The sequence below is a fragment of the Schistocerca nitens genome, chromosome 1, assembly GCF_023898315.1.
Source record: "Schistocerca nitens isolate TAMUIC-IGC-003100 chromosome 1, iqSchNite1.1, whole genome shotgun sequence".
NCBI classification, from domain to species: domain Eukaryota; kingdom Metazoa; phylum Arthropoda; class Insecta; order Orthoptera; family Acrididae; genus Schistocerca; species Schistocerca nitens.
In genome coordinates this window covers 749,827,174-749,971,352 of record NC_064614.1, presented here as the reverse complement: position 1 = coordinate 749,971,352, position 144,179 = coordinate 749,827,174, and the positions used below count along the sequence as shown (strand labels likewise).

At 43.2% G+C, this 144,179-nt stretch overlaps 1 protein-coding gene across 1 annotated transcript; it reads left to right on the top strand.

Annotated features, from left to right (window-relative positions):
* The first annotated feature begins 91,166 nt into the window (after window positions 1–91,166).
* Window positions 91,167–118,964, top strand: LOC126260643 (neurofilament heavy polypeptide-like). The gene is made up of 2 exons (XM_049957984.1): window positions 91,167–91,308; window positions 116,664–118,964. The coding sequence occupies exon 2, from the start codon at window positions 116,665–116,667 to the stop codon at window positions 118,030–118,032; it is 1,368 nt and encodes a 455-aa protein (XP_049813941.1). The 5' UTR covers window positions 91,167–91,308; window position 116,664; the 3' UTR covers window positions 118,033–118,964.
* The last annotated feature ends 25,215 nt before the right edge of the window (window positions 118,965–144,179 follow it).

The window sequence follows — 144,179 nt, the reverse complement described above, 5'->3', positions numbered from 1 at the left end:
ACAGCAGACAGCAAAAGGTCATTATCCACACTGTTGAGAATGGCTGTGATGTGGGGTCTAAGTGAGGCACGGTATCAAATAGTGCAGTTCACGACATAAGTTCATGGCTTGCAGAAAATAAAGTAATGCTAAATCACAGTAAGACTATGTTTTTACATTTTCTAACACGCAATTCAACAAAACCCGACGTTTTAATTTCACAGAATGGGCATATGATTAGTGAAGCTGAACAGTTCAAATTTCTTGGTGTTCAGATAGATAGTAAATTGCCGTGGAAAGCCCACATTCAGGATCCATGTTCAAAGACTTAATGCTGCCATTTTTATTATTCGAACGGTATCTGAAATAAACGATAATCCGAACCAAAAGTAGTCTACTTTACTTATTTTCATTCACTTATGACGTATGGTATTATATTTTGGGGTCTATCTTCCTATTCTCAAAGGATATTTTTGGCTTAGAAGCGGACGGTACGGGAAATAAGTGATGTAAGTTCGCGAACCTCTTGTCGACCCCTCTTTACTAGTCTGCGTATTCTGTCATTGGCCTCTCAACAGATATATTCTTTACTGTCATTTACTGTTAACAGTATCAGCTTATTCCCAAGAATTAACAGCTTTCACTCAGTTAATACTAGGCAGAAATCCATTCTGCATTTGGATCGCACTTTCTTGACTCTTGTGCAGAAAGGTGTGCAGTGTACTGCTGCATTCTTTATCAACAAGCTACCACGAGAATTCAAAAATCTTAGTGGCAACCCACGCCGTTTCAAATCGTGGCTGTCGAGTAGTTATTTGAAGAGTTAAGCTGATTTCTGAGTTACACACTTCATTGCCTTTACATAGACGTATTGTTTGTCTTTTTTGGGTTCATAAAAATTTAATTTTACCTGTTATTGCTTTTATGTTGTAATTTCATGTACTGACACGCTTCATGACCTTGGAGATTTGCTCCTCAATTTGTTCCTACGGAAATAGAAGTGTAATATAGAAATAAGAAATAAAATAAGTAAATAAAAATGTAGAACATCCCTACCAACTTTCGTTTATGTCGCACGACCCTTTGGCGTTGCGATTTGTTTCCGTCAGTATCTTTCCAGATAGTACGGCGGTAATTTCGAAGAAGCCTTGGGTATCGAAGTCGTGTCTACACTAAAAGCGATATATCCCGAATGCCTCACTGTCGAAACTTACTGTCGAGGCGGCAAAGTAGGATGTTGTTTCTTGCACTGCCAACGGCATATTATATAACGGTGTAAACAGCAATGACTCAACGTGCCTTGATATCTAGCGAAAGTACACTTTCGTGGCGGGAATTAATTCCGCGAATTTGTACAACAGAAAAGTGATTAGAGTTTTGTTGGGAGTACAGCGGAACAAAAGAGTTGCGTCGAATATCACGGACAGACATGCGTTAAACTTTACAAGAAAACCTGTGATGTTGAGTTCCCCTTCGAGCTACATCGCACAAAATGTAGAAAAAGTATGTCAATACTGAAGAACACTTGGTTTGACGCGTTAAACTGTAAAGAATGTTATTATGGTTTCCTGCTGGGTGAGAAGTTATACTGCTTCTGAAAGTGAGGTGACAGTCAAGACTGTGTGACTATTACCGGATTCTGTAGCGAAGTATGTTATGTCGTTATCACAAGCAAGAGTCCCCATCGGTGGTCACAACAAAATTGTGGAAACTGACAGGTCGTATATCGCGACTCGTAAGTACAGGAAACGATGTCTCCTGAAAAACGAAGTCCAACACGTTTGGGTCCTTGGTGGCACAAAGAGAGAATCGAAGAAGTGCTTTCTCTTCGTGTGTACTCTCAGAGTAAGGCAGCTTTAGTGCCCCTGATAAATAAATTTTACCTGGTACGAGAGTCATAACAAATGGGTGGAAATCATATCAAAATTCGCGGAAAGAAAGTATCGAGCGGCTACGTCGCAGTCGAGAACTGACAACTCGACCATGGTAGTGGTTGATATTTGGTAGAAAAGGCGTCCAGCAGAATCCTAGACGAGGAGAGAACATACTGTATACTACTCGTGCGAGAGAAATTTCAATAACCCGTGGAGTGTTACGTCACCAAAAAGTTGTGTGTTGGCAGGCCACCTGTAGTTTTCTCCTCGCTAAAACACGATACCACCTGTCAGTCGGCTCTGTTGTCTGCAGGCGGGTTGGGCTGACGTCCCTAAACAGATTTTTCTGAGATAAGACGGCCTCTGCTGGCGACAGGGAAGGCGCGAGTGCAGACTGGTGTTCGGCAGCAAGGATCCAACGACAGGTAGTGTAAGCGGCACCTCGTGTTCGCGACGACCAGCAGTGGCGTTATCTCCGCAGAGGATGGAACAACGAAGCGGAGGAGTCGACCGACCACTCATTCTCGAGCTGAGGACGCGGCTCAGGGAGGCAAGCGGATCCGAGCACAGCTCGTCCTTCCGGAAGACGGCTGTCGGCACGCAACTCACACACTTCCGCTGCGGCGGGCGGCGTGTGTGTGTGTGTGTGTGTGTGTGTGTGTAAGTGAGCGCCCACAATGGTGCGTCTTGCCAACTCTGCTGTCTCACTTCACTGCTACGCGAAACGATCACTAGGGACCATTTCTCACATACGCTGCTTGACGACTGCTAACGAAATTTCGCGCAAGTGGTCGAGTACTTTTATGAGTACCGTAAAATGGCGTGAATGAAAACAATGGGGTCAAAAGAATCGGAACTTCCAAAAAACCTTCCACGCTATCATGTCGGAAGACAATGGAGAATATCATTCAAAGATGGATAAAAAGAATTCAAAGAATTGTTTGTCTAGGTTGGTAGTGAACCAGTCAACAGTGAATTATGAACTTCGAAGTTGGTTACGGTTTCAATTGATATTTTGTTAATTCTATGACAAATATATAAAGAACGGAAAAGAAAATTGAAGATGTGTTACAGGACGATCAGTTTGGCTTTAGGAAAAGTAAAGGCACCAAAGAGGCAGTTCTGTCGTTGCAGTTGGTAATGGAAGCAAGACTGATGACAAATCAAGACATGTTCACAAGATTTGTCGACTTGGAAAAAGCGTTCGAGAATGTAGAACGGTGCTAGACGTTCGGAATTCAGAGCAGAATAGGAGTAAGCTATAAGGACAGACGAGTAATACAGTATGACTGGAAAACCAAGAACGAAGTGTTCGGATGAAAAAGAGTGTGAGACAAAAATATTGTCTTTCGTCCCTACTGTTAAATTTATACACCGAAGAAACAATGGCAGAAATAAAAGAAAGGTTCAAAGTGTGAATAAAATTCACGGTAAAAGTATATCAGCGATAAGTTTCGCTGATGACTTTGATATCCTCAGTGAAAGTAAACAGGAATTACATGATCTGTTGAATGGAATGAACAGTCCAACAAATACAGAATATTGATTGAGGGTAAATCGAAGAAAAACGAAAGTAATGAGACGTAGCAGAAATGAGAACAACGAGAAACTTAATATCAGAATTGGTGATCAATAAGTAGACGAAGTTAAGGAATTCTGCTATCTAGGCAGCAAAAGAATCCATGATGGACACAGCAAGGAGGAGATAAAAAGCAGACTAGGAATGGAAAAAAAGAGTATTCTTTGCCAGAAGAAGTCTGCTGGTATCAAACATAGATTGTACTTTGAGGAAGAGAATGTACGTTTGGAGGACAACACTGTATGGTAGCGAAACAACGACTACGGGAAAACCGGAACAAAAGAGAACCGTAGCATTTTAGATGTGGTACTACAGACGAATGTTGAAAATAAGGTGGATAAAGTAAGGAATGAAGAGGTTCTACTCAGAGTCTGCAAGGAAAGGAATGAATGGAAAACACTGACGAGAAGAATGGACAGGATGACAGACCATCTCTTCAGAGATCAGGGAACAACTTCCGTAGTGCTTAAGAGAGCTGCAGAGGGTAAAAACTGCAAAGGAAGGCAGAGATTGCAAAACATCCAGCAAATAATGGAGGGTGTGGGTTGTAACTGATACTCCGAGATGAAAATGTTGGCACAGGAGAGGAATCCGTGGGGCGCGCATCGGACTAGTCAAAAGATTGATGACTCAAAAAAAGGTGCTGAATTTGCTTACTCCGAACTTTATTTGTAAGCAGAAATCTAAACTTTTGTTGTTTTGAGTACATGGAAGACAAATTTGCTGTCCCGTTTCATTCATTTTTAAAGTATACTTTAATCTGACTCGTATATCAGCTAACTGAAAGTGTAGGGTTGTCTTTACGGAATTATGGGATCAATAGATACAGTAATCGCCAGTGTTTCTTCATAAGACGATTAAGAATTTGACGGAAATGAAGAACCACCTGGTGCTGCTCTAAACCAGAAGACCGTTCTGTGATTAAGAAGACAGTGGTTATTTTAGTGTGTCTGGAAAAAAAAACGAGGCCGGTTAAAAACGTCTATTTTAACAGAATATTTTTCAAGAGCTATTGGTTTTTTTTCTGTGGATACGACTTGTACATTCAAAGACATCATTTTAAACATGATGTCAGTGACGTAATGTATTAACAAAGAAACCATGTTCATCAGTTTAATGTTACAACAAAATCATTAGAGATATAAAAATCTTTATTTGAAAACAGAATAAACGGCCACAATGTATGCAATATTTTTAGTTTTTGTATTGAACAAAGCTTTTTCGACTGAGATAAATTATGTCCCTCATTCTCCTAGAACCAAAACAGATTTTGACAAGTCCCTATTCACGCCAAAGACGACTAAATAGAAAAAATAATAATACTAACTTACCGTGCACCCGTCTCTCAGGGGAAAACCAAGTTTATACCCTTTATGTTGTAAAATCTTGGGCTAGGTCTCAAAACCAATGATAAGTTTAAATTTAAGCACAAGACCTATAATCCCCTATAATTTTGATTTTCATATCTCTTTTTAAAATTAAAATTTTTTTCTTTTACAACTAGAAGCAACTTCTATACATCCCATTTTACGTTATCTACATCTAACAAGGTCTGAAGAAATATGTAGCGAACATGTTCATTTTCGCCGACATGCGTATTTATGTTCACTTCAACGTTCACGATACTCGAGGTGCCCACAATCGCAGGTGTTCCTTTGGCAAAATAAGCATTCTTCCGTCGTGAGATGACATATGCATCACACTCTCAACCGAAGTGACACTTCATCCACCTGACGCCGACAAATGAACCCTCCACGTTGATAATTACTCAGACGACCTTCTGCAAGACCGCTGCAAGAAGCTTAGTCATTGCACGCATCAATATCTCATCCTTTCCGCCTAAGACAGTGTCTTGGGTCTAGCACCTACAGAAGGTTCAACAGATTCTCCCCGATACCGCTGTTACGTGTTCCCATTACCAGTAACTCCATATAGAAATATCGGTGAAGCACAGAGACAAATGTGAAAATTTCTTTTCCCAATAACTGACATGCAAAACCATCCATACATATTATAAAAAATGGATGTGTGTATGTACCACATCTCCTCCTTAACCACTTGGCGGATTTCCACCAGAGTTCGTTCACGTATATATCACCATCAAGCAACAATCGCCGTGGGGGTAAGAACCACATATCCATCATAGTTCAGCTCTGGCGCCATAAATAATGAGATGCGTGATAAACTGCCGCATCACATGAAGTTTACATTTATTGCCTCTGTGTTGCTAACTCTACTCGCAATAAATTTCGCAGACAGTATCCAAACATGAACTGACTGTACTTGCAAAACTATATTTTTGTACGAGACACTGTTTAGAAGATATTACGTCATATAGATTCAGCAACGTGGAAATAAAAGTGCAGGGCGAAATTCGCTAAGGATATAGATGAAATATGTGTATAAATAAGTGTGAAATACGTGAATATATGTCACATGTGGGTTCTCTGGCAAAGCTGACGGTAGAAAGCTCCTCCGAAACCAACGCATCGATTTTTTCAAATGGTTCAAATGGCTCTAAGCACTATGGGACTTAACATCTGAGGACATCAGTCCTCTAAACTTAGAACTACTTAAACCTAACTACCCTAAGGACATCACACACATCCATGCCCGCGGCAGGACTCGAACCTGCGACCGTAGCAGGCGCGCGGTTCCGGACTGAAGCGCCTAGAACCGCTCGGCCACAACGGCCTGCATAGATTTGTACCAGACATGGTAAATATATTACTTACTATCTGGAAAGAAGTATTGTGGAGGCTAATTGGGTGGGTGTGATACCTTGAAAAAGAAGGCTGGGAGGAGGAGATGTGCAAAGAGGGGAAAGGAGGAGATGGAACCAGATAGGTGGAGGAGGACGTGTACAGAGAGACGGAAGAGGATGAGATGGACGGAGGGAGGAGGAAGAGACAGATAGAGTGGGGAGGGGAAGATAGACAGAGAGAGGTCGGACGATAAACTGGATTGAGGGGGAAGAAGGAAATGGACTAACAGGATTGGAAAACACAGCCGGGCAACGACGGGTAAATAGTTAGTTATTCATATAATTTTATACATTATTTCGAGCTTATGTGGTTGTATTGATCGCAAATCGACAGAAAATTGAAAGACAGTAGTCATTATTTTACACAGCTCTTTACTTCTATATTCTCTTCATTTCATTTTAAAACAGTCGAATTAAATCAGGCGATACTGAGGGAATTAGAGATGAAATGCGGTACTAAAAGTAGTAGATCAACACTGATGTTCAGGCTTTAAAATAACTAAGAAGCGGAGGCCACAGCGTTGGGATCACAGATTTTCTTCAAACTTCGTACGCCTTTAGTAGGCCACTAAAACAACATAACGTGCAAGAAGTAGGGTGCACTACTCTGTCAATTCCCAGAAAGTAGCAAGGCATGTTTTACACTTCTATTCTGAGACTTACGTATGTGTGCGTGGATACGGAACGTGAAAGATGATGTTGGTCCAGTGATTAGCGATCGAGCTTCGTACGACACACGTGTATGAAGCGACGGTTCGACTCCCGCTCAAACTTAATTTTCAGTCTATTTTTTTTTTCATCACGACTCATATTATTTAATTTTTATAGCATTTGAGAGATAATACAAAGAAAAAAAACACGTGTATTTTCATGAAGTTTCAGTTTAAGTTTTACATGTCTGCATGAAAAATATCGTGCTGCAACGTGTGATGTCGGGAGCACATCCGACGGGTAATTCTACATTACTGTTGTGGTTTGGCACATTGTGACTTATTATATTAGTAACTGTGAATAACACCATTCGCATCATTACTTATCGAGGTTTTTACCTTCGCTTTCCAAGCCTGTCCCTCGTCCTTGAAACTTTAATTACAAATATTAATAGTCAAATAAAATATGAAATTCAGTATTGGTTAAAAACAGTCTTGGTTGCAATTTTAGATTTTTATTCTTTCAACTACGCATTTCGCCTTATTTAGGCATCTTCAGGTTGATCTACACAGAAAACAGTGAACAAAGTAATGAACAAAATATAGATTAAAAGAAAATGGTAGAGAGATTCAACCGTCACCTCGTCCAAGACTCACTTGCAACGCGCAAACGCTAACCTCTTGACCACAATGACTTCCGACAACTGGTACCACCGCACACATACACCAGTTACATAACAGATGCGTAAAACTTCTCTAGTGATTTTTTCGGAATTGCCACACTAGTGCATCTTACTACCTGAACATTGTTTTTTTAATGGCCTACTAAAGGTGTACAAGGTTTGAAGTAAATCTGTGATCCTAACGTCGTAGCCTTCCCTTGTACGATGGCAGAAGCAGAGAAGATATAAAACGCACACTGAAGTACAGCATTCGTAAAAATGAGATATTTGTTAGCATCGATAAAAATCTAAATTTTAGGGAGCCTTTTCTGAAAATATTTGTCTGAAGTGTAGTCTTGTGCGGAGGTAAAATCTGGTGCTAAGCAGTTCAGGCGGGAAGAGAACAGAGGCTTTTGAACTGCGGCGCAGCAGAATAATGCTGAAGATTAGGTGGGTAGACCGGATAAGTAATGAGGTACCGAATGGAACTGGGGAGAAAAGAAATTGATGTCCCAACTTGACTAAAGGCACAGTTTATGCGACGCATTCAGACCTCTCAAGGAATGGTCGATTTTTTAATTGGGAGAGGGAAGACGGGGTAAAAATTGCAGAGGATAACCGGTCTTGAATACAGTAAACAGGTTCAAATGGTTGTACGTTTGCGGTGTTTATGCAGAGAGGAAGAGACAAGTACAGAACACACTAGCACGTATGACTGCATCAAACGAGTTTTCGGACTTGAGACCGCAACTACTTTACATTGTTAATTTCTACTCAGCTATTTCCTATTTCCAATAATATTCACCGCGTACAATTGTATATATAATATTGGAGCATTTTTGCGGCTCGGTTTCACAGAAAATCTTTGTCCAAGATATAAACATTACTGTCATATCGTTTGTGAAGCACATGTCCAAAGTTTCTGAATCTTGAAATTAAGGGCAAATAATTGTAAAGATCTCTCAAGAGAAAGACTCAAATACTGTGTGTGTATTTGAGAGTCAAGCAATTCTTCACATTAAATACCGCACAACCCAACAAGGATTTTCGAGTCAAAATCCGGTATACATAAAAGTTGGTATTCTTCAGTAACTTCTCCTGCCTGCTACCAACAATTCCTGCAAATGCTCTATAGCATTCATTTCGCTTTTCAATTCAAATTAAACAAGTCTGGTCTAAATGCCGAAATAATTTCCCATAGACTGCCGCAGCCGACGACATGATGCTAACACCGGCAGAGCATAACATGTAAATGCAACCATCCGAAGACGGATATATATATATATATATATATATGAAACCTATTACAGTCTGACTAAAAAGGTAAAACCCTTCAAAACAGTACGTGCTGGCCATTACTCGTATATTCTAACCCCCCCCCCCCAAAAAAAAAAACTACGCACCATGAAGGAATTATTCGGATGGGATGGAAATCTCTAGATGTGATGTACACGTACACGCAAGAAAATTATCACAATTTCAGAAAAAATTGGCTAATTTTCTGAAGAGAAAGAGCTTCACAAATTAAGCAAGTAAGTCACGTCTTGGTCAACCTCTGGCCCTTACATAGCTAGGTATTCGGCTTGGCACTGATTGATAGAGTTGTTTGATGTTCTCCCGAGGCATATCGTGCTAAATTCTGACAACCTGGTGCGTTAGATCGTCAAACTCCCGAGATAGCTGGAGAGTCCTGCCCATAAAGCTCCAAAAGTTCTCAACTGGGGAGAGACCCGGCGTCCTTGCTGGTCAATGTAGGGTTTGGTAAGAGCGAAGACAAGCAGTACAAATTCCCGCCATGTGCGGGCGGGCATTATCTTTGCTGTTAAGTAAGCCCAGCACAGCTTGCCATGAACAGCAACAAACGGGGCGTAAAAAATCGTCGACGTACCGCTGTGCTGTAATGGTACCGTGAATGACAACCAGAGGGCTGCTGCTACGAAAGGAAATGTCACTCCGGACAATCACTTTTGGTTTTCGGGCAGTATGACAGGTAACAATCAGGTTGGTGCCCCACCGCTCTCCGGGGCGTCTCCAGGCACGTCTTCGGCCTGAAGTCTCATTGACTGGAGTAGAATTATCTTCAGTGATGAGTCCCGCTTCGAACTGAGCCCCGATGAGCAGCGAAGGTGTGTCTGGAGACGCGCCCCTCAGCGGTGTGATACCAATCTGACTGCCGGCCGCTGTGGAAGAGCGGTTCTAGGAGCTTCAGTCCGGAACCGCGCTGTTGTTACGGTCGCAGGTTCGAATCCTGCCTCGGGCATGGATGTGTGTGATGTCCTTAGGTTAGTTAGGTTTAAGTAGTTCTAAGTCTTCGGGACTGATGATCTCAGATGTTAAGTCCCATAGTGCTTAGAGCCATTTGAACCATGCCAATCTGACTGTCGCCTACCCTACAGACAAAAAGCCAAAAAACCACGTCGCCAGATGTCTCCCCAATTGAGAAAGTTTGGAGTATTATCGCTTTCTATTTTCCAATGAATGTATGAAATCATGCTAAGTGATCGAATACATGTGCACATGTAGCCACAATTGCTGTCGATAGTCGTTCGCTAGATCTTTCATGTTGTTGCCTCTAACACGAGACTGCCAGATATTTTACTACTATCTTAGCTGTTACCAGATAGTTGAAATCACTCTGGAAAACAAATTGATCAGCCAAAACATTGTGACCACTGCCCACCGCCAAAATGAATGACATGATGCTTCGGGCACGTCACGCGGTGAGGAAAGCACATAAGCGCAGCAGAGACGAATGGGAAATAATTCTAGAGACTGTCTCGACCGCAAATAAGGGGGCTGGGGTTGGGTTGCTTGGGGGAAGAGACCAAACAGCGAGGTCATCGGTCTCATCGGATTATGGAAGGATGGGGAAGGAAGTCGGCCGTGCCCTTTCAAAGGAACCATCCCGGCATTTGCCTGGGGCGATTTAGGGAAATCACGGAAAACCTAAATCAGGATGGCCGGACGCGGGACGCAAATAGGGAAATATACTGATATAACCGCACTTTCACGGAGGGCAGATTGTTCTGTCTCGGCGCCTGGTAACGACATCCGAAAATGGCGAAACTGGTCGGCTGTTCGCGTGCTGTAGACGTATCAATGGGAAGTGGTTGAAGGACGGTGAAAATAGTGGGCGACATGGTGCCGGGCGTCCTCGCCGCATCACAGAACTTGGAGGCGGCAGGTTAGGTTAGGTTAGGTTGGTAGATCGGAGGACAGGCACAAGAGTTTCGGAGCAGACGATCCACAACGCACTGTTGGACGCTTGGTTCCGCACCAGACGACGCCTGTTTGTTGATCCAAGATATAGTCAATAACAATTACACTGGGCTCGGGATCATCAAGACTGACCGAGAGAGGTGGCCCAGTGGTTATTATCACATTCGACGCGCATTCGAGACGACGGTTCAAATCCGTCTCCAGCCATCCGGATTTAGTTTTTCTGTGATTTGCCTAAATCGCTTCAGGGAAATGGTGGGATGGTTTCTTTGCAGGAGCACGGCCGATTTCTTCCCCCATCCTCGAAACAATCCGAGCTTGGATTGGATTGGATTGTTTGGGGGAAGCGACCAAACAGCTAGGTCATCGGTCTCATCGGATTAGGGAAGGAAGTGGGCCGTGCCCTTTCAACGGAACCATTTGCCTGGAACGATTTAGGGAAAACACGGAAACGGCTCTGAGCACTATGGAACTTAACATCTGAGGTCATCAGTCCCCTAGAACTTAGAACTACTTAAACCTAACTAACCTAAGTACATCACACTCCCATGCCCGAGGCAGGATTCGAACCTGCGATCGTAGCGGTCGCGCAGTTCCAGACTGAAGCGCCTAGAACCGCTCGGCCACCAGCGGCCGGCGAAATCACGGAAAACCTAAATCAGGATGGCCGGACGCGGGATTGAACAGTCGTCCTCCCGAATGCGAGTCCACTGAGCTAACCACTCCGCCACCTCGCTCGGTATCAATCCGAGCTTGTTCTGCGGTCTAATGACCTCGATATCGACGGGACGTTAAACCCAAATCATCCTTCCTTCTTCCTTCATCGAGACTGGAACGAGGGTCAGTGGATACGTGCCGCTTAGTGGGATACGTCACGTGTGTTGTTAAATCACATCTATGGTCGTATCCGCTGACACTATCATCCAGGCGCCCGGCTGTTCGAAACATGTACTGCCCCACGGTAATATGCTATGAGTGTCATTCACTTGTGCTTCCAAGGGACCTGTGGTAGTAATCGAAGGCACCATGACAGCTGTGGACTATGTGAACATTATTGCGGACCACATGCAACCCTTCGTACCTGATAATTTCCCTGACGGAGACGGCTTCTTCCAGGACGATAACCGTCCGTGTCTAGAGGCCATAATCGCTTTACAGTGGTTTCAGGAACATCATGGTGAACTCCAGTTTATGTCTTGACCATGAAATTCACGTGATTTGAATCCGATGGAACCCATCTAAGACGCTATCGGGCCATGCCCCGCGCCCACGAAACACCGGCCTGTAATTCACGGATGTTCTGTGATCTGTGGGTGAACATGTGGTGCCACATACCTCGGAAAGAACTTGTCGGATCCATGCCATTCATATTCACTGTTGTATTGCAATTTAAAGGTGGACCAACACGCTGTTAAGGAGATGGTCAAAATGTTTTGGCTCATCAGTACAGAGCTCCAGTCTTCCTTTTGAACTGCTATGAACACAAGTGCCGACGTGGATCCTCCACCTCCTTTGCAACGTCACCGTTTGCAGAAGTTTGCTCATATTCAGTCGGGCTCAAATCAGGACTGCTTACTGCGTTAGGTTGTTCCGAAACAACAGATCTTTCAGCAAGAAGGGGCACTCTGTTAAATTACTACACACAACAGTCGTCCATGAACAGGTATTTGGCAGTGGTCAGCAGGTAACTGGTAGTTATTTCCTTGCAACTTTCTGTCGTGACGTTGGAAAGTACAACAACAAGGGGTTTAACTCTTTCCATGGAATAATAGCACACTCTAATGTTCCTACTTACAAGCATTACAGCAACAACTACATAAATAGTGTCCATATTCACACTCTATTAATAAAAATGGCACGTGACATATGGGACTCAGTGTTCGCTTTCCCTTTCTTCCGTGATTGATCCGATGACGATCGTTCATACATTAATTGCAGCGTTGCAGTTATGTGATATTACTTTATAAGAACGTGAACAAAGTGATGCAGGTGTAAATAGGCATAGGCATAATTATTCGTGTTTGACATTAAGAGTTTTATTACACTTCACCATCTGCTAATTTTAGTTGTCGATAGTGAAATTAATAATCAACGTCCCAAAAAGCACTCAAGAGTCTCAATTACTGCAGCAGACAAGTACTGGATTGGTGTGTAAGTTCGTTGCGTTTTCCCATAAGTTTAATAAACACAACAGAGGCATTAAACGTTAATAATGTATTCTCGTTCGCTATTTACAGTAGTCTGCCAACGATGGAATAGCTTTTCGATTCCGTAACGGTAGAAATCACATGATGCTGAGGCGAAGAACTCGTCGAGCCATTTCGGAGGGCATTTTCATCCAGAATGGAAGTTCCTTGAAGGTTATTCGACAGAGAGCGGAAAGATGAAAATCTGAGGGCGCAAGATCAGGTGTATAAGGTGGGTCTGGAATGACTTCCCAACCCAACTCCCGTATATTGTTTTTTGTCAGTCTAGCAGTATGCAGGCGCATCGCTCCACGCAGTCTTGTTGGTTGTTCTTGGAATCCGTCTGCAAGACGTCGCAGCTGTTGTCAATAAATGTTAGCAGAGATGGTTACACCTGAGGGAAGCAATTGTTAGTGCACCACACCGTCGTTGTTGCACCAGATGCATAACATTATCTTTTGTGGATGCGCGCAGATCTTTGTACGGGAAGCTGCTGCTTTGTTTGGGCTCAACCATTCCTTTCTTTTCCTTATATTATCATAAAGACACCATTTCTCGTTACCATAACGACGCAGGATAAGAACGGTCGTTGTTATTCATAAGCCAGTTGATGACGACGAAACAGAGATACACATAATGGTAACCCGCAGATTTTCGTGATTTTGTCTTAGAGCATGCTGTACCCATCACCCGATTTTTGAACGTTTCTCACTGCATGTAAATGTCGCATGAAGGTGAAATGATCACAGTTCATCACATTTGTCAATTCTCGAGTACACCAATCTGGATCATTATGGATTAATGCGTTTAAACGATTCATCAAGCCCTGAAGGTCTTCCTTCTTTGCACTATCCAATGGCATTATTCCCATACACGACGCAAATGTTTCTGGCTGCCTCCGCTGCTGTCATCCCGCTACTGAGCGCAAACAGAAGAGTATGTCGGAAATGTTCCGATTTCTTCACATGGCACCCCATTTTCTAGCGTTCATAGTTCCACTACTGTCTCCAAATGACAAAATGACAATATGTAATCCAAACAGCAACAGTGAAGCACAAAAGAAAAAATTACAATCGAAAAATAAATCCATAGCAACCGGAATACCAAGAAACAAAACGAAAACCCCACGACCTTATGTACCAACATAATAATATGTGTAATTACTCGGTACGAAATAAAAAGGAGAGATGTTCAAATAGACAGTTTCAACGAAGCCAGAGAAGACTTAATGAAAGATTGTTGAAAAAACGGAGCGGCAGATAGGGATTATTAAGGTTAGGACTACCATCATTTGAAATTAAGGTTGGATATCGTTACCAACGACATACCGTAATAAAAGTAATTTGATGCAAAGCTATATTTTCACAGCTTGCAATTAAATAAAATGGCAGATACACATATTCGAAAACTCCGAAGTAAAATAATACCAACGTATTCAAAGGTACGCCAAAAACAAATGTGTATCGGGAGACAATGAGCATTTTTTGTTTTGGTATATGACCATGGGAAGCTTGTCAGTAATGGAAAACAAGATTGTACACCACTTGCCCAACATTCGTTATATTAGCAGCGTCTACGATGAATCACTCTCCGTCGTGGACAAAAGTAGAGGTTCCATCAAAAGCCTGTCTTCAAAGCCTCTATCAAGGTGAAATGATAGACTGGCTGATTTTAGGTTTTGAGTGTCCATTCATGATTTTCAGTTTTCTAAACATTCGGTCTGGGTATCTTCGGAAGAGCACAAGTCTCCCGCACTTAACTGCGTCTGGGACATCCAGTCAAGTGGCAGGTATAGCTGGCGACCTTGCGAAATCTTCGGACGAGCTTGCTCCGTGTGACCTGCGGAGTACAAACGATCTGTTTACTTGTACCCGCATGAACCCTGGTATTTCAATTTGCGTCACCCACAGAGATGGCACATTTGATAATTACAGACTTATTATTTACAAATTTAAAAAATAATAACTGAAAATGACTAAACGCACACATTCTCGTTTTGAATTGAGAAGAACTCTTTTGCTGAAGTTCTTCGCATATTACTTCCACAGTGAAGCTGGTGACGGACTGGTACGCGACGGTCTCCAAGGAGCGATCAGATAACATCGCAGGGGCTGCACTGCTTGTGATGATGATGTTTGGTTTGGTTCGTGGAGCGCCCAACTGCGTGGTTATTAGCGCCCGTACAAAGTCACAAATTTTTTCACAGTCCAATTTTTTACACTCTCCAATCTAGTCACTGTCAAAAATGATAATGATGAAATGATGAGGACAACACAAACACCCAGTCCCCGGGCGGAGAAAATCCCCAACCCGGCTGGGAATCGAAACCGGGACCCTGTGATCCAGAGGCAGCAACGCTAGCCACTTTTTTTTTTTAATTTTCATTTTGTTCGCTTTACTTCGTTGCAACTGCTCGGGGCGGACGTCGTAAGACATCCATTTAAGTTCGTTGTTGATCTGTTAACTCAGTTTTTTTTTTTTTTTTTTTTTTTTTACAAAGAGCACGTTACCCTCAGACCGAACTAGACCACGAGCTGCGGACTGCACTGCTTGTGAAAAGCAGTCTTCAGCTTCTCTACAACGACACTACGAGGGTTTTATTCTACAGTAGCTCTTTGTACTCTCCAGTGTCATTTCTCCTTTCTCTGTAATTACCGTCAATCCCGACACCACGTCTCGTGTCCCATTCCACTACCTGTCTCTTTATCCAAACGTGTGTGCCTCGTCGTATGTGAAATATAATTCCTGTTGTAAAACGTAAACTATCACGGCCGGAAATGTCACAATTAATAAAATGTTCCGGGCTATTATGCCGAGGTCGAATGGATTTCACTTTAAAACCCGACGTCTCGTCCCCATCTGTGGAGGACATTTTCAAGGGGGACAGTAACTTTGTCGAATGTTCGATTCACTTCCTGACAGCAGCGGACGACGGCAGTCGACAACGGCCAACTGCGCTCGCGTATTCAAAACATGTTACGTCACGCCACTGCGCCGAAGTTCAAGGAAGCGGAATTTTGCTGTAGTCAGTAACGAGCCAGGTTGTGAATCGGACATTCAATAAAGCCACGATCCCACTTGAAAATGTCCTCCACAGATGGGGACGAAACGTGAAATCGACTCGACCACAGCATAATAGTCTGGAACATACAATTCCTGTCTGTTACAGTGCCAAAAGTTTCAGTACATTTTCAGTTGCTCATAAAACTCATTCAATCTGTACGAAGCGAATTTAACAATTCGATTTTCCTGAACAGGCGCATTACACATTTATGGTTTCAGCGTGCTCACAATCATCGTGGTACATTTGTGATGTTTTCTGTCCTTTTCAGGATGAAGTTATGACTCCAACAATTACTCTACGAATCATGGATCTAATTCGAGTATACTTATTTTTGGTGAAAAATTATTTGAAGTGTAGAAGTAAAAACTTCAACAGCCAATATAGCTAATTTAAGCTGTCATCATCGGATCTTAACGCAAACACATCTCCGTCATACGTACAAGACGTTTCAAGACGTGACACGTCATTTAAGAGCCATCCATCATGTCCATGCATCACTTTAATGCACGGACCTGGAATGACTTGTCACTACTTGACAAGATATATTATACGTATGATGGAGATGTATTGAGATGTATTTGCATACGATGCGATGATGGCAACTTAAATTTGCCGAAACCGGTAATTAAAAATAAAATTAGCTATCTTGGCTCTTGAAGTTTTTACTTCTGCATTTCACATCACTCTAGATTCCCTCCACTCTTGAACGATGTCAAGTATATATGAACAATTATTTGTATAGGCGTGTGCTATAGCAGTACATTGACAGAAATGGAGAAACACCTTCACCAATGCTACTAAATTCATGCACCACTATTTGCATGCCTGTGGGATGTGTTGATTAAAATTTCAGCTTATTTTCAGTATTTTAAAAACAAAGAAAGCCATTTCTACAGATGAATAATGTGTTCTTGCGTGTCCAGATGAACAGACTTTGATGACGATAAACAGCCATCCGAAATTATTTCGAAATAAATTTGCTGGACGCTAATAGGCTGTCTGTGCACTCCTCCTGGATCTACCGATAAGTTCCTAGGTCTTGATTCCTCACAGTTTCGTTCTCACTGGTGCGGGAATACAGAGTAAAAGCTACAAGCATACAGTCATGAAAGTACGAGATTGTCGTATGGGGATGTAGACAGTGTGACAAATGGACTTGCGTCTCTTTCCCGTAGGCGTTAACGGACAGCCAACTGGTTAAGGAGACCCCTTGTGACAAGCGGGAAATGCGGATTCGAGTGTCGGCCCGGCACAAATTTTCATATGGTACCAATGGGTAGTACATCTGTAGCTTAATCAGATGAGGCCGAGTTATTGGCATACAGCTAATTTATTTCGAAAAAGGATGAATAATGGCTGAGTCCGCGATGGCTGCTAGGTATGCACAATGTTACTTCAATTTTTCAGATGGATGTCTCAAATTCGCACGCCCAGTGGGCTGTAGTGCAACAAGTGTAGAACGGACGGTGGAGTCGGAACAACAGCGTGACAGGAAGATTTGGCAAGGAGCACTACACCACGAAAAGATCTCAGGATTATCTGATTAGATCTAATGAAAAGATGACCAAAGCTGAAATCCGGGAAGAGAATACTGGTAGAATATCGCTACAAATCGACGGGTACAGATAAGTGAAAGATCGGTTGAGATCTCGAATTTCCATCACGACACAACAAACAAAAAGAGACTTCCATCGTGTAGACTATAGAGCCATATCATCTGGAACATGTGGGGAACTCTATGGTGTTTAGCGATGAATCTCGCTTCTGTTTATGGCGGCCACACGAACGCCAACTTTTCCATAGACGATCTATAGTCGAAACGGCATAAGATGATCTCTGACAGTTCGCACCGCTGTTGACAACTTTCAACTGCAAAGCATAAACGGTTGCAGGCGAAACAGTAGCTACTACAGTGTGTGAAAACGCTGACGCGTTGCTATAGAAACGTTTACAAAATCGCATTACTCTATTGGTTGCGGTAGATGCGAAAAGCTGGCATACCAGCCCACTGCAATTGTTAGGCATCCACTTACGCCGTCACTACTACTGTGGAAGGTCACAGGAAGCAGCGATTCTCGAGATCCATAACTGTCCCTCTCCTGGAGTAATACTGTGGGGACATTAGCTAGAACAACAGGACTCATTTGGCCGCTGTTGAAAGAAGGTTGGGTGCCCGTCAGTATGTGGCAAGAATAGTGAATACTGTTGTCATACCCTTCACGACCATGGTATCAAATGACATTCCAACGGGATAACCAAGATCCCATGCTGCAGTTCACAAAACAAACGCCTTGAGGAACGGACCCATCCTTGACTGGACTGCGCGGTTCCCTGACTTGTCAGCCACAGAACATTTCCGGTGTATAGGAAGACATATACTTTCACATCAGCATCCAGATGGCAATGTTCATCAGCTGACACAGGTAGGGGTTTCAGTCATGACAAGAAATTCCTCAAGAAGAATTTCAGCTGCTGTTTGCTTCTATGTCACAACGAATGGAAGAATGTATTCATATCCGTGCAGTCAGACCTTAGACTATAAATGATCATACCCATTTGGACCTCATTCGCCGCGTTTCCGCATTACGATAACAACTGCATTGTTTCCGCGTCCCCCGGCATGCTTCATACATCCTCCTCTGCTAGTGCTGCCACATTCCGTCCGTGAGTGCTTACTGCGCACTGACGTCGAACATACGCGGTGGTCACATTAATATGTCTAGACCGTGTACATCTGGTTGCTGCTTCATGGTGTAACACTTTTCATTTCCATCGATGTATTTTAAAGTATATTCGTGAGACAAAAATGGTTCAAATGGCTCTGATCACTATGGGACTTAACTTCTGAGGTCATCAGTCCCCTAGAACTTAGAACTACTTAAACCTAACTAACCTAATGACATCACACACATCCTTGCCCGAGGTAGGATTCGAACCTACGACCGTAGCGGTCGCGCGGTTCCAGACTGTAGCGCCTAGAACCGCTCGGCCACCCCGGCCGGCTATTTGTGAGACAAAAATTTGTTACCTCCATACGTTTAGCAGTTTGCACCTCCAGGAATGATTATAAAATTTCATTTAGTAACTTATCACAGTATACTTTCTTGATGACAATAATGAGCCTGTACGTATAGAATAAGATGTGTGTAAGTCTTCACAATAATTTATTTATTTTTCTTTCTTTTTTTCTTTTATGAAAAATGAGCTAAGTTAAGTGTCTATCAGAGTATTTCTCCTTGTTTTTATTTATTTCTACTACTTCGCTCAACATCTAGATAACTACACATGCGCGACAGCTGTAACATCTACGACTCTTTGTGGCATATATTAGGTAGCATGCTGGATGCAGCAGACATCAATATCCAACAATTCCTTTCGCAACTCCTGTCCCTGTCCGTCAGAATGCTTTTCGTGCATTCGTCACATTCGTCGACTTTCCTGTCCAGTCAAAATAACTGTGTGTTCCTTAACATCCATATCTCTCATAATCTCTGATGATCGATCAGACAATGTTACGGTCTTGGCTAAACCGACGGGCAAAATACGAGGGTTGACTGTAAAGTAATGCCTCCACCTTCGTAACTCTTCAGCAGTTGACAGCTTTGGTATGCGGAAGGTACTGGCGTGTTCCATAGCCTCTTCTCTACAGCTCCAGTTGGCGGGAAGCCTTAGCATTGAAAGGTTGTGTTGGTACAGTGTTGTTACAGCGCAGACGGTAGGTCAGTGCGATTTAAGAAACGCGCAGCAATTGAATTCTTGACAACACAAGGTGTCACCCCCGTTACGAGAATGAAGGTGACGCCTTTCTCCATTCAACTGTGACAAGAGACGAAACGTGGGTACACCATTACGACCCGGAGACTAAACGTCAGTCTATGGAATATCGACACAAAGACTCGCCCCAGAAGAAGAAATTCAAGACGCAGCCCTCAGCTGGAAAAATCATGGCCACAGTGTTATGGGACGCAGATGGTGTTATCCTTGTTGATTTCCTTGATCGTGGAACAACAATAAATTCAGAGCGTTAGACCACAACGTTGCGAACTCTGAAACGACGGCTAACAAGGATCCGAAAGGAAAAGGCAAATGTTTTCCTGCAGCATGACAATGCCAAACCACACACTTAACGTGCCACCACAGCAGAACCTCAGAGACTGAATCGCACCACCGTACGACATCCTCCATACAGTCGAGATTTAGCACCGTCTGACTTCCATCAGTTCCCAGTAAAGAAAGACGATCTGCGGGGACATCATTATGCTTCTGATGAAGATGTTGAGAGAACTGTGAGACTGTAGTTGAAGTTGGAAACAGTATCGACTTCTTCCGTGACAGCTTCAAAAAACTTGTTAATCGTTGGCAGAAATGTATCCAATTGGCTGGTGATTATGTGGAAAAGTGAATATTGGTAATTAAAGATCATTTTCTAAGGATTATTTCTGCGTTTGATTTATTAAAATATTCCCATCCAAACACAATTAACGAAGGTGGAGGCATTACTTTTCATTCAACCCTTGTAGTTAACCTGCTTATCCAGCACTCCGATGTTGCCGCTCAGATTCAAAGTATCTGTTACCTCAACAAAAGAAGCAATTTCAATACAAGAAAAAAACAAAACAGAGAATGTTACACAGCCTCCTTTGGTATGTGACAGTGAATGAAGATTCGTGAACGGACGTACGCGAAGACACATTGCGTTTAAGTAGGAGTTAACGTTTTCCTGGAAAGGCAGTCTTGTGGTTTAGCAGTCATCAAACACATCTTACGAGGGTCTTTGACTATGTTTCTTTTTCGTTCAACCGCATAATGACACAGTTCGAAAGACACTCGGAGACGAAGGAGAACGTTGAGAAACAATGACTTGTAGGAGGCAGCTGAGTAGCCAACAACTTCCAGCGAACAGTGACATCATCAAAACTACGACACCAATAGCATCAAAGTGAAAGAAAAAGAGATATCAGTACTAAATGATTAACTATGAAAAACTCTTTCCGAAATGATTTTAAATTCAGCTTCCGAATATACAATAAAGAAACACTGTAGACACAACAAACCGCTTACCTAATTTATATTTACCATAACAGTGATTCGTCAAAAATACGAGAACGCTAAACAGGATAGAAATTACGCTTCTTCAAGTAAGATAAACAATACATAATTGGTTTCGCGGAATAATACAGTTTCCGATGTTTGAAGTTAGCTGCAAAAGTTCGTCTTACGAGTTTTTGTAAATTAGACAGATACTAGTCATCTGAGCAAGGTCCTCAACACGTTGCAGGTGTCAGTTGTGGTCAGAACAGTGTTCTGTGTAATTGTTAGTGCATTATCTCAGACCTAAGTGAATTCTAACGTGCGAAAATTATTCACGCTCGTATGGTGCGTGCTTCCGTAACCTAGGCGGCCGAAGTGTCTGTGTTTCAGGAGGCACCGTATCGAAGCGTTACACCGCATACAGGGAAAGCGGAAAAACATCATCCGTTAAGTCACAACGTCGATGAAAGTGCGTGTCAAATAATCGTGACTCACGGTCACGAAGAGGATTGTAATGATAAATAAGAGGAAGTCAGCTGCAAAAGTCATTGCAGAACTGAATGTCGCAGTCACGAACCCTGCCAGCAACAATACTACACGAAGGGAGTTACAGAAGCAGAGAATTACAGGTAAAACCACTCATCGTGATGCAAATTCCTGTAACAGCAAAACGTGTGCCGAAGTTATGAAACCTGGATTATGGAGCAATGAAGAATGTAATACGTTGGGATGAGACTTTTTTCACACTGTTTCCAATTTCAGGCGGAGTTTACGTCCCAAATGTGAAACATGGTGGGGATTCGGTGATGCTCCGCCATTGCCGGTCCCAAGCCCGGGGCCCCATCTCGCAAGTCATGGGGAAGGAGGAGGGCGAGGAGTAACAACCTCGTAAAAAACCCTGGGTCCATCTGGTTCCGGATGGTAGCACGCAGTTAGGGCCCCTACCTAGGGTTACAGGCGAAGCCAGGCCAGCGGTCTCGAAGGCGGAAGAGGAACGTCGCTTCCCAACGGCAGAGAGCGGAATAGCCACTGAAACATATCAGGTAGTGGCTGTACTCCATGTTAGGGGCGGCTACCAAAGGTGTCTGTGTCCCCATGTCAGGGGCGGCCTGAACACATCTTCTGGGGCTAACAACTTCAGTCGTATAACTGGACGGACACGAGCCGTCGCATAAAAAACAAAAAACAAATTTAGCTCATGGAATGGATAGCACTATGGAATCGAGATTACCCCAGGGGGACAATCCCCCGTTGACAAGGTCGACGCAAGCAGGCATTCGGATTTTGGGGGACCTGTCAAAAAGTGCATTAGGGAAGAGTCGGAGCTCCCAAGAACCTCAAAGAAGATTAAAACTAAAAAGACTTTCAGAATTGGAACCATAAACGTAAAGACAATGATTAAGACTGGTAAGCTTAAACAGGTAATAGATGAGATGAAAGAGAGAAGCATTGGAATATTAGCGATGCAAGAAACAAGATACACTGATGAAGATACAGTGGAGTCAGAAGGCTTCATAATACTGAAGGGGAAAGGAAAGACATGCACCTAGATGCTTTGGTACAGGGTTCATAGTAGACAAGAGATACGAGGATGGCATAACTGAAATGAAGAGCAGGTCAGAAAGGAAATCAACACTGACATTTCAAGCAGGAAACAAGAAGTATACAATAATAAATGGACATGCACCTGATGATACACTGAAAAACATACCATATAGACATGTAAAGATACTCGTAGGAGATAATAACGCACAGATTGGAAGAGAGAAGCAAAATAAAGTAGTGGGCAAGTACCCTGAACACCATCGGACAAATAAAAATGGAAAAAGACTAATTGAACTGTGTCGAGAACACAAAATGAAATTGATGACAACACACTTCAGGGTCAAACCGTGTAAGAAAAAGACATGGGCAAACCCATGCACCCGCCTTGGGGAATTCCAAATTGCCCACACAGCAATCAGCTGGACAAACGCTAAAGAGATCATGAACATAAAGGTCAGGAAGAACACAAGAATAGAATCGGAACACTATCTTCCAGAATTTAAGTGCCTTTGGATTCCAAACAGGGACAGACTGCCACAGACGAATAGAAGAACAGAAAACATAAAGGTAGACAGAGACAAATTAAGACACAATCGATCCAGATATGAGGAAAGAATTGAATCATTCAATGAATGGGACGACATGAAGTGGAATATGGCGAAACAGGCTGAATTATGGGGAAAGGAAGAAAAGAAAAGCCGGCCGGGGTGGCCGAGCGGTTCTAGGCGCTACAGTCTGGAACCATGCGACCGCTACGGTCGCAGGTTCGAATCCTGCCTCGGGCATGGATGTGTGTGATGTCCTTAGGTTAGTTAGGTTTAAGTAGTTCTAAGTTCTAGGGGACTGATGACCTCAGCAGTTGAGTCCCATAGTGCTCAGAGCCATTTGAACCAAGCCAAGAAAAGAAACGGAAGCACTGGTGGTGGAACAAGGAATGTGAGGAAGCGCTAGGAACTCGCAGGAAAACCTGGAGAGACTGGAGCAGCAAGAAGGACCCGGAAAAATGGGAAGTTTTCTTAGGAGAAAGAAAGGAAGCGGCCCGAACAATAACATGGACCAGAAGACAGAAGATGAAGCAGGAACTGGACGAGATTGAGACCAACTTCAGGAAAAACAACAGCAGACACTTTTTCGGGAAATTCAAAAAGAGTCTGATTGGATACAAGAGTTGGTTGGTTGGTTGGTTTTTTGGGGAAGGAGACCAGACAGCGTGGTCATCGGTCTCATCGGATTAGGGAAGGAAGTCGGCCGTGCCCTTTCAGAGGAACCATCCCGGCATTTGCCTGGAATGATTTAGGGAAATCACGGAAAACCTAAATCAGGATGGCCGGACGCGGGATTGAACCATCGTCCTCCCGAATGCGAGTCCAGTGTCTAACCACTGCGCCACCTCGCTCGGTATATACAAGAGTAGAGAACTGTTTATAAGAGATAAGAAAGGGGAGCTGGCTGTTAGTGCGAAGGAGAACTGTCGGATTTTTGCAGAGCACTTTCACGACCTGCTGAACTGTGAACCGCCTGAAGAGGAGCTGGAACTGGGGGCTGACACAGAACAGAGAGAGACACGCCCTCCTATCAGGGATGAAGTCGCACATGCCATAAGCGATCTAAAGAATAATAAGGCAACTGGAGAAGATGGTATAGATAAAGTGGGGAGATGATAAAGTGGGGAGGCAACAACGCAATAGACAACATAACCAACATAATTCACCAGATCTGGAAAACAAAGAAGTTGCCAGACGGATGGAAATATGCAATTGTAGCACCAATACATAAGAAGGGAGACAAGAGAGATGCAAACAACTACAGAGGAATATCGCTACTAGAGGTCGGATACAAGGTGCTGTCAAAAATATTGCTCAAGAGAGTAGAAGAACAGGTAGAAAGTACAGTTGGCGACTACCAAACGGGATTCAGGAAGGGAAGGGGTTGTATAGAACAGATATTTATCCTGAAGCAACTGATAGAACATAGGGCTTTAAAAAACAAAAATACAGTAATAACCTTCGTGGACCTCACAAAGGCACATGACTCCATCGGCAGACAGACTCTTGTTAGGATCCTGAAGAACAGAGGACTTGATGGAACTACACAAGAACTCATAAGAGAAATTCTGACAGACCCAAAAGCAAGGGTGAGATTCAGAGGAGCACTGTCAGAAGAATTTGAGATCAAGACTGGTGTTAAACAGGGAGATGGATAGTCACCACTGTTGTTCAATATAACACTGGACGAAGTGATCAGTTAGTGGAGAGCAATAAACGAGGAAATGGGAATACCGAAGACCCATGTGTGGGACAAAAAGGACAACAGGGCTCAAGTGGACTGCCCAGCCTTTGCAGACGACATAGCAATAGTAAGTGAGACGGAAGAAGACGCAAAGACACAGCTCGACAACTTAAGTAAGGTAGCCAGAAAGGTGGGACTGAGGATCGCCTATAACAAGACAAAGACATTAAATACCACTGCAGACTGGGGAACACCGGAAGGCACTGTGTAAATGGTGGACAAATTTAAATACCTGGGAGAATTTATAACATGAAGGAACAGGAACAAGGAGGGAATAACAGAGAGGATAAAGAAGATAAGGTCAGCCTTCTGCATGACGAGAGAGACATACAATAAAAAGAATATATCCACAGAGGCAAAGCTAAGCCACTACAAGGCAACCGTGAGGAATGCATTATTATATGCTGCTGAGACGATGGCACTAGGAAGAAATGGGGCAGAACAACTAGAGAAAGAAGAGAGAAAAATATTGAGAAAAATACTAGGTCCCAGAAGACGTGGAGAGAGGTGGATTCGAAGACCTAGGGAAGAATTGTACCGGAACATGAGAACAATATCCGGGGAAATCAGACTCAAAAGGGTAAGGTTTGCTGGACATATAGTTAGGATGAGTATGGACAGAATGGTGGGTTGTTAACTTCGGAAGGAGTAGTTGGAATTGGGGATCAAGGTCGAAGGAAAGGAAAATTGGAGGAACAAATATACACCGACCAATACGCCGGAGATCAACGACAGAAAAGAATACAGGAAAAGATTAGAGTGTCACCAGTGGAACCGACAGGAGAAACGGACATGGAAAATATCGGAAGAAGAGCGGGAGAGAAGAAGAGAAAGAATGAAGAGGTTCTAGGAGAAGAAGAGGAAACTGCTGTCCACGAAGGGGCTACCAGTGGTCCTACAGAGGTCGTGACGCAAGAAGAAGAAGAATAAGAAGAAGATTCGGTGATGCTCGTATGGTGGGTGCTTCCGTAACCAAGGCGGCCGAAGTGTTTGTGTTTCAGGAGGCACCGTATCGAAGAGTTACACCGCATACAGGGAAAGCGGAAAAACATCATGCTGTTCCACGCACCCCATGGTTATTCTGCAAGGTCGTATTCTGCCACGGACTGTGTGACCATTTTGGCTGGTTAGGTCCATCGCATGGTACAACTGTTGTTTCGCTATGGTGATGCTGTGTTCCAGGACGACAGGGCCCCGTGCTAACAGTTCGCATCGCCCAGTACTGGTTTTGTGAGCAGGAGGATGAACTGTCGCATATCATAGTCACCAGATCTCAATATTATTGAGTCTTTGTGGCCTCCTTTGGAGAGAAGGGAGTCTGATTGCTATCCACCTCTATAATCGTTACCTGAACTTGCCACTATTTTGCAGGAAGAATAGTACAGGATTCCATTGAAAACCATACGGGACCTGTATTTATCCATTCCAAGACGAGTGGAAGCCGTTTTGAATGCCAATGCTTTTCATATGCAGTATTAGGCATGGTAATGTCTTGTCTTTGTGGTGATTCCATATTTGTTCAACCCCTTGTATATATTGCTCTTGTTGTCACTGAGACTAGCGGACGAAATCTTGTAGTTTCCTTGCGAAATATTCTAACTCGTTAACAAAATATAAAATGGTAAATCGGTTTAATGAAATCATGTGCATCAATGCAAGTTTAAGATTCGTCAATTTTGTTTGCAAATATGGTGGAAAAACGTGAGCGCGCCTCTCTTTATGTCCGCTATATTAGACAGCTACCACGAGAAGACTTTCCTCATTTATTTTGAGAAAAGTGAAAATGAGACGGCGGCAGATGTGAAATTGTTGGAGTGAGAGCAAAAAAATTTTGGAAATTTGTGGTAAGTACCTATGGGACCAAACTGCTGAGGTCATCGGCCCCTAGGCTTACACACTACTTAATCTAACTTACGCTAAGGACAACACACACACCCACGCACAAGGGAGGACTCGAACCGTGGCAAGGCGCTCCAGACCGCACGGCTAGCCAGCGCGGCAAAGTGAGAGCGTAATGGATAATATGGCTTACTTTATGTTACCAAAATACGACGAAAACATACCTAAACACAAAGAGTAATGTCGCTGCCAGGGGAAGTATGATATATTACAAAGAGACCCTTTCCTATAAGAACCAAATGTTTTGTTCTGATCTTGATAATAATGCTCTAGAAACCTGAAAACAACAGTTGTTAGACAGATGATAACTAATAAATCCTAAAAAAAACGTATCATCGAAAAGGTTTCCACAGTTTCATTATTTCTTAAGTATAACAACGCTTATTATTACGGCAAAGCTTATTACTAAAGAGAAATATTTCATGTCGTTCTGGTTAAATTTGTTATGGTTAGTGAACTGGTTAATACAGATATCAACAGCCCCAGTTAACTGGCAATCGCTTTCCGAGAGAGAGAGAGAGAGAGAGGGAGAAATTGAGGCCCGACAGATGTAGCTCCAGTCTTCAAAATTCCGCGAGCGGCACGTACGCTCTCTCCGCAAGGCTATAGAAAACATTACCCTCGCCCTGATGGCCCGTTTTGCTACACTGTTTCTCGCCAGCGGCAGCAGCTCTTACGAAAACTGTTTTCAGCGCCGTTTATTGTAATAAGAATTTCTCCGAGGTGTTTGACGCACTTTCAGACGCCTTCGTTGCAAGGAAGACATTACTGAAAGCAGAAAATATTTCAAGGACTTGTGAAAACGCGCCGGTGGCGGCGTTAACGAGTTGATGGCTGCGCGCGGCATTTGTACGTCGCCAGTTGGCCAATGGTAATAGCAGCCAGGAGCCCGCACTAAACGAAGCGCGTGAAGCAAGCCAGACCACAGCAGCGGCGGCGGCGCTCTTGCAACTGCAGCGGGCGGCTCTGCGGCGCGGTCTGTGAAGTAACTATGGGTGCTTAAAGTCGGCCGGGTAACGCCCGCTGACACAAATGCTGACTGCCTGCAACCACATACCTCATCTGACTTCGTCCGCTGTCCGTTTTATTAGATATTCCTCGCTTGGTACTGGGTATACGAGTGGCTACTTACAAAGGAACCATCTCAAGCCGACAGGAAGTTGGCTGGAGGGGTACAAGGATTGAAGCTTAAGAAGACATGCTTCAAATGGCTCTAAGCACTATGAGACTTAACATCTGAGGTCATCAGTCCCCTAGAACTCGGAACTACTTAAACCTAACTAACCTAAGGACATCACACACATCCATGCCCGAGGCAGGATTCGAACCTGTGACCGTAGCAGCCGCGTGGTTCCGGACTGAAGCGCCTAGAACCGCTCGGCCACAACGGCCGGCCATCTCAAGCAACTGAAAGAAGTGTAGTACTGTAAACACTCAATTATTCGGATTAATGCGGACTGGAGTCGGCACGGATAACCGAAAAACAGGTATAATTTTTACTATTAAATATACATATTTTACCGCAAACTGCGTCCACCGAACCACGAACTTGCAACGTGGAAAGAGAATAGTTACAAGTTATTACGAGTTTGGTGACGAAAAGAGCATACTGAATCTGCTTGCCGATGAAGAAAATTCAGCCGTTCTATTTAAGGTCGAGCTTTATGAACAGAAGATACATGGCCTACTAGAGTCGAAGACGTACTAAAAGTTAAACTCCGATCCGATGCAGCAAATAACACGGAATAATCCGTTAATAAAGGCGTCGTTTCTCTCCGCAGACGTATAGGGGAACCTGCCCAATACGGAAGCCCCAACCATTTGGGATGTTTGTGTTACCAAAAACCCACGAACATGGCGTACCATTAAGAACGAGCATAACTTCTCTTGATTTACCGAAGTATTAATTGGTGAAACATTTGGGCTCTATGCTTCAGCCGCATGGGGGGAAGAACGACACATACGTTAAGTATTGGGTTCGTGCAGAAGTTCGTAGTGTTATTCCCTAAGTTTAATAAATACAACAGATAGACCTTCCAGGGACTTTAGTCATCAATAATATATTCCCCTTCGATATTTAAACACTCTGCAAACACTGGGGTAACTTTTCGATTCCACGACTGTAGAAATCACGTGGTTTTGAAGTGAAGAATCCGTCGAGCCGTGTTCGGAGTACATTTTCATCCGCAAAGGAAGTTCGTTGAAAGTTGTTGAATAGAGAGCAGAAAAGGTGAAAATTTGAGGGCGCAAGATGAGATGAATAAGGTGTCTGAGGAATGACTTCCCTACCCAACTCCTGTACAGTGTTTTTATCAGTCTAGCAGAATGTGGGCGGGCGTTACCGTGGAATAGCATCACTTCACGCAGTCTCCCAAGTCGTTGTTCATGGACTGCGTCCTGGTCGTTGTTCTTGGACTCCGTTCTTGGATTCCGTTTACAAGACGTCTCAGTTGTTGACAATAAATATCGGCAACGATGGTTACACGCCGGGGAAGGAATTCGTAGTACAACACACCGCCGCTATTCCACCAGATGCATAACATTATCTTTTGTGGTCGAGCGCAGGTCTTTTTACGTGGACTTGCTGCTTTGTTTGGGATCGACTATTCCTTTGCTCAACCATTCCTTTTCTTTTCTTATATTAGCATAAAGACACCATTTCTAGTCACCAGCAACGATACAAGACAGAAATGGTCGGTGTTCACGAGCCAATTGATGACGAGCTGCCAGAGCTGTACATATGGCCACCTGCCGATTTTTGTGATTTTGGCTTGGAGCATGCAGTACCCATACACCTGATTTTGAACCTCCCCATAGCATGCAGCTGTCGCACGATTGTGAAATGATCACAGTTCATCACATTTGCTAGTTCTCGAGTACACTGACGTGGATCATTGTGGGTGAATGCGTTTAAACAATCAATATGGTGTTAAAAGCGAAAGTGGATTCCCAGGGGACGGCCAGGGCTTGCCAAGAGCAGGTGGGCAACTGGTGCGGGTTTTTGTTCCGAAAGAAGAAGTCCACCACACTGTGTGATGAAGAGACCGTCATGCTGCTTTTAATGAGCGACTGCTGTTCACTTGCCGCATGTAGATGGTTGTGTAACTGACAAGGGGAGGCCACGACGTTTGTATAACGGATTTGCTTCTAACTTCGTACGCCTTTAGTAGTTCATTAAAACAACATAGAATGCGATTGGTAAGTTGCACTAATCTGGCAATTCCGAGAAAATCGCAAGAGAAGTTTTACGTGTCTGTTATGTAACTGGTGTAGGTGTGCGTAGGTGCAGGTAGTAAGAAGTCATTATTGTCAGGTAGTCAGCGTTTGCGCTTTGCAACAGGGTCGTGAACGAGGAGGCGACGAGTTCCGCTAACACTTTTTGTTAATCTATATGTTTCTCGTCACTAGACACATTATTTAATTTATATGACGTTTGAGAGGTGATATAGGGAAAGAAAAATCCACGTGCATTTTCATGAAGTTGTAGTGAATTTTATGTTATGTGACTATTTACTATTTGTAATTAGATTTTCAAGGACGAGGGACAGGCTTGGAAAGCCCGTCAGACCTCGATAAATAATTACGCAAATGACGATATTCACACAGTGCGGCAGACCAAAAGAGTAACGTATAATTACTCGTCGGATGTGCTCTCGACATCTCACGTTGCAGGATAGTATTTTATCATACAGACATGAAAAACACAAATTAAAACTTTATGCAAATGCACGACTTTTTTTTTCATTATATTACCTGTCAAATGTCATATAAATTAAATAATGCGACCAGTGATGAAAAAAATATTTATTAAAAAATTTGTATTAGCGGAATTTGAACCGTCACCTCGTCTACGTCCCTGTTGCAAAGTGTGATCGATACCCGCTTTTTTTATCTCATTTCGTTCATTATTGGTCGTTGTATTTGTTCGGGGCGGACGTCTAATGGCGCTTGTTCAATTTCTTCGCTGATCCATTAACTCAGTTTTTTATTTATTTTTTTATTACAGAGGGCAGCTATGACGGTGGCCAAACACGGTGAGCTACCGTGCTGGCATCGCTTGACCACATTCACTTCCTACTGCCGGCATCTTCAAACGGATACATCAGTTACATAATAGGCGCGTAAACTTCTCTTGCGATTTCCTCAGAATTTCTAGAGAAGTGCACCTTACCACTTGTACATTATGTTGTTTTAATGGCCTACTAAAGGTGTACAAAGTTAGAAGTAAATCCATGATCACAATTTCGTGGCCTCCCCTTGTGAGATATGGCTGCAACTGTAATCAGGGCCTTCAGAGAAAACCAATTTCAAAGAGAAAAATCATAGTTACAGCGATGGAAAGCTCTAAAATATGGGAAAGCTTTTGTGTCAACGGATTCTGCTGCTGTGGTAGAGGAACCTTCAATCAGACAGGAAACCAGTTAGAGAACACGCATGGACCTTCATTGAGGAAGTATACTTAATTTGGTCAGCAACAAGATGCAAGAATCGTGTTGCGTGATCGATTCGTACCGCATTCGAATCTGATCTGTACAGAGTGGCTACTAGAACATGAAGAAAGATATCCCCGAGACTTTCAGGTATTTCCAGGTAAGTATTACAAATTTCCGGGTGAATATATTCATTTCTTTCTCATACATCATCACTACAGAAATTAATAAGAAATGGTCATCGCCTAAAAGGGAATAGAACTTCACAGCATAAAAAAATTTTTGAAGTGTTGTGTACAACAAGCGAAAAAAATAACAGGGATCAACTCTGTACACAAGAAACAACGCGACATATAAATATGCGCTAGTGTGGTGTAGCGGTCAGCCGGTGACATGCATTAGCCGCATGAAAAACTGTTTCGCCTCTGGTGGTCTGCACAGGCTTCGAATCTCGAATTTAATGAACTATCTAGAGAGAAAAATATTCAGTCTACAAATCAGCACGGATGTAGAAAGCATCTCTAATTCTCCAAATACCTCGCCTTTTTCACACATGATATCTTGTAGTGAGTGGGGAAAGACCAACGTGAAGATTCTATCATACGAAATTTGTTTCCAAATATGTGACTGGCTCGATGGCCTTCTAATTGACAGAATCCAGAACGTTTTCCTGCAGGGCGAGTATTCATCATAGACAAAGGTGAAACATCAGGAGTGCCACTTGGAAATGTGACAGCACGGCTCCTGTCTACCATGCACGTGAACGACCAGTCGGTTAGGGTGGACCTTAACCTTACACTGTTTGCTGAGGAGCCTGTTCTGTATGGGAAAGCTTAGTCATTGAGTAACTGAAGGGGGATTCCGAATGAGTTAGAATTTCTATTGCTTGCTATGACTGGCTGTTTGCTTTAAATATAGATAAATGTAAGTAAATGTGGTTGGGTACGGAAAACACTCACAAAATGTGGAAAGATGGAGTTGTGGTATGCTGCTTGACTCAAGTCACGGCGGTTAAATAGCTTCTTTCGCTTGTGCCTTGTCCCGCAGTAGGCAGGGTCGGCATGGCTACAATCCGATTTTGCTGTTAATTTGACGTGGTGGCCGGATGCCCTTCCTGCCGCCACCCCGTACCCCCCAGAACGGAATCAGTGTATCCCAGCTGTCTGCGTCTAGAGTAAACCATGAAATAGTGTGAACGTGTTTCAAATGTCTGCGAGTCTTTCAACTGAGACGGGACGTGGGGAATAGCCCGGTATTCACCGAGTGGGATGTGTAAAACCGCCTAAGAACCACATCCAGGCTGGCCGGCACACCGGCCATCGTTGTTCATCCGCCGGGCGGATTCGATACGGGGACGGCGCGCCTACCCGAGTCCAGGAAGCAGCGCATTAGCGCTCTCGACTAACCTGGCGGGTCACGACGATTAAATATCTAGACGGAATACATTTCTCTCATAGCAGGTACCACAGCAATGAATTTATTAAAAGACGGTGGCATTTTCCACTTTTCCTGTGTTAATTTTATTTATTCACAACTAGATTGTCACTTGATTTTATGGTTCTATGCAAAATAAAGTACATTATATTACCTCCACGAATAGTAATGTAATGATGCGAAACGTATTTTAAGCCCGCCCGGCTAGCCGTGCGGTCTAACGCACTGCTTCCCGAGCGGGAAGGCGTGCCGCTCCCCGGCACGAATCCACCCGGCGAATTAGTGTCGAGGTCCGGTCTGCAGGCCAGCCTGTGGATGGTTTTTAAGGCGGTTTTCCATCTGCCTCGGCGAATGCGGGCTGGTTCCTCTCATTCCGCCTCAGTTACACTATGTAGGCGATTGCTGCGCAAACACTGTCTCCACGTACGCGTACACCATCACTACTCTATCACGTAAACATTTGGTGTGACACTCGTCTGGTGTGAGACATTCCTGGGGGGAGGGGAGGGGGGTCCACTGGGGGGGGGGGGGGGCGAACAGCACAATAACCCTGGATTCGGGTGGGGCGGCGCTGAGGTGTGTGGACTGCTGTATCCTGTTACGGGGTTGTGAACCACAGAGGGGGGTTGTGAACCACAGAGGGCTATGGCGGGGACGAAGCCGCTCCGTCGTTTCTAGATCCCCAGTTCAATACAACAGTATAATACAAACGTATTTTAAATACATTTACCTGCAATTGAAAACTATGCCTTACATACTGAAATGTCAGTGTTCTGAAATCCGCGTTTTCTATTCGTTTTTTATTCACAAATGCTGTCTTGTTTGTTTGACAGCTTGGTAGTTTGACATTGAAATAAGGTATTTTATCGATCGAAAAGATAAAGCTAAGGATGGAATAAATGGATTAATAATTGCAAATACTGTGACTATATATTTATGTGTGTAGTTGACGAAAGTTAAAAAAACAAAAAATAAAGTAGTATGAAAAATAAAACAAAATAAAAATAAATACTGAAATATATGGTGAGGTGATATTACATTGTAAATTTCACTTTTTGTATAGATGGTTTCTGATTAGTCGTAAGCAGAATGTAACTGAAGACATCAAGGAATTTTCTGTTCTGAATATCTGTTTATTCACTAAGTAGTGTATCAGGTTGACTTTTTAAACAACAGAAAATTTCAATTTTTTAAATATATTTATTTGCTTCCCTTCCTTAGCATAATTCAGAATTTCGAGGTTTTCGTATGTTTGTTTGTTGTTTTGTACAGAACTACAAAATCGTTTGACAATGGCATAGAAGGCTGTAACTAGTTGTGAATAAGTAACATTAATACAGTAAAAGTGGAAAATGACACCGTTTCTTAACCTAGACCTAACGTTGCAAAAAGACGTGAAACAGAACGAACATATAAAGCAGGTTGTATGGAAGGCAATGGCCCGGCTAAAGTTCATTGAGCCATGTTTGGGAAAGTACAGTGAATCTACACCGATGGACGGAAACCTTTTAACCACGGCACATCGCCAGATTCAGTACCACCTGGTAACGTTGCGGGCGCGTCACGCGGTAAGGAATGTATGTAAGCAGACCAGACGCGAATGGGGAAACATTCTAGCGACAATACTGGCCATAAATAGGGAAATCCACTGATATAAACGACTCTAAAAAGGGCAAATTGTTATCGTCGAATGTCTGGGAACGAGCATCTTGGAAAGGGCAAAGATGGTCGTATGAAAGTAGACCGTATTCCATGCGAACGGCGATACATGCATCGCACCACGGTAGGGGCAGTATTATGCCATGAAAAACATTCACCTGGGCTTCCATGAGACCTGTGGTTGTTATCGAAGGCACTAACAGCTGCGGACTGTGTGAACATTATTGCGGACAACCTGCATCCAGTAATGCTTGATATCTTCCCAGACGGTGATTGCATATTCCAGCAGGAGAACTGTTCGTATCACGACGCCCGAATCATGGCACAGTGGTGTGAGCAGCAGGGTAGTGAACTCTTGTTGATTTCTTGACCAACAAATTCACCTGATGTGAATCTAGCGGAGCACACCGTAAGGCTATCAGGTGCTAGTTCCGCGCCCAGAAAGCACCGGCCATTAATTTGCTGGAATTCTGTGACCTGTGTGCAGACGTGCCACATACGTCCCGAAACCTAGAAAAGACTTGTCGAACCCAAAATACGCATAATCGCGGCTGCATTGCGTTCCAGATACGGACCAAACGATGTTAATCATGCGGTCGTACTGTTTTCGCTCATTAGTGTAGAAAGAAGGCCATGTGTACAACGTTTCTGTGTCTCATTTTTAGACACTGCTAAGTATGTGAGATCAAGTCAGATTACATGAATACAGCAGAATGGAAGACATCGAAGCAACTCAGAGGTATGCTGCTAGATTTGCTACCGGGTGGATGGACAACTTGACGGAAACGCTCTGGGAATCCTTTGAGGGAAGGTCACTATGTTTTGGCGAAACGCTATTCAAGTGGATTGGAGATCCTTACAAACTACTGTATAAAAGCTTCTGCTGCCTTGAATGTCCATCTCGCGTAAGGACCGTAAGGTTAGGGAATGTGAGGGCTCATACCGAGCCATAAAGACAATTATTTTCCTAATACTAAATTCCAGTATGTGTGTTCTTCTAATGTACTTTGAAATGTTCTACAGACATGCATGCATGTATGAAGTAACAGGCACAGCATCGACCGAAAGCCATATGAAATACGAGAACCATATTCGCATTTGCGAAGATGGCTAAACTTTGGCTGTACTATGCATTAGTGACAATGAAATTTTGTGCCGGGTCGGGACTCGAACCCGGGTCTTCCGGTTGACGCGAGCGGTCGACTTGTCCGCCTCGCCAACCGAGCAAGTTCCCCGGACCGATCCAAACTTCCATATGCCACCGCTTTTGTGTACACCCTGCACTCGCACGAATACTGTGAGGCCCATACGGGAGGAAACGTATGAGTAATGTTAAAGATATTAGACATGAGAACCTAAACTCTAGAGCCCGTGTTGTTCTAATGTACTTTGCAATATCTTTCAGATACGAATGCACGTCTGATCTCCACATTCGTATTGCGAATGCAACAGGAAAGAGAATTACTTAACAGTAGCATTGCCATCCTTATAAAGCTAGTCCACTGCCTTTCCGCTACGCCATCTCCCTGGTTTCACACACAATTTACACAACATTCTTTCAGTATAATTGCAATTGCCAGTATCAGTTATTCACTTACGTGATAAATAATAGTACATAGCACTGATGAGTATTTTCCAGAGGCGTGCGTGCGCCAAGAAACTAGAATGTTAGCGATAATATATGACAACAAAACAAGCTGTCTTTCAACACAGAATTGTTGTTGCTGCTTAAGGAGCCCAATGGTGGCACCTGCAGGACCGCAGGTAAAACAATTGCAGCTAAATAGTCCGCAGATTAATTCGGCGTTAGGGAAGTAAGAAGCTCTGGCGTACTAAGGAGCAGATGTTATTGACGTCACACATCTGTCTGGTTCTGCTATCCAGAGACATTTACGTTAACAGCGTTGCAGCTGCCGAACACTGTTAGTATAAAAGGTTATACGCTATATCGTAACAATATTTTTCTGTCGTCGCTTAGGTAAATCAATTCAGACTTCGACGATTCTAATACACCGATATCTTTCATAAAAGACTCAACGAGCAATAAATATAAAAAAAAATGTTTGTTGTCGCTTGTGATGGCTTTATCAAAAAAAGGAGTCATTTTATACCGTCTAATATTACACGAAGATTAAATGAACTAATAAGCACTATGGCTTCCTATTTAAAAAAATATAATCTTCTGGTTAGAGAAGTTTTATTTTCCTAGATCGCAGGAATTGCAGCTATAGATGACTAGTTTCGGCAAAGTTTAATTGCCATCTTCAGATAACATTTATACATTAAACACTGTGCGACTCTATGAACACGTAGGAACTCAACTTTCGGAACATGCACCAGTGCAGCGTCATATTTCAAGTAATAAAAACATAATTGTGGTAAACAAACCCGAAAGTTGCTAATAAAATACATTTCGTACGTAAGTACTGTTTGATCTGTCCGTGTTGACAGGTAACAGCACACCCTGGTGCAATTTTTGTGTGGTATAAGTAACTGAGGAACGTATCGTGTTATCTCCTTGTTTGAAGGCGTCCATAACTTTTGCTGTTGTTATTACCTCCAAGTTGCTTTATAGTGACGAATGAAGTATTTATTTCTAAAAAAAGCTATGTCACACAGGAAAATGAGTTCTTTCAATTTTTTTAGCAATACTGCCGGGCGGCTTAAAATTCGAGAAAACTGTCATATTATTCCACCCGTAAATATATGTTGAAGATCGAGTCTTACTTTCTCAAAAACTGCATTGGAATCAATATCGTTTTGTGTAAGGAAGAAGACCTATATCCTGACCCCGAAAGGAACTGTGAGCAGTCTCCATTACCGTTACTGGCAGTTTTCCAGTGAAGGACTTCCTCTTACGGTTGCACGCTGTGTCAAATGCGTAACAGCATAATGTGGCTGAGACTGCCGCATGTTAAGTGACTGTCGTGTATGCTTTATTGTGGATGCAAATGAAGGAGGAAGAAAGAAGATTACAGTTTAACGTACCATCGACAACGACGTCATTACAGACGGACCATAAGCTCCAATGCAAAAGGATGCGGAAGGAAATCGACCATGCCCTTCCAAATGAACCAGCTTGGCGTTTGCTTTAAGTGCTTTAGGGATAACACACAAACCTTACATCTAGATAGCCGAACGATGATTGGAATCGTCTTCCTCCCGAATGCAACTCCGGTGCATGTAAATGAAAGGGAGCGACAACATGAAACCAGAGACAGAATGTAGTTCACTTCTGTTAGAATGAATTTAAAGCTGCTTAATATGCCTTCGATGGCTATCCCTGAGACATGTCGAACGCTGCAGAATTATTCTTAGAGTTGATCGCAAACTTATCGTTGTCAATTTAGTAGAGGAAGGCCACAAGCAGAAAATTTGGTGGCAGTGTGGCTGCTTAAGTTGTGACTGCTCAAACTTGTACCATAAAACTGAGATCTGTGATTTCCCCTTAAAAGAATAGGGAACGCACTACACCCCAAACGCGATTACCAGTTGCCAACTGAGCGCAGGCTGAGTTCCTTTCTTGGAGGGCGGAAGACGACGGATGAATTTACTGCAGAGGGCGCTGCAATACTAGTCTCAAACGCCAACGAAGCTTCTAATAGCCAAAAATATTAATTTATTGGTGATCAGCTGTAGAAACATTTTAGAATGAGATATAGTTCTGAAAAACAATTTTACATAATACTAGATCCGAAAATGAGCTAAAACATCGAACTAATAACAGTGACATGTGTGAGTAATGTATTTACCGAAATCGTAGCCTATACAGAACGTGGGTAAAATAATTATCTGCATTGAATTATCAAGGATAAGCTACAACGTAAGTACGGTGTTTCGACTAATTGACAACCTCTTTCGCAGTAATAACTTGAAGCTGCAGAAAAATTATCACTTTACTAGAATGTACACTGATGAACCAAAACATTATGACCACCTGCTTAACAGCTTCTTTTTCCGTCTTTGGAACGAAATACGTTACTGATTCTACGTTCATGACCCCGACAGTTTGTTGGTAAGTTTCGTGGAGGTATATGGCATTAGATGTCTACACCCAGGTCATGTAATTCTTGTAAATAAAGAGCCGCTGACTTGCGTATGCGGTGATGGTGTCCGATAGCGACCGACATAGGTTCCATAGGATTGACATCAGGCGAATTTGGTCGTCGAGACATCAACGTGAGTTCACTGCCATGCTCCTCAAACCACTGCAACGTGGTTCTGGCTCCGAGACACGGACAGTTATGCTGCTGAAAGCTGACCTCTCCGTCGGGATAGATGAAGGGACGAAGGTGGTTCGCAGCTGTCAGGGTGTCTTCGATTACTACCACAGGTCCCATGGAAGTGCAAGAGAGTGTCTCCCATAGCATAATATTGATCCCACCAGTCAGCGTTCGTGGCGCACTGCACGTTTCGCGCCGCCTTCACCTGTATCACGGCATTTGTGGACACGGCCATTGACCCAGTGTTGCAAAAATGTGATTCACCTCAACAGCCAGCATGTTTCCATTGATCGACGGTCGAACCCCGATGGGCTCGTGTCCACTGCAATCGTAACTGACCACGTCGTTTGGTCAACATGTGAATACGTAGGGGTGGTCTACTGCTGAGCTCCAGATTCAACAACGAACGATGAACGGTGTGAAACTTCCTGGCAGATTAAAACTGTGTGCCGGACCGAGACTAGAGCTCGGGACCTTTGCCTTTCGCGGGCAAGTGCTCTACCAACTGAGCTACCCAAGAACGACTCACGCCCCGTCCTCACAGCTTTACTTCTGCCAGTATCTCGTCTCCTACCTTCCAAACTTTACAGAAGCTCTCCTGCGAACCCTGCAGAACTAGCACTCCTGAAAGAAAGGATATTGCGGAGACATGGCTTAGCCACAGCCTGGGGAATGTTTCCAGAATGAGATTTTCACTCCGCAGCGGAGTGTGCACTGATATGACATTTTCTGGCAGATTAAAACTGTGTGCCGGACTGAGGCTCGAACTCCGGACCTTTGCCTTTCGCGGTCAAGTGCTCTACCAACTGAGCTACCCAAGCACAACTCGCGACCCCTCCTCACAGTTTCATATCAGCGCACACTCCGCTGCGGAGTGAAAATCTCATTCTGCAAACATCCCCCATGCTGTGGCTAAGCCATGTCCCCGCAATATCCTTTCTTTCAGGAGTGCTAGTTCTGCAGGGTTCGCAGGAGAGCTTCTGTAAAGTTTGGAAGGTAGGAGACGAGATACTGGCAGAAGCAAAACTGTGAGGACGGGGCGTGAGTCGTGCTTGCGTAGCTCAGTTGGTAGAGCACTTGCCCGCGAAAGGCAAAGGTCCCGAGTTCGAGTCTCGGTCCGGCACACAGTTTTAATCTGCCAGGAAGTTTCATATCAGCGCGCACTCCGCTGCAGAGTGAAAATCTCATTCTGGATGAACGGTGTGCTCCCAAACACATGTGCCTGCACCAGCATTGCGCTCATTCGACAGAGATGGCACAGATCACCATCTATCCTACTTCACAGAGCAGACAAGGCTCCGAACGCACGTTCTGTGAAGGGTCTTGGACGTCCAACCATTTAGCGCCTAGTGGTAGTTCCACTGACGTCTACCCCCATATCTTCGCTAGATTGATTTCCAGTCTGTGTCCGCTCCGTTTGCATACTTTTGTTACAGCATCACGTGCCCACAACGCCACCAGGTGGCTCCAACGTCGCGGCTGGCAGTGCTCATGATGTTTTGGATCATCAGTGTGTGCCATTCTTTAATCACAAGTTTATCGCTGTACCTTGTGTCACATGTTAACAGCACATAGATCGACATCGTAAGAGGTGATTACTGGTATACAGGATGCCAAAACCTTTAAATTCAAAATTCTGAAGAGAACAGAAGATCCTCGCCTAAGAACTTTGATGATGATGATGATGATGATGTTTGGTTTGTGAGGCGCCTCAACTGCGCGATTATCAGCGCCCGTACAAATTCCCAACCTTTACTCAGTCCAATCACGCCACTTCCATGAATGATGATGAAATAATGAGGACAACATAAACATCCAGACATCCTGACCCTGTGTTCGGGAAGCGAGAACGCGACCGTAAGACCACGAGCTGCGGACTAAGAAAATGAGCATATAACTCCGTACGAGGTACTGATTGCGTTTGAAACATATGTTTGTGTACTGTTTATATTTCATAACAGACAATTGCATCTCGGAAATCTCACTAAATTTTCCTCTATGAGACTACAGACATCGTTGGTATAGGAAACGCAGCATGAAAGTACAGAACTGCTTGATATGCTTTTAACTGACTATATCAGGCTCGTCCAAACTGTGCCCCTAGTGCGCCAGCGCCCTCGATCGCCCGAGGCCAACGCCCCGGGCGAATTCGTATGTTGCTGCAGTGGCCGAGCCGTGCCGCTGTACGCGCGTTTCGTACGGAAGACAGACGGCCGCGCCAGCAGCGGTCAAAGCATTCATACGACACAAAGCCGTCAGTCAACAGTCGTAAGACTACGGTGGATAGAGATAGACGGTCAACAGCAGTAGACAAACAAAAACAAGGAGGAGCGGCGCGTCCGCACTATTTAAACCCAAGTGAGAAATTAATTTCTTTTGTACTGTTGTCGAAAATCATGCCAAATGTTTAGTATGTCTTCGGAGCCTCATGTATTTAAACAAGTACTCTATTGAACGGCAATGTAATACCTGTCGCAAAGATCAGTTCGAAAATTTTTCGTAAGAGGAACGCCAGTCAAGGCTTGAACAACTGAAAGAAAATTTCAAGCAGCATTACAGTGAAGTAAGTGTTTCCTATCGTATGACTCTTTATTATGTATAAAGTTGATAAATAAAACTATATTTTAAAATCTGATATGTCACTTAGCAGTGTGCCAGTTATCGGATATCAGATTGTCAGCAACAATGAACCTACTTTTCGGTTAATTTTTATATTTGGGTTGCATTAAATCGCGTCGCACGGACACAAGAAAAAGTTTCAGGTGGCTTATTTCTTGCCACTTTCTGAAAAGCCGTCACAAACGCTCTTTCGGACAGCAAGTGTCATTAAAAGTAATTCTTTGCTTTTTTGTATTTGTGTTTTGATGGGTGTGAAAACATGTCTTGTAGTTGGATCTATGTTTTCAATTAATTAAAACTCAAATATACCAACAGATAAAAAATTATTTTGCGACCACATTTTGCTGTCCTTGTTAGTGTCTATGACCGCTTTTCAGAGGAACTGGGGAAAACACACATAAAAACCATTCTTTTTTCTGTTATTTTTTTATTTGGGTTTCAATGAATGAAACAATTAATTGTTAAAATGATAAAAGTGTTTTAGAGGATTGTAAAAAATTAATTGTAAGGTTTTTATTCTTTCTCTTCTTGGTAGGAGCAGGAAACACGTGGGCATAGTTTGCGCTTAAGTTACAAATACTCGCTGAGAATTGCTAAAGCATGGAAACCCTTTGCGGCTGGGAATCTCATCAAGGGTAGCCTGGTCGACTCGGCGGCTTGTATTTGTGCAGCAGACCTCACAGAAAAATTTGAAAAAATAGCTCTTTCGCCTCAAACTGTTGCTCGCCGAGTGGAAGATATGGCCTCAGATACGGAGTAGCAATTAATGGAGAGAGCGGCGAACTTCTATCGCGTTTGACGAGCCCACGGATGTTGCGGACGTACCTCAGATCGTCATATTAATTCTGGATGTCGACCATTAAAAGACACAACCACGGGTTTGGATATTTTTCTAGCCGTGAAAAACGTGTCCAGGGTAATGGGTCTAAAATGGGAACGCCTGACCAGTGTAACATCGGATGGAGCCCGAATTTGGCCTTTTTGAGTGACCTAACTTGTCATTAAAATTCATTTGAACGTTTCACTTCAAAGCGAAAATCACTCTGGTGCTGATTTATTGCAGAAGATTGAAGCATTCGAAAAGAAAGTTACTTTTTGGGAAAAACAGTTGCGCGAGGAGAACTGTGGACACTTCCCTGCATCATACAGCATTAGTGATGTCCATTTTTCAGATTATGTTCAAATCATTTGCGAATTACAGAAAAAGTTTGAAAGATTTTTGGAGATAAGTGAGCTTCAATATATATTTGTTCGTCCGTTTTCCCTTTGGACAGAGGAAGTCTCACAAGTGTTTCAACTAGAGCTGATTGACCTGCAGTGGGATATCCTCCTGAAGAACCGCTTTCTTATATGTAAAAATTTGGATGACTTTTACAGCTGTTTTCCAAGAGAGAAGTATCCTCTTTTGCACAAGCACAGGACCAAAGTTTTGTCAATGTTTAGTTACAATTATATTTGGGAGCGCTTTTCTCCCTTTTAAAGTTTGCTAAAAACTAAGAACCGTTCACTACTTGGTGACAAAAGTTTGACTAATTCTTGGAGGTTAGCAGTCTCCCGGAATATTGTACTAAACCTGGACAAAATCAGTTTCCCGAAAAAGAAAAAGGTGTAAAATGTTGTCTTCTTTAACAATGTTGACTGTAAGGATTAGAGGTCTTTATATCATTAATTCTATTTTTTAATACAAAGGGCGTTCAAAAAGTTTTGCACAGTCGTCTCTAATTTTTTTATTTGTTGCAGGAGGAGAATGAAATTTTTTTGTGAACATACTTATAACATTTAACTATACATTGAGCGCACTCAATGTAGCCTTCATCAGCTGTGACGCATCTGGCCAACGTTCTTTCCATGATGTAAATGCACTCAGACGGAGCCAAGTCCGGAATGTGGTGTGGTTGAGGAACAACTTTCCAACCCATTTTCCTGATTTTCGCCTGCGTCATAAGGGCCGTATGGCGTTTGGCATTGTCATGGTGTAGTCCGATGAGCTGACCCTGAATCTGTGGTCTGTGGGTCTTGATGGCACGTCGCAGCTTGTCCAGTGACAAACAGTAACAGTCTCGGTTAATTGTGGAGCCCGGTTCCAAAAAGTCAAAAATGGTTCAAATGGCTCTGAGCACTATGGGACTCAACTGCTGAGGTCATTAGTCCCCTAGAACTTAGAACTAGTTAAACCTAACTAACCTAAGGACATCACAAACATCCATGCCCGAGGCAGGATTCGAACCTGCGACCGTAGCGGTCTTGCGGTTCCAGACTGCAGCGCCTTTAACCGCACGGCCACTTCGGCCGGCACCAAAAAGTCAATGTAAATGACACCACACTGATCCCAGAAGAAGGAGGCCATCACCTTTCGGCCTGATGTTAGTGAAAGTCTTGATTTCTTCTTCCGAGGGGAATCCGGATAACGTCACTCCATGGATTGGGTTTTGGTTTCAGGTTCGGACAAAAACAACCATGTTTCATGCTGGGTAATGACGCCGTCAAAACACTGTTTCCACTCTTCAGTAAAGGTCTTCGTGAGCCCCTCTTTCTCTTGTCAATAACCTAGGCATCCAACATTCAAAGATTTTTCTGTACCCTAGAGACTGTACCATTGATACCACACTACCCGATGACAAATGAGTCATTTCAGCAAGCTGTCGTGTCGTCACACATCTGTCATTTTGGGTGATTTGATCAATGGTCTCCTTATTCACATCACTGACTGCCATCGATGATCTACCGCATCATGGATTGTCCAGTAGAGAGAAATCACCTTCTTTAAACCCCTGCAATCACCGCTGGATACTGCTTCGATCCACTGTGTCCTCCCCATAAATGGGGGCAACTTCCTGTGAATCGATGTGGCAGAGTCATCGTTGGTCTTGAAGAGGAACTCCATCACCGAACGTTGTCGCAACCTGACATCTATTTCACGGTCCGTTATGGTTAACCTGTAAATAAAATGGCTGTGAGCACTATGGGAATTAACATCTGAGGTCTTCAGTCCCCTAGACTTAGAACTACTTAAACCTAACTAACCTAAGGAGAGAACACACATCCATGCCCGAGGCAGGATTCGAACCTGCGACCGTAGCAGCAGCTCGGTTCCAGACTGAAGCGCCTAGAACCGCTCGGCCAGAACGGCCAGATGTAAATAAAAGAAAATACTTTTATACACCAACTTATAGCTAAATGTTCCAAGTATATTCACAAAAAATTTCATTCTCCTCCTGCAAAAAATAAAAAAATCAGAGACGACTGTGCAAAACTTTTTGAACGCCCTTTGGAAGTTTTCAAACTTGGTCAATTAAAATTATTGCGCACAAAACAGCAAACTAAGGATTCGACATCTAAACTCTGAAAAGGGATACAAAATGCTGTAGCACGAAGTACAACAAAAAATATTTACTTGTAACTAGTAACAGTAAGAATGGGAATCCATATCCCTTACGCAAAATTATTTCTAAAATAGAACATATATGACACTAGTTCATTTAAGAAATTGATATATCTTACAGAAGTCGCCTGCTGCACATATCACGAGTGTGCATGTGCAATACTAATAGAATCAACCTTTGCGCCAGAAAACTACTAAGTTGTTCTTCGATTCTTGTTCCGCATATTGTTTTCTGAAGCTTTGTGTAGTAATTCTGCCACACTAACACTAATTGTTACCTAAACATTAAATTGTTTGCTTGTTTTAACGCTCATCGACCACTTTTTCAGAGCTGCGCTTCCTCTGTTATTTTGTTTACGTTGGATTTGACCGCGGGACACTCCAGCGCGGAGCAATGCTGTGCAATCTCTCTCGCTCCTATGCCGACACTAGCGACACACGGTCGCGTACGAGGCGCTGAATTACACTGCCTTGCGCCCGCCGGGGGCAATTCTTGGACTAGCTTGGACTATATCACTGTACAAAAGACACATGGACGTTTGAGAGACAGAGAGAGAGAGAGAGAGGGGGGGGGGAGAAAGAGAGAGAGAGAGAGAGAGAGAGAGCAGAAAAGTTTTATGCTTCGTTGTAATGCAGTAACTGAGACTAATAGTCGCCAAATTGAATAATTACAGTTCGCTTATGTTCATGTTAATAAAAACCTAAATACACATTTCCGACGTTTAATTCCCTGTCTCAAAGCATACAATTTAGAATCCTCTACCATCTGTATTATTTTGACCCTAGAGGTTTCGGTTTCGGACTCCCCGTTCACTTGTTCACAGTAGTAACATGTCATCCCCAAAAAACACACACACAGCGCCACTTTCTCCCCGCAGTTCGCGCACTCAGTTACTAGACACGATGTACACAATAGGACAATAGTATGTAAACATGAACAGCAAGAAGGAATTAGCCCTCTTGGATAGTTCATGAACATAGCATTTGGGAGCCCGTATTCGCCTAGACATAGATAAATACAATAGTGTATGATGGATAATATAATATTCATATAAGACTTTCTTTATTTGTCGAGTGCATATGTAACATACGACACTAAAAGAGCTAGGATAGACAGCACGACCTGGAGTGCAGACAACTGAGAGGACAACTGACACATTCTACGTGCCAAATACATTAGCCGAGCCTGAACACAGGTATTAACATCTGCCATAACGAAAGAGACTGTCTGTGTTTTCCGTTTTCTGAGTCCGACGCCAAACGCCGAAATGTGGAGTCGCAGAATGCGGTTGAAGGATTACCCTTCATCACTTGTATGTAAAACCATAACAGTGACGTGCAACAACTATGCCTAGCACTATCAGATTAATTTCTTGAGTTTTTAACTATTAATTGTAGACCCTTTTTTGTTATTTAGCACAATCTTATGAGACGTATAAAAGTGCATACAATTCCAGAAATTTCTCTCTCCTTACCCTCGTTGTTAGTGTTCTCTTTAAGGTGGCCTTGTGGATTTGCTGCGGATATGGAACTGTCCGCTCGATGTGGCAGGTACCCAGAAAATAGAATACCCGAAGAGGAGCACCTGACCCAAACTCGACGGCTTCTCCTGAGAGGACGCACCTCGTAAGCCGAAGAGAGGGAAACAACTTTCCCAGGCCAAGAGGCCGAGCCATAACAATTCTGTCACCAGTATAGCTTTGCGCGGCACCAAAATGAAAAGCATATTACATACCATCTGAAAGAAAAAATTCGAACGGATCCTAAAGAACTTCAGTTTTACATGTTCTCTAAACGACTACAAACGGTATGGTTCCTCATCCATCTCATTCGGTGACGTCGCTGCCGGGAAAACGTTACCCTCGAACATTTCTTCCACGCAAAGGAAGATACAAATTTGTAAAACACTGAAGTCGTGTCAAACGTCCGTTAAAAAGTAGTATTAATTGGTGTTTGGACATTCAGGTAGAAACTTTCAGTTTATTCAAACCAAACTCAATTTATTGTCCAATGTGTACTGCACAGATGCCTACAATGAAGATTTTCTATAGGTATCCCTATCTGGACGATTCACTTCCATTTTATACAATATTCTAAACAAATATTTTCAGAAAAGACTTCCTAAATTTCTATTTAATGTTAAGATCGATCTTCGTCACAAAGTTTTTTCTTGTTCTTACCAGTCTGAATTTTATATCTTCTTTACTTTTGCGATCGTAAGTTAATTTGGTGTTAACATAGGAAATCGGTCCCATCACTTTCAGCTTCTTATTTTCTAATCGAGTTTCCTCGGCATCAACCAACTTAATTCGACTTCATTCCACTATCCTCGTTTTAATTATATATACTGTGTTTTCAAGACCCTCTCCATTCCGTTTAAGTGACCTCCAAGACGTTTGCCGCCTCTGACAGAATTACAAAGTCATCGGCAAACCTTAAAGCTTATCTTTTTCCTCCTGAACTTTGATTCTCATTCCATATTTCTGCTCCGTTCTCTCCACAGCGTACTCAATTTTCAGCTTGAATAAGACTGGGGAACAGCTACATCTCTCTCCCTTGTCAATTACTGATTCTCTTCTATATCCTACTATTCTTATAACTGCAGTTTTGTTTCCCTACAAGCTGTAGATAACCCTTCGTTCTTTGTATTTCGTCCCTGCTACCTTCAGAACTTCAATGAGTGTATTACAGTCAACATTACGTAGACCTCCCGTTAAATAATGGAACGATAACTTCAGTCTTTCTGGAAGAAAGTACTTCTGGTTATTCCTGGAGGCTGTAGTCAACTTTTAATGAACGCGGTATTGTTTGAGGCACTCACCTATGTATGTTGTAAGCTATAAACCACATAATGTAACTACAGCATATGGCACTTTCCAAAGTTATGAGGCTTCAGAACTGATATGCCGAGTATTTTTCTGCAAAGCAGTCGTGCTCGACATTGAAAAATGAATTACTTACAGCGCTCTAACAACTTTAGTATTCTGTTCTATAATGTTCTATAGATCCAGTAGGCTGAATTAAAACACCACAGCGTAGTTCCACGAATCACATTTACGACGAGTGATCTAAGCAATGATTGTAATGTTCGTTGCGGTGGCCGAACGGTTCTAGGCGCTTCAGTCTGGAACTGCGCGACTGCTACGGTCGCAGGTTCGAATCCTGCCTCGGGCATAGATGTGTGTGATGTCCTTAGGTTACTTAGGTTAAGTAGTTCAAAGGTCTAGGGGACTGATGACCTCAGATGTTACGTCCCATAGTGCTCAGCGCCATTTGAATTAATGTTCGTTACATGAAGTGCAATAACGAATGATGTTTAGTGTTACCAAACTCTATTCTTATGTTATCGAAGACTTTTTTTTAAATGAACGAATGTAGTTAATTGTGTACTGCATAGACTATGAATGGACTATGTTTAACGTAACAATTAGAATAACACTTTTCCCGAATCGTACCTTTTGAGCACATAACAGGTTCCACACTGAACTCAGTCACGTTTATAACAGGGTAGGATTCATGAACAGAAAAGTAATTTTTACACTTGCTTCTTTCTTGCACAGTAATGAGGAAACTATTAAGTTTACATTAGAGTACATTTTTCATGTCGTTAATATTTCGGTAATTTTGAAGAAATCAATACCATTCACGTCTTGTCATCGTAATAGGAAAACTCAGAGTTCGGTTTCTCAAGCTACTATGCACAACTGGATCCGTGCAGCATCGGTGTTATTCGCGCACCTCCTTGTAACTTCGGAACGTTCCATCGCAGCCGTTCTGCACTGCAGCCGTGACTCAATAATAGGTCCGTCCGGCCGTGTGTTACTCAGGCCCTGGAACGTACCTAGCAGAGTACAGACTCGTTCCTCTGCGCACTAAGTGCACCGTCCCAGCAGTGAAAGCCTACGGAGGTCGACAGCTTCAAGTGTGTTGTGTGTTCCTGATTGCAGTCCTGTATTCGTGTATTATGCATTCCGATTTATGTGTACTTAAGTGTGGTTGTAAACAATGAATAGAAGACAAATATGTAATTTGGGGGATATTTTTGTGCAAGATATCCACATATCTTTCATCAAGCAGACGGTTTATACTCTAATATAAAGTCCTCGTTCAGCAGTCATACGCTTCTCATGTTCACCTTTCGTATTTCGCATGTTTCAGTGCGTTTCACGGCCTTCGTGAAATCTATTAAATAATTAATAAGTTCAAATGTGTGTGGATTCCTAAGGGACCAAAAGGCAAAGGTAATCGGTCCCTGTGGCCGAGCAGTTATAGGCGCTATAGTCTGGAACCGCGCGACCGCTACGGTCGCAGGTTCGAATCCTGCCTCGGGCATCGATGTGTGTGATGTCCTTAGGATAGTTAGGTTTAAGTAGTTCTAAGTTCTAGAGGACTGATGACCACAGCAGTTAAGTCCCATAGTGCTCAGAGCCATTTGAACCATTTTTTGTAATCGGTCCCTAGACTTACACACTACTTAAACTAACTTACGCTAAGAACAACACACACACCCATGCCCGAGGGAGGACTCGAACCTCCGCCGCGAGGGGCCGCGTAATCCGTGGCGCGGCGCCATAGACCGCAACCCACTCCGCGCGGCCAGGTTCCAGGAATCTATTACCTAGTAGGAATTGAAACGCTGTAACCTATTACCCGTAATTAATAATTCGCTCCATGCCTAGAGTATTCAATGCCGTCGAGATACCTTTGAGTTAAAATTAGTGGTCGTGATTTAGCGGAGGCTAAGAAAATGTTCGTTCACTTCCAGTCGCTCTCTTCGTCGAGATATTTGCGAGACAACAGCATATTCCGGTGAACATTGTCCAAAACTTTTAGACAACTCTAATCCTGCAGATAACGCATTACAGACAGCTTCTCAGGAAACTTAAACACAGGTGCCGGAAGGTGGTCAACGATGAAGCCGTTGATGAGTCGATCACAGCGTCGAATCACTGGAATGGACATTAAACGGCTGAAAAATGGGTGTCTCTCCTGAAGCAAAAAAAATCAATCGCAAAAACAATTCGCCGCGAAAAACGTACATAAGACGAAAGCGGATAGAAATAGAGCAGGATTTCCAGAAAAACAATACCCGAAATTCGATGAGTATTTATGCTGATATAAATCACCAACATTGTGTTTTCGTCAAATTAATGAAAACCAGAGACGAATAATAAAGGGAATTGCATGACATTATCTGGTTACTGCTCTGTGATCCTCTAGTGGGAAGACTGCGTTTGAGAAACGTATACTCAACCCAGACTCTCATCCCCCAACTATCTGCCAACAATTCACGAAAAGAGACAGAGAGAACTTAATCACTCAAAAATATCAGAGTGCCTGGAGAGGATGGCATAACTGCATCAATGTTAAATTTATATACACTTAATAGAAATATCCAAAACCGAAACGAATCCAAAGGACTGGAAGAAGGCTATTACACAGGCGTCACATAAAAAAGGTAATAGAGTAAACCCCAACAAGTGTAAAGGCCTATATCTTCTGCCATTTATATACAAGATTTTATATATACAAGGTTTTATCGAAAGCTCTTTAAAAAGAACTGAACAGAAAACAGATTATTTGAATGGTGAATTATCAAGCAGGCTTCAGACAAGGCAGTTCGTGTGTTATGCGGATACGTTGCTGTGCTAATACACTTGCTACCTTTGTGGACAAAAGCCAATTTTTCAAGACCCACCGCGTACAGATTCACATGGAATCACTACAACTAACGAATGGTATCTCGTAATCCGAAATTTCGGCATTAAAAGACAGTTGTTATGCCTGTAACATAATATGCTCGGAAATGACATCCCTTGGAGGCCATTCAACAATTGATGAAACTGGAACGGAAGAGCGCAAATTTTTCAGGAAAATTTATGGTCCCATTAATAAAATATCATATGGATTAAAGGAAGAACTACAGAGCCATACACGTGAGCAGGCAAGTTCACGGACGTAAAGGCAGAAGATGGTTGAAGTCATATGGCCACATCTGCAGACTGGACAACACTGCTGTTGTTGTGGTCTTCAGTCGTTAGACGTTAGACTGGTCTGATGGAGCTCTGCACGCTACCCTATCCTGTGCAAGCCTCTTCTCTAAAAAACTACTGCAACCTACCTCCTTCTGAATCTGCTTACTGTATTCATCTGCTGATCTCCCACTACGACTTTTACTCCCCACACTTCCCTCCAGTACTAAACCGGTGATCCCTTGAAGTATCAGAAAATGACCTATTAACTGATCTCTCCTTTGAGTCAGACTGCGCCACAAATTTGTTTTCTCCCCAATTCTACTCAGTATCTGCTCATTAGTTACGTAATCTACCCATCCAATCTTCAGTCTTCTTCTGTAGCACCACATTCCAAAAGCTTCTCTTCTCGTCTAAACTTTATTATCTATGTTTCAGTTCCATACGTGACTACTCTCCAAACAAATATTTCAGATAATACTTCTTAACACTTAAATCTACATTTTATGTTAACAAATTTCTCTTTTCCAGAAACTTTTTCTTGCCATTGCCGGTCTACATTTTATATCCTCTGTAATTCATCCACTATCAGTTATTTTGCTGCCCAAATAACAAAACTCATCTACTGCTTTAATTGTCTACTTTCCTAATCTACTTCACTCGACAGTGCCTGATTTAATTAGACTAAATTCCGTTATACTTGCTTTGTTTTTGTTGGTGTTCATCTTATATCCCCTTTCAAGACAGTGTCCATTCAGTTCAACTGCTCTTCCAAGCCCCTGTCTCTAACAGAACTACAATGTCATCGGGAAAAATCTATTTAATATAATAAATTCAAAAAAATGTAGAAACCACTTGGTCAGAAGAAATTAAGTAAGACTTACGAGAAATGAGCGCCATAAAAGATACTATCAAAGAATACAAAGCCATTGCCATTCAAGCTGCGAATCACACATTCGCGGATAGGGTTAAAAATACCAGTGGAAAACAATGGACGGAGGAACGCAGGAAAAACCACAGAGTATTCGTGTACAGATTTTGGGAAGAGAAGAAGAAAAATGAAGCTATCAGACAAAGCTAACAAGTTCAGGTGCGCTCTTTAACTAGGCCTATCGAAGAAAGAAGTAGAATTCTACAGACAAATATATGGAAGCTACTAAGGTATACTTCTCGAACAAGATTAAGCGCGACAGAATGGCGTCGTAACTTCGTCACTCGACACAGGTCGTGCTCGCGTCGACGGTCCAGCAGAAGAAGTGCGGCCTTGGGCGGGGACCCGTGTGGCGTCCGGCGGCCGGATCCAACGGTTACATTGTTCCTCCCCGCGGCGCGGCGCAATTGAGAAACTGAAGAGCGTTTAGCGCGGCTAAGGAGCCGTCACGCGCTGCAGAAGGATCCCCCAGAGATGAAGCAAAAAGCGCCGTGTGGCGAATGCGAGCTGGAGCTGGAGCTGGAGGTGACGCAAACTGTGGTCCGGCGACCACGCGGGCCAGGCCGCCGCCACTGGCTTTCCTCGCACGCCTGAATGCCACGCCACGCTACGCAACGCGCAACCGACATTTCGCCGGCAGGTAGTGTGCGGTAGGGCGAGGCGTGGCGGGGCACCGCCGGGCGACAGCCGACAGAGGTGACAAGCAGCTGCTTTCGTCGTGCGACGTCTACCAGTCTGACGTGACGCAACCTTGCAAGGCTGCTCTCAGAGAGTGCGTCTCGTATTTGCCACTCGCCGCTGACAGCCATAGGAACGGGACATCTCAAACAGAATAAACTCCTCTACGTCATTCAGCATCGATTCGGAAAATATCTGTAATGTCACGACCGCCTCGGTTTTTCTTACTGCCGGAAAAAAACGCAGCGCCCACAGGGACAAGGACATTTTATTAGCAAGTGATGTGACGGGAGTATATCATTGTAGCAGCATATGACAACAATGTTGTATACATGGAAGAAGCCTGGAGATACTGACAGGTTCCAGATAGATTATATAATGGTAAGACAGAGATTTAGGAAACAGATTTTGAATTTTAGCCGGCCGGGGTGGCGGAGCGGTTCTAGGCGCTACAGTCTGGAGCCGTGCGACCGCTACGGTCGCAGGTTCGAATCCTGCCACGGGCATGGCTGTGTGTGATGTCCTTAGGTTAGTTAGGTTTAAGTAGTTCTAAGTTCTAGGGGACTGATGACCTCAGCAGTTAAGTCCCATAGTGCTCAGAGCCATTTTAACCATTTAAATTGTAAGACATTTCCAGGGGCAGATGTGGACTCCACGATATATTGGTTATGAATTGTAGATTAAAACTGAAGAAACTGCAAAAAGGTGGTAATTTAAGGAGATGGGACCTGGATAAACTGACTAAACCAGAGGTTGTACAGAGTTTCAGGGAGAACATAAAGGAACAATTGACAAGATTGGGGGAAAGAAATACAGTAGAAGAAGAATGGGTAACTTTGAGGGATGAAGTAGTGAAGGCAGCAGAGGATCAAGTATGTAAAAAGGCGAGGGCTCATGGAAATCCTTGGGTAACAGACAAAATATTGAATTTAATTGATGAAAGGAGAAAATATAAAAATGCAGTAAAGGAAGCAGGCAAAAAGGAATACAAACGTCTCAAAAATGAGATCGACAGGAAGTGCAAAATGGCTAAGCAGGCATGGCTAGAGGACAAATGTAAGGACGTAGAGGCTTATCTCACTAGGGGTAAGATAGATACTGCCTGCAGGAAAATTAAAGAGACCTTTGGAGAAAAGAGAACCGCTTTTATGAATATCAAGAGCTCAGATGGAAACCCAGTTCTAGAAGGGAAAGCAGAAAGGTGAAGGTGTATATAGAGGGTCTATACAAGGGCAATGTACTTGAGGGTAATATTATGGAAATGGAAGAGGATGTAGATGACGATGAAATGGGAGATATGATACTGCGTGAAGAGTTTGACAGAGCACTGAAAGACCTGAGTCGAAACAAGGCCCCGGGAGTAGACAACGTTCTATTAGAAATAATGACAGCCTTGGGAGAGGCAGTCCTGACAAAACTCTACCATCTGGTGAGCAAGATGTATAAGACAGGCAAAATACCCTCAGACTTCAAGAAGAATATAATAATTCCAATCCTAAAGAAAGCAGGCGTCGAAAGATGTGAAAATTACCGAACTATCAGTTTAATAAGTCACGGCTGCAAAATACGAACGCAAATTCTTTACAGACGAATGGAAAAACTGGTAGAAGCCCACCTCGGGGAAGATCAGTTTGTATTCCGGAGAAATATTGGAACACGTGAGCCAATACTGACCCTACGACTTATCTTAGAAGCTAGATTAAGGAAAGGCAAACCTACATTTCTAGCATTTGTAGACTTAGAGAAATCTTTGACAATTTTGACTGGAATACTCTCTTTCAAATTCTAAAGTTGGCAGGGATAAAATACAGGGAGCGAAATGTTATTTACAATTTGTACAGAAACCAGATGGCAGTTATAAGAGTCGAGGGACATGAAAGGGAAACAGTGGTTGGGAAGGGAGTGAGACAGGGTTGTAGCCTCTCCCCGATGTTATTCAATCTGTATATTGAGCAAGCAGTAAAGGAAACAAAAGAAAAATTCGGAGGAGGTATTAAAATCCATGGAGAAGAAATAAAAACTTTGAGGTTCACCGATGACATTGTAATTCTGTCAGAGACAGCAAAGGACTTGGAAGAGCAGTTGAACGGAATGGATAGTCTCTTGAAAAGAGGATATAAGATGAACATCAACAAAAGCAAAACGAGGATAATGGAATGTAGTAGAGTTAACTCGGGTGATGCTGAGGGAATTAGATTAGGGAATCAGACACTTTAAGTAGTAAAGGAGTTTTGCTATTTGGGGAGCAAAATAACTTATGATGGTTGAAGTAGAAAGGATATAAAATGTAGACTGGCAATGGCAAGGAAAGCGTTTCTGAAGAAGAGAAATCTGTTAACATCGAGTATAGATTTAAGTGTCAGGAAGTCGTTTCTGAGACTATTTGTATGGAGTGTAGCCATGTATGGAAGTGAAACATGGAGAAGAAGAAAATAGAAGCTTTCGAAATGTGGTGCTACAGAAGAATGCTGAAGATTAGATGGGTAGATCACATAACTAATGAGGAGGTATTGAATAAAATTGGGGAGAAGAGCATTTTGTGGCAGAACTTGACTAGAAGAAGGGATCGGTTGGTAGGCCATGTTCTGAGGTATCAAGGGATTACAAATTTAGTATCAGAAGGCAGCATGGAGGGTAAAAATCGTAGAGGGAGACCAAGAGATAAATACACTAAACAGAATCAGAAGGCTGTAGGCTGCAGTACGTACTGGGAGATGAAGCAGCTTGCACACGATAGAGTAGCATGGAGAGCTGCATCAAACCAGTCTCAGGACTGAAGACCACTACAACATGACAACATTTTCAGACCAAACGAAACACACTAGTCACAGTAAAGGGTGCCAAAACGATCGCATTAATACACAATGTACCCCTTCCAGTGACTCCGGGTTTGAGTTTTTCCCGCAATTTTGGAGAAAGATATTTCTATGGCAGAACTTTTGGGGAAACTATAGTTCCAGAGAAATTTTTGGGAAGGTAAATCTCGGTACCAAGGAAATTGCGGAAGTATTTTATATGACCAGCCTAATTGCTTATGTTATCTCTGCTACTTTAGTTCACACAACACATACTTAGTTTTCTAGATATTCACTAAACGTCACTCACTCTTCAAATCAATTGATACACTTCAAACCAGTTGACTTCACTAACACAACTATTGCTACGTGAAATAAAGCAACCCTTTTGTTTTACATTCCTGGTTTGAAAGTTCTGTAATTCCAATGGTATCAAATAAGTGATTTCGCGTAATACATTAAATCTCATAAAATTTATTATTCCATTTGGTTACTAGTAGGTCATTCTTGTCCAATATATATTCGCAATATTTTGCATTTACAAATGAAGCCATAATTAAGAAAATTTAGGTTAGCATTGTTATCTTTCAGTATTTTATATAATATGTTGTATATCCTATGTAAAAGTCTGTTCTATTGTATACGCCAGTTTCAGCATAAAATGAGCAAGGTTCCTCATAAAAATGTTAAACTTTTAATTGTTAATTTGATAAATTTGCACTGTAGTTTTGTTGACTTGATTGTTAAAAATAACATATAAATAGGAGGAGCACAAGACTCAAGGATGGACAGTTGGAGACCACTGTGTCGCACGTCTGTGCAATAATGTAATTTTTGTAATACAGTATTGTGACTACGTAGCATGATTTGTGGAGTGGGCTCCAACTAAGAAGAAATGGTGCAGCTTGTCATAAATAAACCACTATAAAACGATTTGGTACCTGCACTATTTCATGGAATTCACGTAACTTGATCCAGTTAGCAGATGAAATGGACCGAGGCTACGACTACTCCAGCAGCAGCAGCAGAAAGCAGATTACTCCGAGTTACACCGAACTAAGATACGTATAAGAAATTAACTGAACTATAGAAGTGTCACTGCAGAACTAATTACTAAAGTGTAATGTTTTGGAAACTGTTCTAGCAGTAAACATTTTCATTTGTCTCAAAGTAATTCTTTGAGTGGTGGAGGCCAATGTGATCAGTAAGAAACACACCCATGATCACACATTTCTTGATGTCTATGGAACATAAGAATAACAACAAATTTTTGAGGTTTTTTGTTTAAGTCAAATAATCTATTTTCGATGTTAAAACTTTTCGCCCCAGCAAAATTGCACTGACTTCACCACGTAACAATAGTTTTCGTTACATATGCTTACTCAATACTCCTGTCAAACGTGCAAAAACAAGGGATCTTACAACTCTACCAATTACCATTCAGGTACTTTGCAAGCATTTCCCGTTTCTATTGCTGCTGACACGAGTGCTAAGTCTTTACCAGAACGAGTGTCACCATTTCCGTTTCTCCTTCATAGAATAACTCCTCTAAGTCATTACGTTCATGATTCCGAGACTTCTCTATCTTCCGAATGATCCGTTTTAGAGGCTAGGTTTGCGATCTGTCTCGTAGCTTAATAATTTTGTTTCCACGTGCTAATTTTTGCTCACTCTTTACCCAGAAGCTTACTGTTTCCTTCCGCGTGGATTTTAATTTCGCGCGCTACAAAAAAAAGGAGCAAGGCTGACTTCAATGGCGAGGTCATCGGATGGACAAGGATGAGGGCAGGAAATGACCGTGGCCTGTTTACGGAACAATCCCTGCATTCGGCTGAAATGCTTTTGCGAAACGACGAAATATCTAAAGCAGGACGACGTGGAGGCAATTTGTAAACCACTCCTCCCCAACATGTTAACCAGTAATCCACTTCCATCGGTTTATGCGCCGCAGTCGTGTACAACTGTGCTCCGGCAGTTACCACAGTTCCTTTTGTTGCATCTTTTTGATTACGAAGCAAAAGATTACTTTTCATTTTCATTATAGCTGCGTGTCCTATTTTGGTCCTCTCTTCCGATTCGCTTTTATATTTTCAGCTAATCTATCGCATTTAAGAATAGCGGTATATGCCAATCTAGGAAATATTTCCTTACTTACATCACTTTTTTGTCGGTAATAGTGTTAACGGTAATCAGTTCGCGTTACACCGCCATTAGTGACTACAAACCACACTTAATGATAACTTTAGGTGATTTTAGACATAACATCATCGACAGTGGAAGCGAAATATGAATATTTACTTAAGAGACTTGTGGAACAAACATCCTGTAGTACTACATCTATCTTCTGTACCTTTCTAACGTAAGACACCTTCTAACCTGATATTACAAAAATGAAAACGGACCAGAAGGCGTGAACACAATGTACTTATAATTATAAGAATATATTTATTAATTACAAAACAAATAGCCACTTAAGTGTAAAACAAAACGATAAAAAGATGCTGTCATATGCAATCGAAGCACCATACCTACAAACTTTACCTGTTACCAAATTATGCTTGCTTTGCTAACACTGCAAACACAAATAACAGACGTTAACATACGAAATGTTACATGTAGCATTGATACCAGTGCAGCGACAGTGTTTTGTAATTAATATACAGTTTCCTTTTATGTTAAATGGTCTGGGTTAACAATGCTATTATGTCCCGTGTCCGCTTCTTCACACAACGTGCATTTTAGTAACATGTTCAATACTTTTTCAGGAAGTGAGTTGTCCTCTTGAACCATGGTATGATTGTAGTATGTACTAGCTGGGGTAACCAGCTTCGCCCAGAGACTTGATATGAGATTGTGTGGTGGTTGGAATGAAAGGATAAACGTTGAAGAACTAGAGATAAAAAAATTATTGATAACATATTCTATCTATTAACAATACTTGTTAAAGTATAAGAGATAATTTTTTTTATTGAAAACGTAATCTATTTACAATACTTGTTTATAAAACTTTTTCACTTTGTTATTCGGGGTACATATGTACAAATTTTTCGAATTTCCTACTCGAGAGCAAGCTACTTACAGTTGACCGTGAGAAAAGGGAGAGTCTTTGAGACTGATGGCGCAATATTTTAACGTTTGTCCTTGCACTTTGTTAACTGTAAAACTGTAGGCTAATTTAATTGGAAATTGCAGTCTTTTAAACTGGAATGGCAGTTCAGTAGAGATCAGTGGTATTCTGGGGATAAATAGTGTGTGTTCTTTGTACTTTCCAGTCATACGTTCAGCTTCGATTATGTTATTCGATAGCTGTTTGACGATCACCCTTGTTCCATTACTTAGTTTGGTGGGTTGAGATTTCTGAGTAGTATGATCGGAGATCCAATTTTAAGTCGAAGGCAGTATAATGGCATTCCTGGTACTTGCACAGACTAAAGAAATTTTGTTGGGAAGTTTACATTTTCTTCAACGTTTACCATCGTGTCGATCGATTTGTATATTCGCTCTTCACCGGGAATTTTACTTTGAATATTAAAGTAGATATCGTCGACAATATTATTTTTAGTCGCCAAAATTGCTCTTTCAACTAGCCAGTTTGTTTTCATAAATTTGGTCGATGAGTTCGTTTTCAGCAGTGGCTATGTTGCAGAAATCACTGTTGAGTTTAACGGTGCCGCTCGTCTGGTCAGTAGGATACGTGCCTTCGCCTATTTGTAAAAGTTGTAGAGCAAAATGTGCTGTTATTTCGTCTTCAACTCTCATACACACACACACACACACACACACACACACACACACACATATATATATATATATATATATATATATATATATATATATATATATATATATATTTTTCTGTGTATGACCAGAAATGTGATTTTTTAAAAGCATGCACTGATCTCGTCTGCTGGTGTTGACTTGGGGGATGACTGGAATTGTTTGTCGAAAATCTGCTGAGAGTATGAGTAGAGCTCGTCCCATCACTTCAGAGTTTCCTTGCAAGTCTTTTAATGTTCTGCCCATGGCTTCGAGTGATTTTTTTTTTTACGTGCCATTGTGCATTCGTCCCAGAAGATAATTTTATCTTGCTTTAGAAGTTACACTCCGTCCAGATGCTCTTGAGACTTTACATAGCGGGAATTGTTCTTCGGCTACATTCAAAGGAAATTGTAGGGAGGAATGGGCAGATCGTCGTCCTTCCATAAGTGTGGCTGCATTGCCGGATGATACCAGTGCAAGTGCGATGTGTTATATAGCACGTATTTCCGCTAGCACTAGATTTATTAGACACGTTTTCCCAGTGCCGCCTGCTGCGTCCAAGTGAATAATTCCGCCAGTGTTGTTGTTGATCTGGTCCACGATAATGTTGTAAGTTTTCTTTTGATTATCACTGAGGAGTGGTTTGTTGTGAGCAATGTATTGAAGTAATTCGTTGATATCGTAGCTTTTTACCTTTGTAATTTCTGAGATTAGCACACTGATAGCATATTGTCGTGGTGTTTGCATCCCAAGTTATACTTAGGTCTGGTTGTTTATTGTTAAACATTTATCTTCTAAGCTAATGAGTGTTTCATTCAAGATGTCGTCGTTGAATTCAGGATGAGCTTATCGAATTTGGTACAGTGTGTCGTCACTCAAGCTCTCTTTGAAGGGGTCCCATAGATGTTTTAGATTCGATGAGTCACGGCAAGAGATATTCGAGTGCGTGTCTCGGAATTCCTATGTATGATGGGGGTAATATTACCATAGTTCCAATGTCATCAATGTTTACGTCATTTATGATTGCATCTCGAAGGTGGATGTATTCTTCCGTGTGTAGTTTCTTCTGATTCAGTCTTACGTAAAGCATCCGTTCCCCTTCTATTTTTGCAACATATCTACCATGAATTGTTGGAATAAACGGCGAGTGTTGAGAATGTGATTACATCTTTCATTGTATCTGATCATTAAGCAGTAAGCATAGAATGACTTTTTCACTTGTTCTACGGCTGTTTCTGGTTAGATTTGTCTCACCTTAAAATGATCTCCGTCCTCTCCGCGCAGAAATATTAATGGATATTTGAGATCATTTGTAGTCCTCTTCCTCGTTGTACAATTATGTCACGGTTCGGTTTTCACTGCCCACAGTTACGATGGCGACTTCATCTATCTGAGGGGCATTAAATCAGTGTTCGTTATCTCCAGAGGGTCTTTTGTCGGCTCGTATTACAACTTTATAGTCATCAGAAATCATTCGGTCTAGTGCTGTTTTCAGTATGCGAATCAGTTGATTGTATTTGTGTAAGACCCTCTGTACACCTTTGACTACTTCTCGTCGCAATCCACTGATATTTGGGCATCGTTGCTCAATTTCTGTTTCTTCATTTACGATTAAATACACTTGCAGAAATTTATGGTCTTCGTTGGGTAGTGGTAATGATCCCATGTTGTGATAGGTTTGTCCTTGGATGGAAAAAACATAATTTATTTCATCTCTGTTAGTATTGCTCGAACTGACACCGAAAGAAGTAATTTGGAAGCAGATGTTGTATCCTTTTATATTTTGTAGAAAGTGTTTTGATTCTGGAGTTTCCCCGGTCATGTAATGTAAAGATTCCTGCGGAGGTGCTTCCAGTGGTGGTATCGAATTTTTCTGTTCATGCAACAGAATCCTGGTGCTTCTCTACTGAATTTTTTCGCGTTGCAAAATTGGAAAATAGAAATAATTCAAAAGCCAAGATCGTTTAAATAGTGTTTACTGGATAACCGGTTTCAACACACTAAAGGTGCCATTATCGGATCTGTGAAGATATAATATGACAAGTTTGAGGGAGGGCTTACATGAGTTACACTATATACATTAGTCTTAGTACAGTCCCACATACCTGAATGTAGCTTAACATTTATAAACCATTTGGATATAACGATACATGAGGCAGACCAGCTGATATAAAATCATTGCCACAAAAGTAAAAAACAACTGCTCTCATGGTCATTTTTTCCATCAGGTATGTAAAACCGAAGTCACAAGGTAAAACTATTTGGTACATCACCGCTGCTCGACTAACAACGGTCGGCATCACACTGCCCTTTTCCGCGCCGGTTTACCTGCTGCGATTCTAGTGGTTCACAACCGGCCACTAGATAGCGTTGTTAGAGCAGTGCACACACAGTCCCACGATATAACCACTCATTACTACTACAATACAACTTTACTATCACTGCTAATCAAATATCCATGCAAAGAATACTTTCGCATACACTTACTGTACATACTATACATGCTATGCATACTATACATACTATAAAGTACGTCAATTACAGAGTAAAAACATTAGTACTTTTTTAGTGTTTACAATATCTAAGACCGTAGTGCTCAGATAGGTAAAGCGCAGCATATAGGTTTTAATCACTCGTCACATTGTATCTAAGGCGTGTTATGAACAGCTTACTATGTGTAAATTCCTGACTTCCATATATGAATAAGGGTAAATTATAATACGTAGCTTTGTATGGCGCTAATATGGATAATGTCATTGCCTCAGATGTTTTTAATCTGTAACTGACGTACTTTATACTATGTATAGTATGCATAGCATGTATAGTATGTACACTAGTGTATGCGAAAGTGTTCTTTGCATGGTTATTTGATTAGCAGTAATAGTAAAGTTGTATTGTAGTAGTAATGAGTGGTAACTCTAAAATATTTCTGTTTGCTGATGACACTAGCGTGGTAGTAAAGGATGTCGTGTGCAACATTCGCTCAGTTTCAAACATTGCAGTTCGTGACATAAGTCATGGCTTGTAGAAAACAAACTAACACAAAATCATACTAAGACTCAGTTTTTACAGTTTCTAACACACAATTCGACAAAACACGACGTTTCAATTTCACAGAATGGGCATATGATTAGTGAAACTGAACAGTTCAAATTTCTAGATGTTCAGATAGATGGTAAACTGTCGTGGAAAGCCCACGTTCAGGATCTTGTTCAAAGACTTAATGCTGCCATTTTTACTACTCGAACGGTATGTGAAGTAAGTGATCGTTCGACACGAAAATTAGTCTTCTTTGCTTATTTTCATTCGCTTATGTCGTATGGTATTATATTTTGGTGTAACTCTTCCCATTCTAAAGGGATATTTTTGGCTCAGAAACGGACGCTTCGGGTATTAAGTGGTCTAAGTTCGCGAACCTCTTGTTGACCCCTTTTCACTAGTCTGGATATCTTGACATTAGCCTCTCAATATATATATATATATATATATATATATATATTCTTTGCTGTCGTTTCTTGTTAACAGTATCAGCTTATTCCCAAGAATAAGCAGCTTTCACTCAGTTAATAGTCGGTAGAAATCCAACCTGCATTTGGATCGGACTTCCCTAACTCTTCTGCAGAAAGGTGTGCAGTATGCTTCTGCATCCATTTTCAATAAGCTACCACAAGAATTCAAAAATCTTAGCAGTAATCCACGCGCTTTCAAATCGAAACTGAAGAGTTTCCTCATGAGTCACTTCTTCTATTCTGTTGAGGAGTTCCTTGAAAAATTTATCTGACTCTTCTGTTATATTGTTGACTGCGGTTACTGAAACTTATGGCATGACTTTTTTGGGTTCATAAACTTTTTATTTTTATCTGTTGTTACTTATATGTTGTCATTTCATGTACTGACACCTTCCATGACCTTGGAGATTTGCTCCTCAATTTGGTCCTACAGAACATGACGTGTAAATAAATAAATAAAAACGTCAGGGTGACCTTCCGACCAGTACAAGAACAGTCACAATATGAACATACCTTCACGATATTGGAGGGCGATGAAACATTTTGGTTGATGCGCGTAACTTAACATTCCGACAGTCAGCTAAATTAGCAATGCTTTAAGTATGTAGTAGAGGAACATATTTTTCATTCCCCACACACGTGGTACGTCATACGAAACAAGGTGCCTGTAAAAAGAAACGTAGATACCAAGGACCAAGACGAAGCTACTGAAAGTAATAGCCCTAAACAACAGGCTGTTCACGGTAAGTACTGCCATAAACACTGAAAATGATACGTAGATGAGCGTTTCGACTCTTTTTACACCACGGCTCATCGCCGATAGAAAACCAAGACAACGATGACACACATTTTAATGTGTTTTCGCTTTCAACACTCCTGAGCAGAATGATCTGCAGGACATTCACAGTTTCAACATCAGGCCTAAGCTGCACAGAAAATTACGTACGTTGAGTAGCCAACGTCTTCTGTATCTACATTCATACTCTGCAAACCACTGTGAAATCCATGACAGAGGAAACTCTACATTTTACCACGTATTAAGAGTTTCTTCCACTTCCATTCGCGTATGAAGCGCGAGAAGAATGACTTCCTCAATGTCTCTGTGGACGCTACCATGACTCTAATCGTGTGTTTGCGATCCTTACGGGAGCGACAAATAGGAGGCCACACTATATTCCCAGACCCCTCACTTAATCTTCATTCTTTAAGATTTGCAAGGAGACTTTCATGGGGTAATTGAGTCTCTCTTCAAGCTACTGCAACTTCAGGTTTTTTAGCATTACCGTGACACTCTGCTGGGAACTAAATAAATCTGCGACCATTTGTGCTGCCGTTCTTTGCACAGTTTCAAATTACCTTGTCAGTCCTATCTAGTATAGGTCCTAAAACGTGGGCAACATTCTACCATGGCTCGCACCAGGGTTTGTTTCGCAGTCTCCTTCACAGTCTGTCAGCTGCTTTACGCACGACTGATCCTGTGCGTTTATCCCATTTTCACATCCTTGCAAATTGTTACACCCAGGTATTTGGCTCTGAGCTCTATAGGACTTAATTTCTGAGGTCATCAGTCCCCTAGAACTTAGAGCTACTTAAACCTAACTAACCTAAGGACATCACACACATCCACGCCCGAGGCAGGATTCGAACCTGCGACCGTAGCGGGCGCGCGGTTCCAGATTGTAGCGCCTAGAACCGCTCGGCCACATCGGCCAGCCCAGATATTTGCTTGTTGACTAATTCCAATTGTGACTCATTGATACTGTACGAGTAGTAGTCATACACTTTTTGAAATGTAAAATTTTGCATTTCTGTATACTTAAAGCATGTTGTCGGTCTTTGCACCACTTTGAAGTTTCATTATCTTCTTACTTAATATTTGTTCAGCTTTATTCAGACAGTACCTATTATAAATTACTGTATCATCTGCGAGAAGTCTGACGTTACTATTAATATTGTCTGCCACGTCATTAATATATAAGACGAAGAGAATAGGTCCCTTTAATCATGGAATAAAGACTTACACGACCGGTATTTGGATTATTGCTGATACTTGTTTTATGGGCATAAGTCCGTGGTCCAAGGCATAATTCCCTCCATCATGTTTCGTCTTCCAATGCTGAAGACATCATCAGCGGGTTTACTGACCTAGAAAGCAGTATGGACGGACAGTACACAGGGCCACTATTTCGTCTACGTCATAAACTACACTCCTGGAAATTGAAATAAGAACACCGTGAATTCATTGTCCCAGGAAGGGGAAACTTTATTGACACATTCCTGGGGTCAGATACATCACATGCTCACACTGACAGAACCACAGGCACATAGACACAGGCAACAGAGCATGCACAATGTCGGCACTAGTACAGTGTATATCCACCTTTCGCAGCAATGCAGGCTGCTATTCTCCCATGGAGACGATCGTAGAGATGCTGGATGTAGTCCTGTGGAACGGCTTGCCATGCCATTTCCACCTGGCGCCTCAGTTGGACCAGCGTTCGTGCTGGACGTGCAGACCGCGTGAGACGACGCTTCATCCAGTCCCAAACATGCTCAATGGGGGACAGATCCGGAGATCTTGCTGGCCAGGGTAGTTGACTTACACCTTCTAGAGCACGTTGGGTGGCACGGGATACACGCGGACGTGCATTGTCCTGTTGGAACAGCAAGTTCCCTTGCCGGTCTAGGAATGGTAGAACGATGGGTTCGATGACGGTTTGGATGTACCGTGCACTATTCAGTGTCCCCTCGACGATCACCAGTGGTGTACGGCCAGTGTAGGAGATCGCTCCCCACACCATGATGCCGGGTGTTGGCCCTGTGTGCCTCGGTCGTATGCAGTCCTGATTGTGGCGCTCACCTGCACGGCGCCAAACACGCATACGACCATCATTGGCACCAAGGCAGAAGCGACTCTCATCGCTGAAGACGACACGTCTCCATTCGTCCCTCCATTGACGCCTGTCGCGACACCACTGGAGGCGGGCTGCACGATGTTGGGGCGTGAGCGGAAGACGGCCTAACGGTGTGCGGGACCGTAGCCCAGCTTCATGGAGACGGTTGCGAATGGTCCTCGCCGATACCCCAGGAGCAACAGTGTCCCTAATTTGCTGGGAAGTGGCGGTGCGGTCCCCTACGGCACTGCGTAGGATCCTACGGTCTTGGCGTGCATCCGTGCGTCGCTGCGGTCCGGTCCCAGGTCGACGGGCACGTGCACCTTCCGCCGACCACTGGCGACAACATCGATGTACTGTGGAGACCTCACGCCCCACGTGTTGAGCAATTCGGCGGTACGTCCACCCGGCCTCCCGCATGCCCACTATACGCCCTCGCTCAAAGTCCGTCAACTGCACATACGGTTCACGTCCACGCTGTCGCGGCATGCTACCAGTGTTAAAGACTGCGATGGAGCTCCGTATGCCACGGCAAACTGGCTGACACTGACGGCGGCGGTGCACAAATGCTGCGCAGCTAGCGCCATTCGACGGCCAACACCGCGGGTCCTGGTGTGTCCGCTGTGCCGTGCGTGTGATCATTGCTTGTACAGCCCTCTCGCAGTGTCCGGAGCAAGTATGGTGGGTCTGACACACCGGTGTCAATGTGTTCTTTTTTCCATTTCCAGGAGTGTATGATGGCTTCCAGCACCCGTACCAGTATCTCTCGCCGATCGTGACTGCTGCCTAAGATCACGGAGTCGCATCTGCGTATGTTATGGGGCGTGTAGTATGGAAGAGTTAGCGCTGTTTGGTTTACCTAACACTAAGGCCCACAAATTCTCTAATTTCAATTCCTCTTCTTTTCTGTTTAAGTTGTTGTTGTGCTTTTGTATTTCTATGACCTGTCTGTAAATCCTAGCAAAGTAATGATTAGATCTTATTAAAACCACAATGTCAGAAATGAATTTGGTGGTTCCCTAGCTCCAGTGATTGATCTACTACTGCTGACTTATCCTTCTTGCCCAGGAGACAATTATTGCTCTTGTGCTCCTTAAGGCGAGTGTTATTGTTATTTTTATAGTTCCTATGTATACTTGACAGCAAGTGCAATGGATTTTATATATTCCTGCTATGGCTATCACTAAGCGTAGGTTCTTTGCAGTGTTCAAATATTCGCATACTTCCTAGTTGGTTGTCTGGTTGATTTGGAGGAAGAGCGAAGTCATCGGTCTCATCGGGTTACGGAAGAACAGGGAAGGAAGTCGGCCGTGCCCTTTCAAAGTAACCATCCCGGCATTTGTCTAAGGCCATTTAGGGGAATCACGGAAAATCTTAATCAGGATGGTCGAACGCGGGATTGAACCGTCGTCCTTCTGTATGGTTTAAGCATTTTATTAGTATCAAGTTTCCTTAGTACTCTGCTGATGTGATCTGTGACAGTTTTTGCACGTGGAAAGGAAACTTCTTTAATTAGTTCTTTTTTCATTAGAGGTTCTAGATGACACAGTACGTATTTCCCAATTTATCTCTTTGTCAGCGTGACCATTTCCTCTGAAGGCTGTTCTTAAATGATTCAGCCCATCCACCAAATACAGCGGTTCACTGGTTCTTTTAGCCCAGTCCACCGTTATTATGATAACTTCTCCTTTATGCTTGGAATGGCGATTCGAAATCAGTCTTCGATTCGAAATCAATCTTATAATTGTGTAGTCATCTGGCACTTCCTATTCACATCCCGATGTCCATCTACATACAAAAGGACGTTTCAAAGACTTTGCATCAAACGTCTACGAATGATAGATCACGTCATAGTGAACAACTTTTGATAGAAACAAAATGTTGGCTGACGCTTCCCGGCATGCTATTGGTATGCCCCTGACAGGCCGCAGGGCATAGGCAAGGTATGTTGCCTATAATCTAGTCACTGCTCTGCATGAAAGGGACTGGCTCGAGCAAATTTAAAATTCCCAAGTTGCTTCTAAAATATCTTTCTCAACTTTGAAACACGCATTCTTGTCTTTTTCTCGCTGAAAATCACTATCAATTTACCGGGACAGGCAGTATGCAGCACACCTGGTTAGTATCTCCTGCTATTTCGGTGAAATCTCGTCGTCCCCGGGCCAGCGAGTACTAAAGGACGCCTAGCATCACTGGGAAGTGTCCGTGAACATTCTGACTCTAACAAAAGTTGTTATCCTTGACAGCTAGACGTTTGACGCAAAAACTCTGAAACACTCTATATAGCCCACAAGGGATCGTCCAGTGTGATTTTCTATCCCACTCCATTGAGTGTTAAGCGAGAGAAAAATAGCTGTTTATACAAACTGTTTCAGGAACAATAATAAATATTTTAGGAAGTGATAGCACTGACTAATTCGAATAAAACGTTCCTCATAATGTGTGACCAAACTTTAATGGTTACGAATGATGGAATGTAACCCAAACAAATAGAGAAGGTGTTAAGCGAAGGCAAATTATTAAGTTTAAGCTTGATTTTCATAAATTCCACCGCTCACTTCAATGCGCTTTCGAATTCTCTTGTCAGCACCATGCGTCGCACTTCTATCGTTGTCTTGGTGTTCTTTTATAACATTCGAAAACTGAAAGATAGATTTGTCTCTTGCGTTTACTTTTTCTTTGCAGACTTAGTCTTCCAGTTATTCTCACAGGCAAAAATCGAATTGGCGTTACAGTTTCTGCAGAGCATCGACGACTAGAACGTGTAGAGGCCCCGTCGTTCCGGATGAACATACCCGTCCTTGCATCCAAAGGAACCTCTTTCAATAACTGTGGAGGCTCGTTTTCAAAGAACGCTACATAACAGGCCCTGTAAGATGACGCCTTATTACAATAGGCACAATCGACTGGATTATCTATCATACCACACCACATTTCCCGAAAAGCTGGTTTGAAAATGTGTCTCAACAAAGGTATGTGAGTTTTTGTCGGACCAGCAATGTGACTTAAATAGAGAGTTAAGTAAAGAGTATTAATAGGATTACTTCCCGATTTGCAATTATCCAAAGATTAATTCCAATAGTCTTCTTCCGTCTTCTCATCGAAGGTGTGGAATCCGCTGCAAATGGTAAGGACAGAGGCCGTGCATATATAATGTCCGACACATTCTCGATGTACGTGTAGAATTCTGCGTGTCCTTGTCAAAGGATTACGTTATAGCAACTGAATAATGTATTCTACTACAGCCACACTCCGTTCATTTGCACGTTCAGATGAAATATGGCTGGGCACTATACTAACCTCACACAGTTTAGTGGAAACACAGGTAAGCACTCTTGAACCTGGTACTCAGCGATTCTCTGCATACAGCAGCTGCGTTTTCAATACAAAACTCACGTACAGTACAATACTGCAACAAATCACCATTACGATTGAAAAATTCAATTATGTAAACTGAAGTACAACTGCCAACGCAAAAGACCTCTTGCAGGGGATCCGGCATCGAATCCCGGTACTGTCAGGGATTTTTTCTTGCTAGGAAGGACTGGATCAGCCTCGTGATGCCAGTTCAGAAGCTATATGACTGAGAGTTGGCGGCTCTCCAAGGTCGGAAAGTCGACAACGGCCAGGAGTGCGGTGTGCTAACCCCGTGCCCCTCCATACCGCATCCGATGATGAATAACTGAGGATGACACAGATGTCGGTCGACTGTCGCGTAATCTTAACGGCCTGATCGTTGGGTTCCCATTTCCTTATCTCTGTAAGCAACTGTATCTCAGTGACAATGAAAATTGGACACGTGTTACATGCAATGCAGACCATCACTCCTGGTTGTCAGGCCGTATGGCGGACAGCAGTCGGGTTCGTATCCCACTGCTGTGCCGGCCGCGGCTCCAGTCCGGAAACGCGCGACTGCTACGGCCGCTGGTTCGAATCCTGCGTCGGGCATGGATGTCTGTGTTGTCCTTAGGTTACTTAAGTTTAAGTAGTTCTAAGTTCTAGGGGACTGATGACCTCAGATGTTAAGTCCTATAGTGCTCAGAGCCATTTGAACCCACTTCTGTCTGTGGCGTCTCTAGATACTTCAATGATCATCAGGGCTCAGTTCGAAGCGCGACTCATCACTGAAGACGAAAGCCGGCCGGAGTGGCCGAGCGGTTAAAGGCGCTACAGTCTGGAACCGCACGATCGCTACGGTCGCAGGTTCGAATCCCGCCTCGGGCATGGATGTGTGTGATGTCCTTAGGTTAGTTAGGTTTAAGTAGTTCTAAGTTCTAGGGGACTTATGACCACAGCAGTTGAGTCCCATAGTGCTCAGAGCCATTTGAACCATCATCACTGAAGACAATTCTACGTCAGTCAGAGATTTCAGGCCGAAGACGTGTCTGGAGCGGCCCCGGACAACAGTGTGGTAACAACATGGTTGTCGCCTGCCACAGGCCCGGACAGCCAGCAATGAAGCTCTGGCCTACCATTTCATTTCATAGCAGGACCCTTTCGGTCGCCACTCGCAGCACCCTCACGACACACTGACATTATACGCCCCGTTTTGTTGCTCTTAATGGAAAGCCATTCCTGAGCTTACGTTTCAGCGAGATAACGCCCACCCGCACAAAGCAGAATTTCTACTGCTTGTCTTTGTGCTTGCCAAACTTTACCTTCGCCAGCAATGACGCCAGGTCTCTTCCAACGTTTGGAGCATTGTGTGTAGAGACCTCCAACCAGCTCGAGATTTTGACGATCTAGCGTGGCAATTGGATACAATTCGGCACGATATCCACCAGGAGGACATCCAACAATTCTGTCAGTCAATGCTAAGCCAAATAACTGCTTGTAGTTTTTTATTACTTGCAGTGTATTTCAACGGTATTCTCGTACTGACATCCGAGAGCTATATATATACGCTTCAGAATCAAAATGAATAAACATAAACAATTGAAACGACGTTGATGATTTTAGACTTAGAATCTAATCAATGTGAAGTACAAAGTATTTCCAGGAAATGTATTTCAGTTTTACAGTGACAGCCTTAAAATAAAAAAAGAACACCGATGTTAATAATTTAACACCGCTACACTGTTTCTTTAATGACACAGTCACTCGTTTCATTCGTTTACACTGCATCTGTGAATAGCAACAAAAAAACGTTGAAAGCGAAAAGATCTCTGGTACTAGCTACAAGTTAGAAACAGTGCACTTTTACACAACGGACGAGGCATGTTACGAATGTCAAAACAGTATTTCACAAACTCCTTGTCTCACTGTACAGTATTTCGCGTTCGGGCACTAAGCGGCTGCAATGGAGCGGAGCGAGTGATACAGGAGGCGTGGTAAAGTTTAAAAGCTGTACTACCAGAATGTCATAATTCCATACTATGGGCATAATGGCCCAAATTTTCGTACGGTGTCGATTTCTCGGTTTGATATCTTACTAGTGTGGTCTTTTTCTGTTTAAAATATGAGGCCAAGTTTGTGATATTTCGTTGTTAGTATTAAAAAGATCTACAAGACTCCAAAAGTTCACCGCTAATGTTGTAATGGGATAATACCATATATATATTATCATTATCTCCCATTTATCGACACTTACAGAAAACTGTCATTTGTAAAAAAAAATTATAAATTTTATTCAAGTATTTCTCCAGTTAATTACTATCGACCAGTGACTGTACCTTTTATTAGAGAATAGTAGCGTCAGCGAATAAGTCGATAGCGCTGCTGACCTTTCCCGAAAAACCGTGTATGAACACAGGGAGCATTAATCAGATCTTACTACGCGCTCTTGGGGCACCGAAAAATATTCGCCGTCCAGTAAAACGAACTGAGCTCCATTAGTCGAGTCAAACGCATGATCACAAATCACTTATTATTCCACGAAGTGCATAAATTCTTTTAGAAAAAAATTCGTTTGGTAGTCAGCGCAACCACTCATGCACCGCGTGGCGTACCTCTTCATCAGAACGGAACTTCGTTCGTCCCATTGCGTCTTTGAGTCGTCCAAACATATGGAAATCACTTGGGGCAAGGTCTGGTGAGCATGGAGGATGAGGAAGACACTCAAAATGCATGTCTGTGATTGTTGCAACTGTTGTACGGGCAGTGTGGGGCCTTGCATTGCCATGTTGCTAAAGGACACCTGCTGTCAGCAGTCCACGTCGCTTTGATTTTATTGCAGGCCGCAGATGATTTTATAGGAGATCTGTGTATGATGCACTGGTGACAGCGGTCCCTCTAGGCATGTAATGCTCCAAAACGACGCCTTTTTCGTCCCAGAAGAGTGTCAGCATAACCTTCCCTGCAGATTGTTCTGTTCGAAACTTCTTTGGTTTTGGTGATGAGGAATGGCGCCATTCCTTGCTCGCTCTCTTCGTTTCCGGTTGGTGGAAGTGAACCCAGGTTTCGCCCCCAGTAACGATTCTTGCAAGAAAGCCATCACCTTCTCGTTCAAAGCGCCGAAGAAGTTCTTCACAAGCATCAACATGTCGTTCTCTCATTTCAGGAGTCAGCTGCTGTGGCACCCATCTTGCAGACACTTTGTGAAACTGCAGCACACCATTCACAATGTGGTGTGCTGACCCCTGACTAATCTAAAAACATGCTGCAATGTCATTCAGTGTCACTCGGCGGTTTTCCTTCACTATGGGTTCAACTGCTGCAATGTTCTGTGGAGTCACAACTCGTTGTGCCTGACCTGGACGAGGGGCATCTTCCACTGAAGTCCCACCATTTACGAAGTTCCTACTCCATTCGTACACTTGCTGCTGTGACAAACATGCATCAACGTACTGAACCTTCATTCGTCAATGAATTTCAATAGGTTTCACACTTTCACTACGCAAAAACCAAATAACAGAACGCTGTTTTTGCCTGGTGCAAGTCGCAAGTGGGGCGGCCATCTTTATACTGATACAGCGACGTCATGTGTGCGTCTGCACTATGCTGCCACCTACAGGCCATTCTGCAAGCAACTTACAGGATAACGGCACGGAATTTCGATTTGTTATCACAAATTTAAGGTTTTCATTTGACTCACCCTCGTACAATAGTACATGAGGAGCAAAAGGGGGCAGATCACTGCAACAATGCAAACCGCCGCTTGGAGTTTCTCCGCAAGATCAAGAGTAAAGAAGCGAAATCAAGTCTGTAGAATGTTTCCAGAAAAATTATAAAAGATTTGAAATTTGGTAAACACGTACTTCTCGATTCACACATAAGACTAAAAACATAAACTATCTGTGATACCTCTGTTCAGAAGAAGGCGCACTCTCCGGATAATGACAGCCATTGCACTTTAAGCGCTCCAGTGTTCCTCAGGGAGGACCCCTGACAGCAGCAGTCGCTTGTAGAGCCAGGGCAAAAAATCTCAAGAGCTATCCATCCAGTGGACGACTATTCCCGGCTAGACAGAATGGGTCCCATCGAAAGAGGGCTGATATTGGACAAAATATACAAGTGACATAGATGTCACAAACGACACTTTCAGGGGAGAATGTTTCATAAACAAGTGTGGAGTTGGAAGATAGACGTCGTTTAACATGATGATCGTTTCTGCAAAGAATTTGATTGGCAGAACTGACAACACAAGATGATGACTTCAACTACGGGACACACTTCAGTGGCTAGAGTATGACTGAAAACGTTTCCTTGAGACTTAGTACAAGAATTTAGGATTGGCGTATAACAGAAACTGCTAACAACAATTATAGAGGGTTCGCATTGTTATCAGTCACCTATAAGGTATTATCAAAGGCAATACTGAACACAGCCAAAGCTCAATTGGACCCAAAACTTGGAGATTATCAGGGTGGTATTAGAAAAAGACGTTCTTGTGCTGACCAGATCCTTTACTTGAAGTCAGTATTAAGTCAAATTAAACCAGCGAATAAACAGTACGTAGTTACTTTCGTTGACTTCAAGAAAGCATACGATTCAATCGACAGACATACTCTTTTGGGAATTTTGCAGGAAATGGGCCTGGATCCACAGCCTCATACAAAAGACCCTGAGTAACACTAGATCACGAGTAAAATTCAGGGGAACACTTTCAGAAAGCTTTGAGATAAAGACAGGAGTTAGACAGGGAGACGGACTTTCACCTCTTCTCTTTAACTGTGCACTGGACAAGGTTATCAGAGAGTGGCGAAAACAAATGAAGTACAAAATATACCGAGCAGTATTTACCTGGGACACAAACGGATGGGACTAGTAGTAGACTGTTTAGCCTTCGCAGATGATCTGGCACTTATAGCAAGCTCAGTGGAAGTAGCAGTAAAGCAGCTCAATGTGCTCAAACTCCAGGCTGCCAAGGTAGAGCTTCAATTGCCACTAGGAAATACAAAATACCTCACCAACATCAGTGATACTCCCAGTGAACTACAGCTGGAACAAAGTCAAATTGAGAAAGTTGACAGATTCAATTATCTAGGAGAATGGTTGGAACCTAATCTATCCGAAGGAACAGCACTAACAACTCGGATTAATAAGTTACAATTAGCATATCGATTAATCAAGAACATCTATAATAAGAAATGGCTATCTCGCAATTCCAAACTAAAACACTACCAAACAGTTATCTGCCCTGAAGCCCTATATGCCTCAGAATGCTTGAATCTGAACAGGAAAGACTTGACAGATAAACTAGAGATTCAGGAGAGGAATATCCTGAGAAAAATTCTGGGACCGATCAAAAAAAAGATGGTGAGTACAGAAGACAATCAAACCAGGAGCTATACAGTCATACTGAGAAAATCACACATGAAGAGAAGTCTCGCTTTGTACGGACATGTCACAAGGATGGACCAAATAAGACTGATCAACCGACTTCTCAACTACTGGAAGAGCAGGAAGACCGTGACACCATGGCTGATAGAAGTCAAGAAAGACATCCAGGAACTGAACATAACTGAAAGTGACATTAGAAACCGAGCACTTCTCAGAGGGATACTGAAAGAAAAGAGGTTTCAGGACAGATCACCCCGTAAAAAGAGCGGCGCCCTTTGGACAAAGGAGAGAAGGGAGAAACGTAACCAGAGAATGCGGGATTACCTGGGCTAACAGACTTGGTAGGTACGACACGTCGCTGGGTCCTTATGAGCCCATTGTAACCAACGCCAGTCGTCCTCAGTGTTGACTTGCAGCATCTGCTTTGCGGAATCCGAATGTCACGCGGCGTGTCAGTTGTCACGTACCACCTTGGTAACGAAATGTACTGTGAACCCGAGTAGAACTCAACCTGATAATGTTCTAAGTTGATCTCAAAAACGTAAACAATAGCTGGGAAAAGTAACATGGAGATAATATTTATATAAATTATTGCTTATCTGTTTACTAACGTTAGCGGCTCTAGGATTATGCAGTACTGCAATGGGTAACAACAATAAAATTTAAGTGTGGCCTAAAGTACGTGATATTGCTTAACGATACTGCACAGTGAAACGAAGAATGTGTCCTATCCTCTCGTCCGTCTGTCGCGTGCGACCATTGAGATCTTCCATACCGTTCAGTGTGGCACTCCTGTACCCAATGATACCACAATCGCATGACTGTTGTGGAATCCAGACGAACTCAAGCAAAGGTCGTTTCAGACTTGACAGAACGGATCCTAACCGCGCTCACTCACTTATAATAATGGATCTCGCGCTTTTGTATCTTCTTGCAAGGGGAATCCGCCATCCGCCGCTCTCCGATATAGTCAAAACTTGGTAGGGTGAAAATGAAGAGACACCCATTTTGACTTAGGTGCCAACACTAAATAGTTTCCGAGAAAAATACGGTTCAAGTTTCGACACCACTTCATCAGTCCGCTCATGCAACATGTAATCAAGTGAGTTGGTAGTGCAGTGGCTGAGCACAGTTTCGAAAATTTGCATCCCGTGTGCGAATCAAATCTTACGTTGGTTTTTTTTCTCTCTTTTGCTATCGCGGAAGTATGTTTTCCTAATTACATGCAAAAAATGTGACTGTGGTATAAATGCCATTGCACGTTGCTCGCGGTGCTACAAATGTTTATGCTTTGAATGTTTTTCTGACAGGTATCATCATGCGTGGTGAACGCACTGCTTCTCTTATAGCATGAATGTAAAAAAAATCAGAAACTGAAACAGTAGAAATTACATGTTTTTAATTTTCAATTACTATCAATTGTGCAAAATCATATAAGATTTGTTACGATAAAATTTATTTTCAATCCGATATGAAATGCTCATTTCTTTTGTCATTGTATTTCACGATGCCACAGACAATATTGATGTCGCATACTTCTGCGACAGCAAAAGACAGTATTTGAACACGGAGCGCAAAAATTCAAAGCTGTGTTGCAAACAACAGCACCACCAACTCACTCAGATACACGCTCCGTGAACGGACTGGTGAATTGGCGTCGAAACTTTGACCGTCATTTCCTCCGAAAGTTTTTAATTTAGCACCTAAGCCAAAACAGGTGTCCTTTATTTTCACAATTCTTTCATTCCGCCAAGTTTCGACTGTAGCTGAGAGAGATCTATGGAGGGTTCGCCTGGTTAGTCTTTATTCTATTAGTTTGCTTTGTTTTCCTGACACAACGCAAAAGTTCTGTGATGACTTGGATTTTTTTCCACTGAGTACTCTTCAACGAGAAAAGCCAGATGTCTGAAAGCGAAAAATGATTTACGTTTTCAAATATCTGGACAGAGAAAAAGCCTACGTATCTAAAAGAAAAATATAAATTGAAGTAATTTTACATTATGAATGAAACACACACAACAGAACCGACGGAACAGCCAATCAATGAAGTAATTTTCATTTGATAACCTTTTCTAACAGTAAAAACTCAACTCTTTTGAATATGAAAAGTACAGTTGTTCTTGACCTTATTTAGTACTTTGAAAGAAAAAAATTACTATAAGGTAAACAAGCTCTATGTATTGCCATATAAATATTGTTTCATATATTTTATGTCATATTTTCGCCAGCACAATAAGGTCGATGTTTTGAATTGTTTGAGCAATATTTTTCCCGTTATTCTACTTCTGACCAGTTTCCTATACGAACTTTATCAAGGACACCCGTCATGAAGTTTGCTTCGACCGTTAATAAACTTGTATCATTGCTTGTTCTTCAATTCTCATACTATATTCCGACTTTTTGTATCACGGATTATATCTCATAACCTGACTTTCACCGATCGGTGCTAGGTTAAGCGAAGCGATGTTGCGCTGATATTCCGCTTAGTGCAGAGGTGGTCTACTTTTTTCCCCTTACCGACCACTTTTGTATCTCTGTCAGTAGCAAACTTTTTAACCGTCGACCGGTTCCACAGTAATGATGATTTAGAAAGAAGGGAACTATCTTTACTTTACAAAATTTATAAAGGAAAATTACAGCAAGTTAAAGCGTATAATAATAGTGACCATATCCTTTATGTCAAATTTTTATGAGAACCAAATGAAAACCTTTTTTAAATCCCCTTCCATCTACCGCCCACCATGAAAGTTGGCATGGCCACCAGTGGGCGGTAGGGACCAGGTTGACTGCCGCTGGTCTACAGCGAACACATCTTCACCCGACGCTGACGGCGCCTGTCGTACAGTTTCGTTCCGCTGACGTCTAGCGTGAATCGGCCTTAAAAAGCAGTCAGTCAGGGTCTTCCACTTACGAATTCCGACGCGAACTGGTAGAAACTTCTTGTTTTTACACACTGCGTAGTAGTAAATTCCCACAAACAAACAACATTTTAATGCGATTTCTGAATGAGAAGCGTTTTACGTAATTTTACTTAATATACAGAAGGCAGATTGCGCTACTCATACCTACTTTGTGGGTTGCGCAGCAATGCTGCTCATTAGCACATCCAAACATGTAGCACATTTCATGCCAATTTGATGTTTTTTGCATGCCGCCTTCGAGGTGTTGCAATTTTAATGGGCAGAACTGTACTTAACTGCAACTGCTGCACTCCAATGCACGAATTTAATCAAGTAATCACAGCGATGTGATATTGACGGAGGAGGATTTCTTTCCAGATACGATACTTTTTACCAGTATAAATCGCTATATACTTTGTTATTCTTATCTGCTTCTCCGCAGGCAGGAGAGGATAGCTTTTCATTTTAATAACTGGTACACTTCGGAGACATGAGAAGCAAAAATAGTTATTGCTGCGTAAATTAGTGTGTGGTTGCTGAAAGAACCTGCACAACATCACAAATGTGTGGTACAACAAGAAATGCAATGAAACTCTGAAAGAGTATAGCTGGTACTGCCCTTTTTTCTTCCAAGACCCGCCGACATACTCGATAGGGTTCGGATTCAGTGAGTATATTGGTCATGGATGTGGAGATACCCTCAGCTATTAGCAAGTTCTACGCCAGCGGCGAAAAGGAAGGTATCTTACGTGACACAAAGAAAAGTCGAATTTATCTCGTACCTATGCTACTGAGAGATCAAACAACCATTTCGTACGACATGGAGATACGTACATCTTATAATTTACACCCTACGCCCACACCTAGGATTGTCGGAGGGTACGTAGGTTTCATTCGCGCTCCACGATCCCTTAAGATGCAAAAGAGGTTCCTTGTAAACCTAGAAACAAAATTGTGAATCGTCAGAGCACAAAATGTGCATTAAATTCTCCCATTTAAGGTTCTCAGGCACCTAAGATGGCGGCGTTTTGTTTTTGGGACTTTCACCACACAGCGTAGGGGTATAGGAGACACTTCACAACACCACGTAATGGTGGTGTATGGCTGCAGATTCTGACGGACAACCTTGCGTTTATCGTCTCCAAATACGTCCCGTTGCTTGGTAGCGATTCCACTATCATGAAAAAACTCTCCAGGGCACTTCAATGAAATTTGCTGCTTCATGCTGTGACTAACAACGCAATGAACAACCACAAGTTCCAAGAGTTTGAGCAGTGTTCCACGTACCACTAGTAATTCCACACACCAGTTGTAACGACAATAAATCAGTATTAGTTTGTCCATTCTGAGTCTTGTTGAACTCCATGGTTGTTATTCAGATGGGATTGTTGACAGAGAACGCTTCCAGATACAAACAGCTTTAAAAAATACTGTTTTACTGCCATTGCCACTTTCTGACCATCACGCCCATCTTCAGATGGCTGCACTCGTTTTATTACAGTATTACACACGTCAGCAGCATGCTGTCTGCTCCTCTTCACTAGAACAAATTACAGGAGCAGACGACGTGTCAGCAGAATGTATGGGTGTATGTCTGGAATCTGCTCCCAAACACCTTGGCCATTTCAACTAAATTTGGCACAGAAACAGCAGGCCTCCCACATATCAGCGCTGTGAGGTTTCTGGCCTCTTAGTTCAATAGGAGTGGAGATACGGCCAAAAATGTGCCATTCCCAGCCCCTGGCGTACAGGGAGCCAAGCACGACTAGTATGTTGTGTGGGAACAGTATCAACCTGCCAAATCAAGCTGCTTAGCAAGGCAGCCTACATGTCAGGGGCAAGAAATGGTTTTCCAGGTCCCAACACACAGATTGTCCTGTACGACTGGTGTATTGTGTAGTAATAGCGTCGACCTGCATTACTGAAGTATAGTGCAGGAGTTACACATGCTGATGAGCACGGCAGAGGACAAATTTCGATGGATCGAGAAGGGAAGGGACAGGATAAGGGAGAGGAGGAAATGGACAGAGAGAGGGGAGGATGGAGTGATGGATGGAGCAGGTGGGGGGTTTAGAGGGGTAGTAGGCAGGTGGCAAAGAAAGACGGGGAGGCAGAGATGCAAAGAGAGAGGTAGAGGAGGATATGGTCAGAGGGGGATGAGGTGGTGGGAATGGACGAAGAGAGGGAGAGGAGGGGATGAAGGGGCAGACAGAGAGAGTGGGGAGGAGGAGACAGATAGAGGTGGGAGATGAGATAGGCAGACAGAGGAAGGAGCAGGTGGACACATGGAGGGGAGGGGCAGGGAGGAGGTGTCATCATTATAATTGTCTAAAGCACACATGGGCAAAACTATTGGGAAAAGGCTAGTACTGTAATAAAAGAAAAAGTGTAGCCATCTCAAAATGAGCCTGAAATCCCAAAACCGGTTTTGGTTGCAAAACAAAGATTCTTAAAGGTGTTTGTGGCTAGATGCTCTCTCTATTAACAATGTTTAGATAAATAAATGCTCTACTTATCACCACATGTCTAAGCGAGCAGAACGGACCTTTTCGACTTCTCGTTCAAATGTTACATGTCTTTGAATCACGAAAGGTAAGTTGTAACATCCTCCAGAATGGGAATCATGATATACTGATTAATCACCTTACACGTTTTAATACTGTATTTATCACGAATCGGTACAAATGAAATAACACTAAAAATGTGTACAATTTTTTTCTTTTCCTAATTCATTTTCTAACAGAATTTTCGAGGTAGTTTTATTCGGAGAAGTATAACTATCCCATAAAAAATAAAAAAAAGCCCACGATGTTTGGCTTCCAGGTTAATGCAAGCAATTCCATTTGACGCAGCTTCGCAGATTGTGCGTCAATTCACCTCATTGTTTTATTGAAACAAAGTGCGTCATATAAATTAAGACAATTCTTTCTGCGAGCTAACATAAAACATGCTGGGGCTGCACACATAACAGCTTTCATAATAAATGACAGTTCTGTTCGAATGAGGAACACCAATCCAACACTTTTGTAATGTTAACGGTCGACATCTTGAAACTTCTTGCTTATCGGCAACTAGTCTTCTTATCCTGTAAGTTTAATCACACAATGCATTTTAGGACAGTTCTCGGAAGCGGCCTGTAAGAGTTAAACGTTAAACTGCCCATGAGTTACGAGCACGGGTTGTGTCAGCGGTGTTAAGAAAGCTGAGAACTGTTGAGAATGCCCGTTAAGCAACACGCAACAAGTACTTACGGATGCTGTAAAAGTGCACATCATCGCTAGTTAAGCCGTTCGTCTCACAAGGTTGGGTTGATTTGGAGGAGCAGATCAAACAGCGAGGTCATCGGTCTCATCGGATTAGGGAAGGATGGGGAAGAAAGTCGGCCTGCCCTTTCAAAGGAACCATCCCGGCATTTGCCTGATGCGATTTAGGGAAATCACTGTCTCACAAGGGAAGTACCCCTGCTCGCAAGACTAAAACTGAACTAAAGTTGTTTTAAAACACGGTACTCCATCAAGGTAATTTGTCTGTAAAACTCTGGAACTGTGTACAACTGATGTTTGTAGACTAACGGATCTAAAGGCAGTTACGACCAGCAATTTCACAAGAGTCATAGCTGAGGCATTGTTTGGCAACAATCTGAACATTTGCTTGAAACAATATACTGTCTCATCAAAAGTATCCGGACACCTTATGAAATCTGGAATTGACCACCAGATGTCACGTGAGGCGGGTGGCACTATACAAGAACAAGGAGAGTATTGTGTTATTAGCAGAGAAGATGTAACAGCAGAATGGTTCCGTCAGGGGAGCTCAGTGACCTCAGTGAAATAGTCAACAAATGTCATCTGGGTAACAAATCCAGCACGGATATTTCAATCCTCCTAAAGCTGCCCATGTCGAGTGTTGGTGATGTGACTGTGAAGTGGAAACGCGAAGTAACAGCCACAGCTAAACCGAGACCAGGCAGGCCTCATGTACTGGCGGACAGGAACCGTCACAAATCGCGGAGGATAGTAATAAAAATCGCTTGACACCAGCAGAAGGAAGCATTCGTGACTTCCAAAGTTCTACCAGCGGTACAGCTAGCAGAGTTACTATGCTTGGGGGGTTAAAAATAATGCAATGGTCGAGCAACTCCGTGTAAGCCTAGCATTTCTGTAGTCAATGCTAAGCGACGCTGGGTGAGGTGGTGTCACTGTCCAGCGGATGACTGGAAACTGATTTCGAGTGATAAATCGCGCTCTACCCTGTAGCAATCCGATGGAAGAATGCCCGGAGAACGTTGCCTGTCATCACGTGTAGTGCCAACTACGGAGTTAAGTGGTGACAGAGTATGAGGATATATTTCGTGGTTAGGGTGTAGTCACCTTATTTTGCATAGGACAACACTGAATGTGAAAGGATATGAACAGATGTTACAGCAATGTGTACTGTGTACGGTTGGGGCATAGCACGGAGACGATGACTGTTTGTATCAGCATGATTCTGCGCCCTTTCATAAACCATCCTCTGTGAGGCAACTGTTTGTGGGTACTAACATTCCTGGAATGGTCTGTCCTGCCCAGAGTCCCTCCCAGAACCCAGTGGTCATGGTACGCCTTTGATATTACTTCAAACGTCGAATTCGCTCCAGACCGCAGCGTCCAACATCATTACCTCCTCTAGCTTCGGATCTCAAGGAAGAACTGGCTGACATTCCTCCAGGGGCATTCAAACACCACACTGAGTGTGTCCCCAGTAGAGTTCGAGCCGACGTAAAGTTGAAGGGACCTAACACCCCATATTAATGTCCACTGATAGCTGTCTGGATACTTTTTACCGATTAGGATATGTGTTAACACATGCAGTACTTACAGAGTCATATTTCCCAAAACAGAAGATGCTGTGTAATCGTGCGTTCTTCCGTATGTCGGCATCGAAGTTGAAAACTTTGAGTTTCAGTGAAGCTATTAAAACAAACTCTATTATTTTCTGTTTAGTTTAGTTTACACTCCTGCAGTGTATTCCGAGGGACAACATTTACCGCCTGTAATACTGTTAAATGTATTTATTCACCACGATCGCAATTTGGCTAGTTATGTCGTATGTTGTCCTTTCTAAAATACTGATGGACAGTTGTCACAAGAAAATAATCGAAGCAGTGCTGCGCCAGGCATTTAGTAAAATTCGGTTGTATCATTTGAACATGGTACAACAGATCAAAATCGCGATCGTTGCGAATAAATACATTTAGTAAGAGTCAGCATGCGAAACGTTGTCCTGTCCAAAACACAGTGGAATGAAACACTATACACACTAGACAACGGCAGCATGAGGACATGCCACATCATTCTCGGCGTTCCGCACCGCAGTAGTCCAATAAGCTTTTACCATAGGAATCACATTGGTAAGAGCTTTGGCACGAGCAGTTCCATTCTGCTGAATTTTAATCACTTCATTCAAATTTCGCATAAGGATTGGCAATGTCTACGAAACATCTCACTATTCAGTGAGTTAGGAAGACAATGGAAAAAGTCATTTAGGACGACCGGACTGCGACTCACCTCTCCTGGCCATTCCTCTATCGAATATGAAGAAAAACACCGTTGGTCGCACAGCGCTTCGAAGAAACATCGTAATGAAGTGGGATATAACTGTTTACAGCCGCATCACGTCAGGAATTCTCTGTCCATTTCCGTAACGAAAACTACCGCTCTGATTGCACGCGACCGTGAGTCGCCCCACCCTTCTACAGAACAGCACAACAAGTTGGTAATACCACTCTGTGGCGGGATCTTAGAGCGCGAGAAGGGCGCCCATACTTACGGGCAAGGGGGGGACCGCGGCCGCCCCCTAGGTCTCAGGGAAACGAAAAAATATAGTGTATTCAGTTTTTTTCAAGGAAACGATTTACAAGTCAGCATTATACAGGTTTTTAACATGATCGGAGATGAAAATTTCATCTTTCAAAACATTAAAAAATATTCCACTGTCCCAGGTCTAGACACCCTACAACCCCCTACAAATTCTCGTAAGGGCGCCCATCGCGATGGTTTTAATTACAGGCAAAGTATTGCAGTTCGCGCGGAAAAACAAACTGGCGCGACCTTATTACATTAATCGGAAAGCATACGATAACCTGCAGCGTTTCATAAAAAAATAACGGTATTAGAACAGAAATATTTCACCAAAAAATATACTCAAGTTCTGGTCAGTTGCAATGCCCAGAAATAATGCCTCGTACGAACTACGAGAATGCCTATCAACAATATCTCGTTTTCAGACAGACAGACAGACAGATAGACAGTTGCATAGTTGTTCATTCATTCACAGGTCATTTTACAATGATATTCGACACGTCAGATTAATATTAGAATGAAACTTAATAAAAAATTAATTACTAAAACTTAAACTACTCACAGATCTAATTTCAAAATTAATAACTGACTATGGTTCGGTGGCAGGAGGAACAAGACTTCTGGTCAGGTTGATACAGGGTTATAAATACAAAATCAAATAGGGGTAATGCAGGAGTAGGTTTAATAATGAATAAAAAACAGTAGCGCAGGTAAGCTACTTTGAACAGCATAGTGAACCCATTATTGTAGCCAAGACATACACGAAGCCCATGCCTACCACAGTAGTACAAATTTATATGCCAACTATCTCCGCAGATGACGAAGTGATTGAAGAAATGTGTGATGAGATAAAAGAAATCATTCAGATAGTGAGGGGAGACAGAAATTTAATAGTCATGGGGGACTGGAAATCGATTGTAAGGAAAAGAAAAGAAGAAAAGGAAAAGGTGAATATGGAATGGGGGCAAGGAATGATAGAGGAAGCCGCCTGGTAGAATTTTGCAAAGAGCATAACTCAATCACAGCTAACACTTGGTTTAAGAATCATGAAAGAAGGTTGAACACGTGGAAGAGACCTGGAGACACTGGAAGGTTTCAGACAGATTATATAATAGTAAGACAGAGATTTAGGAACCAGGTTTTAAATTGTAAGACATTTCCAGGGCAGATGTAGACTCTGACCACGAGTTATTGGTTATGAACTGTACACTAAAACTGAAGAAAATGCAAAAAGGTAGAGACAGCATTAGGGAACGATTGACAAGAACGAGGGAAAGAAATACAGTAAAAGAAGAATAGGTAGCTTCAGAGATGAAATACTGAAGGCAGCAGAGGATCAAGTAGGTAAAAAGACGAGGGCTAAGAAAAATCCTTGGGTAACAGAAGAGATATTGAAATTAACTGATGAAAGGACAAAATATAAAAATGCAGTAAATGAAGCAGGGAAAAAGGAATACAAACGTCTCAAAAACGAGGTCGACAGAAAGTGCAAAAAAGGCTAAGCAGGGATGGCTAGAGGACAAAAGTAAGGATGTAGAGGAGAATATCACTAGGGGTAAGATAGATACTGCCTATAGGAACATTAAAGAGACCTTTGGAGAAAAGAGAGACGGTCGCTGTGGCCGAGCGGTTCTAGGCGCTTCAGTTTGGAACCGCGCGACCGCTACGGTCGCAGGTTCGAATCCTGCCTCGGGCATGGATGTGTGTGTGATGTCCTTAGGTTAATTAGGTTTAAGTAGTTCTAAGTGTAGGGGACTGATGACCTCAGATGTTAAATCCCATAGTGCTCAGAGCCATTTTTTGGTATTGTAATTTCCACAAAGCTTGCGTATAGAGAGACCAGACTTACAACATTTCGACAAGAGATAGACATTAATGAGTAATCGGATAGGATTAGCAGCACTAGATTATTCCAAGCAATACTGTTATCTACAGCGAAGTATCGCCGTTGGACGACCGCAAGCGATTGCGGAACAGCTTGGAAATAAAATTTTACTTAAAAATGAATGGCATCTGTAGTTAAACGTGGATGAATGATACCTATACCAAAGTGAGAGAGATCAACGGCATATCATTATCAGATTAGTAGTGTACGCCTTGAACACGTGACATCGTATTTTAGAGCCATATTAAACAGCCACGTTAAATGTGACGAGTATGTAAAATCAGTATTACGGAAAGCGAAAGGAAGAAAGATTTGCTGCCAGGGTTGGGAAAAAATTCATTGCATATGCGAAGGAGCATACAGGACGCCAGTGCGAGCAATTCTACAGTACTGCTCCAGTGTTTACACTCCTTCTCAAGGAGGCATCACAATAGACATCGAAAGAATTGAGAGACGCGCTGCTAGGGTTGCAACAGGTCGATAAAGCCCACTCGAAAATATAGTAGAAGTACTCGGCGAACTTAAATGGGAGTTATGGAAGAAAGACAACGTAGTTCTCTTCAGTTTACGAATGTCATAGGAGAGAGAAACCGGTAACAGTACGACGAACCCTCTGCCATGCACTGTACAGTAACTTGTGGAGTTGACCAAATATTCGGCATATGTGACTCAAGGATCCGGCCGTGAACAGCTCGAAGCGTGCTCCACACGAATATTCACTCTCCAACGGACTGCGCGCCGATGTGAAACTCCCTGACAGCTGGAGCGGGGCTCGAACCTGGGACCTTTGCCTGCCGCGGGCAAGCGCTCTACGGACCAGCTATCCACGCGCGACTCAGGACACACCTCACAGTTTTATTTCCGCCAGTATTTCTTTTCCGCCTTCCAAATTTCACAGACGTTCTCCTGCGTACATTGTGGGTCTAGCACTATTGGAACAAGGGATACTGCAAAGAAATGATTTAGTTTTAGCCTAGGTTATCTTCACCAGAATGAATTTTCACTCTGCAGCGAAGAGCACGTTGATTTCAAACTTCCTGGCGGATTACAACTGTGTACCGGGCCGGGACGCGAACCTAGCAACTTCGTCTTTCTGGGTCAAGTGCTCTACCGACTGCCCGGAAGTGTCACGTACTCTCTCCGTAACGGAGCTTTACGGACCTCGAGTCACCTGCGCGGCGACTTCGCTCAGCTGGTGTAGCGAGTCAGCATCTGTTAATGGTCTCATCTCGCAGGTCGCGAGCGTTCCGGTGTCAGCCCGCGGCACTTAAACATCGGTTCCCACTGGCTATCAACACCGTCAGGAGATGTGTTCACACTTAGCATTCGCGTTTACGGCGCAGTGGGTAATGAGCTGAAACTTGCTTCTCAGGTGAATTTGCTTCAATATCCTCGTCAACAGTCGAAAGTGAGGATGCAGATCAAACAGCGCGTGCCCGTGAAGCAGGGATGTGCGATGCTGCAAACCATCGAGTTAGATTTCGATTTCATCATCGACGCCTAAACATCTATGGCCGATAAGAATCGACACTAAAACATACACTTTAGTTTACAAGCGACGTTAAATGATGGATTTACACAACTTATTTATCACACAATAAATAAACCAATAATTAACATAACGTGTTCGACAACATTTTGTCTAAAGATTGAAATCAGATTCGGTTTCTCTCTCTTTCTGTAATGTATTAATGTACTGCCCATACTAACTGACACCATGATAGCAGGGATAAAATAAAAAAAATTAAGGCATTAGTCACGCTTATCTACAACAATAGCCAATGTTCTTGCTATAGTTAAAAAATACTGCTCCCCCCACTCCACTCTTCCCCAACCGCATGACCACGTTTGACATGTCGCAGACGTGATGCACTGGTGTCATTAAGACATATGTTCAGAGAAAGATTAATTTAAACGACGAAAAATTACTGACAGTGATAAAAAGTAGTCTGACTTTTTTGCCAACAACTAAAGTCGGTATTCTGTCTTCAAAATCAATGTTACGATATTTGAAACATTACAGCATCGATACCTAAATATAACTGTTCAGACTCTGGATATCGATGTTTCGCAGATATCGACTATCATCGATCATCACCAATGTGAAGTACAGTGGAGAATACAATGTCGACCTGTTCTAAAATCCACGACGCTCCTTAGTGTAGGGTACATATTTATGTATTGATAACAAATGTCCTTCTTTTCCCTAGTCTTCTTTCCATTAACTTTTAATATTATTAGTTTCTTCTGTTACCAATAATATTCCATGAATAGTTCTAACGGATAACTTAGCAACACTTAGCTTATAGCTAGGTCTTAAATGAAACAAGTGCAGAGGAACGCACATTGCCGGAACGGTCGTCACCCCGAAAGTACCGAGATCGTCAGCATACAGTAAAGACTTTCAGAAACTAGGTCAAAATGTACATTTTTTGTACAATCTGTTTTAAAATCTAACGGACCAAGAAGTGTTAACGATTAACACCACGTCTCGTCACTGTACGCTGAACGTGAGATTATGTAGGATTATCCGTCTTACAAAACTTCGGAACATAATATCAGAATTATGTAATTAGTAATGATGCAATGGTTGATTGTCAAATCTAAATCCATAATGCATATTCTTGGCAGTGATCGTACAGTAAATTCTACACTCTGTGAGCACACTGAAAAATACGATATTGTCGTGCCAATATTTAAAAACGTTTATTTGCTTACGAAAATATATTCCGACTGACAGGTCAACCGAATTTTGAAGATGATAAATAGTGCTGACCTTTTCAATGTCGAAAAAATATATGTTAGAAATCTTTTTACCTATTTATTTTCTCATTTATAACAATTTTGACTTTTTCTTCGTCAAGATATTAAAAACGTAAAATATTTTTCGCTTTAAGATATTTGCTCCCTCTTGTCGGCAAACACTCGAAGAATATTTAGTCTTCATGAAGTCTTCGCAATATATGACGAAAACAAATGCAAGCAGTAAAATATTTTGTGCGGGCGCTACCGTTCGTAGCTGTTTAAAGAAAGTAATGGTACAAAATATTATCAGCTGCTGATACAGAAACAGTGATTTACAAACCATGATCCAGTTGTAAATGCTACGCTGTTACCTTCCCCAGATCTTCGAACTGAATTACTCAGCTAGTTAGATGGAGAGGGGCGGGGAGAGAGGAGGGGGGAGGGGAAATCTACAGGTTAACGTCTAATCCGTATCACGATACTATTTGTCATTTGTCACAGTCAGAAATCACAGGCAGAATAAATCCTAGGATCAACTGAACACTGGACACTGGGCCTTCAAATCTGTAGTCTCGCACTTACCCATTGTGCTGCAGTAGTAATTAAGCCACATACGTTGTAACAACAATTTTTATGTTGCCTGATGATGATGAGATAGATTCAAAGTGTGAACAAGTAACCGTTTATTAACATCTCCTGAAATTGTTTAATAATGACTCTTTGAATAAAATAGGGGTCAAGAAGAAAGAAAAGCACAAAATACATCGGAGCGAGCAGATATCGGGATTTTGGTGATGATGCCGTTATCTGTAATGAAGCACTATCAGAGAAAGTCTGCACAAACATCCAGGTGGATAGTGATAAGATATCAAAGTCGTGCAGAAATTAGAAACTTTCTTTAAATGTTGAGAAATGTAAAGTTCTGCAATTCGAAATAAAAAAGCATCAACGAATTGCAGTCGGGATCTGTCAATTCATACAAATATCTGGGTATAACAATTTGTGGGGATATGAAATGGAATTATCCCATATGTTCAGTCCTAGGTAAAGCAGGTGACTGACTTCGGTTCATTGGTAGGATACCAGGAAAAAGCAGTCTACAGATCGCCTACAAAACACTCGTGCGACCCATTTTAGAATATTGCTCAAATGCATGGGACGTGTACGAAGGAGAACTAATACAGGGACACTGAAAGTACGAGAAGAGCAGCACAAATGATGACAGGTATGTTTCATCCGGTGGAGAGCTTCGTGGAAATGTTGAATAAACTGATCTATCAGCCGCTTGAATGTAGAAATCTGCCTACTTACAAGTTTTAAACAACGACTCTCTCTGCGCTGAATGTGGTAATGAAAAGAAGCGCTAACACGTGGTACAATGAAAAATATACTCTGCCAGGCATTTCACAAAGGTTTGCAGAGTACAAATACGTAACAGATGCAGAAATCCTGCATACCGTGAAAAAGGGTGCAAATTCACTCAAGAGAAATATTAGTAATTAAAAACAGATGTGTGTACCCAGACATCTGCAACCCTACGAGCAGGATCAGTTCAACCATTCACCCCTTTTAGACGTTGTTACAACATCTACATAGAAGAAAACCTACGAGGTTTCATTTATAATGATAGAAATTACTGCTCACATAGCTCTGCAGCAGTCTATGTTATTCACAGTTATTGTAAAATGCTGAATGTTGTAGAAAACAAATGTAACGGTGTCAATATTGTCAACAGATATAATCTCCATAGTTATCAATCGCTAGATTAAGAAGTTGACATGTTTACTTTCACTTTTTTGCCGTCTTTGGGATCGATTGCGTACTGCAAAATGGGTTTATAACCCTAAACCTGAGTCGTGCAGTAATAATAAAGTTTGTGAAACTATATTAGAAAAGTGCTCCTTTTTCTTATCTATCGTAATTTAGGAAAGAACTTCTTTGGTCCAGTTACAATCCAATCATTCGAACAGAATTACGCTCCGTCGACAGCGTATGGTGGCCTGCGCAATATAGATGTGGATGAAGGTGGGTCAGATACTGCAAGAAGAAGAAGAACTTGACAGACCACTGACAGAGTGAAGTCGAATCAAGGGACGTGTAGCAGACGACATCCTCTCAGAATTACTATCTTTGGGAGAAAAATAACCACGTAAGACAACAACACAAAATATTGCTCAAGTGTGTGGTATGCATACGAAATAAAACTGATAGCAAATGCTTCGAAGTCTAAACTGGTAGACGAAGACTGATGTCGATTATCCTACGAAAGACTACTTACTAAGTGTCGAGAAAAGGTATTAAATGTGGACGAATATACACTGTCACAAAAATCATGGGATACCTCCAAATATCGTGTCGGACCTCCTTTTGTCCGGCATAGTGCAGCAATTCGACGTGGTACGGACTCTGCAAGTCGTTGGAAGTCCCCTATAGAAATACTGAACCATGCTTCCATTAAAGCCGTCCATAATTGCGAAAGTCTTGCCGGAGCAGGATTTTATGCACGAACTGGCCTCTCGATTATGCCCCATAAATATTCGATGGGATTCATGTCGGCCGATATGGGTGGCCAAACTATTCGCTCGAATTGTCCACATTGTTCTTCAGATCATCCGCGGACAACTGTGCCCTGGTGACATCCATAAAAATTCCATCATCGTTTGGGAACATCAAGTCCTTGAATGGCTCCAAGTGGTCTCCAAGTAGCCGAACATAGCCATTTCCAGGCAATGATCGGTTCAGCTGGGCAAGAAGACCCAGTCCACCCCATGTAAACACATCTCACACCATTATGTAGCCACCAACAGCTTGCACAGTTCCTCGTTGACAACTTGCGTCCATGGCTTCGTCGGGTCTGTGTCACACTCGAATCCTGCCGTCAGCTCTTGCCAACTGAAGGCAGGACTCTTGTCACCAGGTCACGGTTTTCCAGCCGTCTAGGGTCCAACGGATATGTTACCGAGCCCAGCAAATTGATTAACGCCAAACTTCGCGGCACTGCTCTAACGGATACGTTCGTCGTACGTCCCACATTGATTTCTGCGGTTACTTCACTCAGTGTTACTTGTCTATTAGGACAGAAAACTCCATGCAAACGCCGCTGATCTCCGTCGTTAAGTGAAGGCTGCGTTATCCACAATGAGAGGTAATAATAATAATAATGAGGGTATGGCATTGGTGGCCGGGAGACCGCTCGCGGGGCGGTTCGGCTGCCGCTCCATAAGTTCTTTAACGCCACTACGGCGACTTGCTAGTGAATGAGGATGAAATGATGATGAAAGACACACAACACCTAGTCATCTAGATGCAGAGAAAATCCCTGACCCCGCCGGGAATCGAACCCAGGACCCCGTGCGCGGGAAGCGAGAACGCTACCGCAAGACCACGAGCCGCGGACACAACGAGAGGTAATGCGTGAAGTTTGGTATTCTCGGCACACTCTTGACACTGTGAAATCACGGAATGCTGAATTCCTTCACGATTTCCAAAATGGTATGTCCCATGCGTCTAGCTCCAACTACCATTCCGCGTTCAGAGTCTGTTAACTCCCGTAGTGCGGCGATAATAACGTCGGAAACCCGAAACAGCTGAGTACAAATGACAGTTCCGCCAATGTATTGCCCTTTCATACTTTGTGTACGAGTTACTACCGCTATCTGTATATGTGCATATTGCCATCCCATGACTTATGTTGCCTCATTGTGCAACACCTCCCTGCGTACTGCTCCCGTAGGGACCGTGGTAACACGACTGATCTAGCTACAGCGCCACTGAGGTATTTAAGTCAATCATTCCAACGCGATTGCAAAGGTAAGAAACCCCAGTATGAGCTGTGACGTCTCGGACGCTCTTCCGTGCTTTTCACAGTGGTCTGCAGAGTACGGATGCAGACCCGTAGCCAGGCAGGTCGCCAGTTTCCGGCGGGAGCCCGCGGCGGTTACGGCGACCCGAAACCGCGAGCCGTCGGCTGCGGCGCGGGGCGGCTGCCCGGCGTGGCGTGGAGAAGAAGCTGTCCGGCGTTGGTTGTTTTGGTCGTGGGCCGAGGCGGGAGGCGGGAGAGCGCCGCCCCCCACCAGACGGCGCCGCCGCCCTTATAAAGTGAGTGCGCCGCGCTGACGCGCACACATCCGCCACGACCCGGGCCGCTAACCTCGCTCCTTCTACTGCCGACTACAGATAGACCACTGACAGGTACGCACGCCGCACTAGCCGCCGCTCCTCGCAGCTACGGACACGTTTCATGACGGAAGCCGTGAGCACCATGCGTGTCTCCCGCTGCAAAATGGTTATTTACTTTAAGGATTCTTCGAGAATTTGCAAATTCGATATATTCATCGAGCGACTGGGCAATGCACCTAAAGCAAGGAGCATGTCTGATTCGATACTGTAGGTCCGCTCTGTGTCGCTTATTCTCTCTAACTTGCCCCTGTAGGCCACCGAAAGTTACTTAGGATCGCTAGCCACAAGTCTTCTCATGTGGTAAACATGACAATCACTGATACATTTCTGAAGTTACAAGCACTTCTCGTTACGAAAAAGTGATAGTACGGTAAGGATTCATCCAGTAGTTGCGCCATGCAGCAAAAGCAACAAAAAAAATGAGTGTTAAAACATTATTAGTCATCTTTGCATAGCTATTCTATAACTTGTCATAGTTTTATCTATAACAGCGCCATGTACTCTTCAGGAACACGTAAGGACATCAATAATGAGATCAAACATTTTAATCAGTAACAGGGAAGAAAACATGTTTCCGGGTGCCCAGACGAAATGACTGATTTCATCTTTTTGCGCACAAAAGAGGTGGCCCTCTTTTTCAGGTACTGCGAGCGGCGATCTTAAACGCGTCCACTCTCTGGACATTGTCCACAGCACAATAAGACCGCCGCTCGCGGTACTTCAAGAACAAACGACTAGTTCGTTTGTCGAGATAGTGTGTGCAAAAATGGAATCCTCAACTCAGATTGATACCAGAAAACACACGCTTACCAATAACGCCGAGAAAACATCGGATCAACATCGGAACTCATATTCATAATTTTGTCGAACGAACGACTCATCATCCATAACCAGCTTCAGACCTTAGACTATCTTCAGGCATACTATTTCTTTCCTATAGAAACGGTGTTTTTCTAAAATGATAAGTACCGAATGTGTTCTGTCTACAGTGTCAGTCACAGAGAGAGACCTCATCCTCTATGGTTAAACATGTTTCTCTACATGAAGAATAGTAACATCTACGAGAAATTTATGCCACCGTATGAAGTTGGTATTTCACCCAAAAAGGATTATGATTAAATAAATCGCTCGTGCGACGAAATTGTTCCCGCTTGTAGCATTTATTTCTTTCCATTACAATTCAAATATTTAGCAGAGCTCTCCGATCATCATGCATAAAGGGAAAGACATTAGTTCCACTTACAGTAAACGCAAAATTCTTCCAGTTTCTGGATGCTTTTGCAGTAAACTTCTCTACGCCCTTACAGTCCTACTCCATTCAAAGTAATGTGTGGAACCAGCGAGGTACGTTTTGTTCTCGCATTCACAACGTAGCAAAATTTAATTTTTCTTCACATGACGAGAGATCTCATCTGACAGTAACTTTCTGATTTGTTTCCTTATAAAAATATTCATCTGCCTTTTTCAAACATGTGGTCACGACAGTATGTTTAGTATCGGTCGTATCCGCATTGTCTAGGGATATTAACAAGTTGGTTTCCATATCGCATGCAACACTCAATGTAGCTCAACAAGCTATTGCGAGCAACAACACTCGCTGTGTTCAAACACAAAATAAAACGTATAATATGTCAGCAAACTGCGCATTTATGGTACACGTAAGTTTCTTGCTTGTGCATTACTTTATTTGTGGTGATATTTTGATTCCTAACTATAAGACATGAGGCAGTGTATGTTAGAAGTAAGACTTTTGTGTGTGTGTGTGTGTTGGGGTTTATGGGCGCTCAACATCGAGGTCATCAGCGCCCAAGACTTTTGTTTTTTGATCTCGTAGTTTCTACTTGACTATTATACACTACTGATGAAGATTCTGGATAGTCAAAGCAACAACGTCTTCTTCTCAGTGATTAGTGCCGTATGTGAGCTTTCAACGTCGTTCGCTTTCATGTACCAAAGTCTTTTCGCTAACAACGATTGGCGAGAAGCGTTACATTTTATTAGATGAATTACGGCGGAAGAGTTCAATGCTACGGTAAGAAAGGAACAGTTCATTCTACGAAGGGGTAAGCTGAATATTGTACAGGAGATTTCAATGCGTGGGTACGAGAGGAACCTTTCTTCTTCAGTTAGTAAGTCCACAGGCATCTTATGAGGGTTTAGACTTTATTGATTTTCACGTGTTTTCCATATTTATGGATATCACAATATATTATTAGTACTGAAACACGTATACATCATTAAGGTATCCGTATGTTCCTGCTGGTAATATCGCCCTTCATATCACCTCATGAAAACTGCGACGCGAGTAGAGAACACAAATTGCTTCCGCGAGAGACTAGTGTTAACCAGTAATGACGCCATACTGAAACGCACACCGTGATAAACGAGCAGAACTGAACTCCGAGGCCAGAGTCCAGGCGTGGCTGCCCCGGCCCGCTACACAATGCTTTGTTATGTTCTACAAAGCCAGTCCGCCCACAAGCCCGTGGCCTTTCACTGATCGCTCCATGCACTGCGCATCTAACAGCACGAACCTGATGAAATGTCGCAACAACCAACTCGTTTACAAAAGTCTGCTATTTCACACGATAAAAGTCACATAGACAATTTCTACAATATTTACGACGACAGCGATACCTCAATTTCTGGCCCTAGCATCCTTTCGATGTCTCTCTGTACCTCCAGTGTAATAAAGATGCAGATATGCTTCTGCCCGATCTCTCGACGTAGCCGCACAATGACGCGACTGTACCGTCGCAGGATTAGAAATGCGCATACATTAAGCAGTCCGTTGTTAGGTCGCCGTGTTACGTCACGCAACGCTGAGAAACGCAGCGGAGTTCGCCTTCTGGTAAAAGGCAGTGACCGACAGGCGCAACAGTGCCCATTTCCTGACAACCATCTCCGCGAAACAAGTTCTGTCCCACTTTTTGTATAAGAAATGCCTCAGCTTGTCACAGACTAAGGTATTCTGCAGCAAAAAATATATATCAGTTACTAATTGATAGTATAACAGGAAAAGCATCTCTTCCGATAGCTAAGGAAATCAACTGCTGTGAAAAAATAATCTGGAGATTCTTTGACTTTTGAGCAGAGTGCTGAATTTTTATAGAGGGTTTTCCGATCACAAAATGGGAAGTACAGTTATTTCAACAATATTCGCTACAGGGTAGCCTAAAGTATTACAAGAAGAAGAAAGACTGGTTAAATGTGTCATCTGAAAAATGATTTCAATTATTAGTGAGACAATAAGGTGTTAAAGAAGGAGAACACTAATAAACTTCCGTTTCGTTTATACGATTCAGCTTCGAATCGAAAGTAAGCTCATCGGAAGTAGATAGAAGGGTAATGTTAAATCTCCTGTTTACATGGAGTTACTAAAGCCGGAGCTTTGGCTTTTGATGCACAAAATAGTGAAGAGAATCGATCGTGGGTTTGTCGAAGCAAAGACCCAGTATCTGCCTAAAGTAAACAACTAAACAAAGACGACAATTTGAACCTCGTTGCCATCGATTATGAATTTTAATGGTTCAAATGGCTCTGAGCACTATGGGACTTAACTTCTGAGGTCATCAGTCCCCTAGATAACTTAAAACTACTTAAACCTAACTAACCTAACGACATCACACACATCCATGCCCGAGGCAGGATTCGAACCTGCGACCGTAGCGGTCGCGCGGTTCCAGACTAAAGCGCCTAGAACCGCTCGGCTCCGCCGGCCGGCTATGAATTTTAAAATCGGCTTCTAATATCAGCATCGTTCGCAATATAAGTACAATGTTTTATCGCTGGGTGACAGTAAACTGTACGGCACTAGTCTCAAGTAATATTACTCGGAAACACCACACACTAATTTCTACAACGTGGCTACTATTTATAGGAGTCCCTAACTAAATGGAGGAACGAGAGGCGAAAGAACTGTGTTTGATCCGAGTGTTTTATGCAATATGTATTAGATCAACGCAGAGTGACTACTAAAAATCGCGTGGGTAACACCAAATATAAATTTATAAACAAGGTCGCCGGCCGGGGTGGCCGAGCGGTTCTAGGCGCTACAGTCTGGAACCGCGCGACCGCTATGGCCGCAGGTTCGAATCCTGCCTCGGGCATGGATGTGTGTGATGTCCTTAGGTTAGTTAGGCTTAAGTAGCTCTAAGTTCTAGGGGACTGATGACCTCAGAAGTTAAGTCCCATAGTGCTCAGAGCCATTTGAACCATTTTGATAAACATGGTTCTTTATCTTTTTAGAGAGATCGACTTGCAAATCACATCAGATTCATCATCAGTTACTTTCTTGGCGTAGAACGCTAACTGGGCAAGAAAAGAGAAGGCTCAATACTCTAGATTTCAAATTCTCACCGGTATTGCAGATATGATGGGGTTCCTTGTCGACATCCAAAATACTTTTTTATACAAATATTCGGAAGTTTAATCATTCAAATCATTACTAATAAGTCCCGAAAGAAAATAAACAGTTCATTGCTCGTTTGGTTTAGAGAGAGAGAGTAGAATGAAGAGAAACGTCTTCCATGATCAACCGAAGTTTGTGTCGTATTTCAAATTCATTATAGCCGATTTCGTGGAAAGCGCTCGTCCATACCAAGTAATATGATAAAGCGACTGAAGGTATTTTAGCAAATAAGAGTCAACGAAATTCTGACGGGGTGAAGGAGCTTAGCAGACTTAAGCAGCAAAGTCAGTAAAAGGACGCGCCAAGTTACAAACTTTTTGTCAAAGAGAATGGTAGACATGGGCACGAGGAGTTGGGTTTAACGTCCCTCGGGGGAGCTCACATTCAACAGTAAAAGACAAAAGCCATCCCCCGCCCCTCCTTCAAATATTTTAAACAATGTATGAACTAATAAAAAATTTTAAAAGAAGGATGCCGATGACTGAACAGCAACCTCAAGTGGGAAACTTGAGATATAGAGTTCCGAGTTGCTTTTGGAGCTACCACAAAGGTCAGAAGCGATCCGAGTCCCGCGGCAACACGTAGACACGGCCTCAGGTGCCTGGTCGGAGACGCCTTGGTGGCGGCGGTGCTAACGAGTTGTGAAAACAATACGAGCGAGGAAGAGCGCGGACTCCGCGGGATCCTTGCACGACGGCGAAAAACTCCGACCGTAACCGGTTGGCGCCGAGCCGCCACCGCGAGTTCATGCCACACCAACAGTGACCCGTACGCAACTGAATGAAGCGAGACGCCAATAGAATTTGTCCTCTTGTAGTGGCACAGCACACACAGATTTTAGTTCGCGTCCCTGTCTCTTCAGACAGTGTCCAAAGCAGGCTCTGGTCACTGGATGCAACAAAATCTGTTCCCCTATAAACGACGTCTTAGTATGTTGAGATAAAATGTGACATCAAATAAATATGATATGAGAACGTCCAGGTGCTGTGAACGTTATACATGATATTGAAAAAAGTGCCTAATATTCTGGGACGTGGTAGTCCTCATCGAAACAAAAAAAGAACAAATTTACTAAACATGGCCAGAAACGCATCCTTTCCGATTTATGAACACTTGCTTACAGGAGCTCAACGTAACGCCCATTTAGGACACTAGTTCATAGTAAGTGCTCAGCTAGACTTCTACTCATGGCAATGCATCCACCTGCTCTTCGGCATAAGGAGCCACGCACTCTTAGAAGTTGACCCACTCGCTGTTGTTCGTTCACGCGTGCACTGAAACTGGCATCCTGTAGTCGATGACAGAGGAACATCAACTTCTTCGTGTATCCACACAAGAAAAATTACTAAAGTTTGAGGTCTGGAGAAGGAGGAAGCCAAAGTGTGGGGTCTCTCCAACTAATCGAGTGGTTCTGAAATGACGGTGTAAGATGTTCACGCACTTCGCTCCGAAAATGTGCAGGTGTGCCATCTTGCGTGAACCGCATCTGTAATCTTTGCTACCATAGTACAACCTCCAGTAAGATAGAACTACGTTACTGTCCTTGTAACGAACCCTGTTTAATAACTGTCGTAGCATGTATGACCCTATTACTATATCGCCAAGAACGCCTGTCCGTACACTGACTGACTAACTGTGTTACGCCCTCCTTTTGCAATGGCATGGGCATTTTCATCAGCCTAAACATGCTGATTATTGAAAATTCGTTACAACACCTCTTGTGAATCTCGCCTCGTCAGTGCATAAAGTCTTAGAAGCAAATAGTGGATCTATATTACACTTTGGGACGAGCTGTCGATAGCATAAGTTAGTTTAAGATAGATTACGTAGTGTGTAGGATTAGGGACTGATGACGTCAGCAGTTTGGTCCCATAAGACCTAACGGCAAATTTCCAAAATTCTGATAATCGTCGCACACTGCTTCCAGTATTTGCGCCCACTAAATGAAGCACACGACCCTCCACATCTGGTGTTCTAACTGAGCGAAGCCATCCGTCGTTTACCTTTTCGGCGTGTTAGAGAGAATTTGGAAAAATCAACCGAACAGCTTATTAGATGATACTCTGCGAAATGGATATTTTTCAGCGTAGAGGGCATGAGCTCGCACGTTAACTCCAACTGCTAAATCACAGAGAAAATCATACCGCTTGTCGAGTAGTAAGGCTTTATTTGCTAACAAGTGGTGGTTCAGGGTAAATAAAATATACTGAACCGTCTGTACGAACGAACAGTACAATAATCGTAAGTGAAGTCATTTGTGAAAGTAGGTAAGATATTATGATACATACACTGAGTTGTGACTGAATTATTGTACAAGAAGACACATTATCACGATTGAAACTACACCACAACACAACTTGAACGATACAACTGACTCCAGGTTGTCTAGTACTCAAACTAAAGTGTACCTCCTGTAACGTGACACAGAAAGACATCAAAAGACGTTGCGTTGTACAAGTGCCGGATATCAGTTTGTGGGATGGAGTGCCAAGCCGGTCACACTTGGTCGGTCAATACAGGGTGCATAAAGCTATTAGTGGATGACGCTGGAGTAGTTGTCCGACGATGTCCCATGTCTGCTCCATTCGAAGCAGATATGGTAATCCAGTAGGCCAAGGCAAATGTCAGTACTCCGTAGAGCGTGTTGCGCTACAACAGCGGTATGTGAGCGAGCGTTATCCTGTTGGAAAACACCCCCTGGAATGCCGTTCGTCAATGGCAGCACAACAGGTTCAATCACCAGACTGACGTATGACTTTGCAGTCAGGGTGCGTGGAATAAGCAGGAGAATGCTTCTGCTGTCATACGAAATCGCACCCCGACCATACACCAGGCGCAGGTCCAGTGTGTCTTGCACGAAGACAGGTTGGCTGTGGGCCCTCAACTGGCCGCCTCCTAACCAACACACGGCTATCGCTGGCACCGAGACGAGACCAGCTTTCATCAGAAAACACAACAAACATCCATTTTGGCCTCCAATGAGCTATCGCTTGGCTCCACTGGAGTCGCAAATGACGGTGGGTTGGGTTAGTGGAATGCACGCTACAGGGCGTCTGTCTTAGAAGGAAGCGATTTGTAACAGTTCGTTGCGTGACCATGGTACCAATTGCTGCTCAAATTGCTGCTACAAGTGCATTACGATGCGTCAGAGCCATACGCCGAACACGATTGGTCTTTCCTCTCGGTAGTGCCACGTGCCCATCCGGGGGCCCTTCTTCTTGCGACTGTACATTCTCGTAACCACCGTTGCAAGCAATCATGTACAGTGGCTACATTCCTACAAAGTCTTTCTGCAGTATCACAGAAGGTACATCCAGCTTCTTACTACACGTCCAATCTCAACCGTAACTAATTCTCACGACCGTTACAGCGTGTATTTAAAGCAAAACCGATTTGCATTCTCATAGTGGTGCTACTAGAGCCACTCTTACGTGACTGGCCTGAAATCTGAATAGACATCGTCTTTCAGATGTAGAAACACGCCTTCCACATTGCGTTTATGTCGTACAACACCTTCTTGGTGTTAATATTTTTTTGTCAGTGAAATACGCGGTAGCTATGAAACATACATATATAACAAAGCATTAATGCAAGATCATCTGGTGACATCTTGCTTTCTCGACAAGGCTAGTGATAAACGAGCTTGGTGATATGGGTATCACTGAAATAGATACCGACTCCATAATTGTATGCATGCAACGAGCTTGGCGGTGCAGTGGTTCAGACATTGGCCACATAAGTGGGGAGGAGCAGCTAATGTACAACAGAAAACAAGACTTATTCTGGTTTTCTGCGGCTTTCCTCAGTATTTTTAGATGAATGCCGGAACTTCTTAATAAAACAATACATTGTCCGTTGTAGGCTGTAGTGCGCATTATTAAAATCGTGCTATTAGCTAATTTCCGCCGTGAGCCATTATCAAGCACATCTGCTATGTCATGTATTACATATCGTGCTCATCGCATTCTTCTGTAAAACGTAGGGTATGTTACAATGGAATACGACTTCTGGTTTTATGTATGTGGCATAAAAGACCGTGACGGCCACGATATGTAATATACGACATAGCAAATGTGCTTTATAATGGCTCACGGCCGAAATTAGCTAATAGCACGATTTTAATAAAGCACAATACGGTCTACAACGGTCAACTTATTCTTTGCTTAAACACAAAGAGGTAGTGGATCCCCACGGAAGCAAATTCTCCCGGAACTTCTTCTCACACATACCATGGATCCTTCCTTGACCTCTCCTTCTCCAACTGGCCTAGATGCTCCGTCTGGTCTGCAATGGCATCGACTTTTTGACAACAAAAGAATGGAACGCTAGCTTTTAGTGCTTCACCGACGTCGGCGTCATTAGAAACGGAGAATATAGTATATTTGGGGAAGAATAACGTTTGGTGAAACTATGCGGGCGTTCGCCTGAAATGATATAAGCAAAACTAAAAAAAGAGAAAAAAGTCATTCTCGCAAGGATTTTAACGTATCCTCTGCAGAACATGAGTCCAATGTTTTAATCACTGCACCTATCTGCTCAGATGCCATCCACGGTTCTTTCTTTCTTTATGTTCACCGATCGGGTGCTGGAATTTTTAATCAGTTCCTCAAACTCAAGAAAGGGTATTTAGATGCCTATTGAGAAGTATCACAGACATTATGAATTGCAAAACTAACAATAGATAAATGAATTTGGTGACCGTAAAAAGGCCTCGATTCTAAATAAAGAAGATTAAGGTTTAGCGTTCCGTCGACAGTGTGGTCATTAGAGAGAGACTGAACATAAGTTTGCACTGGAAAAGGATGGGGAAGAAAATACGCTCTGTCCTTTTCAAATGACCTCCATTTGCATTAAGCGATTTAAGGGAGTCTGGAAAACAGAAATATGGATGGGGGTTTGAACCACTGGTCTCCTGAATGCGAGTCCAATGGGCCACCACTGAGCCGCATCTTTCGGTCTCTAATTAAGGATTAGGTACGTAGTTATGATAAGGTACTTAGCTACTGCATCTTCTACCTTGTTAAAACAATCTTCACATGCTTCTTACGTCCCTGGCGTATGATGCACAATAAGGCTACGGGAATGTATCTGCCTTTTTTAACTTCCAATTATATCAGTTAAAGTAGTGAGTAATAATAAATTAGTAATTTTCACAATTTAAAAATGTCTATAAAATTTGAACCAAAAAGTAACTCTAACACTTAACTAGATATACATGTAAAATTAAACTTCATGTACATGTCAATGTTTGCTGTCGTTGCCATACGATAAATAAAAGGCTACAGGAAGAAATGCAGTCAATGACCTTTCTTTTATGGGACAGGCTTAGATGTGAGAATCTTATTACTATGATTTCTTAAGTCTGCTTACAAGATGTGCACAAATGTTTCAACAATTTCTCTTTATTTCTTCCCACGTGTGTAGGCAGAGGCAGCAGATCATCTTTCTATGAACCAAATGCAAATACATTCACTGTAGAACAGCGTACTCCAGGCAGCGATTTTCTCCTGACGACGATACTTTTACTCAAGTTTCCAAGCAAGTAATACGATGATGATGCAGAAAGTCTGCAATGAGCAGTGGGGAAAGTTGCTCCAATGTGAAGACCACTGCAGGTGGCTAATGCAAACAGAGCTACACGCAAGTACTCGTCTTGAGACTTTCGATGGTCGCTCAAAACAGTATGATAAGCTTGTACTCTTAAGGAACTGGAGCTTTCCCATTGACGCGTTGTACTACATGCAATGTCAACTCAGTTAATATAGATGAAGAGGGTACTGTCCCATGCACAGTCTGTATAAGCTCCTTTCTAAAAGCATAATAATATTCACTTAGCAACAAGTCGTTAAGCAGCTTCAGGCACTAACATCTATGACGACACAGAAAAGAAAGGTTATGACTGGTGTTCGGCGAGTTACACAGATATGGCATGCAGCCAGACAAGGAGGTAGAAAGCACTTATAGAACAGTTAAAATAGTATGATGGGAGAAACAAAGTGGCAATGAAATTCAGTGTCCGATCCACTTTCAAGTCACTAGAGATGGGCAACTAACTCGACTGGAATAGGCTGGCGGAAGACATCTGTCGTGACCCAGTTGAAGGAAACATTTCGGCACTCGCTGTTCTTTATGTTTTGGGTTACGATGAACGACAGTATGATTGTTACTGACCAAAGAAAGTAATTATCAAGTGATAATACACTCGAAATTATTAAGCAACAATAAAAATCATAATTTTTTATTTCTAAAAAAGGACGCGCGAGAAGATGTACAAGAAAGTATAAAGATGTTCAAATTCAGACCTGATGAAAGGTTAGAAACAACTTAACTAAAAGACAATTTATCCTTCACTGTCACTATAGAATGAATGTTGTTGTGGTCTTCAGTCCTGAGACTGGTTTGATGAAGCTCTCCATGCTACTCTATCCTCTGCAAGCTTCTTCATCTCCCAGTACCTACTGCAGCCTACATCCTTCTGAATCTACTTAGTGTATTTATCTCTTGGTCTCCCTCTACGATTTTTACCCTCCACACTGCCCTCCAGTACTAAATTGGTGATCCCTTGATGCCTCAGAACATGTCCTACCAACCGATCCCTTCTTCTAGTCAAGTTGTGCCACAAGCTCCTCTTCTCCCCAATTCTATTCAATACCTCCTCATTAGTTATGTGATCTACCCATCTAATCTTCAGCATTCTTCAAGACACTGTCCATTCCGTTCAACTGCTCCTCCAAGTCCTTTGCTGTCTCTGACAGAATTGCGATGTCATCGGCGAACCTCAAAGTTTTTATTTCTTCTCCATGGATTTTAATACCTACTCTGAACTTTTCTTTTGATTCCTTTACTGCTTGCTCAATATACAGATTGAACAGCATCGGGGAGAGGCTACAACCCTGTCTCACTCCCTTCCCAACCACTGCTTCCCTTTAATGTCCCTCGACTCTTATAACTGCCATCTGCTTTCTGTAAAAATTGTAAATAGCCTTTCGCTCCCTATATTTTACCCCTGCCACCTTCAGAATTTGAAAGAGAGTATTCCAGTCAACGTTGTCAAAAGCTTTCTCTACGTCTACAAATGATAGAAATGTATGAATGCTGGAAGCGAAAAAATATTAAGTGTTTGACCCAAGTATTCACCTCCACTGATTCGAAGAAACTGTAGAACATAAAATAAGCGCAAAGAAATGATTACCTTCGCTGTCGCAATTACATATATTTTAAATGATAACTACTTTTCATCATTCAATGATCATCTTCAGACTTCAGTAGCTACTAACAGTGATGAACTGAAATCCTTTTAAATAGAGCTTATACACTGTCCACTCATATTAATATGAGCATCTGTCACAACCTTTTCCCAGCAAGAGACGTGTAGGAAGATAGTTGGTGAGGTTCTAGAAGGTACCGACAGGGAGTTGTGGAGCCACGCCGAATCAGGTGCCGTGTTCAGCTGCGCTAGGCCTCTCCGCTGGGGCTCTATAGCGCCAACAGCCCAATCTTGGTGGTCTCACAGCCTCTCGACTGTGTTTAAAGTCGAGCCGAGGAGTTTTGCGGCCACGGGAGTACGATAAACCCATCTTGGTGCTCTTCTGGCCACGCACGTAGACTGCAAGCTGTGTGACACGTTGCACGGTCCTTGATGGCAGATGCCATGTGGTGCACACAGTGATGGACATGGTCCCCAAGTATAGATCTACGCTTGTGTTGAACCACTGTACCTTCCAGAATGGCGAAATCACCCAGGGAATGCCACGAAAACATTCCCCAGACTATATCGCTCCCTCCTCGTTGCAGGATGATTGTTCTCGGACGTTTCACGCCATACGCACCAATGGTCATCTGTCCGATAGAGCACGAAACGTGATTCACCTGAAAAGGCCACCTGTCGCCACCCAATTGACGCCCGTTACGGACTGGCGTGCAAATTCCAGCCTTCGTTGCCGATGAACAGCAGTCAGCATGGGTGCATGAAATAGGCGCATTCTGCGAAGGGCGATACGCAGCAACGTTCGCTGAACGGTCGTTGAGGAGACACTGTGGTCAGCCACTTGGTTCATATGGCGGTCAGTTGCTCAACAGTTGCACATCTATTTGGCCGTACATCTCCGCAGCCGTCGATCATTCCTTTTGTGTATGATGACCCGTGGTGCACCACAGCTGCTTCGGCGCCAGTTCTGAATATCGTTACTTTGTCATTCACGGTGTACTTTAACCATCAGCTAAATCGCCCCGTTTCCACACAGCGACGGCGATTGCATTGTTTACCGCCCCCCCCCCCCTCCCCCCGGCACCCACGGCCCTTCGTGACAAGTTTTATATACGCTCCACCGCTAGTGCTGCCACCTGCCGCCCGTGAGTGATTACCGTACGTTGACGTCGGACACTGGCCGTGATCGCATTAATGTGACTGGCCCGAGTATATCAAAAGAAAATCATCAACGTTTAGTTGCAGCTTTCAATGGTAACACAGTATATTACTAAATTATCTAAATTATATTGTTACAAAAGTATATCTTTAGCAATCAGTTGTGTTGCTATAGAAAATGTGACGAAGAGTTTAATGATGCGGCAGAGGATTTTAATTTGTCGGCTACACTCTGGCTGAGTTCTTTCAAAAGAATGATTTTGACTGATCATGATTCGAGATAAGGCCTACTTAGATACGAAGATTATCACTGAATGGCTCTGAGCACTATGGGACTTAATATCTGAGGTCATCAGTACCCTAGAACTTAGAACTACTTAAACCTAACCAACCTAAGGACATCACACACATCCATGCCCGAGGCAGGATTCGAACCTACGACCGTAGCCATCGCGCGGTTCCAGACTGAAGCGCCTAGAACCGCTCTGCCACACCGGCCGGCTTATCACTGAATCATCCGAATCTAGTCGTCATTTGAAATAGGTTTAAATCTGGAAACAAAATTTTAAAAACATACATTTGTGGTATCCCTCGGACGGACTGATACTTGCCAGTTTAAATTCAGTGCTGGTTGCTAGTTAACAACACGATGATTTTGTTACAATGCGTAACAGCGACGTATAGTGAAGGTACAGATGTTCTAAGACACTACACACTTCAACACAATTCCTCGCCGTATCCAACGTCGTTCCTTCTGTAAGACATCTAAAATCCTACTGTTTTAGCTACCCCATTAATCAATTTTCTTTTTCTTTCCCTTCCAAATAATGATCCAACGCCACGAACAACTTACGGAGCATCTTTCATGAACTTTCTACGTTATTATTTTCTTCAAGTTGTAGCAAAGTCAGAGGACTCGGACGGAATATCACACGCAATTAGTTGCGACTTACATTTGCCGCAACTTTCATGGCCGGCCAGCGTGACGAATAAAAGGAGAAAAGGAAGTGGTCACTTTTCCTTCGCTGACATTGCCGATGAGGAAGAGTTAGTCCTTTGGCCTAGAATCAAAGGAAAAACTCAGTCACGGACAAATAGAGGGCATGCCACTACAAGAAAAAGATTTGTCCTCGAAGAATCGACGAAACCTTGCAGTTCTCCTACCACACGGATTTCTTTTTGTTTCCGCGGTGAACTCAAATCGAGAACACAGCTAAACTGACTAGATAAAATTCTATGCGTCACTTTTTTTCCCAATGGCAGTCGAGTTATCATCATCTTCCTTTCGCTTTCGAGTAACTTTGCGTGTTATCTCTAAGCGTCTGCAACGGACATTTTCTTTCGTAAAACGAGGATAATGGAATGTAGTCGCATTAAATCGGGTGATGCTGAGGGAATTAGATTAGGAAATGAGACACTTAAAGTAGTAAAGGAGTTTTGCTATTTGAGGAGCAAAATGACTGATGATGGTCGAAGTAGAGAGAATATAAAATGTAGACAGGCAATGGCAAGGAAAGCGTTCCTGAAGAAGAGAAATTTGTTAACATCGAGTATAGATTTAAGTGTCACGAAGTCGTTTCTGAGAGTATTTGTATGGAGTGTAGCAATGTATGGAAGTGAAACATGGACGATAGATAGTTTGGACAAGATGAGAATAGAAGCTTTCGAAATGTGGTGCTACAGAAGAATGCTGAAGATTAGATGGGTAGATCACATAACTAATGAGGAGGTATTGAATAGATTTGGGGAGAAGAGGAGTTTGTGGCACAACTTGACAAGGAGAAGGGACCGGTTGGTAGAACATGTTCTGAGGCATCAAGTGATCACGAATTTAGCATTGGAGGGCAGCGTGGAGGGTAAAAATCGTAGAGGGAGACCAAGAGATGAATACACTAAGCAGATTCAGAAGGATGTAGGTTGCAGTAAGTACTGGGAGATGAAGAAGCTTGCACAGCATAGAGTAGCATGGAGAACTGCATCAAACCAGTCTCAGGACTGAAGACCACAACAACAACATGGTAACAGCCGGTTCCTCTGACAGTCTACGACAAATCTGACAAGGAGACATGCCCTGAACACTTTATTTTCTGCGCTAGATACCATAAACAGGAATAGGCAAGTCATAACTTTTTTCGGCTAAAGAGTCACAACTGTTTCGTTTAACCTCAGTTACAGGCCTGCTCTGCAATCAAAATGACATTAAATGCGTTCCTGGGAGACCGATGACCTTTTTGGAAACGAGAGTTGTGCAGAAGCGCCGCGTAAAATCTCATTTTTATCTCGCAGTGACAAATGTTGACCTCATTCAAAACAGGTCAGTGAACATGATGCAGCATAGCTGCCTCACTCGCTTGGAGGGCTGCGTGACAGAGTGAAGCTTGCTAGGGAGTTTCGAAACCCAGCGCAGCGACATCCGCGTCCTCATCTGCAAATGTCAAGTCAGTGAAAGGTCGCTTAATTGCTGCGCAGGAAGACGCGCCAGCAGCCTCGGTGCGTGTATGCTACCGTTCGCTCGCCACCTGGCAGCGGACAAACATGGGAACCTACCCCGAGGACGTCGGCGGGAAAAATAACATTGGGGAAAGCGCCCTTGCGAGGTAGATCAAGACACCGATAGGCTTCAACCTTCAGCTGCACTAATGGGACACAGTAAAGTAATGTAGCTTACATGATACTTCCAACACTGTGAGGTACTTGTAAGCAAGGACAAATAGCTACGTAATAAGGAAATATCTCTCACCATAAGGGGGTTTTTGTCTTGCTGTTTTTCAAAAGAAGGGAAAGCGAGATTAGGGTTTAACGTCCCCGTCAACGGCGAGGTTATTAGAGATGAAGCCCAAGCTTGGGAAGGAAAACAATAGGGAACGAAATGGGCCGCGTCATTTTCCAGGCAACTTTCCCGATATATGCCTTTACCAATTTAGGGAAACCATATAAAATCCAAACCTGGATAGCAGCAGGTGTTTTAAAAATTAGTCTTTTCGAATGTGAGTCCAGTGTCTTGACCACTGCGTTACCTCGCTCGCTTTGTGCTTCAAATACAGGAGACAAAATGGTTCAAACGGCTCTGAGCACTATGGAACTTAACTTCTGAGGTCATCAGTCCCCTAGTACTTAGAACTACTTAAACCTAACTAACCTAAGTACATCACACACATCCATGCCCGAGGTAGGATTCGAACCTGCAACCGTAGCGGCCGCGCCGTACCAGACTGTAGCGCCTAGAACCGCACGGGCACCTTGGCCGGCACACGAGATAAGAGAGCCTCAACAAAAAGATTGATGGACATCGTTGCATGAAATATCCTCGATCCACATAATTTGTGTATAGTTATAATGAAACACAGTTTATGGCCGGCCGGAGTGGCCGTGCGGTTCTAGGCGCTACAGTCTGGAGCCGAGCGACCGCTACGGTCGCAGGTTCGAATCCTGCCTCGGGCATGGATGTGTGTGCTGTCCTTAGGTTAGTTAGGTTTAATTAGTTCTAAGTTCTAGGCGACTGATGACCTCAGAAGTTAAGTCGCATAGTGGTCAGAGCCATTGAACCACAGTTTATGGCTTTACTTCTAAATTCTTCAGTGTCAGTTAAAAGGCTAGTATACCCTTTGCCTTTTACAACAAAAAATAAAATTATTTCTCTTTCACTTGGTTAACATACTTATTACAACACAAAAAAAATTATTTTCGAAATTGAGATGAAAAACAAGTACGTTGTATTAAGCAGTTGTGCTTTATGGCGTGTGTTACTGCTGGATGTAAACGAAATTGTGCAGTCATGAAACACGAAAATGTTTATATCCCCGAACGGCATCAGGTGTTCAATAAAAAGCCTTGTCGACCACTGAGAGCTGCCAGTGTACTCCACGTCTCACCAAACGACATGGCACGGATGCCGACGCACAGCATTCAGGGAGACGTGAAACTGGCCATAAGTCCGCTCACTTCTGGATAGCGTCAGCATGTTTCTTCATCAAAGCCAAGTGTGTCCATTTCCTTCGCCGTCCCTCTCAAACCCAAATAGTTTTCAGTTTCTAATGATCTTGATGACGACGGCACATTAGAGTTGAACCCGGCTTCCTCACTTTGTTCTGACCCTTCGTCGCGGCAAACTGCGCTTATACCTGATGGTCGTGCCATTAATAACTATAGCATTAGGGGTAACGTGTTACACTTCAAGTCAGACAACGCTGCAGCATATTGATTGAGTTTCAAAAATAACGAATATACCGTCGTGCAGAAACCGAAAGAAATGAGTCATAAATCACCCGAATGAGAGTTCAGGACGCTGGTAGTCAGCAACGACACAAACGAAACCTCGGTACGGTGTCTACCGCACACAGTTTGCACTGCCTTCAAGTAGATTTAAAGGTAAAAGTTGTTTTCTTTTCTTCACTTTATGAATATCAGAAAATTTGGTACTGAAGAATAAGGAGTGCCAAAAGTAACTGGCATAGCTTGCCCACATACCATAAGTGAGCAACTGACTTAAAGAGCCTTTAGACACGTAGATAAACGTTTACAGTGTGATTAAACATGAAGGTGGATTCCAATCTTGTCACTTGGCACGCTTGATTTAGTCGTACCTTTCGGTCATACGCATCTTAACATTGCTGGATGAAATATATGTAGCGGAGGTATATATGGCAAGACTTATATTTTCTATTGGAGCCACATGATACTGTGGAACCCCTCATAAAATATGCCTGTTTGCAGTAAAACGATAAGAGAAATAACGCGCGAGAGGAACAAAGACATTTATCCCGGCAAATGGGCTGTTTCTTTGACAGACTTAACTTTCGACTTATAGCAAAACAAAGCAAGATATGGCATGTGTTCTACCAGATCCCCGCTTGGAAACAGCTGCTAGACAGTCCTAAACGGAGTACTCGAACATAAGGAACTGATCATTAAAAATGGATAATATGGTAGCTATGGTTCAGAGTGACGAATGTCTGCCTCAAAGCATTAATTGCACCAGTCACTTATGGAACTTAACTCTGGGTTCAAAATCAGTTGGTGTCGTTGAATCCACATGCTGTATGTTAAAGAAGTGTAACTGCAGCGCGACCAGCACTCTCCACACTGTATTCTGGAAGCCGTACATTTTGCAGGCATATTCACAAGTGCTTATTGACGTATCTTTTACCACACGATCCAACACTAGTTCCTCAAACTCTCCTGAGCAAAGAATACTGTGGAGGTATCTTGGAGAAAACGTTGCAACTTGAATCGCGCAATTTCTCGTAAGTCTCAATTCACGGCGATAAATTTTTCCAAATTACGATGTTTTTCTATTCTTGCGGTACTTTTGCCTGCACATTCTTGCATTTTTTCGAGCGCTACATCTTGCTGCCCAATACATTAAATGCGTATCTGTAAAGCCCTATTACGAGTTGTGCCCCATCTTCTGGAACTATACAGTAATCGAGTATAGTTTTTCTACGTAGCGGCACTGACGTCGACGCGGCGATGAAATAAACATGTGCCGCACACGCATTTCAAATGGTTCAAATGGCTCTGAGCACTATGGGACTCAACTGCTGTGGTCATCAGTCCCCTAGAACTTAGAACTACTTAAACCTAACTAACCTAAGGACATCACACACATCCATGCCCGAGGCAGGATTCGAACCTGCGGCCGTAGCAGTCGCACGGTTCCGGACTGCGCGCCTAGAACCGCGAGACCACCGCGGCCGGCGCACACGCATTACTCACTCAATGTTTCACCAGGTAGAAATTTTTATTTCCGACAATTGGTTCCTTATTTCGAAGAACTCAATTTATGATAACGATTTTGACCTTCAGATTCAAACACTGTGTATTACTTTTCCTTCACTCTAATGAATTACAGTACACATCAGGTCAACTTCCACTATGAAATCTAAAAATAGTACGGGTTAACCAACCACATAACATCTCTTTCTAGTTGTAGACAATACTCAAGCATCGTCGCCAGCACAGTTCGGCTGTAATCGAATGCTGACTATCGGCTGTGTGGTCTCATGGATTCCGTAACTGACTGCTCACTTAGAGAGACCGATTCCTCTTACTGATAATCGGCTATGATTTATCATCTCCGTTACGATTAGACGTCTATTCGACAGGGAGCTCACGAAAGGCGGACTACGACTGTAGCAGGTTAACAAGGATGGGCTTTAGCTAAGTTCTGACGCACCTCCAGAAATTCTTCAGTTACTTGAAAGTGGACTACGGCGTTCGGCATTTCAGACTTTCGATCGAGTATGGTTTGAGGTAGACGAATTCTGCTACTTTGGGAGCAAAATAACGAATGCCGGACGAAGCAAGGAGGACACGAGGAGCAGAGTGGCGAAGGGAAAAGGGGAATCCCACCAAAGAAAGACTACTAGTAATCAAACATTTTTTTTTTTTAATTTGAGGACGAAATTCCTGTCGATGTACATCCGGAGCACAGCACTGTACGGAAGTGAACGAAAGAGAGTGCGGAAAACCGTAAAATAAGTGAATCGAAGATTTTGCGATTTAGTGTCGCAGAAGGTGCTGAAAATTAAGTGCACGAATACGTAATTGGTGGGTTATCCACAGAATCGGTAGGGAAGGGTATATTTATTGAATTGGGTTTATTGTTTGTATTTTGTATTTGCCGTGATTTGGAAAGCAATAAAAATAGAATTAACACTTGAATGGAGAAAAAATGGTAAGATAATAGCCTTTATTTTCTACATCCAAATTTTTAACAGTTAAGAATACCGAAATTCCAGAACTATGGAAGAAACAAGAAAAGTGTATATGAAAACAGTAAATAGAAGCGGGGACAGGATGATATGAGACGCGTTAAGGCATCACAGAATGGCTTCAACTGTGCTAGAAAAAGTAACTAATCTGAATATTTATGGGACGGAACTGATATCGGAATATATCCAACAAATAAATGAAGAATCCAGGATGGAATAAGGACAGTATTGTGGAAAGGGTAGTTGCTACTCATCATATACTGGAGACGCTGAATCCCAGGCAGGCACAACAAAAATACTGTCAAACAAGCAAGCTTTAGGCCAAAAAGGCCCTCGTCGGAATTAGACGACATACACACTCTCACAAACACAATTCACAGGCACTACCGCAGCCTCTGGCTGCCGAGGCCAGAATGGCCGGAATGGCCTCAGCAGCCAGAGACTGTGCTCATATGGGTGTGAGGTGTGTGTGTGTGTCTGTGTGTGTGTGCGTGTGTGTTTAGTCTAATTCCGATTAGGGCTTTTTTGGCCTAAAGCTTGCTTGTTTGACAGTCTTTCTGTTGTGCCTGCCTGGGATTCAGCGTCTCCAGTATATGATGAGTAGCAACTGTTCTTTTTATAATATTGTCAAGTAGATGAAGAATTTGTTTGTAAGATGAAGAGATTGTCACAGGGGAGAAGGAAATGGCAGGACGCTTCAGACTAATCGGACGACTGATCCCCTTCCCAAACTCGTTAAAAAGAAGAAGAAAAAAATACGTGTTCTGCGCCTGCTAGCTTGGTGTCTTCCGTCGTTAGTCCACTGGAGCACATGTGTGATGACCGAAACGCGAAGTCAGGAAACGTACCGAAGAAGGGTGAGACAGGGATCATTGTGTTTCGACTGGTGAGCCATACGACAGCGCCTCTTTGTCACACGAGCAGTCGACGCGGCCCTGACAATCTGGCGCTGTGCTCTGCTGTACGGCGCCGTTTCCGCTGTCGCGCAGTCGCTTTCTACGGCCGTGGGCGCGGCGCCGCTCGGAGTGGGAAGCGCGAGCCGCGCCGCGTGGGCGAGCTCAGCTGGCCGCGGGCCCGGCGCGCCTGCCGCCTCGCTTATTACCCTCTCCTCTTAAAGGGGCGCGCGCTTTGTTTCCTCCTTACATTTACATCGCAGTCTGCACCGTGCGAAGGCGGATTAAGGGCAGCGAACGAGAATTACAGAAACGTCGGAGACGTGGATGGGTCACAATGCCAATTAACGATACAACAGCCACATCGGCTGTACATTCCAACAACAAAAATTTTGTAATGTACTGTACGAGCAACGCTCTGTCTATTTAATAACTAGTTATGCAAATACCAACTTCTTTTTACTGGATACGTAAAGAATAATTGCTAAAAACATTCAGCAGCTTAGATCGCATAAATACTTCTGTACGTATTTAAGGAGGAGGAGGAGGATATTAGTGTTTAACGTCCCGTCGACAACGAGGTCATTAGAGACGGAGCGCAAGCTCGGGTGAGGGAATGATGGGGAAGGAAACCGGCCGTGCCCTTTCAAAGGAACCATCCCGGCATTTGCCTGAAGCGATTTTAGGGAAATCACGGAAAACCTAAATCAGGATGGCCGGAGACGGGATTGAACCGTCGTCCTCCCGAATGCGAGTCCAGTGTGCTAACGTATTTAAGACACCCAGTTTCGAAAGATTTTGCTCTCACCTTCAAGTCTTCAAAATCTTTTTCTGACGAAACGTGTTCATTTTACGTTGGACTTGGCGCGAGGTCCAACGTAACATGGTTCAAATGGCTCAGAGCACTTTGGGACTTAACATCTGACGTCATCATTCCCCTGAAACTTACAACTATTTAAACCTAACTAACCTAAGGACATCACACATATTCATGCCCGAGGCAGGATTCGAAACTGCGACCGTAGCGGTCGTGCGGTTCCAGACTGAAGCGCCTAGAACCGCTCGGCCACAGCAGCCGGCCAACGTAAGATGAACACGTTTCGTAAGAAAAAGGTTTTTGTAAGACTTGAAGATGACAGCGAAGTCTGTCGAAATCGATTGTGTTAAATAAACAAATATTTGTGTGATCGAGGCTGTTGAAGGTTTTCAGCAAGTAAACAGATCGTTCCTTCAGTCTTCTCAAAATCAGAAAATTCTATAAAAAATAATTCCTGCGGCTGTCCTTAGGTGTCATCTTTTGTAACATACGACATGGTTGACTTGACAACTGACTGAGCTCCTTATGGTATCCTCCTGTTCTGGACAAACTTAAGTGGTACTCATAACGCTCAATTTTTGAGGGTGATTTGATTTCTGATCGTGATACTACATAGTCTTGAAATCGATTGTGCATGAATTGAATATAAAAATAAATTGTGATACGCCTGTACTGAAACACTGACGTTAATACTAGAATAAATTAAACGGCTGAAAAAGGACCGATATGGACGTCGTATCTATAATAGATCCCGAGAGGGGAAGGGGGCGGGGTGGGGCTCTGTAGAGAACAGCCGTTACGACTCGCATCATCTGTCCACCCATCTCTAAGATAACAAAAAAGTCAATATAATATCCATCCTTCATCAGGCTTGAGCACGTTTATGTCATTAATATACCCTAAGACCATAAAAAAACGGTACACCACGAAAGAGTTGTCTGAATGGGACGGAAATCGGAAGATGTGATGTACATGTACAGACAAACAAACTACCACGGCTTCAGAAAAATTGGATGATTTATTCAAGAGAAAGAGCTTTCGAAACTGGTCAAATCAATAACGCGTTGGTACACCTCTGGCCCTTATGCAAGCAATTATTCAATAATAATATAATAATAATAATGTCATGTGACGAGGCTCTCCCGTCGGATAGGCCGCTCGCCTCTTTCTATTTGACACCACTTCGGCGACTTGCACGTCGATGGGGATGAAATGATGATGATTAGGACAACACAACACCCAGTCCCTGAGCGGAGAAAATCTCCGACCCAGCCGGGAATCGAACCCGGGCCCTTTGGATTGACAGTCTGTCCCGCTGACCACTCAGCTACCAGGGGCGGACAGTTATTCAATTAGCCATCGATTGCTCGATGTCCTCCTGTCGGATATCGTGCCAAATTCTGTCCAATTGGCGCGTAAGATCGTTAAAATCCTGAGATGGTTGGAGGGCCCTTTCCATAATGATCCAAATGTTCTCAGTTGGGGAGAGATCCGGCGAGCTATCTAATCGACGTAGGGTTTGGCAGGCACGAAGGCAAGCAATACGACTCTCGTTCTGTGCGGGCGGGCATTAACTTGCTGAAAAGCAAGAACAGGATGGCTTCCTATGGAGGAAAATGACAGGGAGTAGAATATCGTCGAGGTGCCGCTGTGCTGTAACGATGCCGCGGATGGCAACCAGAGAGTCTTGCTATGAAATGAAACGGCATCCCAGACCATCACTCCTGGTTGTCGAGCCACATGGCGGGCGACAGTCATGCTGGTATCCCACCGCTCTCTGAGGCGTCGCTGGATCACAAATCAGTAGATACTGGCGCCCAGTCTTCCTTGCCTTCTGAAAGGTATCGACACAGTTCCACACCGACACCTAATGAAAACAGTACGCGCGTAAGGAATATCAGACTTGGCTTTGTGACTGGATTGAAGAATTAAAAACGTTAGAACACATCATCTCATTCTTAACGGAGAGAAATCTTCAGGCGTAAAAGTACTTTCAGGTGAACCCTAGTGGAATTTTACAGGACTATTATTCTGCACAAAATATATAACTGAAATGTCAGAAACCCAAGAGGCTTGTTGTGAGTGGTGCTGTTGCGTACAAGAAGACGTAGTTATTGAAAGTTTTAGAGAAATGCAGAAGGATCACTTAAAGCAGGAATTACCTGTCGATCATCAACTTACGCGTATGTGGTGTATTGGGATTAAAATGGCGGGAATGCCCATCGTTTTCTGTTACACGATTGCCAAAAAATCGCTGGAAACAGTCACCTCCGTTAAATATCTGAAAGGAAGAATTCTCCAAATGCGTAGTCCATCACATGAAGGACGTAGATTAAGACAACCTCATTCGACTGACACTTGAGTATTTCTGGTCAGTCAGTGACTTGTACCAGGCTGAACTGGATTGATAGAGGAAATGGAAAAGATCGAAAGAACACCAGCGCGTTTCGTTACGGGATCGTTTAGTAAGAGAGAGAGGCGTTATTCACCACAATTTGCTTTAGAGCTACCATGTCGAGAGCGTACGTTGCTAGAAGAGTCAACATACATATTTCACTGTGGCCATGCTGGCTAAGTTTAGGAACCGTAACTGTGTGAAATAAATACTTGTATTTTCCTGCTACCAGCCGCATTTATTTTTTTATGTTCAATTTAACACATTGAGACACGTTTCGAGAATGTTTCGCTCTTCATCAGGCGTTTGTGTGTACAGGTTTTACTGAAAGATAAAATTCCTTACTTTATATTAACGTAGAAATGTTTTGTTCACTTATTCTGATGCTGGAGTGGCTATTGTGGTATTGGGGCGTGGGGGGGGGGGGGGGGGGGGAGCGCAGTGGGTGGCCAGAAATCAATGTCCATTGTCGTCTTCTGCAGGTGCTGAGCTATGCCTCGTCGTTGTCGTTGATATCACAGCCTGTGGAGGAAGCAGGTAGTTCTCCATTAGTTGTCATGGCATGATAATCGAGCGATATACTTTTTTATATGTCGATTGCTCATTTACGATTTTGACGTCCCAAAGCTTCATCTTAGCTGTCGGTGAATTGGCGGATCCATTCTTCAACATCACACTACTGCACTGCTTACTTTAACACTTTTCCTTAATGTACTTCACCGTACAAACGCTTCTCCACAGACGTTTCACTGTACACACTTCACACGTTTGTGCAGTGGAAGTACATCAGGAAAAAAGTGTTAAAATAAGCAGTGCAGTAGCGTAATGTTGAACAACAGCTCTGCCAGCACACAAACGTTGCAGGTGAGGCTTTGTAACGTCAAAATTGCAAGTGAGCAATCGACATATAGAAAGTGCATCAAACGATGCTCACGCCATAACAACTGATGTGTTAAACTTTTTGCTTCATGCACAGGCTGTGGTATCAACCACAACAACGAGGCACAGCTCCAAGCCAGCAGAAGACAACAATGGACATCGGTTTCTGGTCACCCATTGCCCTCCCCCTTCCCCAAACGCTCCAACAGTCACTCCAGAAGCAAGTTATAGGTTAATCTAAACTAAGATATTTGATCTTCAAGTAATATTTGCATGTATAAAGGCCTGATGATGAGCAAAACAGCTCGAAATGTGTGCAGTACAATTAGATATAAATGGGACTGGCAGCAGAAAAATACAACTAAACATTTAACCAACATATTGCTTCCTCCTACATACATGTCGCGAAAAGACTATGAAGGTAAATTTACAGAGTTTTGACCTCCTATGGATGCTTCGTAAGAGTTGTCCTCTCAAAATGATTGAAATGGCTCTAAGCACTATGGGACTTAACGTCTGATGTCATCAATCCCCTAGATTTAGAACTACTTAAACCTAACTAACACACATCCATGCCCGAGGCAGGATTCGAACCTGCGACTGTAGCAGCCGCGTGGTTCCGGACTGAAGCGCCTAGAGCCCCTCGGCCACAGCAGCCGGCAGTTGTCCTTTCCGTGTAAAATTGGTGAATGGAACACTGCAGGGAAGGGGAAAGGAGGAGTGGAGAGAGGTGATAAACAATAAACAAAGTACAGTCCGCCACATGCCTTAAGATAGCTTGCAGAATGTAGATGTAGCTGTAAAAGAAAATGCGAATACGAAAGTGGCAGCAGCTCATGAAGTGCCTCTATTCGTAGAATGAGGAGAGATGTCAACGTGATTGTTTTGTTGCAGAATGAAGCTGCTGGTAGTATCGCTGGCAGTGCTGTGCGCGTGTGTGGCGTTCCCCGTGGACGAGGCGCCGCGGCCAGTCGTGCCCCTGGTCATCACCGACTACTCCTCCGTGGCTCCAGACGACACCAAGAAGGAGGCGTCAGCTGACGTGCCCGTGAAGACCGAGACGCCGGCAGCCGACCCCACGGGGGAGACTACGAAAGCTGTGGCAGCCGCTCATGCTCCCGTCCCGGCCGCCCCTGCCGAGCCCGCAGCTGCAGCCGCCGCGCCCGTAGAGGCCGCTGCTGCTGACGCCGCCAAGCCGGAGGTCAAGTCCGACAAGCCCGAAGCGGGGGCGACGGCAGCCGCGCCGGTGGAGAAACCCGCCGCGGAGGCAGCCAAGCCGGAGGAGAGCAAGCCCGCCGAGGACCCCAAGCCCGCGCCAGCTGAGGACGCCGTCAAGGTCGCGGAACCCGAGAAGGAGGAATCGCCCAAGCCGGAGGGTGACAAGCCCGTTACCGTCGCAAAGGCAGAAGAGGAGCCGGTCAAGGCGGCATCGGAGCCGGTCAAGGCTGCAGAGCTGCCAAAGCCAGAGGACGAGAAGAAGCCGGAGGATGCTGTTGCGGACAAGACCGAGGAGAAGGATACGCCGAAGCCCGAAGGGCAGGCTGCCAAAGCGGACGAACCAGCCAAGCCAGAAGAACCCGCCAAGCCGGAGCCAGCCGTCGCCGCCGCCGAGCCCGAGCCCGCCAAGGAGGAGAAGAAGCCAGAGGAGGTGAAGAAGGAGGAGGAGCCAGCGAAGCCGGAAGAAGCCAAGAAAGAAGAGATGGCCGTTAAGGACGCCCCCAAGGAAGAAGCCAAGAACGACGCTCCCGCTGTCGCTGCTGCCGCCGCAACCACACGTCGAAGGCGCGAAGCTATTGCCGCCGAGGAGAAGAAGGACAAGAAGCCTACGGACAACAAGAAGGACGACAAGAAGGGAAAGTCTGAGGAGGAAGAGAGCAAGGAAGTGAGCAAGGAAGTGGCGCCCGAAGCTCCCGTCAGTACCGAAGTCGCCGCCGACGCCAAGACCGAAGTGGCCGCATCAGAGCCGACAGCGGTGGAACCCGTCAAGGCGGAAGCGGAGGAAAAGAAGCCGGAGGAGACGCAGAGCGCGGTGAAGGCGCAGCCGGCGGAGGAGCCGGAGAAGAAGGCAGAGGAGAAACCCGAGGAGGAGAAGAAGCCGGAGGAAAAGACTGAGGAGGTTAAGAAGGAGGAGGAGGAGGAGAAGAAGCCCGAGGAGGAGAAGAAGGCGGAGGAGCAGCCGACGAACGAGGCGCCCGCCAAGGCAGAGGAGAAGCCGGCGAAGGAGGAGGAACAGAAGCCTGCGGAGGCGGCGGCGAGCTCATAACGCGGCCCGCGGGCGCCCGCGCGAGCGCTCCTGCACTGTCGATCTGCCGGCAACCGTTAACTCCTTCCGCGGCAGCGTCGAGTCGGCAAACGTTCTCCTAGCTCTGTCTCGCAGGCAGCCCCTTCAGCGACAGGAGTTACCTGGCATGTGGGATATGGGGACTCTCTCTTCGCCCTGAACTCTTCTACCCTCGACTCGTTTCACACGAATGGCAGTATCCCACTCAGAAAAGAGTATCTACTTTGCATTGGTAACAGGAGCTTCCTGTAATCAACTTGTCATCTACTTGCCCGTCACGATTGATGCTTTACAAGAAAATAACTGATTTCCCTTCAACAATACAAAACTACCCCTTAAAACATTCTGCATTAAATTAAAACCTTCGTGTGAAACTTGAGCTTAACGATTTCATACCTTCTTGACAAACACCGCACACAAAAGAAACATAAATACTCATTTCAGTTATTTCTGGCGAGTCAAATCGGTAGCATTTACGATAAATGCTAAATTATACTCGCCAGATTACACGCGATGTTGTCAAGAAAGTCGTGAAAAACATGAAAGTTACTATGGCTATGAGCCATCAATTACTGTAACAGTAGCAATACACCACATGGCAGCATACCTGATCTGTTGGATTACTCCATTTCATCCTAGTTTAGAGAAAGTAAATTAATGATACAGTGACTGAGTGAAATTGTGGACAGTACCCGAGCGAACTGTCTATACAAGCAAATAGTTTACTAGTGTGTGTATGGATGTTATCGAATGCAACATATCGTACAGAAAGGCAATAAAATTTGCCTCATTTTTCATCGTATACTGTTACAAATACAATTAAACAGTTATGTTCTGCACACCGTTATCAGTTGCATGTAATGTAGTGTGTCTGTATTTAAAAAGCTTACAATAAAATCTATTTTATACAAAGATATCATAATTCGTTACTTTGCATCATGTACATTAATCTGCAGACATAAAGATAAAACACTTTACTATTGTCTACACACACACTTTCTTCATTCATCATCTTTTAGTATTCCAAAAACAGATATATCTTTTTTTAAAGGTGAGAGATAAAGTTCTTGATTCGAAATACACCCAGTTTTCCTCCTGACCAATATATTTTCAGTTGGTAACGGCGATAACGCTTGGCGACTAATAATTCTGTATTTCAGCAGTATAGCAGCAGCATGAGAAGAGCTACAGCAACTTCATTAAAAATGATTAAGCTTTCCATAGGTTCTCTTCCTATACCACGATTTTGATGAACGATAGTCTAAAAATACAATCAGAATGTATCTTATGGTCAGCAACAGCTAACGCCCATTCAAGGGAACAAAATTTATATTTCTCATTGTGGCTAATGAGTTCTATATGTCTTAGAATCAATTGGATTACCATCTTTAGTTGGTAATATTGATAATGGAATATAAGTAGTATTATCATGTATTTCAAATTTTGTAACAGATGTAGTCTAGACATGTTATCAATTATGCAACTTATCATCATCTTCTTCTTCTTCTTCCTTCTTCTTCATGTGGATTATGTACGGTTGGCGCCGTTTTTCCGCCCCAAGTCGCCATCTTCTTCTGTCTTGACTTTCCTCAACGTCCATATTCCTTGCTTCCATTGTCTCTTCCACACCATTTTCCAGCCGCGTCGTGGGTGACCCCTTTTCTTCCGCTGGGATGGTATCCATCGTAGTATCCTATTTGAAATCATGTCGTCATTAATCCTGTTCATATACCCAAACCACATGAGCTGTTTTTGTTGAATGTCGCCACTTGCTAATGTCCCAAGCTTCTGCTGCGTACAAAACTACATTCTGGACTATAGTCTTATACGTTATCTTCTTCGTTGTCCTTATCTTTTTGTTCCACAGAACAGAGCTCACTGCCCTTGTTACAGTTCGTCTTTTATTAATCCTACTAGTTTTTTCATCATTGCTTGTGCCCTGTTTATTAAATAATACCCCAAGATAGTCTGACTTTTCTACACTTACAATTACTTCTCCATCTTTCACCAAATTATTTACTTTTTCCGTTCCAACAGCCAAGTACTCACACTTCTTCATGTTCATCTTCAGGCTAGCCTTATTTATTGTATTCCTCTTTCAGCTTTTTATCATATAGCTCAGGTCATCCTCGCCGGCCGGAGTGGCCGTGCGGTTCTAGGCGCTACAGTCTGGAACCGAGCAACCGCTACGGTCTCAGGTTCGAATCCTGCCTCGGGCATGGATGTGTGTGATGTCCTTAGGTTAGTTAGGTTTAATTAGTTCTAAGTTCTAGGCGACTGATGACCTCAGAAGTTAAGTCGCATAGTGCTCAGAGCCATTTGAACCATCCTCATCCTCATTTTCTGCTAGTACAAACTGGTCGTCTGCAAAATACAGGCTAATTATTTTTCTGTCCTCTAGTATCACTCCCATAACCTAGCATTTTCTACGCCAAGCCAGCAGTATCGCTCCTAGATACAATTCTTCTGTCTAACTGTGTTATTTTCATACAATTTCATAACAGCCTTTAGTAATCTTTTATCCAACTCTCTCTCTCTCTCTCTCTCTCTCTCTTTCAAAATTTCCCAAAGATAGTTGGTGGGTTCACTATCAAATGCTTTCTCTAGGTTAATCAAAGTAATACGCGTCTGGAGATGCTTGCTGCATTACGCTAGTTATCGTGAATAATAATGATGAGAGGTATTTCACTTAATTACATAAGGCCTATTCAGAGGGCCATCAACTCTCTTTGAGTGCGACCTATGCGAATTTCTCATTATTGTAGTTTACTCCTTTTCAGCCATGAAATGCAACATGCAACACACATTACACATCAAGCCGAAGTTATACAGAAGATTCTGTTCAAGTTTGCCATCCTACCCTAGAAGACTTCAACAGCTCATTATTTATTTTTTGACGTGGTCCTCCGCCTACTAGACGTTGCCTCGTACCTCGAGGCATACAAGTTTACAGTACGCCGGCCGCCACAGCGGAGGACAGCGACGACGGGAAGACATGTGATGCAACTCTCGGCAGTCGCACAGCGTGCTTCATTCAAATCACTTGCCGCTCATGCGACAGCTGCGTAATTGTCCAATCAGGACACTTGCGCCATTCCTTTCTTCCTGAGTACGTCCCATTTCCTAAATTGAATAACAACCGGCACTATCCTCACTTGCTGGGTATCATTGACGGCGCAGGCAGATCACACTTGCTGGTTGTGCTCGCCTGCAGTATGCCGGCCTCTCTTCTTGCTACTGCTCCAGGCAGCAGAGTGCAACTAAATTTTTCATAAAAAAAACTCTTATAAAGGACGGCGCCAACGACATATCACTGTACCAGAAGAATTTAAATTATCTCCCACACTGGCACAACTTGACTCATCGGCTACAGCTTCACCTGGGTCTCGGTTTAGATTTTCCTTCTCCTTAACGAAAAACACAAAATATGAATGTCTACAGTATTTCTTTTTCCAGGTTATCCAGTTAACCAGTTTCCGGATTACAAAGTTATCGTTAAACAATAAGCAACTGCGGAGTTCAAGGAGCTGACCTGTTATGAAGAATTTTGAAAAAGATACTGCAGTCGAAATACGAATTAGCAAATCCACACAGAGTACTTACTGTATTTCATAACGTGAGCATTTCAAGTACAAAGATGACAAACTAAGCTAAGGATAAAATGCAGCGGGGAGAAGGTTTCACGCGTTAGACACTGCACTGCTACAAAAAATACATATAAATAAGCTATTCACAACTCATTCTTGATCCAAGAAGTGAAACATCAGTGCATGAAACCGGTGAAACCCCAGGTTACGCGATCTGGGGTGAAGCAAACTGAAGCTAACAGATTTGAAAAAATGTCAATAACACGGTAAGAAAAACAAGAGAGAGAGAAAAAAAAGAAATTTTCTAGATGCATAAAAGTTAGGAGCATGTAACACATGCAAATCAGTTTTTGTTTCGAGATAGACGGCTTGCGTCGCACGCCAAGTCGAATTCACTTGTCCTGCATTTCATACAATTTCGCGATACCAACAACGACAATGTAGCTTAGAATCGGTGTCTTGGTGCTGTTTTTGTATACACAGTTCCGGAGATCGATGAAACTCCGTAGCATTTTCGTAGCGTTTGAAATTAGAAATGTGTGTTGGGGGCCGCTGGAAACGTATGGCCGCGCAATAAGTCGCACTGAATGAAGATGTCTTATTAGTATGGCAAAGCAGACGTTTTGAAGTTCTATGGAAGATTTCTCGTAAAGGAACAATGGCAAAATACACAAAATTCTGAGTTACTTGGGGCCTAAAGAGAAGTCGTTGTTCGAGGCGGAAGTTTGAGGACTACGTTTCTAGATTAGCGAATTTTCGCACGTGGAATTACAAACAAGTCAAACACTGTTCATATTGAGCTCTAGTTTGGGAGCCGGTACACTCCGCTGTAATACGGTTTGATAAAATTCTCGTAAAACTCCTTGACTGAACCCAACTTCTTGCTTGCGAGGTGCAGCAGTCACAAGGTAAATAAGATTTGCTATTTCGCATGAAAAGACGTGAGCGGTTACGACCTCCCACGAAGGTTTAGTGACATGCCGTAAGTACTAGCTGTGTTGCGTGTCATCCAAACAATTATGAGGACACACAGTCTACGGAACTTGTTTACGTCTCTCATACATTTTAAACTGGAAACACACTCTGCACCACTCAAAGTTCGCTGATGTTTGGCTGGAAATAACTGAGAGTTCTACAATACGTCGAACATCATACAACCCGCCCTACCCTTCGGGGTAGAAAAAACTTGAGAAGTTATACTATGTACAATACCTACCATAACCCCCGCCAATAAAACAGATAAAACAAATAGTGAAATGCCAAAGTAATAGTTCGAGATGGAGGGATGTACAATCACAACAGTGGCGTAAGACAGAAGTGTAAAGTACGGTGCATACACAATAAAGAGCTTCATAAACGATCAGTATACAACCGCATGACAAGAGCACATGTAGGCTCTCAAAGATGACGGTTTTAAAATAATCACAAGAGCAACTAAAGAAAAAAGTATACTACAGGGAAGTTAAAAAATTACTTTGCTTGCTATCTGAAAGGAAGGCCTGGTTTTAGTTATGTACTGGTCCTTCAATGATGAAACAAAAAAACAAAAAAAAGCGTTAGAGGTATGCAGAAGCTGTACTGTCATCAAAAGCTCTAAGTGGCATTCGTCGCACGGAAATGGCGTAACCTAGATACATCCACGAAGTATGCAAATGAATATTATAAATAATAATCATTCCCACGGTAACCAGCAAATTATCTTAAGTTGTGTTGGGGCTATTTCAAAGATCTGCAGAATAATGTGCGACAGATCAGAATCACAACTGGCGTCAGGAAGAAACTGATGGAGAAGCTGAACTTCCGGAACCAAGAAAAATGAATCTTGCCAGTTACGTTTTGACAGTTGTGTAATTAGTAAGACGAGCAATGACTAAGGGAAGAGCAAACGCACCGAAGTAGGGTTACATTCGTCTTTGGTGCAGGCGTGCATCCTGTAAACGTATACTTTAATGGGAAGGTAAGAAGTTATGTTGCTGTAGCTTTAAAAATGTAACTACACGACAACCATATAAATCGCAGCTGAGGATTTTATACATATATCATGTACATAAGCGATAAGGACTTCGCAATACGCTACAATATAGATTTTTTAATAATCAAAATAGAATGCTGTACAGTCCTTCATCAGTGATTCACACAGTGGTTTTCATATCAACGATGACGTTTATTTTCCACGATATTATTGTCTTCTGGTAACTAACACTTAGAAAAAATTAGTAATTGACAACGAATTCGAAGTGAGAATAATAATAAACTAAAACTACTGTAATGTAATTGGATAAGAAAAGGAACAACAGTGAGTGAACAGATACCCATAAAGTTGTAAAATTGTGAGAGACATGATTTTCCATCAATAAATAATCAATATACGACCATACAGAGCTGTTATCATGTGAAGTAAAGGAGACGTACCTAAAATGAAAACTTGGCACACAAAGTACTGAGAGTACTATAAAGGGCATTGATGTGGGTTTATCTCCAAAATAGAGAGACAGCTACAGAAGCAAAATATTTTAATCTACAAAGCTATTTGCAGTTTTTCGTTTCTGCGGATGGACCCGTTAACAATCAAATAACAGGAGCCGAAACGGTACGCAGATGAGACAAGTCACTCTTACTTTTCTCTTCTGTCACTCCCATAGGATTTAACTTAGATATATCTTGAAAGTTTCTCACAGCCAACCTCGTACCAAAAGAATATCAATCTCTAATTAATATTGAATCGATATTTTATCGAGCAGACATAAGTATTCAATTACAAAGGTCAATCATTATCTATAATGAGTACAGGACTTTTTATCTCTCTTCTAAAAGCAATATATGTTTCTGCATCTGAGGTCGAGTCCCCAGACTTATTTTCTATTGTTTATGATATGCGAAAGACGAGATGTCGTTTGTTATTTTTACAGTATAAACGAGTATGTGGCGCGTTTCCCAAAAATAGGGCTGTTCAATAAAGAATGATCACAATTTCTTTTTGAGAACATACCTTTACTCATCCTCATAATTTTGATGGTCCTTCTCAAAGTAGTCTCCCATGGATGCAATGCACTTGTTCCAGCGTTTCTGCCAAATACATGCTGGAAACCATTTTCTGAGAAGTCTTTCAAAATCGCCTCCGCAGCCTTTACCACTGCTTCTGATGATTGATAACGCCTCCAACCAAGGCGTTTCTTCATGTTAGGGAATAGAAAAAAGTCACATGGGGCTAAATCCGGACTACAGAGAGGCTGAGGGATGCACTTCACGTTGATTTTTGCAACAACATTGGCAATATGCGGCCGCGCATTATCGTGGTGCAGCATCCAGCCTGCTTCACAGAAATGTGGTCTTTTGCGCCTGATATGGACCTGCAATATTTTCAGGACATCCCTGTAGTACTGTCCAGTTACTGATGTGTGTGCAGGTACAATATGCTTTATACCATTCCATGACTATCAAAGAATGAGATGAGCATAACTTTCCCAGCAGAAACAACTAGTTTTGCTTTTTTGGGGGTTGGTGATGAAGGAGAAGGAGATTTCAACACTGAGCTTTGCTGTTTGCTCTCAGGATCAAAATGATGTAGCCAAGTTTCATCAGCAGTGATTACATTTGAAAGAAACTCCTGATCTTCCTCTAACATCAACATTAACTGCATGTAGACCTGCACGCGAATGTCCTTTTGTTCGGGAATCAACAGTCTTGGAACCCATCGCGCACAAACACGTGTCATGAGTAATTTTTCTGTCACCAACGTATGGGTGGCACCCAAATAAATGGTCGTTCTTTCAGAAGGTGAGCTTAAGGTAATTCGTTGATCCTCTCTCACAATGACAGCAGCAGTGTTAATATTTCCTTCCGAAAGAGCAGTAACTGGAGCACCGAGTCCACCTTCTTTTAAAATTTATTGTCTACCCTCTTTAAACATTCTAAACCACCTTCGAGCTGTGCTGCAGGGAAGAAAAGACTCTCCACAGGCATCCTGTAACATTGTATAGGCCTCAGCTGACGATTTGTTGAGACGAAAGCAGAACTTCAAAGCCGCACATTGTTCCTCGCGTGTTACCTCCATTGCAGCCGTAGGCGATACCGAACATGTCTGACCTAGCCTGCCTCTCACAGGCGGGAACCAGGAGTCCCAACAATGAAACTACCACGGCGTGTTTGTTGCACATTAAGCAAACAGAATATCATAAGATTCAATTTTAGCACGAGAAATTAAGACCATAAAAAAACTATGATCATTATTTATTGAACAGCCCTCGTATACGCATATTTTGCTGGCATATGAAACGACGGTTACTCTGAAAGACATGATGGTGTTGATTTCGATGTGACAATCATATGGACTATACGAAGAGACTTGAGCCTAATTTCTGCGAAGTAAGAGGAAGTTTCTAAGTTCCCTAGGTGCAGATTTTAAGTAATCTAAGGCCTTCCCTCTCTTCCTTATAACTGGGACGGAACTAGGAAGAATGCAAGGACGAACAATGTCCACAGGAATTATTCACAGGAAGTCGATATATTATCCAAACCAACCCTAAGACTGACAGCTACTTTACTATCGATTTCTTATCACACTATAATGCTCCTCCAACATTCATTAGTACTCAGATATCTTAGAGAGCTTCAAACCCATTGCAAGGTAGTACTTTTACTTAAGTAATAAACCGTATCTATTCTTTTCATTTGCATTCTGATGAGAGTGATGGCTAAATCGGGTGAAAGCGTACAAACAGTTTCAATAAATTTGCAATCTACGGTGAACACTTGCTTTAATATAGCATATTTCAGCAAAAATTTTGCGTGTCCTTCTGTGTAGCTACAAATGCAACAAAAACGATCTGAACTGCAAAAACTACCAATCTCACTTTCGTTGTTCCTTTTTGAAGATATCCTTACAGCAGCACAAGAGCTCGATTTTGTAAATAATCTTTTATCGCCTTGGTCTCAAATCTACAATGCGAAAAGCTAAACATAATAGCTTGTCGCTTTCTTGTGGGGCAAAACGATTTGGTGACAAGGTGGGAAGAGAGAAGGTGCTTCCCAATACGTTTCGGACACTTTGCGTATTGACGCGGTTGGAAATCCAAGAAGCTGTTATAAAAACAACTGTATCATAATGTGCTACTTTAATCTGTTATCAGGTACAATTTTTCTCTGTATGCCCTTCTCTCTTCTCTTAATCATCAGAAATATCACTCACGCAGGGAGGGAGTGGTTATACCTAACGCCATTACCAATATTAAAATTTAACTCTGGAGTGCAGATTACTGAGCGATGAAGCGACGACGAATCCAGACGCGACGAGAGGCGATGCTACTCGGAGTACAGTGCAGCACACGTTTGTCGTTACTAACAGTAATAGGCGGCGCTTGCGCTTCGCTACACAGATAGTGAGTCACTCCGTAACAGTTACGCGGCCGAGAAGTGTGCAGACATCGGACACATAAAAGAATTTAATTAACGGCTGATTAGATGTATTATCATGCGCTAATATTGAAATGAAAAGAATACACTCGCGTGTAAAACGGCTGAGGAATTTTCGTGTGACCCCTTTTGTCAGATGGTGCTCTTGGGCGTTCAGCTGAATTTATTAATAAAATATGTATGGCATATTCCAAACAGCTGTCGTTGTTTTTTCTGTTTATATGTAAAGCATGTGATCGATTTCAGAGTTAGACAATTCCATCTTCAGACATCCGTATGATTGTCCAGTCAAACGACTGTTGAAAACGGAGAGCAAATCAAATAGCGTAGACACAGAAGTTGTACCGTGCAAGATCACTTAAAATGCACGTAAGTAAAGAACACGTTACGAAAAGATAAACTGACGTCGAGATACGTACGTGTGTCTGACTTTATGTATACACTTACTTCAATTGCTTTTTGTATTACATAAACGATTGACTCGGCGCTAATATAGATATCTAAACACGGAGTCACATAGCAATTGTTCCATATCTCCTCCTAAAGCACTGGACCGATTTCGATCAAATTTGGTGGACATTTCTCTTACTGTAAAACAACTATCGCTGTGGGGGTAAGAACCATCTACCTACCATATTTTAGGAGATACGTCGTCAGAAACAATGAAATTCGCGAAAAACTGTCGCATCATGCATGACGTTTCAGTGTATTACTTCCTTTCTACTAACTGTATTCGCAATAAATTTCGCAGGCAATGCCCACATATATCGCTAAATGTACCTACACGCGTATATCATGGTAAGGCACATAATTCAAGAGATATCATGTGATAAATACTGAGATGCGTCAAAAAACGTCGCAGTGAACACTACGTTTATATTTATTACTTATGTTCTACCACCTCTATTCGTAACACATTTCACAGATAGTATCCACAAACAACGACGAATTTACCTACATAATTATATCACTGTATGACACACACTCCTGGAAATTGAAATAAGAACACCGTGAATTCATTGTCCCAGGAAGGGGAAAATTTATTGACACATTCCTGGGGTCAGATACATCACATCATCACACTGACAGAACCACAGGCACACAGACACAGGCAACAGAGCATGCTCAATGTCGGCACTAGTACAGTGTATATCCACCTTTCGCAGCAATGCAGGCTGCTATTCTCCCATGGAGACGATTGTAGAGATGCTGGATGTAGTCCTGTGGAACGGCTTGCCATGCCATTTCCACCTGGCGCCTCAGTTGGACCAGCGTTCGTGCTGGACGTGCAGACCGCGTGAGACGACGCTTCATCCAGTCCCAAACATGCTCAATGGGGGACAGATCCGGAGATCTTGCTGGCCAGGGTAGTTGACTTACACCTTCTAGAGCACGTTGGGTGGCACGGGATACATGCGGACGTGCATTGTCCTGTTGGAACAGCAAGTTCCCTTGCCGGTCTAGGAATGGTAGAACGATGGGTTCGATGACGGTTTGGATGTACCGTGCACTATTCAGTGTCCCCTCGACGATCACCAGTGGTGTACGGCCAGTGTAGGAGATCGCTCCCCACACCATGATGCCGGGTGTTGGCCCTGTGTGCCTCGGTCGTATGCAGTCCTGATTGTGGCGCTCACCTGCACGGCGCCAAACACGCATACGACCATCATTGGCACCAAGGCAGAAGCGACTCTCATCGCTGAAGACGACACGTCTCCATTCGTCCCTCCATTCACGCCTGTCGCGACACCACTGGAGGCGGGCTGCACGATGTTGGGGCGTGAGCGGAAGACGGCCTAACGGTGTGCGGGACCGTAGCCCAGCTTCATGGAGACGGTTGCGAATGGTCCTCGCCGATACCCCAGGAGCAACAGTGTCCCTAATTTGCTGGGAAGTGGCGGTGCGGTCCCCTACGGCACTGCGTAGGATCCTACGGTCTTGGCGTGCATCCGTGCGTCGCTGCGGTCCGGTCCCAGGTCGACGGGCACGTGCACCTTCCGCCGACCACTGGCGACAACATCGATGTACTGTGGAGACCTCACGCCCCACGTGTTGAGCAATTCGGCGGTACGTCCACCCGGCCTCCCGCATGCCCACTATACGCCCTCGCTCAAAGTCCGTCAACTGCACATACGGTTCACGTCCACGCTGTCGCGGCATGCTACCAGTGTTAAAGACTGCGATGGAGCTTCGTATGCCACTGCAAACTGGCTGATACTGACGGCGGCGGTGCACAAATGCTGCGCAGCTAGCGCCATTCGACGGCCAACACCGCGGTTCCTGGTGTGTCCGCTGTGCCGTGCGTGTGATCATTGCTTGTACAGCCCTCTCGCAGTGTCCGGAGCAAGTATGGTGGGTCTGACACACCGGTGTCAATGTGTTCTTTTTTCCATTTCCAGGAGTGTATAACCCAGGCCGAGAAAGCCGGCCGGCCGTGGTGGCCGAGGGGTTCTAGGCGCTTCCGTCTGGAACCGGGCGACCGCTACGGTCGCCGGTTCGAATCCTGCTTCGGACATGGATGTGTGTGATGTCCTTAGGTTAGTTATGTTTAAGTAGGTCTAAGTTCTAGGGGACTGATAACCTCACATGTTAAGTACCATAGTGCTCAGAACCATTTGAACCATTTTTGAGATAGCCGGCCGGTGTGGCCGAGCGGTTCTAAGCGCTTCAGTCTGGAACCGCGCCACCGCTACGGTCGCAGGTTCAAATCCTGCGTAGGGAATGGATGTGTGTGATGTCCTTTGGTTAGTTAGGTTCTAGGGGACTGATGACCTCAGCTGTTAAGTCCCATAGTCCTCAGAGCCATTTGAACCATTTGAACCCAGGCCGAGATACGTGAAAAATTGCCGCATCATACATAACGTTTATATTTATTACCTCTTTGGCACTTTCTCTACTCGCATCATATTTCTCAGACAGTATCCACAAATACAGCTGAATGTACCTCCACAAATATAACAAGGTGCGACACATGGTCCAAGAGATGTGACGTCAAGCACTGAAAGACGTGAAAAAATGGTGCACCATGTATGAAGTTTTAAAAATTTGTTCTTTACTACTAAGACACCCCTATAGTCGAGTCTACTTAAGAAGATCCTTGACACGTGGAAGAACTTTTGACAGCTTTCAATTGCAAAGAGCAAACGACTGTAGGCAAAAACGAAAGCCGTCTGTAGAGCTTTGAAGAGGCGTTTCCACAGAAAAGTTTACAAAATCGTGTTGTAGACACTCGAAGCAGTTGCATCCACCACACAAAAACTGTACAGGATCATCTCTCACAGAGTCTACTGCAGGAGTACGAGTATATAGGGTGTTACAAAAAGGTAAGGCCAACTTTCAGGAAATATTCCTCACACACAAATAAAGAAAAGATGTTATGTGGACATGTGTCCGAAAACGCTTAATTTCCATGATAGAGCTCATTTTAGTTTCGTCAGTATGTACTGTACTTCCTCGATTCACCGCCATGATTTCATACGGGATACTCTACCTATGCCGCTAGATCATGTGCCTTTACAAGTACGACACATGTGGTTCATGCACGATGGAGCTCCTGAACATTTCAGTCGAAGTGTTCGTACGCTTCTCAACAACAGATTCGGTGACCGATGGATTGGTAGAGGTGGACCAACTCCATGGCCTCAACGCTCTCCTGACCTCAACCATCTTGACTTTCAAATGGTTCAAATGGCTCTGAGCACTATGGGACTCAACTGCTCAGGTCATTAGTCCCCTAGAACTTAGAACTAGTTAAACCTAACTAACCTAAGGACATCACAAACAGCCATGCCCGAGGCAGGATTCGAACCTGCGACCGTAGCGGTCTTGCGGTTCCAGACTGCAGCGCCTTTAACCGCACGGCCACTTCGGCCGGCTGACTTTCATTTATGGGGGCTTTTGAAAGCTTTTGTCTACGCAACCCAGGTACCAAATGTAGAGACTCTTCGTGCTCGTATTGTGGACGGCTGTGATACAATACGCCATTCTCCAGGGCTGCATCGCCGGCCGAAGTGGCCGTGCGGTTAAAGGCGCTGCAGTCTGGAACCGCAAGACCGCTACGGTCGCAGGTTCGAATCCTGCCTCGGGCATGGCTGTTTGTGATGTCCTTAGGTTAGTTAGGTTTAACTAGTTGTAAGTTCTAGGGGACTAATGACCTCAGCAGTTGAGTCCCATAGTGCTCAGAGCCATTTGAACCATTTGAACCAGGGCTGCATCAGCGCATCAGGGATTGCATGCGACGGAGGGTGGATGCATGTATCCTCGCTAACGGAGGACATTTTGAACATTTCCTGTAACAAAGTGTTTGAAGTCACGCTAGCACGTTCTGTTGCTATGTGTTTCCATTCCATGATTAATGTGATTTGAAGAGAAGTAATAAAATGAGCTCTAACATGGAAAGTAAGCGTTTCCGGACACATGTCCACAAAACATATTTTCATTCTTTGTGTGTGAGGAATGTTTCCTTAAAGTTTGGCCGTACCTTTTTGTAACACCCTTTATAAGTTTTCGTTTCTAACAGAACACTGGCAAATGAATACCCGCGCAATGCCGGGTTTGTTAGCTAGTAAATTATACATACAAAACAGTAAAAGTAAAGACAGGTATATGAAATAATGACTCCCTTAGCTGTTTAGTGCTCCTTTAATATTTCATGAAGTCCGACATGTTTTAAGCATATTTGTTTACGAGTATACCAGTTACACTATATCTACGAGACCATTTAACGGGAGTATAAAATTTAACAAAAATAAGACAGTAATCTCAGTACATAGTATAAACGTAATGCTCTTCCGTTATTGGGTCCCTCTAATTAAACAGCAAAACGTTACCATTAAAACACAAAGCGAGTTTTCACGTGTACACGGGGCAATGTGCACACGTCACAACGTAAAAACATTAATAAATATGAAAAAATAAAAAAATTATCAGATACTTAAACGAGGCAGTTACATCACATCCGTATGTGCCAACATAGATACATGACGTTTACTTTTAGGACTGTATGAATTTCATGTACTTTGTTTCCACATTTACTACATTCGTACATTTTCCACATATATGAAAATGGCTCTGAGCACTATGGGACTTAACTTCTGAGGTCATCAGTCCCGTAGAACTTAGAACTACTTAAACCTTACTAACCTAAGGACATCACACACATCCATGCCCGAGGCAGGATTCGAACCTGCGACCATAGCAGCAGCGTGGTTCCAGACTGAAGCGCCAAGAACCGCTCGGCCACAGCGGCCGGCGGGAGGTGGTTACATCGACTAATGTAACTCTTGAAAGATACCACCACTTATATGCAAAAGTATTTTCATTTTCATTTGCACTTTGTTTTAACACATATACTTTTAAAAAAGTTTCGTTTGTCCGGATTTAAACGCTGCGACGTGTATTTTAATGGGAACGTCTTACTGTTTAATATGAGGGACACAATAATGGAGGAGAATTGTGTTTAGAAAGTGCATAGAGATTATTGTCTTATTTCATTACTTATCACGCTCCTGTTACATGTTTTCTCAGATACAGTCGTATCTGTTATAACCAAATGCGCTTGAAACATGTCGCGCGCTTGACGGAATATTAAGGGAGCGTTAAGAAGCCGAGATAGCGTAATTATTTGATCTACAATGGACACAGCCGTGACAGCAAATTTGAACCCTTCAATACATACAGCTCGCTGCAATACTTCGAATATGTATTATTACGGCTGTGGCACATAATTATAATCCGAGAATCGTCTGACAGCTGGTCCAGGAGTTAATAACTTTCACACAGGATTTATGGGCATTTCGTTCTTGGATGAGTGCACATACAACTTATTAGGACTAGATTACTGGAAAACAACCAATTCATTTTATGTCAGATTACAACCAGTAAACTCCTCTATCTTTAAAAAATCGAGTCCCCACTTATAAAACAGATCCAAGCTTCTGATTACAAATGAGTTAATGTCTTAAATATTTGACTTAAAGCATGCAAGCAAGGAAAGGGTTTAAATTATGCTTAAAGTTTGTTAGAAGTCACTAAGTGCTCCGACAACGAAACCTCTTGAGTGCGAAGTCGCAAAAGGCCAATGATATATACGCCATTCGACGACCCACAAATTGTCTACCATGCAACAACTGCTAATGGCAACAGGGGTCGGGACTGGAGGTATCCAACGGTGAGCACAGCATGAGGCTACGGAAAGTAGTTGAAGTGCTGCAGTGCCAGTGGTGTTGATACAAAGCAGAGCAATGGCGATGATAAACAAAGCAAACATTGCATTATGTCTACAACAACAGTTGCCGAAGTTGACATTTCGTCGAAAAGGAACCCAAGGAATTTTGCAGAGTGGGAAACGAGTGTCAGATAAAATATTAGCGTTTCTGTTAGATGAGTCAGTGGAATGTGTAGTATCGATGCGCTCGACTGTGCAGACAGTGTACGTGAGGAATACAATGATGACGATACGTGCTTAACAAGTGAAAATGATATTGAAACAGGTGCCGAGCCATGTAGTTCATCATCGTTATCGCACAGGGGCCACAGACACAGTCTCCAGCGACACGTAGTACAGGACAATCGTTGTCGAAGGACCGCGAACTAAACATAATTATGTACATGGAACACCAACCGCAGCATAGTAAAAAAAAAATTATGAATAGATTTCAAGTAAGTCCGCAGCAATAGGACCGTGTACTGCATAAGAAAAATTACAGATATTCAAGGGAGAGCAAGGCGTAATTTTTACAAAACTGTAGCCGGCCGCTGTGACCGAGCGGTGCTAGGCGTTCCAGTCTGGAACCGCGCAGCCGCTACGGTCTCAGGTTCGAATCCTGCCTCGGGCATGGATGTGTGTGATGCCCTTAGGTTAGTAAGGTTTAAGTAGTTCTAAGTTCTAGGGGACTGATGACCTCAGATGTTAAGCCCCACAGTGCTCAGAGCCATATGAACCATTTTGAACAAAACTGTATACATTATAGGACGTGCATGATAGTGACATCAAACTGCTCGACATAGATTACAGTGTTTTCAAGAGAAGCAGTAAATGGCTGCATAACTTAAACAGTGCTACAGAATTGGAAGACGTGAGATAACGAAATTTCAGACAAAGTGTCGACTTGACTATGCACAGGAAACTGCAGCGTCGGCTCGTAAACTCGGAGATGCGATAAACAAACTTACCCCATCTTTGAGTACGGATTTTGTTTTGAACTACGACCAATCGGGATTTGAAGAGGAAATGCATGTGAAAGGAACTCTAGAAATTAGAGGTACCAAAAGATTTGTATCAAGATTGATTGACATCAATGCCTTAACGCATTCGTTAACAATTATGCCAACTGTTAATCTGGATGGTAAATTTGCTTGGAAAGTTATCTATTGTGATACGAGAAGTTGGAGGTGCTCTGCCCCTACGATTCTTTCTTATGCGCGTGTTCTTGCAAGAGCAGTAGGTAATATTTGCGTCACAGCAAGCACGAGTGGGAAAATGGGCGTAAGAGAACTACAACTATGGTACGGGCATTGCTTTTGGCCAATGTTGGTCAAAATAACTTGTTTTTTCTTCATTCCTGATTTGCGTATAAAAATCACACTCCTTTAGAGCAAACTAACCCTCCTGAAAAGTGTTTGGCATCGTAATTCATATCACCTGGAACCACAGGACAAATTCATCTTCTGGATGTTTTGTTTCTTTCGTGCCTATAAAACCTATTATCGCACTATCTGCAGCTACGCTTTGAGGGAGAGACAGTTTCACGTTCGGTTGCATGCCATCACATTCCATCAGTTCTTATCACTCCGTTACACCAGTACGATTCTACATGCATTCCTTTGCACGGTTTGTAGCTCCAGAGGAGTTCGCCTTCGATCTTGATGGCGTGAACCTTTGTGATAATTGGAGTGCGCCATTTTTCATTCGGTGTTCATGGTATATGTTAATGGTTTGTTTCGGACATTTATTGAATGTTTACGATGTCCACTTTGTTAAGTGTAATACTTACAGCCCATAAAAGGTCGATCTCTGCATCTCCCGGACTCTCATTTTCTGTCGCCCTCCTGATGTACATGGTGAGTCATTAGCAGCTAATATTTCTCCTGCCACAGTTGTTAACACGACTCTTTCAAATGAGCCATACTAAACATTGATCTTGCAACCTGGCACTCAAGTGGTTCCTTGTCTTTGCTAAATGCTGCATGAATATAGTTTGGGTAATTTGCGCTCCATTTTAAGTAAAAACTGGTTTTTCAGACATCTCTGTGTTTATAACGTCTATCTTTAAGTGTTGTACAGTGATATATAAGGGACAATCAAATGAAAACAAGATAGTTGGAAAAAGGTAAGTAAACTGTTTATTTCAAAAGCAACCACCATGTATTAACAATAGATTTGTGCTAGTTTTGGACAAGATAGTCAATGCCTTCATGGAAAAATGTTTGCTGTTATCTACGCAACCATGATTATACTCACGCGTGCAACTCTTCGTCCGAGGTGAATTGAAGCCACGAATGTCTTTCTTCAGGGCTCCAAAGGTATGGAAATCGCGATGGGAGAGATCGGGACTGTCTGGAGGCTGTGTCAGCACTTCCCAGCGAAACCTCTGTAGCGTGGTCGAAACAACCTTGACAAAATGGGGCCCACCCTGAAGAAAACCATTCGTGGTCGTCGATTTGCTTCGAAAGAAGAGCTGTATGCCTCGGTACAATAATGATTACGTAGGCAATCGCGAACATTTCTCCATGTCGGCACTGACCGTCTTGTCTCACAGTGGTATAAATGTATTAACAGTTATGGCGATTACTTTTGAAATAATAATTTACTTACTTTTTTCCATCTGCCTCGTTTTCATTTTATTGCCCTTTATAATTTTGCAGGTGTATATGTAGATACTGTCCGCAACATGTATTGCGAATTGTTAGTAGTAGAGAAGTAATAAATTAAAACGCCATCCGTAATATTGACGGTTTACTATCAGTCAAATAAGTCACGGTTGCAAAGTACTGACGTGAATTACTTACAGAAGAATGGAAAAAAACCGTAGAAACTGGCCTCGGGGAAGATCAGTTTGTGTTCAGGTGAAACGTAGGAACACTTGAGGCAATACTGACCCAATAACTTATCTTAGGAGACAGATTGAAGAAATTCAATTCTAAGTTGACAGCATCAATGGGTTTAGAGGAAGCTTTTGACTACGTTTGCTGGAATAGACTTTTCGTAAATATGAAGGTAGTACGGATAAAATACAAGGATCTAACTGATTCCACATGTAACTCGCTGATATTGCAGGCATAGCATATGACTTTTCTGCAATTTCGTAAGTGCACAATTTCACATTTCTGTACGAATCTTTTCATCACTTGAAAGGCATATCAAAATCACTTTGGATGTTAGTGTAGCTTTTTTCAGACATTATCAATACAACTCTTCAGGCTTTCCCGGCGAGATCTTGACATGTGGAATAGTCGGGTCTGCTGCCGGATATTGTGCCAGAGCGACACAAACATCCGGCAGTAGACCCGACTATTCCACATGTCATTATCAACACAGATAACTGCATCATCCGCAAACGTCTAAGGCTACTATTAATATTGCCCGCCAGTTCATTAACAAAGAACACAAACAGAAATGTCCCAAAACACTTCCTTGAGGCACGTCTGAAGTTAATTCCACATCTGTTGATCACTTGGCATCAAAGAAAACATGTTGTGTTCTCCGTACCAATAAATCCTTTATCCAGTCACAAACTACATTTGATAGTCATATGATGATACTTTCGTTAAAAAACGTTGGTATGGTATGGGGTCAAAAACTGTTCGTAAATCAAGAAATAGTGCATCAACCTGACTGCCTTGATCAATGACTATCGGAACCTCATGTGACAAAAGAGCGGGTTGGGTTTCTCATGACCGTGCATTTAGAATCCGTGCTGGTTGGCATGGATGAGGTCATTCCATTCGTTGTACACCATTATAAAGGGTGTAGCGGGTATAATTGCAGATATTTTTATACGCGGTACAATGACATGTACGCATATCAGTGTGTTGGTTGATTTTTCTCTGCGACGAACAGTCTTCCCACAAACACGTTACAGCCGTTCCGACCTAACGTTTTCTGCACGGTCTTACTGCACCGCTTAGTGGCCTAGGCCTGTCAGTGTAGACTAACCATTATGCGGCCACACGTCCACGCCACAGCACCTGACCTGATGCCCAGGGAAAAATAAACATTAATGGGTTTCTCTTGCCACATGTACTAGGAGGTACTAACCAACCTGAGAAAAAACAATTTTTAATAGCTACAGTTATTACTCTGCTAATGACGCAAATACTGATGTAACGTTGTGCAGTACACCATCCTCAGTCAGCAACAGAAATATCTGTGCTTGTACCAATCACAGTCTGTATTTGAGCTCAGAATGTGTTCTACAGTTCTAGGACAGATAGATGTCAATGAGTTTGAACGTTGGTTTTATGGATCACTTCTAATATCCTTCTTATAGACCTGTGTTTTCTACCAACCATCCGACAGGGATTCCAGGGGGCCCTGGAGCCTTGCTTAATTTTAACAACTTCAGTTGTTTTTTAATACCGCCGACAGTACTGTGTATACTATTCATCTTTGCAGCAGTGCAAGAATTGAACTGGGCCAGTACTTCTGTGTCCACCTTTGTATATGAACATTTGAAAACGGAATTAGGAACTTATATTTTTGCTTTGTACCCTCATTTACGTTTGCTGTATCACTCGCTAGTTTCTGGCAATTAATTGACTGCCATTACATATGACCACAACTTCTTTGAGATTTGTGAGTCATCTTTCGATAAGATTCTGTATCGAGGTGACGTTCTCAAGACGTTCACCAATATTCTTGTAATTGGATGCGATCGGGTTTCTTTATCTCTGTTATAGGCATTATGTTGCATTTACACAAGTCGAAATAGAGCTGCTGTGCATAACAACAAGTGGAACTTTTGTCCGAGAGTTTAACAATTTCGTTGCAATCGTGCAGGCAGAACAGGATACATGGAGATGTCGTGGCCGCAGCTAGGTAAGAAAAGAACACTTGGGCTGTGATGAAGACGGAGGTGCGTGGCGCCAATGGGAAAAAATATGAATGGATAAAGGATAACAGACATCGTGAGTGCCAGGTAATACTGACCCTACAGCTTATCTTAGAAAACATCGACGGGACGTTAAACTCTATCTTTATTTCGTCCTTCCTTAGAAGATAGACTGAAGAAAGGCAAATCTACACTCGAAGCATTTTTATATTTAGAGAAAGCTTTTGGCAGTGTTGTTTGGAGTACACTCATTGAAATTCTGAACGTAGAAGCCGGCCGAAGTGGCCGAGCGGTTCTAGGTGCTTCAGTCTGCAACCGCGAGACCGCTACAGTCGCAGGTTCGAATCCTGCCTCGGGCATGGATGTGTGTGATGTCCTTAGGTTAGTTAGGTTTAAGTAGTTCTAAGTTCTAGGGGACTGATGACCACAGATGTTAAGTCCCATAGTGCTCAGAGCCATTTGAACCATTTTGAACATAGAAGTAAAGGAAACCACGAAGAAATTTGTAAAGGAAATTACAGCTCAGGCAGAAGAAATTAAACCTTGGTGATTTGCTTACGGTATTGTAATTCTGTCAGAGTTGGCAAAAGACCTGGAAGATAAGTTGAATGGAATATATAGTGATTTGCTAAAAGGTCATGAGAAGGACATCACCAAAGTAAAAAAAAAAAGATCAATGGAATATAGTCAAATTAAATCAGACGATGCTGGGGGAATTAGATTACGAAATGAAACACTAAAGGAAAGATAGTAGTTTCGCCGTTTGCTCAGCAAAGTAAATGACTTTGGCCGATGCAGAGAAGATATAAAATGGAAAATGGCAACAGCAAGGACATCGATCCCTAAAACGAGGAGTTAGGAAGCATTTTCTGAAGGTATCTGAATGAACTGTAACTTTGTACCTAAATGAAACGTAGACAATAAACAGTGCAGACACGAAGAGAATATGTGTAGTTTAAATGTGGTGCTTTAGAAGAATGCCGAAGATTAGTTAGGTAGATCGAATAACTAATGAAGGGGTACCGAATCTAATTGGAAAAAGAAAGAAATTTATGGCACAACCTGACTAAGAGAAGCGGTTAGTTGAGAAGTGATATGTCGAGGCATCGAGGAACTGTCCGTTAGGTAATAGAGGGGGTGTGTGAGGTTAAAAACCGTAGATGGAGACATAGGCACGAGTACAGTAAGCCGGATCAAGTGGTTGCAGTAATTATGCAGCGATGAAGAGACGGCACAGATTATATGACACTGCTAGAAAGGGGGCGATCTGTAGTACAATGAACAGCGGAAAACTCCAGTCAAGATCGATAGTAAAGATTTGGGTAACAAATATAGAATATGTAGCGGAATTAATGTGCATCGCAGAAGTTATTTTACTTGACTGATCTTATTAACTTTATATAATTTCCACTATGTCCATGATGTTAATATAAATCAACGTCTCGACAAAGTTAAAAATTAAAATAGACATCGAGTTAACACAGTACAGTGTATTTAGATATTAATCATGAATGGAATTAATAGTTATCTCTGAATGTTCAGTTGCACGTAAAATCTTGCAAATAAGATCGTGTATTTCGATGTGTGTAACAGAGTATGAAAAATATTAGCGTGACCGCTCACTATATTGAATCATAATGTGGTTGGGTATTCCAGTTATATGTTATTAAGACTGTTTTAAGAGTTCACTTTAAAACAAGAAAATTTCATAAGATTGTCTGGTCAATGTCACTCACGTTGATTGGGCGTCGAAAAAGGATGACGACAATGTTGAAAGCCTTTTTAATTATTATTTTAAAGATCTTCTGCACAGTTTTTTTATTAATACGGTAACAATTCTTAGTATAATTGTGTCTTGCCTTAGGTAAAACTAAATTGTAAATTGTACTACTACAGTGCCACCTGGCGAGCTTACAATGTAGCGTTGTCTTTACTTGATATCGTAGTCTGTATTCACCTGTGATATGAGCATGACGGCAGTCGACGCATTTATCTTACATTTTATGTATACCGATATTTTAATTGTGACATGCCGACATTCAGTGTTTTCCACGATCAAAAATGGTTCAAATGGCTCTAAGCACTATGGAACTTAACATCTGAGGTCATCAGTCCCCCAGACTTAGAACTACTTAAACCGAACTAACCTAAGGGTATCACACACATCCATGCCCGAGGCAGGATTCGAACCTGCAACCGTAGCAGCCGCGCGCGGTTCCGGACTGAAGCGCCTAGAACCGCTCGATCACAGCGGCCGGCTTTTCCATGGTCCTTACATATACATTTGTGATATGACGCGATACAAAGCGCAAATGTCAAAGATTGTATGAACTGTAAAGATGAAGGTATGTAATTTTTCAATATGCACAGGCAGGTCACCTGTATTTGGTTACAAATTTTGCAAAATTATCACCCCACCAATCTGGTTCTGTCCTTACAGGTCCGAAGATGTCAACAGACTCTTACCGGAACTGGTCATCTAAGTAAACGCTTTACTAGCGAGTGCACAGGATATACTAGCGTGGAGAAATGCATCAAACCCGTCTTTGGACTGAAGACAACAACAACAAAGTTGGGCAGGGGATCGATTCTTCTAGTCACAAGTAAAAGATACGTGAAACGACAGAAATCAAAGTGGTGATCGAAGAAAGAAAGCAGAAAATCCATTTTTTGTGTACAGCAATAGTTGGATGAACTTGAAGATGATGCAGCCCAATTGGATTTGCAAGGTGGAAGAACCAAATCAATGTAGATTTCATGGTCTTCAGGGCCATTGGTCGCTGGAATATGTTGACAATGATCGGAAACCAGCAATATGCAATCTCAACCTTTCACTACCAATTTAATTTCAAAAACATTAGTCTATGGTTATTTTAATTGATACCTTATCCAAAAGTAAGAGAATGAAAAGAATACTTCCTGCCGTTTCGTTTTCCAAAGGGATGGGGGGAGGGGCGGATTTAGGGCATACAGTATTATTATTCATATGTACCCTCTAGGTTTCAGAAGACGACTGCGGAAAAAACTGCAAGACATACTGAAATCAGACACATATCAGTGGACAGAGGATGTCTCCAAGTGTGTAACTCACACTACAGGTGCTCAGTTGGGTTTCGTTTCTGATGAGGCAAGCGTCAATCCAAGGGTGTAAGTTGACGCGATGTGTCTGGGAAGGCGCAAAGGAAGACCGCTTTGCAAATCTGCCAGTTGGGTTGCCTATCTGCAGGTGCGAACTAATACGATGCGATGTTTACCAGTGAGTATTGAGAACAGTACAACCTAAAGGTGCAGTCTGTAATTATAGGCTTCCCTTTACCAGTGGGGCATTGATACAGAGAAAAAACACGCAACGAATTCCCGCTGGTTCTCTGATAACCTATCATGGGACATACAGGGTGTTACAAAAAGATACGGCCAAACTTTCAAGAAACATTCCTCACAAACAAATAAAGAAAAGATGTTATGTGGACATGTGTCCGGAATCGCTTATTTTCCGTGTTAGAGCTCATTTTAGTTTCGTCAGTATGTACTGTACTTCCTCGATCCACCGCCAGTTGGCCCAATTGAAGGAAGGTAATGTTGACTTCGATGCTTGTGTTGACATGCGAGCATTGCTCTACAGTACTAGCATCAAGCACATCAGTACGTAGCATCAACAGGTTAGTGTTCATCACGAACGTGGTTTTGCAGTCAGTGCAATGTTTACAAATGCGGAGTTGGCAGATGCCCGTTTGATGTATGGATTAGCACGGGGCAATAGCCGTGGCGCGGTACGTTTGTATCGAGACAGATTTCCAGAACGAAGGTGTCCCGACAGGAAGACGTTCGAAGCAGTTGATCGGCGTCTTAGGGAGCACGGAACATTCCAGCCTATGACTCGCGACTGGGGAAGCCCTAGAACGACGAGGACACCTCCAATGGACGAGGCGATTCTTCGTGCAGTTGACGATAACCCTAATGTCAGCGTCAGAGAATTTGCTGCTGTACAAGGTAACGTTGACCACGTCACTGTATGGAGAGTGCTACGGGAGAAGCAGTTGTTTCCGTACCACGTACAGCGAGTGCAGGCACTATCAGCAGCTGATTGGACTCTACGGGTACACTTCTGCGAATGGTTCATCCAACAATGTGTCAATCCTCATTTCAGTACAAATGTTCTCTTTACGGATGAGGCTTCATTCCAACGTGATCAGCCGGCCGCGGTGGTCTCGCGGTTCTAGGCGCGCAGTCCGGAACCGTGTGACTGCTACGGTCGCAGGTTCGAATCCTGCCTCGGGCATGGATGTGTGTGATGTCCTTAGGTTAGTTAGGTTTAAGTAGTTCTAAGTTCTAGGGGACTTATGACCACAGCAGTTGAGTCCCATAGTGCTCAGAGCCATTTGAAGCATTTTTTTTCCAACGCGATCAAATTGTAAATTTTCACAATCAACATGTGTGGGCTGACGAGAATCTGCACGCAATTGTGCAATCACGTCATCAACACAGATTTTCTGTGATCGTTTGGGCAGGCATTGTTGGTGATGTCTTGATTGGGCCCCATGTTCTTCCACCTACGCTCAATGGAGCACGTTATCATGATTTCATACGGGATACTCTACCTGTGCTGCTAGAACATGTGCCTTTAGAAGTACGACACAACATGTGGTTCATGCACGATGGAGCTCCTGCACCTTTCAGTCGAAGTGTCCGTACGCTTCTCAACAACAGATTCGGTGACCGATGGATTGGTAGAGGCGGATCAATTCCATGGCCTCCACGCTCTCCTGACCTCAACCCTCTTGACTTCCATTTATGGGGGCTTTTGAAAGCTCTTGTCTACGCAACCCCGGTACCAAATGCAGACACTCTTCGTGCTCGTATTGTGGACGTCTGTGATACAATACGCCATTCTCCAGGGCTCCATCAGCGCATCAGGGATTCCATGCGACGAAGGGTGGATGCATGTATCCTCGCTAACGGAGGACATTTTGAACATTTCCTGTAACAAAGTGTTTGAAGTCACGCTGGTATGTTCTGTTGCTGTGTGTTTCCATTCCATGATTAATGTGATCTGAAGAGAAGTAATAAAATGAGCTCTAACATGGAAAGTAAGCGTTTCCGGGCACATGTCCACATAACATATTTTCTTTCTTTGTGTGTGAGGAATGTTTCCTGAAGGTTTGGCCGTACCTTTTTGTAACACCGTGTATATGTCCCAATAATAGTAGGAAGGCTAAGCAGTAGGGGATCACAGGTGAGACGCTGCTGGTCACGTGCTGAGGCGGCGGCCACGATTTTGAAGCAGTGTCCACATTGGCTCAAGGGCAGAAAGGGCCGGGGGCGCATTCCACGCGCCGGCAGCGCTGCGGTGTTGCAAGAGGCGCGCGCGACCCGCTCCGGCCGAGCCGGCGGCCGTCGTCTTCTTGTTGCGTGCCTGGCCGGCCGGGCCACGCCACGCCGGGATACCTGGCGGACGGCGGACGCCACCTGCCCGCTCCCGCTGGTCCGCAGGAATTTCCTGCACACGGCCAGCCGCATCCTCACTGCCGCTGCAGCAAAAACAGCACGCCGGAGAAAGCACTTGCAGCAGCAGCCTGGCGCTGGGACAGCACACTGCGCAGTCCACGTGAATCGTAAAATGGTGTCTGAAAATGACTATAGGCAGGGAGTCCCCCCCGAGAACAAGCTTCAGCCGCCTAGTCGGAAAGGCTTTTCTGCCTCCGCGCACAATGGCCCTTTCCTCGCGGTGAATGAGAGTTGTGCCTTAAGCGGTTATGTTGAGTGACTGTAGCACACGTGTAGAGAGTGTGGTGTTCTGTATGAGTCGTATGACGATGAGAGAAGGCACAGACTGAAAAGAGGGGCCGGCAACTAGTCTCCTCCTCTCAATTAACAACAAGGGGACCGCCGGCTTTAATGTCCCCATAGGGCGGACGCATTACCATCAGCAGTCTACATGGCGTCGCTTCATGAAAGAACTGCGGAGAAGTCTGCAATTTAAGCTACAATATTGCAAAAGAAAGCTGAAGTGATCATCACCTCGGATTTGGGAAAGGTAAAGGCATCGTAAGCTGTTCCGACGTCACACTGATAATGGATG

Coding starts and splice junctions, on each gene's coding strand:
- LOC126260643 (XM_049957984.1), top strand. CDS start 116,665: ATGAAGCTGCTGGTAGTATCGCTGGCAGTGCTGTGCGCGTGTGTGGCG.